This window comes from Anomalospiza imberbis, chromosome 17, assembly GCF_031753505.1.
Source record: "Anomalospiza imberbis isolate Cuckoo-Finch-1a 21T00152 chromosome 17, ASM3175350v1, whole genome shotgun sequence".
In the NCBI taxonomy this organism is placed as follows: domain Eukaryota; kingdom Metazoa; phylum Chordata; class Aves; order Passeriformes; family Viduidae; genus Anomalospiza; species Anomalospiza imberbis.
The window spans coordinates 7,094,061-7,225,142 of record NC_089697.1 but is presented as its reverse complement, the minus strand read 5'-3'; the positions used below and the strand labels follow the sequence as shown (position 1 = coordinate 7,225,142).

The 131,082-nt window shown below is 53.6% G+C and overlaps 5 protein-coding genes and 1 long non-coding RNA gene across 9 annotated transcripts; 4 read left to right on the top strand and 2 right to left on the bottom strand.

Annotated features, from left to right (window-relative positions):
* Positions 1-736: 736 nt before the first annotated feature.
* On the top strand, positions 737-9,187 carry KIF3B (kinesin family member 3B). The gene is made up of 9 exons (XM_068207708.1): positions 737-824; positions 4,085-5,523; positions 6,095-6,196; positions 6,852-6,974; positions 7,087-7,205; positions 7,434-7,547; positions 8,003-8,108; positions 8,316-8,494; positions 9,082-9,187. Exons 2-9 carry the CDS (start codon positions 4,141-4,143, stop codon positions 9,176-9,178), a joined length of 2,223 nt encoding a protein of 740 aa, XP_068063809.1. The 5' UTR covers positions 737-824; positions 4,085-4,140; the 3' UTR covers positions 9,179-9,187.
* Positions 9,188-13,965: 4,778 nt separating this feature from the next.
* On the top strand, positions 13,966-31,997 carry ASXL1 (ASXL transcriptional regulator 1). 3 transcript variants are annotated; one of them, XM_068207702.1, is made up of 12 exons: positions 13,966-14,137; positions 18,735-18,817; positions 21,796-21,904; positions 22,983-23,103; positions 23,178-23,272; positions 23,608-23,701; positions 23,972-24,124; positions 24,523-24,686; positions 24,784-24,880; positions 25,314-25,419; positions 25,814-26,429; positions 27,142-31,997. In XM_068207702.1, the coding sequence occupies exons 1-12, from the start codon at positions 14,078-14,080 to the stop codon at positions 30,010-30,012; spliced, it is 4,569 nt and encodes a 1,522-aa protein (XP_068063803.1). In that variant the 5' UTR covers positions 13,966-14,077; the 3' UTR covers positions 30,013-31,997. The 3 variants fall into 3 exon arrangements, with proteins under 3 accessions (XP_068063803.1, XP_068063804.1, XP_068063805.1); XM_068207703.1 differs by having other exon boundaries at positions 14,009-14,142; XM_068207704.1 differs by lacking the exon at positions 13,966-14,137 and adding an exon at positions 17,690-18,289.
* A 6,017-nt stretch (positions 31,998-38,014) lies between these two features.
* Positions 38,015-97,428, bottom strand: NOL4L (nucleolar protein 4 like). The gene is given in 12 exon segments (XM_068207709.1): positions 38,015-38,764; positions 41,589-41,790; positions 42,053-42,175; positions 42,263-42,454; positions 42,534-42,719; positions 43,134-43,405; positions 54,721-54,862; positions 71,104-71,213; positions 75,769-75,880; positions 79,487-79,642; positions 96,879-97,001; positions 97,003-97,428. Coding segments are annotated over 12 exon segments (2,004 nt in total). The 5' UTR covers positions 97,189-97,428; the 3' UTR covers positions 38,015-38,564.
* On the top strand, positions 57,625-63,231 carry LOC137484125 (uncharacterized). The gene is made up of 2 exons (XR_011004752.1): positions 57,625-60,287; positions 62,238-63,231. It is a non-coding gene; the product is annotated as an uncharacterized lncRNA (long non-coding RNA).
* LOC137484122 (uncharacterized) lies at positions 96,918-112,947 on the top strand. Its single transcript, XM_068207710.1, has 5 exons — positions 96,918-97,056; positions 104,415-104,605; positions 107,439-108,831; positions 111,536-111,716; positions 112,303-112,947. The coding sequence occupies exons 3-5, from the start codon at positions 108,353-108,355 to the stop codon at positions 112,756-112,758; spliced, it is 1,116 nt and encodes a 371-aa protein (XP_068063811.1). The 5' UTR covers positions 96,918-97,056; positions 104,415-104,605; positions 107,439-108,352; the 3' UTR covers positions 112,759-112,947.
* A 5,599-nt stretch (positions 112,948-118,546) lies between these two features.
* COMMD7 (COMM domain containing 7) lies at positions 118,547-124,190 on the bottom strand. Of its 2 annotated transcripts, XM_068207700.1 has the most exons (9): positions 124,039-124,188; positions 122,727-122,780; positions 122,541-122,643; positions 120,945-121,001; positions 120,827-120,864; positions 120,172-120,262; positions 120,001-120,050; positions 119,460-119,508; positions 118,547-118,944 (listed from the first exon to the last, which is right to left on the bottom strand). In XM_068207700.1, the coding sequence occupies exons 1-9, from the start codon at positions 124,177-124,179 to the stop codon at positions 118,868-118,870; spliced, it is 660 nt and encodes a 219-aa protein (XP_068063801.1). In that variant the 5' UTR covers positions 124,180-124,188; the 3' UTR covers positions 118,547-118,867. The 2 variants fall into 2 exon arrangements, with proteins under 2 accessions (XP_068063801.1, XP_068063802.1); XM_068207701.1 differs by lacking the exon at positions 119,460-119,508 and having other exon boundaries at positions 124,039-124,190.
* Between the last annotated feature and the right edge of the window lie 6,892 nt (positions 124,191-131,082).

Below are 131,082 nucleotides of genomic sequence, written 5' to 3'. Positions count from 1 at the left end.
TCCTGAGCTTTGAAGGTGTTTGAGGGCTCAGGGGAAAGGGCAAAATGAGAAGGTCCCCAGTTGTCAGGGTGGCAAAAACTCATCTCTTGTTTCCTCAGGGCTGGCTTCAAAAATCATGGGATTTGGGGGAAAATTATCCAGTTTTGGGCCTTTGGAAGCTGGGCTTTTGAAGATTGAATCTCCTTGTGTCATACAGTTTACTGATCTTGGGTGATGCCCTTGGGGCTGCCTTGCCTTGCTGTGGAGCAGGGGAAGCCTTTCCCCACACTGTTGGGAAGACAAAGTATTAAAACAAAATGTTGGGGTGGGGTGGTTTTTTTTTTTTGTTTGTTTTGTTTTGTTTTGTTTTTTCTTAATAAGGTATTTTTGTAGTAATAAAAACTTGATTTTGTATTCATTCGTAGTGCACCAACATTCCTTCCTCCATTGCAGGAGCCTCTCGTACCAGAGCTGCAGCCTGCACTGCACTGCTGCGGTCCAGACAGCTCTGATTAAGGGGCTTTAACTCCGAAATGTCTTCTTTATGATGGTCTTTTTCTCCTTGGATATACTCCCGAGCTTTGGAGCATTCTAAAAGCCGCAGCCTGGGCGCGGCAGAGCGGCGGGACCCACCTGGCTGGGGCAAACCCCGGCATTTTCGCGATTGGCGGCGTGCGGGGATGCCCGCGGCGGGGCCCCTTTGTGCCGGCTTTGTGCATCCGGGAGCGGCGGCGCGGGGCGGGCGCGCCCGTTGCCAGGGAAGCGCGTCACGGGCGGGCGGAGCGGCCGCGCCGCTTCCGGGGCCGCGGGAGGAGCGGCCGAGCGGCTCCATGGTGACGGCGCAGGTGAGTCCGGCCCGGCCCCGCACCGCGCCCGCACCCCGCCCCGAGCATCCCCACCCGCCCCGGGCTGGCACACCGCGGGCCGCTGGCAGCCCGGTGCCCCCGGTGCCAGCCGCGGGCCCGGCCCGGACCGCGCTGCGGCGGCCGGGGCAGCGGGCGCGGGAGGCGGCCGGGCTGCGGGGGCGATGCCGCGGGCGGGTGGCCCCGTTCGGGTGGGTGTCCCCCGCTCCCGGTGCTTCTCCCCCGCGGTCCTTCCCCCTCTCCGCGGGCGCTGCCCGCTGTCCCCGGGCTCCCTGCCCTGCAGCGCCCGGTGTCGCAGCCGCGAGGGCGGTGGGTGATGCTCGGTGAATCCGCGGTGCCGGCTCTCCGGGGGAGGGAGCACCCGTGGGGTGCCGTGCTGAGGCGACAGCGGTGACACAGGTGACCACAGGTGACCCCAGGCGCCGAGTGAAATCAGGGCTCACAGGTGGCACCGCCGGCCCAGCTCCAGCGGCAGCACCGGGATGTCCTGCCCGGCCTGCGGAGCGTTTGGCAGGGAGGCGAGAGGAAAACAGCAGCACCAGGGGTGGTTTGGCCTGGGACGGAGGGAAGGACACAATTCAACCGTGACATTATGAAACCACAAATATTTGAAAGATTTGAATGGCGAGAAGCAATGGAATGTTTTGAGTGGTACCTTGGGATGTGCAGAGATGCAAGGGAAGGGTTTGGGCAGTTCCAATAAAATCTTTCAGAGATATTTAAGGCAGGAAGCAGAGCAGCTTCGGGATGTCACCTGTCAGGGCAGGTGGCTGGGTGAGCACAGTGCCTGGGGTACAGCTGTCCAACACAGCACCTCCCAGTCCTGGAAGTTTCTGAGGAAAAGTGGTTGCCCCAGCTTGTATTCAGGTTGTGGCATTGCTCATTTTTTCAGGCATAACCTTTGTGTTGACGGGAAAAAAAAAAAAAAAAAAATCTTCAGTTTCTGCCCATCCTCCCCTCTTGGTCATCAGGAGCACATTTGCAAGTGCATCCATCTCAGCCTTAACCTTGACTTGCAGAGACCTGGCCCAGATCACTTTAGGCTGAACTAATTTCATGAAAGAATTCCCATCTTTGATGGAGAAGAATGGGTGGCACGGCAGCGTTCCCAGCTTTCTTACCATTTGTGTCCAGCCACTCTGGCAGCTCGAACATTGCCCAGGAGTTTCTGGGGAATACAAACACTGCCAGCTAATTGGTTTTATTTTCCAGTTACACACTTGGATAAATCTGAGAAGAACCATAATTTGTTATGCTTCCAGTAAACTTCACCGCAGTAGCTAAAATAACTGGAGATGATTCAGGATGGCTTGTTATGAAAATAGCCCACATCAGGGGTAAAATCAGTTGTTTGTGACTATAAAAAGAGGCTTGCAAGTGAAGTGGGGAAAGGTGTCAAAAGCTGATGGTGAGGAGGTACATCCAGAGGAGCAGCAAACGTGCAGCATAATTTTTGTTCAAGGTGTACCTCTGGCAAGACTAACTTAACTCTGATCATTTAATATTTGTCATAATTGCTTACAAAAGAGGCACTTCTCATCAGAATAGTATTTTAGATATTCAATATATAAAATAAATCCATGCTTTCCTTGTCAGAACTTGTGCCTAATTCGAGTATTTGCCAGTGTGAACATGCAGATACGTGACACAGTGGTTGTCATGTGACCTTGTCAGAAAATTGTCTCTTGTGAACTTGAATTACTGGAATGTCTCTCAGAGCTGTGGAAGGGGAAGCGTGTGTTAATGTATACAACTCCTCAGGATGAACAGAGGGAGAGTTGTTCTTTGTGATTCTGCCAAGATTTGTCCTCGTTTCACTTATCCTTTCTCTGTTTGTGCTCTGGAATTCGTGTTTGCTGTGGGTCAGACAGGAAGGTCACCTTTATCTGGAGCTGTCAATTAGGAGGGAAATGGTTTTATTTAGTAGCTACCCAAATTCCTGTAACAGTTTGAGCTCTCTGTGCAGGGTGTGGAGTGAATTCTGAATGAATGTCCAGTTCAGTGCTTTTATAGGAAGAGTGAGAAGCAAAGAGTTTCCCTCCACAGACCCAAGGAAATTCCCAAGGCCGTATTGAGGTTTCTGTACAATTCTTAACCATGTTTATCTGTTACTTCTCTTTTACTTTTTGCCAGTCTGACTGTCTGTATATTGAGCTGGAATTGTGCTTCCTTTTACATCCAATAGCTCTAGCCCTGCAGTTCTCTGCCACCTTGTTGGAGAAGCTCTCCTGAGACATGCAATTATCAAGTGAAAAACAATTAGACAAAAATTCCTGTTTCCTGCTGATCCAGCTGGGAAGAGAACAGTGAACACATTCCAAGCAGGCCACACCTGAACCTGTGCCAGCACTACCTGGGCTTCCCTGTTTGTATTAGTTTTACACTTAGTTCTAGTTGGCAGAGGGACCTCAGGGCTCTTCTTGGAAGACATTTTGGAAATAAAAAGGGTTCTTAGAAATTGCATGGCATTCCCCAGGTTGTGCCATTGAGATCTGCCATGTGAGGCTTTAGCAGTGACTGTTTCAGCAGTTTAGAAACACAGGCTTTTTGCTCCATTTTCAATGACAGCTCATCTTGCTGATGACTAGAGGATGCACCAGTGTGTCCTCCCTCTCTACCCAGTCATGAGCGAGTTGGATCTGTGATTCTGGGTTTATACAACATGAATTTAGGTTGATGGTGAGTCCTGTAAACCTGATGCAGCTGGAACACCAGAGCAGGAGTGATGTCAGTAGGTCAGTGTAGCTGAGCAGGGATGACTTTTGTGGGGAATCCTGATAGAAGTGTATTGCCAAAAGTACAGATAATAGCAGACTTGTGCTCCAGAGAGAGCAAGGCTGTACTAGATTTTCAGAATGGGAGATTTAAAACAAAAGGCCTGACTGCAAAGAAAATGATTGGCAAAGTACTTTTCATAAATAGTTTCAAAAGTTTATTCTTATTTTTAAGGGTCAAGAAAAGGATCTTTACCAGCTGTAAAGATGTGATCTGATGATGAGTTTTTGCAGCAGAGCTTGTAAAAATTATACCATTTGATGCACAGCCTTTGGTAAAATAATTCTGTCTCAGTTCAGGCCTTTACAGGGTTTTCATGGTGTACATTATTTTAGTACTTCAAAAGCCCTTGCAACTTAATGAATACAAAATGCTGCTCAAATTGATGAGGCAAGTCTTTGGCTTTGTGAAAAGCTGTCCCCTGCAGAAAACTGCCTTCAGACATTCCTGCTTTGTTTTTGTTTCAGGTTTGTAGCACGGGATCATCTATCAACAGGATCACACCAGCCACAGCCCCGCCGTCATGTCCAAGTCAAAGAGCTCCGAGTCCGTGCGGGTGGTCGTGCGCTGCCGGCCCATGAACAGCAAAGAGCAAACCGCTTCCTATGAAAAAGTTGTCAATGTGGATGTCAAGTTAGGGCAGGTGTCAGTGAAGAATCCACGGGGATCATCTCATGAACTGCCTAAAACGTTCACTTTTGATGCTGTGTATGACTGGAATTCCAAACAGGTTGAACTCTACGATGAGACCTTCAGACCTCTTGTGGACTCAGTTCTGCAAGGGTTTAATGGGACAATCTTTGCCTATGGGCAGACTGGGACAGGGAAAACATATACGATGGAAGGGGTGCGTGGTGATCCCGAAAAGAGAGGGGTCATCCCCAATTCATTCGACCACATCTTCACCCACATCTCTAGATCTCAAAATCAGCAATACTTAGTTAGAGCGTCTTATTTGGAAATATACCAAGAAGAAATCAGAGACTTGTTATCCAAGGATCAGTCCAAGCGGCTGGAGTTGAAGGAGAGACCAGACACAGGGGTTTTTGTTAAGGATTTGACCACCATTGTTACGAAAAGTGTCAAAGAGATAGAGCACATCATGAATTTGGGAAACCAGAACCGCTCTGTTGGTGCCACCAACATGAACGAGCACAGCTCTCGATCTCATGCCATTTTCCAGATCACTATCGAGTGCAGCGAGTTGGGACTGGATGGAGAGAACCACATCCGTGTTGGGAAGCTCAACCTGGTCGACCTGGCAGGCAGCGAGCGGCAAGCAAAGACTGGAGCACAGGGGGAAAGGCTGAAGGAAGCCACTAAAATCAATCTGTCCCTCTCAGCTTTGGGCAATGTTATCTCTGCCCTGGTAGATGGCAAAAGCACGCACATACCCTACCGGGACTCCAAGCTGACCAGGCTACTTCAGGACTCATTAGGTGGCAATGCCAAAACTGTGATGGTGGCCAATATAGGCCCTGCCTCTTACAATGTGGAGGAGACCCTGACCACACTGAGATATGCCAACCGTGCCAAAAACATCAAGAACAAGCCACAAGTGAATGAGGATCCTAAGGAGGCTCTGCTGCGGGAATTCCAGGAAGAGATTGCTCGACTCAAGGCACAGTTGGAAAAACGATCTATTGGCAAAAGAAAGAGGAGGGAAAGGAGGAGGGAGGGTGGGGAAGAGGAGGAGGACACTGAGGAGGGTGAGGATGAAGGAGATGACAAAGATGACTATTGGAGGGAGCAACAAGAAAAGCTGGAGATTGAGAAGAAAGCGATAGTCGAGGATCACAGCTTGGTAGCAGAAGAAAAGATGAGGCTGCTGAAAGAGAAGGAGAAGAAAATGGAGGACCTGAAGCGAGAGAAAGAAGCAACAGAGATGCTGAGTGCTAAAATCAAGGTAGAATTCTTCCTCGTCATACCCTTTGAAAGCAATTTCCTTAGGCTGTGGGGAAAATAAAGGGTTTCCCAATTTGGAAAGATATTTCATATAAAGTTTCCAGGATAGTGATTTGTGTTTAGGTTGGATGATTTTGAAATAAATCATTTCTAGGCAGAAGTTGGAATTTCCACCATTAATCACATATTTCAATATTCATGAGTTGTTTCATTGTTCTTATGTGCTGATCTTAAGCAATTGGCACAGTAAAAGACAATGCATCTTTTCACAAGCTGTGCCACTAAAAACGTTTCCTTCTGTCACAGATCATTAACAAGTTATTTACAGGGGAGCACACATTTTGGTTCTCCTGCTTTGCCAAACATTACAGTGGTGCCTTATTCTAAACAAGTTACTGTGGCGTTAATCCCACCGTTTTGTAGGAATTTTAAGAAAAAGTGATTCCTGTAGCAGCTGCCTTGAAGGAGAAGGTTAAATAAGGGAGCTGCCCTGAAGAAGTTGTATCCATAGGAGAGAAAGTTACCCTCTGTAGACACTGTGACAAACTTCTGACCCTGGTTTTTCTTTTCAGACAATGGAAAGCAAGCTGCTGGTGGGAGGGAAAAATATTGTGGATCACACAAATGAACAGCAGAAAATCCTGGAACAGAAACGACAGGAAATTGCAGAACAGGTACAAGGAAGGAGATTTGTTATTTTGTATAAAAAGCCTTGCTCCTGAACTTTTGTAAAACATTGTGTCAGGGAAATTACCAGAAAGTTTTCCCAGAGTTAACCCTAAAATTGGTTTGATGGCAAGCATTTATTGAAAAGAAGGGGGAAGGGCTTGTGTCATATTTGTCATTATTTGAAATACGTAAAGAAGGTTTATAAAAGTTTTCTTCCAGCTCTTCATGGTAAAGATTTACCTCCTACCTTGATTGGAGCTGTTTGTAAGTGAAGAAATGTTTGTATGACCTCTAAGAGTACCAGTTCAGCCTTTAGCTCAAGGGAGGGGTCTTTATTCTGTACTAAAAATTTATTTTCTGTATTGCAAATTCTGTTGGTGATTCTTAAATGTAATAACCAGTATGAACTGATAAAAAGGAAAGAAAAAAAATCTAAAAATGACATTTGATTCCTTTAGTTGAAGCTTGAGCCTTGTTCACACTACCTGATTTTAATAGCAAAATAAGGACAAATAAGATGTTTCTGGTATTTCTGTGGCAAGAGACATGAAGAACTGGAAGGTAGGGAAGGAAACTCATCCTGAACATTGGTTTTATGTGTGTCAGCTGGAGGTGACAAGGTAATTGAGGTCTTTAATGCCATATTTTCACATTCTTCAGAAACGTCGGGAGCGAGAAATCCAGCAACAGATGGAAAGTCAGGATGAGGAAACACTAGAACTGAAGGAGACCTACAGTTCTCTTCAGCAAGAGGTGGACATAAAGACCAAAAAACTCAAAAAGGTAAAAAGAAAATGATTCCCTGTTTACCAGGCTGGGAATAAAATCAACTTGTGTGTGAAAGTGAGAGGAGCTTTGGCAAGTGATGGATTTTGGCTCTTGTTGTGTGCTCCAGTTGTTTTCCAAGCTGCAAGCTGTGAAGGCAGAGATCCATGATCTCCAAGAAGAGCACATCAAGGGGCGCCAGGAAATGGAACAGACCCAGAATGAACTCACAAGGGAACTAAAGCTAAAGTAAGCCCCATCACTTAAGTAAGCTATTAACTGTAACAGAGAGGGTTTCTCAGGGCAGGGAGTGGAGGGACTGCCTTGCACATACTTGTGGAATAAGATTTAACCATGATAAAACGAAACCATTCCTCCTTTTCCAGGGTTGTATTACATCAGTGGGAGAGGAGCAGTGAGGAAAGTCATTGCTAATTATGTTTCTTGTATATTTCTTATTTTTGTGGTTGCATGTAGGCACCTGATTATTGAAAACTTTATTCCCTTGGAAGAAAAGAATAAGATAATGAACAGATCATTCCTTGATGAAGAGGAAGACAACTGGAAACTACATCCCATAACCCGTCTGGAGTGAGTGTACTTCTGCTCTTGGGATGGAAATACAGGTCACAGGAAACCCTCTAGCTGTCAAGAACTAAAGAGAGATTGAACTGGGGATTTAAACTGTCCCCCTAGAGTTCACAGCTTCTTGATGTGTAGTAAAATAAAATAAAACAAATCAATTTATTCCTCTTAATAGGTGCTTTAAAATGTGAATGTAGAGTAAGGAGAATTCTTGAGGCATTATGATTTTTCTAATAGGCAAACCCAATAATTATATGTAAAATACATATAATAGTGCATTCAACCTTAAAATAGCAGTGCATTCCTATCATACTTCTTTCCTGCTCCTACAAACGCAGCCTGGGTGGTTTCTGCTGCGTTGAAACAGATTTCTGCATGGAATTTGCAGATGTTGTAGCTCATAAACTCCAAGAGGAGCCTTTGGTTTTAGGGTATAACAGCCTGAGTCTGTTTTTCTCTAGTAACCAGCAGATGATGAAAAGACCAGTGTCTGCTGTGGGGTACAAAAGGCCCCTGAGCCAACACGCCAGGACGTCCATGATGAATCACACAGCAGCTCGGTACAGGGTAAGCCCAGATGTGGTTGAACCTTTGCCTCTCCACCCTGTGATCGGGGGAATGTGAATTCCAGAGGGGATTGTGTGTTCTTCTTTGAGATGTAAATTTGTAGTGTCCTGCATACATTTATAAAGTACTTCAGATTAAGTTTCTGGAGGGCAAAGTAACAGTTTGTGTGAAAATATGGAGACTTTGATCCTGCTTTTCCTGTCTCAGGCAGAGAACATCGTGTTACTGGAAATGGACGTGCCCAGCCGGACGACGAGGAACTATGAAGGTCCAGCCATCGCTCCCAAGGTTCAGGCAGCTCTGGAAGCAGCTCTGCAGGACGAAGATGAGATTCAAGTGGATGCCTCAACCTTTGAGAGCTCTTCAAATAAAAAATCAAAACCCAGGTGAGTTGGACTTTCCCTGAGCAGACTGGCCCACAGGAGAGGTGCAAGTACAGTTGGCTGTCGGTCAGCACTTCTCATCAGTGAAGTGAAGCTGAGCTTCATAGTAAAGCAGAGAGAAAAAGGAACATAGAATCATTAAGGTTGGAAAAGACCTTTAAGATTTGAGTACCACCTCCAACTGAATCCCACCATGCTACTAAACCTTATATTGAAGTGCTACATCCACTCATTTTTTGAACACTGCAGGGGATGGAGATTCCACCCCTGCCTTGAGCAGCCTGTTCCAGGGCTCAACCACTCTTGCAGTGAAGAAATTTTTCCTAATATCCAGCCTCAACCTCCCCTTGTAGAACTTGTGGCTGTTTAACCTTGGCCTGTCACTTGCTACTTGGAAGAAGAGGCCAACCCCTACCTCACCACAACCTTCTTTCAGGCTGTAGGACATAGGACAGAAGAAAAAGCTGAAACTGTTTATTAGAGAATAACTCCAGTTTAAAAAATCAGCTTTTTTGTAGATTAATTTTGGAAAGTAACAGGTGACATTGTTAGAGCTTCTCTTGTTTATATTTAAATTTTTCCTTCTTCAGACCGAAAACTGGAAGGAAGTCGGTGGGATCCGCATCAGGATCAGGCACCCCCACTTCTCAGCTCTACCCACAGTCACGAGGGCTGGTTCCAAAGTAAAACCAGCAATGGCTCTCCAGGGAGGGAACAGCCTTTACCTTCTGGGAGCAGAGACAAGGACAAACCTGCAGAGAGAGCTCCTGGCCAGCCTCGAGCCCCTTTCCCTGGAGATGGCCTTGTTGCTGTATAACTGACTCGGGCCAGTCCAGGGGCACTGAGCCATGGGAAGATCCGTGCTTGCAATTCAACATTTGGCCTCTGTGGGAAATGGATTTTAGTTAGGAAATCAAAAATGCATGAGGTACGTTACAGTGTGTTAGGAGCAATGGGAAGCATGGGGATCACCTCACAGCATCACCGTCCTCCTCCTGCACCAGCCCTTCCACTGCACGGTGCTTTTTGGCTGTTGGGCACTAAGAAGACAGAGTTGAAAGTCATCTCCACAGAATCACCACTCTGCGGCTCCACAGTGAGAACCAAAAGAGGCTAAAAAGCAGAGGATCTGTTCAAACTCGACAAGGTGCATGGTTCTTCCTCTTCCTGCTTGAGAGACTGGCATCACCACCTGGGGTTCAGGCATTGGTCTGAGCAGGCAGGATGGCAGTGGCCAGTGTGTCCTCACCACCACACAGCTGTGCCTCCCCAAAGGGCTGTAGGACAGAAAAGGGTCTCAAAACAACTCTGTGGTCTCTAGAAAGGAAGCAGTAGAATCTGAAGTCCTTTCTTTGTTTACAGGCATAAGTGAGAGCTCCCCTAAGCTGACCTACAGACCTCCCCCCTACCAACAGGAGCCACCTTGTCAAGGAACACCTCTGCATGCCAGTGTTGGCTCCACAGCTTTCCTCCTCTCTCTTGCCTCCATCTTTACCCCTGGCATTTAAAACCAGTGTCCATATGACATCTTTAATGGCATATGACCATTTTTCTCATGCCTCCCACTGTTGATGGAAAACATAGCACTGGCTCAGAGCTCTCCCTGCGAGGCTCAGACTCTCAGCTGGGCAGAGCACTGGAACTTGGAGCTGCCTTTGAGTGCACTCCTGGGAATTTGGTCCCTTCCCTTGGTGTCTAAGGGGGTTTAGCATTCAGTGCCTCTTGTGCCTCACCTGTTCCATGTTAAGCAGCTTTCTCTCTGCACCTCCCAGCCCACCCAGAGCCTGCTGGGAGTGAACCCGACCTAACCGAGGCTGCTGATGGAAGCTGGTGTTAATTCCAGGGGTTTTACTTTGAAAACAAGGGAGGGAGAACTCCTGCTTTCGACAGTCTCATTGCAGAGCTGCCCTATGACTAAAGCAGGCTCGTGTAGCAGGGCAGAGGGAGGTGGAACTCCACGCTAAGGACAGAGTAAGGTGTCCCAGTCTAGTGTCCCACAGCTCATTCGTAAGTTTTAGTTCACTGTATATTGAGACTTGGGATGTTACTTTTTCTGGTTGCTCTTGGCTGTCATCCTGTGAACGTTTTTACCTGTTTTCCCCCACTGATGACTCCCTCCAGACTGACACGTGTGACTGTGTGAGGACTTGCCTGGTTGTAGACATGCTCTGATGTGTGGACTCTGCCTTGTACTCGTTAAGTGTCCACAGAGTGACTTCATCCAGGCTGGAGAGCTCCTTTCTACTGACCCCCTGAGCAGGAGGAACTGAGTGCTCAGCACAGCTCACCTGTGCATCCTGCAGGCACGGTGCCCAGGTGAGCCAGGTGGGCCCCTTAAACACTAACTTGGCTGCTGCATTCCACAGACTGCTTTCCTGGGCCACGAGGTTAAAATATGTATACACATATATGCACACATACATATATATAATAGTTTTGGTGGAGGAAGGAGGGATTTACTTATAACTGAGAGAGCAGGCACATGACCAATTTCTTTCAACCTGAACATGGAAACCCAGCATAATCTTTGTTTTCACAAAGCACTGTTTATATCCAGAGAGCTTTTTAACTGGCTTTTGTTGCATAATATAACATCACCTTCTCTTCCTTCTCTTCCTTCTTTCTCTCCAGCACATAATCTTCTGTACCAGGATATTTTAAAAGATGATTGTATGGTTTAAGTGCTCAGAGAATTGAAATTAAAAGGTGGGGGAGGTTTAAAACCCTGAGACAGCAGCACAATATATAATCACGCGTTTGTACATACCTCTGTACACATGTTTTATGTGAATAATGCATACACAGACACATTTGTGTCTGCACATGTACACACTTTTCCTCAGTTGCTACTATTCCATAGGGAATTCTATTCTATATTAAACTCATATGCTGGAAACTGCCTTTGTGGCAGGGCTGGTACCATGGAGCTCTGCAGTGCAAACCTGTTTTCATGTTGATGAGCCAGTGTCAGAAAGGCTCTGCGTTTAACTCTGTAGAAATTCATTAGCAAGGTGAAAGAAACTCAGTAGAGTGGAAAATAATAAATCTGCATATTTAATCAATATATGTAAATTGGGGCTTCGGTGGAGATTTGGTCAGTGTATTCATGGGCAATCTCGGCCTGTTACAGAAGCCTTTGGATTCCAAAGGACTTAACCCTCACCAGATGCTCAGTGGCACTGATATTAAGATACATTTTCTTAAGCTGTACAAAACATACTGAGCTCTGGGTTGAAGCTTTTAAGAAACATTCCTGCCGAGTTTGCCCTTTTTTGGTGTTATCTGAACCATCTGGGCTTCCTGCTGGTTAACCAAAGGCAGGAAATCCAGCTGGACTCCTGGAAGAGGCCCTGGGACAGCCTTACACCATCACCTTTTCTTCATAGGAATGTTTAACATTCAACATAATTGTCTTTGCTCTGATCTGTATAATGGGATCTTTTTTTAAAAAAAGTGGCATGGAGCAGGAGTTGGCTGTGGGAGCAAGCACCACCAGACACTGAAGCATAGGAATTAAAGCACTTTCTTAAATCCTTAACTTAGGTCTAGCGCCTTTTTAAAAGTATTTGCATGCTGCTTGAATCTTCCAAAACACATACCTCTGCCAGAGCACCCGGGGCTGCGCCGGTGCCTTATACAGATCAGAGCAGGCAGTGTTCAGTCTGTTTGAGGTGTGCGAGTCTGCCCTCGCTGAACACGCAGCGCTGGAGTTTCAGTGAAACACCTGTGCACCTGGACCTGTCCTCTCTCCTGTCTGTGCTGGGCAATGTGCACCAGTCTTTCAACAGTTCAGTGGAATTCCTGGGGGTCTGTTCTTCCAGTCTGTTCAAACACAGACTGGAAAAGAGAACCTGCAAAAGCCATAATTAGCTACAGAGATGGAACTGAAATGAGAACACCGGTGCTGCCTGCTGCACTGTGCAGTGGGGGGCTGACTTGCTGGGATCCAGGTGCTTACTGCTTTCTCCAGGCCCCTTTCTTTTTGAAGAGGTGACCCAGGATCCTTCTATGGGCACAGCTGTCGATGACAACTCTCAGCTCCTTGGAGATACGCCCACCTCCGCCTTCTCTTATGTGATCTGTAGAAAACGAATCTGTCCATAGTTCTGTCCATAGTTTTACAGCTTATATTTATTTGTATCATCTCTTTTGTCTAGGAATGTAAAGTGATCCTAAAATACAATGTGTAATAAAGTCAATAAGATTTATTGCATCTATCAAAACGTGTTTTTCATTGTTAATTTGGGGCGGGGCTCAGTGACTTCATGTTTTACAAAGCCTCACGGTATTTTTCTTTCATAAAAAAAAGTCTGCACAAAGTTAGTGGGAAAATGTAATTATGAGCAGAACCACAATGACTAATGTGATATATGTGTGTGTGTGTGTGTATGTATATATGTATATATATACGAGTAGAAGGTGCTGATGCCTGCATGTGGCACCTTGGGAACCAGAAGTGCTGGTGAAACCCTGCCAGAATCCCAGTCCAGGGTGGGCCCCTGGCCTCGGTTTTTCCTTGCTTGTAACTGCAATGGGTGGTGCTGATTTAAACCAGTCTTTTATTGGTGCTGTGGGGAGAAGGAGCCTTGGAATATAACCAGGATATCCAGAGAATGGAAACAAAGGTGGGGAAGAGTCTGTAGCGCATGTCCTGTGAGGAGCGGCTGAAGGAGCCAGGCGTGTTTACCCCAGAAAAGGAGGCTCCAGGGTGACCTTAGCACTCTCCACTTCTGGGAACATCTGTAGCCAGATGGGAGTCAGGCTCTTCTGCCAACCAGTGACAAGAGAACACAGTGTTAAACTGTGCCAGGGGAGGTTTCGCTTGGACATCAGGAAGAATTTCTTAACAGGAAGGGTCATTAGGTATTGGAAGGCGCTGCCCAGGGAGGTGGCGGAGTCACCGTCCCTGGAGGTGTTTGAGGAAAGACTGGACGTGGCCCTGAGCGCCCTGCTCTGGCGGACATGGTGGTGTTGGGTCATAGGTTGGACTCGCTGATCTCAGAGGTCTTTTCCAGCCTAATTGATTCTGTGATAGCCGGGAAGCTGGAAGAGCGATGGCCGCAGCCCTCAGCTCCAGCTCGGTCCAGCAGCCGCCCCCCGCCCGGGCGGTGCTACTTCCCTGCCGCGGCCATGCGGCGGCGGCGGCCTCTCCCGCCATGCGACGCGGCGGCCGCCGGGACTTGTAGTCCGCGGGCTACTGCGGAGCTGCGCTGGGGCTACGCAGGAAAACTACAACTCCCGGCGGTCCTTGCGGTTTGTTTTCCTTCAAACCGGCCCCAGGCCCGCCCCTCCAGCCCCTCCCCTCCGGTCCCTCCGTGTCCCGCCGCGGCCACCGTCGCTGGGCCCCGCCGCCCCGCCCCGCTCCCGGCCCTTTGACCCCGTTGTTATGCCGGGCCCGAGCCGCCGCCGCCGCCGCCGTCTCCCGTAGCGCCCGGAGTCGCCCCCGCCTCGCGCCCCGCCCGCCGCGCCCGCCGCGCCCACCCCGCCCCGGTCGCCGCCGCCCGCCTGCCGCCCGCGCGCCCAACGGTCCGCGCCCGCCGCGCCCGCCCGCGCGGGAGGAGGAGGAGGAGGAGGAGGAGGAGGAGGATGAAGGAGATGAAGCAGAGGAGGAAGAAGGAGCGCACGTGGGCCGAGGCCGCCCGCCTGGTGAGGCCGGGGGGGCGTCCAGGGAGGGGGCGCGGGGGCTCCACCGTGCCCCAGGGCCTCCCCGCCGCGTCCGGCCCCTCCCCGAGTAACGGGGCCAGCGGCGCCGCCGCCATCGCGTTTGAGGGGGTAAAAGCGGGGGCCGGGTCCGCCTGGAGGGCGCGGGCGGTGTTGCCGTTTCCCCGCCCGGTCCCGCGGCTTCCCGCGGTTCCCCCACCGGCCGCTGCGGCCGGGGTCTGCTGCACGGTTGTTTTTCTTCCTCAGCCCGGTGGGACGAAGGTGCGAGCGCGGCCCCCGGCCCTCAGTGGCGAGCTGCCCGCCCCCCGGGGGTCCCAGCGGCCTCCGCCGCCTCCCGCCGGGCGGGGCTGCAGCCGGTCCCGGGATGGGACGCGGGAGGTGCCGACCCGCAGCGGTTCCCTGCGTGCCGGGCAGGGCTGCGGGAGCGGCTCCGCTCATTCTCTTCCTTTCAGATGGTTTTCAAGCTCTGTGGGTGGAACCGGAGCCTCAGGAGAGGGCACGGCCGCTGTCAAAAGTTTCTGGTTTAATTACCGAGGGTGCGGGGTCCTTCTGTGCACCGGCAGCGCCCGAGGGCCGGTGGCGTGTGCTGGGCTGCTGTAGCAGCAGCTGGACTGAACATCCCTGAATCAGCCCGTATTTGGTCACTTTTGGGTTTAGGAGACGTGGCCATGGAGATGTCTCAGTCCTTTTGTCTTAAAGAATCTCCTTGTTGAAGGCTTCAACTTCCAAGCCCAGCTCTGCTCTGGTGGTGTCTGTGGGAATGCTGCTGTCGTTGGACTGTTGAAGTGGGAAGAAGGTGACTTCCCTCTGTGAAGCCTTTGAGCTGGATCTGGCTTGAACCTCAGTTATGAAGTAGGAAATCCAAAAAAGAAAAATAACTCCAGTTTCTTTCAGTGAGCTAGTGAGAGGTTTGATTTAAGGGCTGCATGCTGAGGTGTTTAGGCTGGCTGGCTGGCATTTGGGTGGAAGGAGCTGGCTCTCTCCTGGTGACCCAGTGACACAGGTACAGCAGTGCCAGGGATGGAGTGAGGGATGATCCAGCTACTTGGATGGAAATAGATCCCGTGGTTCCTCCCCGTAGCCCTGTCAGTGGTGTACAACTCGTGAGGATACATGTGTTCCTTCTGTGTAGCCCCTGGACTTGTGCAGAAATGGATTTATAGCGCTTGAGGGTGGTTTGTTTCCTTGTTTTTTCTGTTGTGTGTATTTTGGTTTTGCCAGCCCAGGTTATGTATTGAAGCATGTAAACATTCAGAAGGAACAGTGTGGGTGAGTCCAATGAGGCTCATGTCTTGTACTGAGGATGTTCAGGATAACTCTTGGTGCTTCTGAGTAAGATTTTTTTTGGCTATTGGAGTGTTTTCCTACTGCTTGCCAGGAGAAAACCTAATCAGACAAGCATCTGACTTCCAGCAACTTGCATCATCTTTTGTGTGTAAATGATAATATTTTAGACCCACGTGGCTTTGCTTGAAAAACTGGAGAAGGGCATAAGGCAGCTGCTGTGGGACTTCACAGCAGGAGCCTGGTGGTCTCATTCTCCATCCTGCATTTCTTCTTGGGATCCAGGTTCTTTGAACCAGGTGTGTCACTGCAGATGGCAGGGATGCTTTCCTGGCAGGTGACCCTGGGGGCAGAGGCTGTGTTATGTGTCCTTGCACAAAGTCAGCTCATTGAAACCTCCTGAGCCCTGACAGGTGAAAAAAAATCAATATTTATAGGCTGCCTAAAGCAGCACATGAGACTGTAACTCTAAAACAGTCACCTAATACACTTCCTCACCCTTGTGTGATGGGGAAGGCATTTCTTCACACAGTTCCTCTCACCTGTCTTCTGGCCAGGACCTCGGGCACGGTGGGTGCATGAGATGTCTAAGCCTCAGCAGCATCTTAGAGCCATTGATGAACCAGAAATAGACCGATCTCATACTAGATTATCCACTTAAAGAGACCTACAGTTGCGTAGCTGCACTCCAGCTTGCAGGACTGATTGTAAATCCACTAAAAATAGATCTTTATTTCACACTAGGCTTACACATGCTCCCTGTCAAATGCTTTTAATTTCCCTCTCTGACGTGTGCTGGTGTATTTTGTATTCTGCTCAACGTTTCTGAGAATCACAGGCAAAAATGTTCTTCAGTGTTGCTTCTCCTGCAGAGCCAAAACTCTGCACGTTCCATAAAATAAACTTTAAAGTTCATCTGGATGCCCAAAGCCATGGCAGGATCCCACAAGTGCTGTCAGAGCTAGATGACCAGTAAATTGAGGAAGTGATAGAAACTTCCATAATTAGGAGCATAGGAGCCCTCAGCTACCACTGTTATAAATAGTGGAGGGGGAAAATTCTGTTTTGGAGGTGAGGTATAGCCACTATTGAAGTTGAAGCTCTGGGAGTGTCAGGTTGGAGAGGGATAGAAGGGGCAGTGCTGGAGACTGGGATTTGGTGTCTAAAGCTTGCAGATTCCTCTCCTCCAGTTCTTCCATTAAGTGCTCTGTATACTTACTACAGCTCTTGATTGGAAATTGTTCCCCTGAGCATAGATTCTTTTATCCGTATGTAAATGCTCCTTTGTGCTCAGTTTTAGGCCACATACTTCACTTGCTGTGTCTGTCACTGGAGAGAGGTTTGAATAATTCCCTGATTTTTTGGAACAGATATGTTGTATTTTGCAGATCACACTTGGCTCGGGAGCAATGAGTTTCCCCGTGTCAGCTGTCTGTAGCCTTTGAGTGATGGGGTGACAGCTCAGGAGGGAGGCATGGAGACCTCATAACCTATGGAGGGAGGAAAAAGTGTGATAGAGCTGTATGGAATTTAATTAGTTTACTCTCTCTGAATATGGTTCATCACTTGCTTTGATTTTTCTTTACACTCTTTGTGTTTTCATTGGGTTTTAACTCAAGTTAGTTCTCTAATTCTCTTCCCCATGAGATTCTTACCTCATTCTCAGAAGCTTGTGAGCTTCAAACATCTGCAGAATACCTGTAGGGTAGGGTGGATATGATTTGAAAAATTCAATTTGTAGAATCAGGGCTTAGATTGGAAGGACCTTTAAAGATCATCTTGTTCCACCCCCCTGCCACAGGCAGGGACAATTTCCACTAGTCCAGGCTGCTCCAAGCCCTGTCCAGCCCAGCCATATCACAAGACACAGTTGAAGTGCAGAACTGCACTTGGATTTTTTGTTACTTGTAGAGGGTGGAGATGGTCTGGGGTGTAAACGTTGGCCTGCACAACTTTGGGTGATTTTGCTCATGTCCCGTTGGCGTGGCTGCTGCAGTGACTCACTTCTAGATGTTACTGATAGAAATGGGGCATCTAGGTCCTTCCTCTGGCTTCCCACACGAGTCATACTGAGAGACAGCACCGTGTGGCAGACTCCTAAGACATGGGGGCAAATGACACCAGGGCTGTACGTCGTGTGGCCATGAAGCTGGGGGAATTTAGACCATGGTTATGATCAAAAAGTTCCTGAGTGAATTCCTGTTGCTGCTTTCCATGCCTGTTCCAGGCTATGGCCTGTGCTTGTCTCAGCCTCTTTTTGCTCGTGGCCCCGGGTCTGTGGAGCTGGGTGCCTTTGCATTCCAAGAGCAGCACCGTCTGCTGCCGGGGAAGGCGCAGGAGCCGGCGCGTGGTCAGCAGCTGTAGGGTAATCTGCTCCCAAAGAAACTGCGTGGTTTACATCTACTGCAGCTTATTTTTGCTCATTGTTTCCTGTTTATGTGGATAATCTTCTTATCCACAGAAATGTCCGGTCCTCTCTTTGAATCCTTGAGTTTTTGCTTCTAGACATTTCAGAGCAGTAAGTTCCACAGGCTTAAAAAAAAGAAAGTAATAACTTCTCTACTTCTTTGTATATAAGTGACAATTCTATTCGTGATATAATATATGAAAGCATGAGTTGTTATTTATTGTGTTGCCTTTTAATATCTGATTTTCTTCATTTTATGTCAAAGGCAAGCCCTCTTAAGTATTTTTAGTGTCTCTAGCCAGATTTTTTTTTTCCCCAAATCCTTTACTGTTTTTTTTTGTCCTTTTCTGAATTCTGTCCTTCTCTGACATGAATTCTGACTCTTAACTTGTGGTTCCTTTCTTGGGATGGAGTGAAGATGAAATTAATTCGGTAATCTAAGGAAGGTACAGTATTGGATTGTATAGCTGCACAGTAATACTTTCAGTGACAAAAAAACACTGGATACTTTGTGGAGAGGTAGGAAAAGGTTTTACACTGTTACGGGTCACTGACCACTGTTCAGTTTGGAAGGTTTATGTGGCAGCAGCTCCATCTAATGTATGGTGAAGTCTGGTAAAGCTTCCCTTGGGGTCAAGGCCAATTTCTGCTGCTTTTTCCTCTCCATGTTTATATTTCAGTTAGTTAGGGAAGAGATGAAGGTGAAGCCTTTTGTTCAGCAGGATCCATGTTCAGCAGGATCTTGAGGTAGCCTGAAATTTTACTGTGTGTCTTTGCAGGTGAATCAAGTTTGAAGGGGCACATTTTTGGGTCTGGGCCACAGCTGATGGAGTAGTTCTGGGAATGCAGAAGCCAATTCTCTAATGACACTTGGTCTTTCTGTCTTTTCAGGTGCTGGAAAATTACTCAGATGCTCCTATGACCCCAAAACAGATTCTGCAGGTCATAGAGGCTGAAGGTCTAAAGGAAATGAGGTTAGTATTGATGATTTTTGTCTAAACCAGTGTGCAGCATGGGGGAGGCAGTGTATGAAGGCTGGTGTTGCTTCATACAGTTCTGCCTCATCCCCAGCCCACTTTGCTTCCCTTTTTCTCTTTTCAGCCTGGTAATTTCAGATGACAGTACAGACATTTATATACAGATTGTGAGGGTTTTTTTTTTTTTCCCACTGATAATAACTGGAAGATGTTCTTGGATTTTTAGATAATATACAGAGTCCCTTCATCCATCTATTGTGGAGTAAATGCCTCTTGCGGATCAGGCCCCTGTATTTTGCTGTACTTACCACTCACTCCCATGGTTCTCACATAAGTAGCTCCCAGCAGTTTCTGCTATTGTGACTTGAGTTTGAGAACAGTTTAAGTTTTATCTCCTCTGATGCCTCATTTCTAGAGCAGACATGTTTTAGAAGAGACTTGTCACTGGCTTGTGCTCAGAATCTTGAGCACCAGGAGAGCGCAGCTCACATCACACGGTTGTGGCTCTTGACATTGTAGGAGGAGATGCCCATCTCAGAGTGGATTTCATGTGGAAAAGAACCTGATACAAAGCCTTGGAAAGGGCAGAAGTGGGAGACTGCTTTCCTTGGTTAAGTTCCTGTGAGCTTCCATCTGTTTCCATGACAGTAGTAGAAATACAGAGTGTCTTGCAGCTCAAAGAAAGTGGGTAACTGTGATAGTCCAAATGCCTCAGTTACTGCTGCCTGCAAAAAAAAAAAAAAAAAAAAAGGAAGTTTGAAAAACTGCTGTCCAGGGATGGACTTCTGACAAATCCAGATGCAAGGACTGTTTCTAGTCTTGCTTCTCCCTCCCTTTGTTTCTGTAGACTGTTTTTCACTGTGGTGTTTGCATTTCCCAAACCTGTACTTTACCCATCTACAGAAGGTAAACTGATTTCTTTTGGGACCTAAATGTTAGCTTGTTTCTGCTCCTTGTTTGTGTGAAATCAGGAAACAGCTGTAGTGTTTTGAATAGTGAAAATCAGCGACGTTTACAGAGGTGTTGGGTGTGGGACCTGCCGTTGTTTGGAGAGGCATGAGGCTGACGTGTGCTGCTGCATCAGATTTGGAACTGTTGGAACACCCACCTTTCATGGGCTTTCAAGAAGGCTGGGGAGGGACTTTTCACAGGGCCATGTAGTGGTAGGACAAGGGGCAATGGACTTCAGGTGAAGGAGAATAGATTAGAATGGATATTAGGAAAAAATTCTTCCCTGTGAGGTGAGTTGATGAGGTCATGGTACAAGTTGCCCAGAGAAGCTGGGGCTACTCCATTCTTGGAAGTTTCCAAGGCCAGGCTGGACAGGGCTTGGAGCAACCTGATCTGGTGGAAGGTGTCTCCTGTGTTCTGTGATTCTGTGATGCTTTCTGAGATCTTCTCTGATTTGGATATGGGCAGTGGTTTCAGTAGAATTCAGACAGATTTTAATGAGGATCTTCATAAGAGGAGCTTTGCTTTAATCAGTCTTCTACAACTCTCTCACGTAAGTCCTGTTACCTAAGCAGGCAGTTGAAGATCTCTGTGCACAGGCTGTCCCCTGCCAAAGATAATAGCAGGGCTCTTCACACACATAAATTATCCTGTGCTTTCCCAGTTTTTACAAGTGACCTGTCACACTGTGTAAGTAAAGACCAGACTTTGGAACATGTGTCATGTTCAATCCCACAAACCTAACTCATTCCTTTAAAGGTCGATGGTTTCCCTTGGGATATCTGCTTTTCCTTCCCTGGTCATTAATTCTCTGCTTAAGAAAAGATTGTTTTCTTCAGAGCGTGATTGTTTGCAGAATAAAGGCAGTGAGCCTGCCTGGCTGAACGTGCAGCCAGCTTTGCTGGTGCTTGTATAGAAGCTCTTCCTGAAACTCCATTTCCTGAAGGAAATAGCTCAGTGCCTTGAGATGTTTTTCCTTCTGAATTAATTCTGAGGTGGGGCTCCCTGGTTGGGGGGTCATGCTGCTCTGCTGGGAGGGCTGTGTTCCATACCAGGCACTGACATTCCCATGAGCCAGTACCATGCTGAGTTTAGCTCCTGGTAGAGTTTTAACTGCTTGTGTTTTTTTTGTTGTTCCGGGGAAAATGACTTAGTTTGCTGTTTTAAGAGAGCTCTGTGGCTGGTGAGTGTGCTTGGAGTGTCTGGTAAACACAGAGGGGAAAATACTGTCTAACAGGACAGAAGGCTGGAAATTTTGTTAATATGATCTGAAAGTGATACAGGGTAACTTTGCCTGTTGCTGTGGCATGTGAAGAAATGTCCAAAACCCAAGCACATACACAGTGGAAACAGAAATTTTTCTATGTTTTCAATTTGACAATGATTTTCTTTGAAATATTTTATCTCAGTCCAGTTTTTAGTTTCACTTTTAGTAGGAATGCAGTCAATAGTGCTGTAATGTGTCTTCCAGACAACTTTCTGCCCGTACATGTGGGACTTACTGGAAAACACCATATTATGTGGCATAGCAGTTCCATCAGTGTGAGTGTAGGATGGGGCTTTAACCAGGAAATTATGTAGGAATTAAGAAATGAGAGCATCAGAGCCTTTGTATCAAGCTCTGCTCAAGTAGCTTGGTCAGGGAAACATTCTAGTAACATGTGTATCTACAGTTTATTACATCTTTCTACTGCTCAATATATCTGGGGGTTTTATAAAGTCAATCCAACATTGAAGGATTCCAGGAAATGAGGGGAGGAAACAGGTAATAAAAGTTAGAAATGTCTGAAAACAGACGAGGATAGCTTTAAAATTAGTGTCACATTTGCTGTTTGCTGTGATGTGCAAGGCTGATGTACAGGTCAGAATGAAACCAGTGACGCTGTTCTGACTGAAGTGCCTGTCCCATAAAGTTAATAGCATCACCTCTGTTCCCCTCATCAGCTAAAGGATGCCCATTTAATCAGGCTGTTTTCTTGATAATCTGTTTCTTAATCTCTCTCCTTTCTCTGTCTCTGTTGCAGTGGCACATCTCCCCTGGCCTGCCTCAATGCCATGCTCCACTCCAATTCCCGGGGAGGGGATGGGCTCTTTTACAAACTGCCTGGACGCATCAGCCTTTTCACACTCAAGGTAAATGCTGAGCTCTGCTCCCAGCTGAGGGCCCAGGGGTGAGTTCTGCTCCTTGTGCAGGGCTCAGTTTGAGCATCATGAGCAGTGAGATCATCATGTGAGAGAGGGTCTGGAATTCATTATTTTCTTGGAGCTTGTACCTTTCAGCTGTATTCAGCCATATATGATAAATTCGTTAAAAAAAACCCAGGTATTATTTCTTGAATTGCATAGGCAAGATGAAGCCTCTTACTGCAGTACCTGGTGTCCAGCTCAGGTGGCTGTTCATCAGAACAGATCTGTGCACTCCCTTGCTGCCAGCCCCAAGGGAAAACAGCCAACCAAGGATTTGGTCCAAGAGCTTGTAGCGACAAGTAAAATCTTGATAGGAAAATGTATATTCATTCTTCTGGCTGCTTGTTCTGTGTTCCACTACATTCCGTGTTATTTTACATTAATATTTTCCTCAGATCTTGAAATCTCTCTGGAATACTTTTTTATTTTTAGTTTATTGTTACAGTAATATTAAATATTGAAAATGTTTCTGGTCTTGAACTTTTCTTTTGCATTGTTTTGTACTGTTGGATTCCCTGATAAATATCAACTTGATAGATCTCAGCTACTTCATTTCCATCTTTTTTCTGCTGGTAGAAAATCCTGTTGAATTGATGCATTTTGCTGAAAATAGATGGCATTGAAATGATTTTTATTGTACAAGTAGGAAATACATCTCCTAATCTTGCTGTCTTAGTGTTTGGCCACTCTGATGTTACTTGTTCTTTCATAGTTAGATGCTTCTCTTTAATATGAACTCAGTACTTACAGAAAATGATGACATATTATGAATATTTCTATTAAGTTAATTATTATTAAGCTGATATTTTGGATATGTGCTTGTCTAGGAAGGGGCTATGGAGTGCTCCTAGAGTTTAGGTTCCGCTATGAGCCCAAATGTGCTTTAAAATACCTCTCTGCATCAAGGATTAAAATAGGGAAAAAGTTGAAGGTTAAAGTATGTCCAGTTAACTGTCTGGTCCCATTGGTGTAGACTTGGGAGAGAGGGAGGGCTGTAGCCACCCCAGTTCTGTTCCCCCTCTAGAAAGATGCCTTGCAGTGGTCCCGGAGCCTGTCAGTGCCAGAAGGGGAGGAGCTGGAGGACACAGCAGATGCAGAAAGCTGTGGGTCCAACGAAGCCAGCACTGTGAGTGGTGACAATGATGGTAAGTGTCTGGTGACATTAACCTTAAACTCCAGGACCTACTTCTGTGCCTGACTGAGAGCTCATCTCTTTCAGTGTCTCTTGATGAAACTTCTTCTAACGCCTCATGTTCCACTGAATCTCAGAGCAAGGGACCTGCTACCAGGGAGAGCTACAGAACTGCTTCCCAGGTAGGAAAAGGAGGGACTAATGGGAAGGATGAAGCCTCTCAAGGGGAACTTTCATTACTGTTGGGGTGGTAGGACAGGGACTATTTGTGCATAAGTGCCTCAGAGATAGTTACGAGTCTTCTTGTTGGACCAGAAGTGGCAGGATGGTGGGGGATCATGTATGGGAAGACAATTTTGAATTCTCTGCTAGTCCTAAATGTAGTGTTGCCTGAAGATTCAGCTAGGAGGAATCAGGCAGCCCTTTCACTGAAGAACATGCTGCTTAGAAGATTACTATACTCTTCCATAATGCCTTAATTCCCTTGTTTTGTTTTTGGTTTCTCTCTGGTCTGCAGACAACCAAACAGAAGAAGAAGACAGGTGTGATGCTGCCACGGGTGGTGTTAACCCCACTGAAAGTAAACGGGGCACACATGGAGTCTGCCTCAGGTGAGCATGGCTTTGGGGAGGGTCCTAATGACCTCACAGATTTCTCTCAGTCGGTCCCCAGTCATCTGTGTTTGCCTGAGGATTTCTGTAACACCTGCTGAGAAAGAGTGAGACTGCAGAGTTGTGTATAACTCACTCAAAATAGCTGGTACCTGGGCAATACCCTGTAGCAGACTTGTTAGTTACAGAGAATTCCCGTATGTTAAACCACTCTCCCAGCTGGGCTTTGACTGTTCTTTGCATATTTTTATGATGTTGTTTTACATTTAGGCTTCACAGGAAGGCATGCTGATGGGGAGAGCAGCAGCACATCCAGCAGCAGCAGCAGCTCCTTGGCCCTGTGCAAAACCAGCCTGCGCAGTAGGACAGAGATAAACAGGGATCCTCCACAGCTGCTGAGGGGCATCCGAAAGCCCACAGCTGGTATGTGCTCCTGGGTAAAGGTGGAAGAATAATTGGTGATGGTGAAGTCCAAGAGTATCTGAGAAAAGAGCACCAGGAGGCATTTGATGACCTGAGGTCACAAGCCAGGCTTTCCACCTTAAGTGTTAGTGATAGAATTGTTTAAAAGTTTGCCTGGTCTGAAGAGCAGCATTGAGAATCGTACCTGAATATGGCAAAACTGTGACCTCATGTCAGAATTCCAGATGTGGGTTTATTAATTACTGCGCTGGAGAGTCATTCTTCACAGTTGAATACTGCAGTCTTTATCATCTCTCTCGCTTCTTTTGTTGTTGTAGCTTGGCACAAATTTCAGCCCATAACGCTGAAATACTTTTGTACAACAATTTTAATTTTATTTCCCTGTCCTTAAACTCCAGGACAAATGAAACGGAACAGGGGCGAGGATATTGACTTTGAAACCCCAGGCTCCATCCTTGTCAACACGAACCTGCGAGCGCTGATCAACTCCAGGACCTTTAACGCGCTTCCATCACACTTCCAGCAGCAGCTGCTTTACCTCCTGCCTGAAGTTGATAGACAGGTATGAGCACTCAGGTGTTTTCCCTTCCCTGATTACCTCGTCAGTGTGGAACAGCTGGAGCAGATGTGTTCTGTTTGTCCTGGGTCTGTCCTGCTAGGTGGGGGCTGATGGGCTGATGCGCCTCAGTGGCAGCGCTCTGAACAACGAGTTCTTCACCCACGCTGCACAGAGCTGGAGGGAGCGGCTCGCTGACGGTGAGTGGCTTTGCTTTCCTGAGTGCCTGGGGAATAGCTGCTCATTTTGTAGGATTTTTTGTTTTCTTTTGCAGCTAATGAGTGGGAACTTAGTACAGCTTTGCTGCGTATCTAGCTGTGTTGCCCCCAACTTTTTTTGTGTTCAAAATCAAAGATACAAATTCTTTTGGTACCATAGGACCTTCAGCACTAAGTGCTGAAGGTGTAAGTAGTGCCAGACTTATTTTTCCTTAAATGGTGGCCTGTCTGTTAAAATGTGATTTTTTTCTGGAACCAGAGGCAGCACGTGGATCCAGAGTGGGATGGGGAGCAGGGTGTTAACAGCAGGTCTGCCTTTCATATATTTAGCTGCTGTACTGTTCAAACACTAGAGGCTGCATTTGCAGAATGAGTTTTGTTTGGAACTGATTTCCAGTCTCTTGCTTCCACGTAGGTGAATTCACCCATGAGATGCAAGTTCGAATCCGGCAGGAGATGGAAAAGGAAAAGAGAGTGGAGCAATGGAAAGAGAAGTTCTTCGAGGACTACTATGGGCAAAAGTGAGAAATGTCCTGTTTTATCCATGTTCATGCAGGTGGCAGAGTGTGTTTCTGTTTGTGGGTACCTGAGCAGATGCAGCATAAACTCCTTGAAAAGCACAGGTTGTGGGGTGAATTGTTCCAGCTGTTGTTCTGGGAAAATCCTTAGTGGAATTGGCTGTGTTCAGCTGAATTTTGTAACCTCTTTTGTTTCCAAGAAAAGTTTATGGTGTTTTCCCTTACAAATTTCTGGGGGTTTTTTCTCATTCCATGTGATAGCAATGTGGAATGTGTGAGTTCTCCCCTTGCAGGGTGAGTTAATGAGGCTTAGATGACTCTCTGCCCATGCTGGCACTATTCAGTAACCCTGAAATTGGGGTTTATCTTTTAGCTGGCTTTTGTGTTTGCCTTATAGGTTGGGCTTAACCCAGGAAGAATCCCAGGCGCAGAATTCGGTGCAGGAGGATGCTGAGAACAGGACAGAGCTGTCTGTTAAAGGAGAAGCAAGGCTACCGCGCGGGCCGACCACGCGCCAGAGGGACGGCCGCTTCCGGAAACGCTCCCGGGCCGACCTGCGGTGCCGGGCCAGGAGGAGCCTGTACAGACTGCGGGAACCTGAGCACACGGAGACTCCCAAAGAGCCTGCTCCAGTGGGGCCAGACCCCTCACTTCATAAAGAGACAAAGCCTGAGACAGACCTAAAGAAAGATGATCTGACCAGCCCCTCGGCTGCAGGATTGAAGGCAGAGAGTACCGAACTGCACCTCTCTCCCGAGACCTCCAAATCAAACAGCAAATCAGAAGATCCATCATTGGCAGCTGCCAGCAGAATTCCCAGTTTGCCCCAGGAGAACTCTGCTCAGGAGTCCAAGGAGCAGAAGAGGAAAAGCTTTGAGGAGGCGGCCTCTGCGTCCTTCCCCGAAAAGAAGCCCCGGCTTGAAGATCGTCAGTCCTTTCGTAACACAATTGAAAGTGTTCACCCAGAAAAGCCACAGCCTACTAAAGAGGAGCCCAAAGTCCCACCCATCCGGGTAAGAAAGAGCTTTAGTGCTGCTGTGTCTCAGGGCTGCCGTGCTCAGTAATATCAAAACATTATTAAAATGTCAAGTGTTGCTATCTTAAGGGAGGGAGTCGAAGGGTTTCATTGGTAGAGCTGGTGAAGTGCCTCTGACTGCCACGGCTTGCTGTTGTATTTAGACAGGCAAAGAATGGAAAATCATCCCAAGGTCTTTGCACAAGAGCACAGGGTAACCTTGACTTACTCCCTTCATTTGCATTTCTGTGGCTACAGAAACACCGCCTGAAATGAGCTGACTGACTGCAAAAGACCTTGAAATCGTCTTCTTTATCCTGTATAGTTTCTGAGTCTTTTCCTTTGCTTTTGGACAGAATCTCAGTGTTCCTCCTGACTTTTCCCATTTTGACCAGGATAACCATTTTAGTAGCTTCAGGGCAGTCATCCTGGTTTAGAGAAGACCAGTTTGATCTCTGAAGACATGAATATAAATAACTTCTTTCATATTTGCCTGCAGGCTCTGGTAAAACAATATTAGTGTGAGCTGAGTTTTACAGATCACAGAGCAGAGCTTGTTGGGACCATGCTGCTTCTCTGCCCAAATTAGTTTCTAAGTTGAAATTTTTGTTGAATTTTTGTGCTAAGATTGGTGAAGAGCAGTTGCCAGTAAAACACGCTTCACTGGAGGTGGTCGGTGTTAGAACTTACCGCATTTCCCTTTCTTTCAGATTCAACTTTCACGTATTAAACCACCCTGGGTGGTTAAAGGTCAGCCCGCTTACCAGATCTGCCCCCGGATCATCCCCAGCACGGAGCCCTCCGGCCGGGGCCGGCCCGGGGCCCGGACCCTCGCAGACATTAAGGCCCGTGCTCTGCAAGCCCGAGCCCAGCGCGAAGCCGCCACCGCCGCCATCGGAGGAGGGGGCGGCCCCGGCGGGGGGAGAGGCACCGATGAAGGAGGCAGTGGAGGAGAATCCAGCAGTCGTTCCCAGCACAGGAGATCCAAGAGAGCTCACGGAAAACGTGCGTCAGATCTACAGCGAGCACAACTACAGCTGTCTGTTCATCTGAGCGGAGGGAAGGCTGACTCCAAAGGGGCTGCTCAGGAAGCCAGCGTGAATTCCTGCCTCTCTTCCAGACAAGATCACTCTTCCTCAAAAAGCGAAAGGAGCAGCGTTCCGAGCTGTGCCACAGGGTCAGGGGACACTCAGCCTGGTGATGGGTCACCCAGGAGGCCGTTCTGTGGTTCTCTGAATGTGTCATCTTTGGACAATGCAACTCCTGAGAGGCAGGAGGAGAGTCCTGAGCAGCTCCTCCATGACCCAAGGACCGAGCTCCCATCTTGTGCTGTATCACAGCAGAGCACAAAGCTGGGATGTGTGGTTCCTGTGGTGACCAGTCTGTCGTGTTCTGGGGGGCAGGGAGCTGGGGTCAGTCCCACGGGACACAGGGCTGTGGTGGAACTCAGAGATGTTGGTGCTCCCACCATACAGCTGGATTATCCTTCTGATGTAAAGCAAAATTCCTCCAGTTGTCCTTTTCCACCAGAATTGTCATCATGTGTCACAGAACGCCATGATCCAGAAAAGGTGTCTGGTTTTAGATACAACAACTCCCAAACATTTCTGGAAAAATGTGGTGCTGATAATACCTCCAAAACGGTGACTGTTGGAGTGAAGAAAGTGATCCCTGCAGGGTGTGACGCTGCACAGCTGCAGGCAGGGAAAGGCAGTGATGGCAAGCTGAGTAATGAGGAACAAAAGGCAGAGGCTCTACTGCAGCCCTCTGTGCATGGTGACTTTATTTCTCAGAACAGGATAGATACCTCTGAAAAACTCCTGCAGCCAAGGAAGAGGTGCCCCGGAACCAAACCAGAAAACATACATCAGCCCCTGGGAGAGACTCAGGAGTTGAAGAGAAGTGGAGATGAAGAAATACAGAGTACACACAGTGAAACAACAGACACTGCTTCCGATTGGGAAGGGGACATGGCTGATGAGAATGTGGAGGTGGAGATGTGTTTCAGAAGTGTCACCTGTAGGGAGGTGGCTGGGAAAGGCTCTTCCTATCACAGCAGCAGTGAGAAGAGCAGTGGGATTAGGTCAAAATTGTCTGTGGAGACGGAGAGTCCAGCCTGTTCTGGGGACTTGGTTGCACCCCCACCTCAGAGGTGGGGACCCCAAAAAACCGAGCATCCGGCCAGCTCTGCTCGGCCCATGTCCTCCATCGAGACCAACAACCCTTTAGTGATGCAGTTGCTGAAAGGGAAGCTTCCACTGGAAGAAGTTCTCCCAGTGTCGCACGTCAACATCAAGCTGGAAATTGCACAGCCAGTGCTGCAGAAGCAGTCAGAAAACCTCTCCCTACAACTGGACAGCGGTCACTGTTTTGGCAAAGAATCTTCTCCAGATCTAGGAATAAAGACGAGTGCCCAAAGCAGGAGCGATGATGTTCGCTCAGTGAGATCTTCCATAGATTCCCAGGAAAAAACCTGTGGATCAGGAGCAGCATTGCCTAGAGCAGAGGGTGTAGAGGATCAGGCTATCCCTGAAAAACATTCCAAAGTTGGTTTGACTTTAAGCTGCCAAGACCAACTGGCAAACGTGGCAAGTGCCTCTCTGAAGTCTGAAGATGTGGACCCTCGGGAAAGAACATTTTCTTCCTGTAGTTTTGAGGAGCAGAAGGAGTTGCCCAAGGTCCACCAGATGCCACAGCACAACCCATTAGCAAGTGTCACGGCGAGTGAAAGTCCGGAGAAGCTGAATGCCTCTACAGAGCCTCGGTTTTTATCTCCAGGTGTAACTTCTCTTGGACCAAACCAGACAGGAGATGCATTAGTCAATAAAAACTATGGTGGGGTTCAAGGCAAAAAGCTCTTTGGTTCTGGTTTTCCTTCCAGCCCCAGCGTGAGGCTGCAGCACTCCAGGGCTTTGGAACACAGTTCAGCCATGGAAACCTTGTCCCCTGGCAAACAGATTCCCTTGGACAAGGGCTGTGCACTGGGAGAAGGAATCCCAGCTGCCAGGGAGGAATGGACTTCAAAGCAGCACAGCAGCACCCCAGGAGGAATCAGAAGTGAGAAGGTGCTGGTGTGTGGCAGCCCAGCCAAGAGTAATGCGGAGAACCGGGGGGATGTGGCCCAGCAGCCCACAGAACTGGCCGGGCACACACGGAGAGATCCACTGGTCATGGACTGGCCCTTCTTTAAGTTTTCAAGGGATCCAGGAAAAGGACAGTGTCACCCTTTGGAGCCTTCATCCATCCCCTCTCAGCTCAATATCAAGCAAGCGTTTTATGGGAAGCTTTCAAAGCTGCAGCTTAATTCCACCAGCTTTAATTATTCATCCAACACTCCGGCTTTCCCCCGAGGCCTTGCTGGGAGCGTGGTGCAGCTCACCCACAAAGCGAACTTTGCTGCGAGCCGGAACACGGCCCTGGCTGTGCAGATGTTTGCTGACAGCAGCAGCGTCGACGAGATCTCGTTCCAGTGCTCCTGCAGCCTCAAAGCCATGATCATGTGCAAAGGCTGCGGCGCCTTCTGCCACGACGACTGTATAGGACCCTCTAAGCTCTGTGTATTGTGCCTTGTGGTGAGATAATAAATTATGGCCATGGGACAGGTTGTATATTCAGTGTGTGTATTTTGATAAGGACTGATCCTAACGCCTGTACACAAAGTACACAAAGTACTCTCTGTTCATAGTAGAAACGCTGTTACACTTTGTTTTGGTGAGGAACGTTGAGCTGCCTTCCTACGGAGGTCGACAGTGCAGAGCTCATTCCTGCTCATGGGGACACCCTGCTCTGGGTGGGCTGTGCCCCATGGGAGTGATCCTGCTGCTTCCTGCTATCATGGAAATTCCAGCTGTGCTCTGGTATCGCGCTGAGGCTGACGCCGGGGGGAGAGGCCGTTCGCTGTGGCAATCCCTGGACCTTCTGTGGAGGAAATCCTTACATCCAAAGGAACTGGAAGATGGTGTTTGCTGTTTCAGGGCTGCACAAGGTGAGGCCCTACAGTCTTCCACTCTCCCCTTCTGCCATCTCCATTCCCAGTTTGTGTGGGAAGTGCTGCTGTGCAGTGAGTGTAAGCAGAAGAGCTGCCCTGCAGTGATGGTCCCATGCAGTCTTTGGATGCTGCAGCAGGATGTGATGCCCAGGGATGTGCTCTGCAGGTGGTTGTGGAGCCGTGTACAGCCCACCATGTGCCACATGGAACCCACGTGGAGGATGCAAGATGAAGAGGAAAAAAAATTTTGGGGCAAGTGCCAAGCAAATGCCTTCTGCTTGCCTGCAGGAAGCTGTGTGGCCAGGGAACTGTTCCTGGCTGAACTGGCCCAGCGGCTGTGCCTGCCTCCTTTGGCCAACTTCCACAAACTTCTGTGGAACACTGGAGGTTCCCTGGAGCTCAGTGATAGGGTCAGTGAGCTCTGCACTGCAGCTTTGTGGTGAGGACCTGAAACCCCACAGCAGCTGAGCACCTGCGAGCATCGAGCTGTGCATCTGTGTGACCATCACCTAACATTTAAAGCAGTGTTCTTTCCTATTTTTTATTTTCCTTTTTTTTTTCTTTTTTAATATATTTTCATTCTTGGATGTATAAAGTGAGTTATTTGGCTCCTGTAAGTATCCTCTCTGCATCTGTTTGATCATATATTTATATGTTGTACACAGTACTGGCCAACTCTGTAAATGGATGTAATGTACATAGAGCATAAAGGGGTCTTTTTTTTTTTTTCTTCCTTGGATTTCCAGGCTCTACAGCAGTATTGCATTAAAGTGGTGTTAGTTATTGTCAGAGCCACTGTATTCCGTCTTGCCTGACGTGAGGCTCACCACACTGGGGTCTTGGTTCCAACAGCCTCCCTGTGCCCGTGGTGCCCGGCTGGACTGTGCTGTGCAGGCTCAAGGATGGCCAGGTGGGATTTGCTGAGCCGAGCTCACTCCCCCATTGCTCATTTAAGCTCTTGCCAGCTCTTGCTGCACCTGAGCTCGCAGGGCATGGCTGTACCTGCACTGCAAGGAGGTGAACGAACATCCATGTGCATCCAGAGAGGGAGAGCAAAACTGCAGTTCTCTTCCTCTTTGGAGCAATTCCTAATCAAGAGTTAATTGCTTCAGTGAGGGGGAGAAGCCGCTGGCTTATTCAAGCGGGCAGTAGCAAGAATTTTAGGGAGTTTATTTTCATTTTTTTCTTCTCGTCCCTTTTCCAGCTCCATCCTACCTCCCTTCACCATGCACTTTCTTTCAGCCGTGCAAGTTCCTCTTTCAGCCACAATCGTGAGGGGTGGAACAAGTTCAGTCCCTGAGATGGTTTGATCCTCAGTGCATCTACCAGCCTCATCCCAGGAGAATGAGAGCCCGGTGCAGCGGCACCCCGGCCTGGGCAGGGCTGCGGTGCCGGTGGGGGCGAGCGGAGGTGTGGAACCTGCTTACCAAAGATGGGGAGCGGAGCAGGGGGCTGGCTCTGCCTCCTGGGGGGCCACTGCAGTGTTCAGCTCGGACTGGTCTGGGGGGCAGAGCCCTCGGGGGGGCCTGCTCGTGTCTGTCCCTTGTGCTATTGGAAAAATAAACACTGTAAAATCTGCTTGTGTGGTTTCAGTCCTTTTTCTGAAATCCTCCTCCATTCTAAGGCAGTGTGGCTTTTCCTTTCCTCTCTTTTAACTGCAGCTGTTCCAGAGCGCTGCTCAAGTCACTGAGGGGAGGGGCTGTGTTGCTGCTTGGCTTTGTTAAATCTGGTTTTATGCATTTAGAGAGCACTGAAGATGGTGCAGCTCCTGCAGAGATGCTGTGTGGCTCTTGGGGAATGGACACCCTGGAGGCTCAGAGCCACGGGGGTTGTGGGACACTGTGGGACCCCCCCCACAGTCACAGGGGCTCCCTGCCCTCCTGGGGTAATATCAGTGGGCAGCAGCACTGAGACTTTTCCCAGTCCCAGGGCAGGTCCTGCTGTTACTGCCCTCATTGTTGGATAAATGGACTAAAAATGTTTCTCAAGAGCATAAATGTGATACCAATTACAGTTGATTGAAACTACTTGGAAACTCACTTTATGGCCGAGTCCTTTCTCTTTTCTGGGCAGTAAGGAAATAACATGAATTATGATTCATGTGCCTGGGTTCTGCAGGGCGAGCAGGGATCTCCTGCCTGGGGCTGTGGGAGTGCTGAGATCTGTGGTGACACAATCCCTGACTTCCTGGCATTCCTCAGCGCTGCCGTTGCAGAACAGCAGCGATGGCCTCACACGAGCTGGGGCTGGGGCAGCAGATGGTCCAGCACCAGCATTTGGGGTGAGAAAAGGCTTCTGTGGTTTTTGGTGGCTCATTGATGTTCTGACTCTGGCAGGCTGTCTGCACACAGAATACCTGGATAATCTAAAAAAGCTAAATACAGGGAATGCAAAAAATTAGAAGAGTTGTTACTTGGCCAAGCTTTAAAACTCGGTATTTAATCCTTTCCTGTTTTATTGGGGTGGGGGGTGATGGCATCAGGATTAGCTGCCTCTGGAATAGGGGAGCTTGGGGGTTTCAAGAGTAAAACCCATTAACATCAGAATTTCACGAAGAGCAATACGCTTTTCTTTTTTTTTCTCTCTGTGATATTTGTGTGCCAAGTAACAGATTTTCTCTCTCCCAGCCCGGCTGCTGTTTGGCTCTGGCTCTGCCGAGTTTGGTGGGGCCATCTGCAGGCATGGGGACATCCTGAATCAGTCTGGCCAGGGGGCTGTGGAAGCCTCAGCAGGTGATGCCAACTGGTTTGCAGCTGCTGTGGCCCAGCACTGCTTATCCCTGTGGCTAGCCCTCTCCCATGCTTCCTTGGAAATGTGGAAGCAAAGCTCAGCCAGAGGCTCAGCCATAGACCCGACAGTGTCAGGGACACAGCCACTGGTGCTGTGCTGTCAGACATTAGTGAGTTCTATGGATGCTCCATTTGGGATGTGCTGTCCCAGGTGATCGTTTACAAGCACAAACATTCAGGTGGGGTCCTCTGGCCTCGCTCCCGGCTGCAGCCGCAGCAAATCCCAGGAAGGGGCAGCCCACCCGCCTGCCCCGCCAGCATCCCCACACCCCTGGGCAGCTGCATTTCCACGGAAGCTGCCAACCCCTTGGACCCTCTGGGTCTCCTGATGATCAAACCAGGAGATGGTATCTATACAGCGCTTGAAGAGGAACAGTTATGGATGCAAAGGTTTATTATACTTAGTGAATAAAGCTGATAACGAAAAATCAGTATTTTCCATGAGGGAGAACTTTGCACAAACTTCAATGAAAACTTTTTTTTTCTTTTTTTCTTTTTTTTTCTCACAAAAAACAGACACTTCACAAAATTAATTTTGTCAAAATATAAGTTAAGCATAAAACTGGTGCCTTGCCCCCTTTGTGAGTGCTGCCATTGCTCTCTCTGGTACCCACGCTGTCTGTTACGGAATGGAAAGCACAGCTTATGTCAACAGGAATGAGAGATGTTTTGGTTTTTTTTTTTTTTTTTCTTCCTTTTAACACCTAAATTTAGATCCCGCTCTGGTGACTGATGGCACCAACCTCTCGCACAGGGCCTGGGGCGAGGGGCAGCGCTGGGGCCAGCAGCACCCAGCGGGGCTCGACAGTGGAGGAGAAAGCCCTTTTTGTTATACAGTGTTTATTAAGTAGATTCAGTCTTATATATGATATACAGATTCAAAAGAAAAAAAAAAAAAAAGGATTCCACATACTTATGAAATCAGTGCATTTAGCAAGTAATACCATGGAGATAACAGCTCGATTAACAGCTCATTGGTCTTTGTTAAGTGAGGGGACAGGGAGTTGGCCTGTGCTAATCATTCCACAAACAGAACAGAATTAAGTTGCATCACATATATAATAGACACACATTCTAAGAATTAAAATATTAAGCCACATTTACTGGAAAAATCCACAGTATATAACACAAATAACTCTTATCAAGCTCGTTGAGGAGGAAGTGCTCATCTGCTTAAGAGCCACATGAAGTTGCATAGGTGCCTATCTGCAAAAATATCATTTCCAAAGGAATCAATTGATTAAGCAATAAAGTGTCACCTTAGAAGCTGGATTAAGTGCCATACGCTTTCTATCTGAGCCCTCAGGAAAGCACCAGCTTCCCAAAGAGCCTCTTCTGCCTCGCTGGGAGCCTCCCATGGGACCGCGCTCCCACCTCCACCCCAAGCCAGCAGCCGGCTTGGGTGAGCTCACCCCCTTCCCTAAAGTATTCCCAATTCTGCTCAGGAGTGTTTTCCCCCTGCTCCCCCCACTGCTCCCCTACATCAGCTGGACCCTATGGGCAGCATCGCCCTCCCGCCCGTGTGGGAGGAGGAGGAGGAGGAGGATGGGGAGGCAGCAGCACTGCCCAGATCTGGTGCTTCAGAGCTCCGGATCAGCTCGCAATTGGAATTGCAGCCCATCTGCAAAATTACTGGGGGGAAAAAAATACAACAGCTTGCGCAAAACCCAAAATTGCTTAAAGGGTGTCTGGGTTTGGTGGGGTGTCCCTCGGGGCGGGCGCATGGCGGTGGGTGGGTGAGGCTGTGGCTGGGTTAAGCAGACGAACTGGGTGAGGGGCAGCTTCCTCTTCAACAGCAGGTCTGGCAGAACACACGGGGTCGGGAGTTCTGTACATGTAAACAGTACACTTTCACTGAGTCCAAAATTAGGAGCAAAAATACAAAGGTTCACATTGGTCTTAGGTAGATACAGGCGAAGAACTGAGCTGTGCAGCTCCGAAACAACCGAACAAAAGTTTCTAAAGCACCACTAAATTATATAAAAATCAGACCATGGACGGATTGTAGTTGGTGTCTGGTGAAATACTATGCTACCTTGTAAAAAGTTTTACAAAAAATTACAAATCAAAAGTATATTAACCCTCTGAGTTCAAAGCAGCATTTTTTTTTTTCATGTACTGGTACTAAATCCGACGGCCGCTCCGGGAGGGAAGTGGCCCTTGGGATCGGGGAGGTACAAGTTACATCTGCTCACAACCCTGGGAACGCTCTCCCATAGAGAAACAGCGTCATGGGAACTGCACATCCAGGGTGGGATGGGTGTGTTGAAATAAAATAAAATTAAATTTAAAAAAAAATCTCTTTTTTTCGACCAGTGATCAGCTTTTCTAAACCCAACCCAAGACCATCCAGACCATTTGCTAACCCAGCATTCTCCTTCCACCTCTCAAATATCCAGAAAGCCGGTGTATTCTGCTCCTGCTTGTTCCTTCTTCTTGAGAACCTGGACTAGCAATTCCTGACCCCGTCCTGCCCAGTGAGAGTGCAGGAATGTGGCTGTGAACAGTCCTGGAGCACAGGGAGCCATGGTGGAGCACGGAGCAGCTGCAGAGCATGGAGATGTCTGTGGAGCTCATGCCAAAGGAACCAGAACGCTGTGGCTCACCAAAAAAAAAAAAAAAAAAAAAAAAAAAAAAAAAGGGAAAAACAAAAAAAACAAAGAAGGGTAAAAAAAAAGATCCCTGACAGAAATTCGGAGTCAATCCCGTTTGTTTAACAACTTGTCCCAGATGTGGCTGTCACCAGGGCTTTGGGAATCTGAGTCTGTACCATTCAGCTGCAGGTTATGAACATCAGGTGCTAGGACAGGGCGGTGTTGGGCACCCTCCTTCGCGATGTGGCCTCGGTGTCCTCTACAGCAGTTTGACCATGTGTGAGAGTGAGAGCTCCTGAACTTCCACATGTGCCGAGACAGGTTCAGAGGTGATCAGGAATGACTTGGATAAATGAAACTTAACCCAACTGTGGCTGTTGGTGGTCTGTCCATGTGCCCCCAGGTTACCTCTGTTTCAATACAAACGGATGGCAAACTTATGGCTAAAGGTTCCGCTGCCTCTGCCGAGGAGGGAGGCACCGGCGTGGGTGGGAGACCACGGAGAGGGAGAATCCCAGGACAGCGATTGTCTCTGCCTCTCCTGCCTGAATGGTAAGACTTTCACAAATGGCTGCAGTTACAGATTTTGTCAAAGGTTTGTTACTTCATGGTATTCACACAAAAATAAATATTTACATAAATTCCAAGTATGGGAGGATGCAGTGGACAAATCAAGCAGGCTTCCGAAGTGCTGGGGAAAGCATTAAGTCTAAGCCCTGGCTGGGGGGCTGGCATCCCCGGGGCCCCCTCCCCATGCTCCGCTGCTGCGGGCAGGAGGGGATGGGTGTGGCCACGATGCTCCTGGTTCCAGCATCAGGTCAGGTCTAAGAGCCACCATCACCTCATCTCTGCACTGACCCCTCAGCTGCACCCATGGCGAGGGGCTGGGTCCCTTTTCTCCAAATGCTACGGAAAGTTTAAGGTTTGGGGAAAACAGTCAATGCAACGGCTGATCCCTTCTGCTGTGGGGCCAGGCACACCTGGCCTCAGGAGCCAGCAGCTTTTTCTGTTCTGAGACTAAGAGCAGGGTAAAGTTTTGCTTTTCTTCCAGTGTGTGGAGCATCATGGGGTACAGAGGGTACAGGGGAACTGCCCGGGCCTGCTCCTGGCCAGACTGGCAGCTGCTCAAGCCTGTGCCACCAGTGTTGGCCCCCGGAGGGGCAGCCTCCAGCCGCTGGCTCCGAGTGGCCAAAAAATAAGATTAAAACTAGCTCCAAACCAAGAAAGTTTCTACCTACAAAACAGCTTTACACTTATCGAGTTTCTATCTCATGGTGTGGACTTCAGCCAAGCAGGGGGGCTGCGGGGGACAGGGAGCAGCGGGACCCTCGCTGGTCTCTGCACAGCTCCAGAGCACGTTGCATTGCTGGGCTGGGCTCAGCACCCCTGGCTGGAGCGAGGTCCCTGGGTTAGCAGCACTGGCAGTAGGTATTGCACTGAGCAAAACGAAGTGCATCGTTGTGGGGGGGTGGAAACAGGGCAGAATGGTCATTGGACTACGGTTCTTCCACACTTTGGGAACTGTGGGCTTGTTCCAGGACTGTGAGCAGGGAGGGGGAAGGATCCTGGGCCCCAGAGAGGACTTTGTCAGTTCTGCTGCTCAGTGCTGCCAGTCTCTCCCTCAGAAGCCGGCTGTCACCACTCCAGCTCACCTCTGGGGTGAGCCCTGGGGCTGCCCTGCCTCACACCCCGCGGGACCCGGGCGGTTCATCTCCCGTGCTCCCCGGGGCTGGCTGCAGACGGAGCAGAGCGCACGGCCGGGCGCAGCAGGACCCAGCCGGAGGTTCCAGCCTCCTCGGCACGATCCCCATGTCTGCAACACTCACTGACCCCCAGGACCGGCACCGCCAGTCCTGGAAGAAGCCCACAATGGAGTGTGAGGTAGAGTACGGATGGTGACCGCAATACAGTGTTTCTCAGGTATCTCCTTCCTTTCTTCCTTCCTTCTCTTATCTGCAATGATTTAATGAGTGCGAGACATCCTTCCAGCTGGAGGTCTGCTGAGCTTGCCGAGTCTCTGCGGGAGGTTCAGACCCCCACTGCTGCTACGGGACCTCTTAGAACAAAGGCCTAAGCAGAACGCTTGCGCTGCTGTTCAGCTCCCACCTACGCTCACTGGAGGCTGAGCAGCCTCGATGTCAAGGGCTGGATGGCAAACTTGCTCCCTGTGGGACAAGTGTTCACCAGAGAAACAGGCAGAGCTGCCTGGAAATTAGTAGTGTAGTGATATGGAATGTGTTATTTCACAGGAATAAATTCCTTCTGATCAGACAGACAAAAAACTGGCAATCTGTACAAACTCAAAAGAATCCATTTTCAGAAAAATAAATTACTAAGGGGAGAGGAGGGTCCATTTCTCAATAAATATGTGATTCAGCTCACCTAAGACTTGGAAATTATCCAGGGATGGGAATCTAACATTTGGGTCCACAAAGGTTATTCTAAATACATCTGCAGCCCCAAACCTCCCCAGGCTCCCTTTTGCCCTTCAAAGTCCCACATCCTTCCAAGCTCCAGGGTTGGCTTCTGGTCGGCCGGAGGCACGGGTGTTGTTACGGTTCCAAAACGCGTCCTTGTGCCTGAAGTCCCAGGTGCTTGGAGTGTAAAAGAAAACAGGTCTTTTGGATCCCACCTTCTAAAACTACATGTGCCCACCACGTGGCGGGAGGACGATGGTGGTCCTGAGCAGGACACCGCTGGGAGCCTCTTTCTAGCAGGTATAAATTGTCTTGTTGTCCGAGGAGCGATGCAGACACGGGGAGTCAGTTCTGCTGTAAAATGAGGTTTTCCAGTTCGTCTGCAGAGCGGAGCAGGAACGCCGCCGACTCCCGGTATCCGGCGATGAGCTGCCGCACGGCGCTGATCTCCGTGGGGCTGAGCTGGGCTGCCTGCATGCCCCGGCTGGTGCTGTTGGAGGGGGCTGTGCTGGAGGCCCCACCTTTCATGCTGAGATCGGTCGGACCTGCCAAGGAAAAGTGAGAGGGAAGCTCAGGCATAGCAACCTTTTCCATGCTCATCCTGTTGTGATTCCAGACCTCTGCACCACTTGGAAGGTCCCCACAGTGCCCAGATAATGTGAGGAGCTCCCGCTCCCACAGACACCAGAGCAGCCACTCACTGCCTCTGCAACAGGAACACAGGTCCAGAGGAGCCCACAGAGACGCTACAAAGTTTGGAGCACCTCTGCTAGGGAGACAGGCTGAGGGAATTGGGGTTGTTCAGCCTGGAGAAGAGAAAGCTCTGGGGAGACCTCAGAGTTCCTTTCAGTGCCTAAAGGGGCTCCACGAGAGCTGGAGAAGGACTTTGGACAAGGGCATGGAATGACAGAACAAGGGGCAATGGCTTCAACCTTACAGAGGGCAGGCTTAGATGGGATACTGGGAAGAAATTCTTCCCTGTGAGATCGGTGAGTTTCTGGCACAGGTTGCACAGAGAAGCTGTGGCTGCCCCATCCCTGGAAGTGTCCAAGGCCAGGTTGGACAGGGCTTGGAGCAATCTGCTCTAGTGGAAAGTGTCCCTGCCTGTGGCAGGGGGTTGGAGTGAAGTCAACTTCAAGGCTTCTTCCAAACCAAACAATTCTGCGATTCTATAAAGAGGTCTCAGAGCCAATATGACAAAAATCCCATCCTGCAGCCTGGATCACAGCTCTGTGAAGAGAGGGTCTGCTGGGATGCAAGCCAGCTCCCGTTGGCACCTGCACCATCAAAATCACCTTACAGGTTCCTGTTTTCCCTCTGCATATGGGGACTAACATCCCACAAGGGCCGTGCTTCCCTGGTTTATCTTGATGAGTGACCCCAGAAAGTTAAGGCAGGGGAAAGAGTGGACTCAGCTTCATGTTGGACTAAGTAAGAGAAGCAAAACAAAGAGCAAGAAACACACAATCAATTGGAAATGAAGAGAAAAGTGCCAAGAGATGTATTAGAGATGTGATAGTAGTGAGGGAGAGGAGGCTGCTGAGGCTGCAGCCTGGAGGGAAGGAGGGAGGACACTGAACTAACCCCTGGACTGTGAGCTAAGTGCTGCAGGCGGATGCAGCAGTTGGTGATGCTGGAGAAAGGCTTTGGGACGGCTGAGCCCCTGCTGGGTGGCCTGATGCAGCCATGGGACACCAGGCACATGGAGCAAGGACTGAGTGTTGTGGCTGTTTGCAAACCAGGATGGGAGAATTCAGCTGCCCCCGCGTCCAGGTGGGTGGCACTGGTGATGGTGGCAGGGAGGGAAGCTCATTGCCCCGGGTGGAATAGAAAGCATTCAAGGAAAGCAATGCTGGAGCTGCGGGAGGAGCAGCACCAGCAGAAGTGTTCCATGCCAAGAGAACCAGAGCTTCAAAGCGGGGGAGGAGGAGGAGAAGGAGGAGGAGGAGGAGAAGAAGGAGGAGGCTCTCATGCGAAAGCAATTTCACTGGGCAGAAAAGGCAGCAGTAAACTGAGCCTGAGCTTGTTTCCCGGCTCACCAAGGGGGAAGGAACTGGGAACAGGGATGTGGGCTTGAGCAAGAATTGCCTGAGGTGGGGGATGGAGGGTGAAGATGCTTCTGGGCAGCAAAGCCCTGTGGGGCCTCTGCTCAGAGGGAGGAGAAGACACAGCTCCTTGCAGAGTGCTCTTCCCTCCGAAGGACTGGGCAAGAGCTTGGGAAAAAGACAACTGCAAAACAGAGGTTTAAAAAATCCCTAGAAAGAAAGAAGGTGAGGTGTTGCTGGGTGCTGCACCTGGGGCCTGTTTCTTCCTCCAGGGATCTTCCTGCATGTTCACTGTCTCACATGGAGGAGCCGAAGGTGGGTGCCTGGCAGTGGGACTGGGTGCCTGTGCTGCTCTGGGGAGGAACCATTGCTGTGAGGATTAGGTCTCAGCAGCTGGAGGCCGGGACAGGATCTTTATTCAGGGTTAAGAAGCATTAGGAAGGGATGATAAGAGTTAATCCCAGACAGGCATCTCTCAGGCCTCCGGAAATCACATCCTTCCAAATCCTGGCTCCGGTCGGGGTGGGCTGGGGCAGGAGCCCAGAGCGCACCAGGACAGGCAGTGGCAACCTGGGGATTGCAGCAGGCCTGGACAAGGACTGGCAAGGGATCCAGCCCCTCCTGCCACCACTGCTGCAGGACAGAGCCAGAGGGAGCACTTGGTCTCATCCCATACCTCTCGCTCCAGGTGTGGGCGAGTCACGAGGTACCTTGGGGCCTTCCTGTGTGCCCTGCTCTGGCCCAGGATACTCTGCTCTGTTCACTTGCTCCTAATCTCAATCTCTGCCTAAGCTCTCCTTCCACCTTCCTGCCCTGCAGCATCAGTCCTGTTTTCTCAACTGTTCCCAGGCAGTCCCCAGCCCCTCAGAGCCCTCCTGAGCTATGGCTGTGTCCCCCACCCTGTCCCCATCCCCGAGAGCAGAACAGCTCATACCAGCACAAGATCAGGGCAGCGATAGGCGCCCGCCCCTGTTAATAATTAACAGAGAATCTGGTATGAATTCTCCTTTTTTTTTAAGTGACACTCCTTCCCTCCACCAGTGCCACCCAAACCGTCCTTCCAAGTGCAGTTCAACAATTAACCACCTGCTGATGACGTGAGCAGAGCCACCAGACAGAAGGGACAAGAGGGGATTTTGGAGCAGCAGCTCTTTGCAGCCATGAGAATGGTGCTGCCAGGACTGGGAGCTCTGTGGGAGCTGTGGGAGCAGCCCCTGCCTCTCCACCAGCAACCAGCTCAATCCCACAGTGGGGGATGCCAGGAGGCCCTGGGGCACAGGCAAAGCCAGGGTGGGCTCCCCGTGCCCCTGGCACAGCCACTCACCATTACTGTGGTTGCCCGTCTGGAGGGATGCAGGGGGCTGCAGGCTGCCCCCCAGGGACCCGTAGCCACGGTAGCTGTAGTTCAGGCTTCCATTGATGTAGACTGGGTCTTGGGAGTAAGATGAAGCTGGCAGTGAGTAGGAGGAGTGGGTGATGGCTGTGGAGTCTCTGGAGTGCTGCTTGTCTAGAGCGATGGGTTCGTCCTGCACAGGGGAAACACAGACTTACTCCAGCGAGGAGCCTGGCTGTCCTCTGTGGCCAGCAGGATGGACAGTGCAGGGATGCCTGGTGTCCTGTGGCTGCAGTGTGCCCAACCCAAACCAGCATTCCCATCCCCATTGGCCTGAGTCTCAAGACACACCACAGGGTTCTGTTCTGCAGCCCCTCAGACTTTGAGACTTTTGACTCCACCATAGGACACTACCAGTTCTGTTCCCCACCCACCCCCAGCTGCCAGCACTGTACCTGGGAGGTCTGGTAGATCTCCAGCCGCATCCTCTTGGCTGCTTTCCGCGTTTCGCTCTCGCAGGCGGCGGCCAGGATGTTCTCCGCCATGGCTGAGGTCAGGTGAGGCGGCGTGGGCCTGGTCTGCAGGGACACAAGCAGAGAGGATGCTCAGGGATGTGTTGCCCTGGGCACTGGGACTAAGGGCAGGGCACTGGGGTGGCCACTCACCATCTCCATCCCGTTCTTCTTCATGCGGCGGCAGGACTTGAGGTAGGTGCGGATGCGCTTGCGTGCCCGCTCCTGGAACTCGGGGAACTGCCGGCTGCAGGACTCAATGATGGCCTGGATCTTCTCCTTGGGCTGCTTGGAGATGGGAACCATCCGGTCCAGGTTCTCATCCACAAAAAGGCGCACGAACATCTGCAAATGAGAAGACAGGTGGTGGGAACCCTGCGATGAAAGGCAGGCAGGCTCACCCTCCCTGTGGAGCTCTCCTTACATTGAAGGCCTTTAGCCTCTCTGGGTCCATCCCCTCCGAATCATTGATCTTATCATTGTCTTCATGGTCATCGTGGTCATCATCATCTTCATCAGCTGTGGGGGCCCTGCCGACAGTCAGGTCCTCAGGACAGCCGCTCACCTCTGTCTTGATGGAGTCATAGCTGCCAGAGCTGTATGGTGGGGACTGAGAGGAGACAGCGGTTACCACCAGCAGCTCTCACCTCATGCACCTGCCCTTTCTCCATGTCTTGCCATATCTGTCCCCTCTCCTGAAGGTTCCCCTGTAACCCAGGGAGATGAACCCATGGCCAGGCTCCTCTGCGTGTCACCTCCTGCCTGCTTTGGGCAGGGGGGAGCATGGTGACCTCAACAAGCCTGTGATAACCTGGTGGCCCAGTGACAGCCCTGACTGCTGGGACCGAGGCTCTGCCTGATCCTGTGGGAAACATTGCCTGAGCCAGCAAGAATGGGCTCCTTGTCACATGGTGGCTGTGGCACAGCTGGTCAGGGGTGAGGTGAGCCCACTGCAGTGCCCAGCTCTGGGACAGCTGGGGTGTGGGGCATGTCCCTGGCTCTCCCAGAGCATCCCAGGCCGTACCTCTGCTGTGGTCTTCACCCCGTACTTGACCCTGCTGCGCAGCCCGTCGGCACTGCAGCTGTCAGACTGGTAGGAAGGGGTGATGTGGGCAGGCGTGAGCTTGTCGCAGAGGTTGATGGGCTGGTCGTCAGCGGAGGCGGTGAAGTCCATGGGGGCTGTGGTGCCATTGCCGTTCATTTCGGGGAAGGCGCTGTCGCCCTGCGTGCTGCTGGAGGTGGAGGGGTTCAGGGTGGAGGAGCCATTCCCGCTGCAGCTCTCTGACGAGGAGTCATCTGCAAAGAGGGATATGTGTCACACCCATGGCACCCTATGACCACCTTTCCGAAGCTGCTCTGGATTCACTTGGTGGCTGAGTTGCCACTGAGAGCCAGGCTGGCACTGCTGCACTTTGGGCCCTGGGATGCAGCAGATGGAAGTGCAAGTGCTGGTGTCCATGCCTGCAAGACCATTGTCACAGAGATCCACTCCCTCATCCTCAAAGCACACCAGGTGCTGCCGTGCCCCATGCCCGAGCCACCCATCCCTCCGCAGGTGACAGTCCCCACGCCTCCGCCCTTGGCCATGGTGCCTGGGCTTGAATAAGAACTTTGGAATTTGGTCCTTTTCAGTTTCTGTTTGCATTGCAGGGAGGAGAAAGGGGCACTGCCTCTCCCTGCCAAGTCCCCTGCCATCCTCCTGGCCCAGTTTGGGGCTGGGTGCAGTGGGAAGTGGCAAGTTCCAGCACTGGTGGTTAAGGGACATGCAGTTCTGCAGAGTGCTGGGCCATGAGGATGACACACAAGAGCAGGCTCACTTGGGTGGGAAAACCCTGAATCCATGGTGCCTGGAAGCAGCATTAGGAGCTCTGCTCACAGCTGGCACCACCCAGCAAGGTTTCTGCTTGGCATGCTGCTGCAGGGAGGGGACAGGGGCTGCACAATGTCCTTCCTGTCTCACTCAAAGCCCAAGTGACCTATACCCTACATGGACACTCCTGTTCCCAGTTTCCACATGCCCTAGAGCCATCCCCACGGCACATACAAGGCCTTTTCCCCACCACACAAGCAGGTTGGGGCCCTGGCAATGGCAGTGCCACGCACACCCAGCGCACAGATCTTGGCTGCATTCACACCCCAGGCCCTGGCACCATCCCCCTGCCTGTGCCTGCTCCCACCACTGCAGCTCCTGATGAACAGCCCAGCAGTGGCAGAGAGCCCAGCACTCTGCCTGCACCCACCCTGCCTGCACCTGGCCAGGGAGCCCAGCCCTGGGGCCAGGCACGACATTTCAAACTGCTCAGCCTGCTCCCTTCCCTCCCCCTCGCCGCAGTAAATCCTTTATTTCATTAGGTGCCTCCGCGAGAGGGAAAGGGCGAAGCACGTGGGAGCTGCTTCCTGCGCCAGCGTGCGCCGGGCGGTGAACAAAGAAGCTGTCGGCAGCGACGAGCAGATGGCCGTCCCCACGCCCGGCCTGGCCACCGTGGGACAATGGGCCGGGGCTGTGGGGTGGCCGCAGCCCTGCGCCGATGGCTCCTGGCACACGAGCGCCAGGTCCAAAGGTGTGCAGGCGCAGGGTGGCGGGATGGTGCCCAGCAGCTGCCATCCACCCTCCTCCTCCTCCCCCTGCCAGCACCTGCGGGAAACTTTCCTGTGAGGCTGGGCGAGTGCTGCGGTGACCCTGTGGTGGCCCAGGACTTTGTATCCCTTAAAATAAACACACTTGAGGACACTCGGGCACCCCAGCCGACCGCGGGGCCGGCCGGGGCTGCTGCCGCGTGTCCCCAGCCACCCCGCTACGGGTGCCAGCGCTCGCTGCCCAGCCTTGCGCCTGCGCCAAGGCGGCTCCTGGCCCCATGAGTCCCTAAATTAAAAGGTCCCTACTGGAGCTCCCCGCTCAGCAGAGCTCCCTCCCCCTCCTTTCCCTTGTGCTGATCCACTTATTCGTCTGAGCGATGACCAGAGCTGACCTAATCCCGGGGTGGTGTTTATGTGCTGGGTGCTCCAGGCCAGTGGCAGGCATCACCCGCCCCACCACGGGGCTGGGTCCTGGCAAAAGCCCTCTATGCCAGCTCTCTGTGCCAGGGAGTGCGGGGCTCCAGAGGGGCTGAGCAACCAGTATTTATCCAGGGGCACCCTCCAAGCCACCTCTCCAAAATAAGCTCCAGTCTCCTGTCCCATGTTTGCAATGGTGGGGCTGCAGTGGGCAGCTGCATCCCAGCCCACATCCACATGTTCCTGCTGCATCTGGAGGGGCAGGATACTGGGGGCATTGCCACCTGCCCCCACACCCCTCCTGGCCCAGGGCACTGATCTGGTGCTGAGTACCACAGGGTTTTGCTGTCCCTCAGCACGGGTGCAGGAGCAAAGCTGGCTTGGCTGTGGCCCCAGCAGGAGCAGGCAGGTGGCCGGGGGCACAGAGGCCTCCCTGCCCAGGATGGCGGCTGTCCCTCCCCCAGCACTGCTCTCTGCGCCAGGGGAGATGGGGCTCCCAGAGGGAGGCTCCAGTCTCATCCAGCGATGCCTCTCAGAAGGATTAAGGAGAATTATTCCTGTGCACGGAGGCACGAGCTGTACAGGCCCCGCCATCGGCCCGGGCACAGCCACAGCAACAGCGCTGGGCCAATCGGCACCATGGCCAGGATGATGGTGGGGACCTCCTCCCTCAGCTCCCCTGGCATGCCTGTCTGCACCAGCAGGGCTGGGGGCCCACCATGGCACAAAATCCCTGCCAGGCAAGGGCACCAAGAGAGGCGTCACCTGGGAGAAGAATGTGCACGTGCCCTGAGCATCCCCAACCTCACCTGCACATCCCCAAACCTGTCCTGGGCATCCCCAACCTCCTCTGGGCACCCCTGCAGGGATGAAAGCATCCTCAACCTGCTATGAACAACCCCAGACATCCCCAATCTGCCTTAACTACCCCCACTCCCCCTGGGCATCCCATTCTGTCCTTGCCCATCCACCTCCAGCCTCCTCACAGCCTCCAACTCTGGCCCCCCATTCCTGTAGGCAGTGACAGTCCTGCACTGGCTGCTTACACCAGATAGGATCCTGGGGGTGACACCTGGACCACCCCGATTCCTCCAGGTCTCAGGTTTTCTTTTGTGTCACACAAAACACACACAGCAGCAGCTGCACGTCAGGTTTCCACTCAATGCTGCTGCATTTACAAACCCTGGGTTTGCTACAGGCAAAAGATATTGCAAACAAAGAGGAAGATGTCTCTAGGAACCTGCCAGGTGGGATAAGGAAATGAAATGGGAATCTAATATCAGTAGCCAGCACCAAATAAAAGAACAATTTAATTTATACAAGGATGGATGTACGTAAATAATGACGTTTTTAAACCCATGAGCTACAGATGTTTTCTTATTTCTGTATTTTTACATGTTATGCTCTCCCAGAAGCCCACACACAAAGTGGTGGGTTAATCTCACTACTGCGAGTAGAGAAATGGCCACAAATTCAAATTGGTGAGTCCTTGGGTCCAAGTGGGAATGGCCTCAGCCAGCTTGAAAATGCAGATGAGATCAGGAGGGAGCTGCAGTCTCCTTGTGGGGATGGATGGGCCAGGAATGGGAATGGGGCTGCTCCTTGGGCAGGTTTACTGGGGTATCTCCAGCCCACAGTCACTCCTGAGAGGAGATGGAGAGCGGGACCTGGGGAAGAGGGAGCAGAAGCATTCCCACCTTGCGTGCTAGGACCAGATTTAGGCTCCTGCGTTGCTTTGGCAGCCGTGTCAGGACGCTGAGCAGTGGTGGGGCTGTGTTGACCACACTCCATTTCAGCAGAACCCACCAAGCTCCGGAGCTTGGAGAGGTTTTCCGCATCTCCCAGCAGTGCCCAAAGCACATGTCAGGAGCAGGGCTCCAGCAGCAGCAGGCGAGCAAGGCCAGGCTGCGCAGCCATGAATATATTCATTATCAACCAGCACGAGCCTGGTGAGCTCCCTGCTCGCGGCTGGAGCTTGGCTGCACGAGGAGCCCCTCTAATGAGGATAATTGGGAGCCCCCCTGCTCCACCCCCGTGCCCTAATTGAAGCAGATGGAACTGCAAAAACAATGTCACTTCTAACCGGTTTGATCTTTCGGTTGGAAAACGGGACTATTTCGTTCTCCTGTTTAATCCCCTCGAGCTGGGGCTCCATGGGCTGCATGGAGCTGGAGCAGCCCCTGGCACTGTGCAGGAGAGGTGAGGCTGGAGAGCCCAACAGAGGCAGCTGGCCCTGAGGTCCATGGAGTGCTGCCCTCTTCGGCCCCTCTGCGGAGGCCAGACCACGACAAGACACGTGGTGAGGCTGGTGAAGTGGCTGTGGGGGAGCAGCCTTGCGCCTCTGCTGCAGCCCCGGCATCAGCCCAGGAGAGCAAGAAGCAAAATGGCTTCTTGGGCCGCGGTGCTGGGGGAGGAGGGGATCAGTCACTTATTAAATGAATTAATCAGGGCTCAGCGTTTTCATTTTGAAGAGGCTGCTGGATTATCCTTGATTTCTGTGGCGCTGGATTTGAGGAGATCAGGAGGGGAAGGGGCGATTTCCAACACCTGCTCCCCGGGAGATTTTATGGCGGGGAAGTGGTTGGGTTTAACGTCTCTGCCGGCGCAGGGCACCGCACCACTCTCCAGAGCAGAGTTAAAGATGAATGGGGCAAATTGTTCCTCCTCCTGTCACATCTCCAGAGCGGAGACAAAACCTCTTTTGACTCAGGAAACAATGAGCTTATGTAAGAGCCAGCGGCCCACGGAAACCTCGCCGCAGCCCCGCACCATGCAGTGGGCCAGGGTCCTCCCGGCTCTGCCCACATCCCGCTGCCATGGGACCCCTGGCTGGCCTTGGGGCAGCCCTCCCTTGGCTGCTGCCCACCTGCCTGGGTGGTTCTGGGTATCACAGCCATGCCGGGTCCCACCAGTGACCCTTGGTGCTCTATGGGCCATTATGGATCCACCAGCCATCACCTTGCTATGGCTCCACGGGTGATGGCCGTGGTTCTGCCACACCTGAGTCTTCCTGCGGTGGGTCTGTCCCATTTCCAGCCTGCTGTGGCACCGGAAAAGGATGGAGCTGCACACCCAGCCTGGGAGTGGCTGTCAGGAGGGCATAGAGCATCCCATCACCGCCCGCCTGGAACAACAGCCAGGAAGATGAAAAGTGCCATAAATTATTCACTCACAAAAGAGACAAGAAGGGAGAAGAAGGGGAGGAGGAAAGCCTGCGAGGAAGGGATACTTAATACAAATTAGAGAAACTGAGTGGGAATGGGGGCCCCGTGGGGGGGCCACTGCTGGGTGTTAGAGCTGCACTCATAAGGGGCAAGGGACCACCGCTTCAGGGATCCCGCACCCACGACTGGGTGGTGAGTGGCAGGAGAGGCCCTGGACCCGCACTGCTCACACAGTCAGAGCACAGAGCCCATTTTCTCCAGGTCCTGCCCAGCATTTGCCTCCAAGATGCACAAGAAAGAAAAAAAGCAACGTGGCTGAGAGCTGCAGTGCACTGGGGCTGGCCAGGTTCCAGTTAAGACGCTCTATTTCCTGTCTTCCTTCGCTAACGCAAACCTCGTTATGTCCCAGACAAAGTGTCCACCCTCCACACTCCCTCCCTGGGTCCCTGCCTCGACCAGAGCCCTTGACGAGCCAGACATCTGGCAGGGCCGGACACAATGCACGTCTGCAGGGAGAGCTTGGCCGGACAAGGCAGCGCTGTGCGGCCGCCTCCCTGTCCCCTGCCATGAAAGGTGCCCCCCAGTGCCGTCTCCCCCCGGCTCCACTGCCCAGCCTGAGGGAGCAGCTCCCTCCGGCACTGGGATCTCACCGCGCCAGCCCCGTGCTGGACATTTTCCCATGCACCAAAGCTCGTCAGCTCCCGCTGCACAGAGCAGCCTTGTCACAAACACTCTCTGTCCCTTGGTTTTCCCTTCTCCTCCCAAACACTGCTCCTTCCTTCCCACTGCTGCTCCTCCAGCCACCTTGCAGCTCAAGGAATGCTTCAGCAAGGAGCTGGCCCTTGCTCACACTGAGGAAGGAGGTGGCACAGACCAAGCCTCTCCTTGTGCCACTGCTGCTGGCAGCCACCCGGATCCTGCTGCAGGGAGGGGACATGCCCTGGCCCCATGCTGCCTGGGCACTGCCTCTCCCCACGCCAAACAAACGAGTTTGGTGGGTCTGGGCTGGATTCATGCCAAGCTGGTGCCTCCAGCACAGATCTACCACCAGAGAGACCATGCTGTGCACCCCCAATCCTTTAGGGACTGTCCTTTAGCACTGTGGGGCTCACTCTGCTGCCTCCACTCACCCCTCTGGTTGGGGGTACTTATTTTGGGGAGAGAGGGGCACAGGTGGTGCTGGCTGTCCATAGCCTGGTGATCCTCTCTGCTCCAGATTAAGGAAGAGACCCCCAAAACCCTGCTCCGTGCACCAGCAGGATGAACTGACTGACTCGGCAGTGCCTGCACCAGCCATGAGCAAGCTGGAGCCGAGTTCAGTGTACCAGGCTGGGAAAGCCACCACAGCCTCACAGTGTCCCTGCTGCACTCCCCAGCCTGGCAGCAGGGAAGGACAACTTTCAAAGGACACCGAAAGGAGGGTGTTTATCACGGGCCAGGGCCTTTGCTTGGGAGGAGCAGATGTGCCCCTGGAAGAGGTGACAGGAATGCAGTCACCAGCCCAGACCGCTCAGGCAAGGCAGGTACATGTTTGTTGACTCCTGCTGTGGAGCCAGCATGGCATGGGGACACCCTGGAGAAAGAGGAAAATTATCCCTAATGAAAATGTGGTAAGGTTGTGTCTAACTGTGGTAAGGCCTGGCAGCTGATCCTAGTCATGTTTAGAGCTGAGGCTTTAGGGGGCCAAAATTCAACACTGGTGCAAGAAGGCCTGGAAAGAGTAAGGATTTTGCATCCTGGGCTAAGCAAGTGTCTTGGGGCTCACAGGCCACCTCCTGCACTAGCCAACCAACAGACTGCCCATGGTCTGCTGGGCTCTACCCTGTGGCTTACAAAGGGTATTTGTATTCACCTGGAGCAGGACTAGGCTGGCTGAGGAAAGCCCTGGGAGCTGTGTGACACCCAATGCTGCAGCAGTGACCCTGTGAAGGCACAGTGAGGTGGGCACCACTGCCCCATGGTTGGGTGCCAGCTGTCAGAAGTGCAGCTGTGGAGTAGGACATCACTTGGGGATGGAGCCTGGCTTCTGGTCAGCAGTGGGCAAGAGGCTGGTCCTCCCCAAAAAGCTCTGCTAGACTGGTGGTTCAGGGGAGCTGGTGATGTGCAGCACATCATGGGCATCTCATCAAGTGCCAGCAGTGTGAAACCCAGAGCTGTGGGACATGTGACATACCAGCAGAGAGACTGCTGTGCTGGGGGCAGCTCTATGCCATCCCTGACATCCAAGGCAAGGGGTCCAGAGGAGTGACACACCCTACCAGGCCCTAAGACAGAATCTGGAAATAATGCTTGTCCACATGTCCTTGAGGCCCCTCCTTGTAGCACTCCTGAAGAATGTCCCCAACACCCAGAAGCCTCCCCAGCCAGCTGCCTCAAGGGATGCCTCCAAGAAGCATGTGCCTTCACAGTTAAGTAGGTTAAGAAAGTCCTTTCTCCAAGGTCTGGATTAGCCACTGCTGCTCCGGGCAGAACAGACTCAGCGGGGACACTGCCAGTCAAGCGAGAATGGCACATGGGAATCTCAGCAGAAGGGGATCAGTCCAACATGGTGCCATGAAGCAACCCCATATTCCCCAAACAGAGTAAGCACACCATATACCCAGGAGTTTTCCCTGCTCTTCCAGAGAGGCTGGGGAGCAGCAAGCCCTGCCTGTGGGCTGAGCACTGCTCCTGGCCAGTGGAGCAGGATGTACAGCAGGATGTACAGGGACAAGGCAAGGTGGATCCTGTTAGTGGGCAGGACAGAGGCTCTTCTGTATGAGTTCAAGCACTTTGCCATGTCACACACTGAGGTTTGGGGTCTGACTCCTGCTTTACTTTCAAGGGCAGTGCACTTGCCAGAAAGTCACAGCAGGCCTGGGGTGGAGTACCCAGCACCCCTGTGGTGGGACACCCCACTCAACCCCTCACACCAGACCGAACTGGGAGGTTTGTAATGCAGTGCTCGCCTGTGGAAGCAGACAGGCTCTGAAGATGGACAGAGCTCAGCTCAAACTGCCACAGCAACACAGTGCCAGGGCCTGGGACCTGCGCTCAGCTGGGACTGTGCATGGGATGCCTTCAGGAATGGAGATGGGCTCAGACAGCAGGATGGCGCAGTATTCAGGGCCCCTTTGCTCCCGGTGTGTGCTGGCTCCCGCAGATGTGTCCCTCCAGGATGTCCGGCACAATAGCTCCGCTTCAGCAGCAGAGTTTGTGTTGATCTTGCTGCTGCTTTGGGCAGCCGTCGGCTTCCTGTGGGCACGTACGCTGTGAGCAACATCCGACTGGGAAGGGATGTTGCTGGGAGCTTCATGTTTTCCGTGCTGGGGCCCGCAGGATGAGTAACAAAGGAAAATGGAAGGAGCGAGTGTGTGTGCTCAGTGCTGCTGCTCAGGGCTGGCTGGTGTGTCCTAAGTCCCACCGTGTGCCCACTGACCCAGCAGGGACCCCGGCTCTCCTGACAGTGCCTGCTCTGTCCATGACCCACCCACATCTTTAGGTGTATTTTGCTCTCCCTGCAGTTCCAGGGCTGACACCAGCTGTAGCATGGCTGTACTGGGTTAAGGCTTCTGAGCACCCAGGACAATGAAGGTGTTGGCTTTTGTCCCAGCTGCTTTTTAGGCCTCTGATGATTTAGCAGGTACCTGTTTATCAAAGTATGGGACGACAATTCCGTGCTCTCCCGCCTCTCTGGATTTCAAAGAGCACTACTCTATGCCACAGAAGAGCACTTGCCACTCCCAGGCCTTGAAAAGACCTGGAGCTGGTGCTTTGGTCCTTTAAACAAGACTTTTTCAACAAGCGTGTCAGACGATACTGCTCTCCTACTAGGCAACTCTTCATTAAAACTTTATACTTTAGCAAGCCTTTCACTGAAGACACACTCCAAGCATCACACCCATCAAACAGCAGCAGGTAGGACCAATTTAGTAACTCAAAAAGTTTTCCTGAAGGTGGAGAGTATCCAGTCCTGAACAAGCTCCCAACTGAAGGACGTGGTGTGCAACCAGATCCCTCTGCAGCTCCAGGATGCCCGGAGCTGAGCCCAGCCTGGCTGCAGGGGATGTGTGGGGCTCACTTTAGCACTGGCTGGAGCTCTGCAGCACTCCTGCGGGGCACAGGGGACAACTGAGCACAGGAGATGTGGGCAAACCTCGAGCTTGGGAGTACTTGGGCTGCCCCAGTGCAGGCACACTGCGCCGGCAACTTGGCCAACTGGGCTCCAAGGAGGCTCCACAGCTTATGTGGGCTGGTTACTCACATTTTTTGCACAGCTTTAGCAAGCTCTTGTGAACCCGGAAAACACATTTGTTTCCAAAAAAAAAAAAAAAGAGCTTTCATAGGTTGAGAGAAGAGGAAACTGGAGACTTTGATTGTGCACGTTCCTTTCCCCACAGCAGCAATCTGCTTTTCCTACAACATGCTCCTCTGCTCCCTGCTCCTTTCCCTCAACCACCTACTGCCCTCCTGGGTTACTCCACTGTCCTTCTTCCCTTCCCACTCCTGTGTATGCTCCATTCCTGGGTGGCAGCATTGGTTTGGCAGAGGGACTGACATGAGGCAGCATCAGTCTGTATTTAGAGCTCTAATACAGATCATGGACATTCCCATAGGCACAAAACCTCAGTCCACAAAATGCTTCTGAAGTGTGACAGCCTGGTGAAAATTGCAATTCCTGGGGTTTTTTTTGTTTTTTTTTTTTTTTTTTTTTGGTATGGGTCTCACTTGTCACCCTAGGCTTGGTTTGCTTATTTTTTTGACACTATCACTTCTGATCCACCAAAGTCTACCCAGTTCAGCTGATGCTGACACCAGGGACACTTGCATTCTTATGGGACTATTTCTGCTTTATTTCTCATCACCGAACCTTACAAAAGCAATTAAGAGGAGCCAAGAAGAGCCCCAAAGAGGACACCTGCTTCTGAAGGAAAACCACAGGGCATGAAAAATTGGAAGCAATTCCTAAGAGGGTGCAGAGAGAGAGGATTTAGATTTAGTGAGAACATCTTGATTTGCCTAAATACCTGAGTCCCTTATTAAGTTACTGTCCTGTTGAATAATAGTGTTCAGCAAAGGGATCAAAACTGTGTCATTCTAGATTGTAAATGAGACTTGGGAATTCAGTGGTGAGGGCTAAGTCACAAGCCTGAAATGTCCCAATGGGAGAATGGCAAAGTTCAGGGGGTACAGAGAGACCCAGTCAGGTCGCAAGGATGAGAGGCTGGGCTTGTTGGGGTGGAGGCTGCAGCCTAGTCCTGAAGAGCCAAAAGCTTCCATGGGAGCAACTGTGTCATCACCAAAACACTCTTCCTCCTGCCAAGACAAAGGCCCCTGGGGCCCTGGGCAAGCAGAAGTGCCTGTCCCACCACTGGGATGCAGTGCTATGCAGTCAGGTTTCACATCCTCACCAAGGCTGCCTGGCTCTGGGGCTGGGGCTGGCTAGGGAAAACCAGCAGTTTCCCAAAACTGCAGTTTGCAATGGAAACTGAAATGCCACAACTCACTGGACTGAAGAAAGCAGTGGCCTTGCTGTCCCTGGGACTGAAGAGAGCAGTGTCCCTGTTACCCCTTCTGTCTCTACCATCCCTGTCACTGGCCACACCACCAGCTAAAAGCCACGCCAGGGAGACCCGCCAGCACAAAAGCCTTTTCTTCCTTTAGGGGTGGTTTTCCAGTCCCCTTTCTTAAAGCAGGACCAACCCAGTCTCAGTTGTTCCTCAGATTCCTCTGCTCCTCCCTGCACTCCCAGCAGCAGCCAGGCTGGGACAATGAGGGATTCAACCTCTTGAGCAAAAGCCAGTAACAGCCCAACCACCAAATCCTCCCAAGCATCACGGCGATGAACTCTGACCTGAACTCGTACTTCTACCACTTATTTACTTGCTCTTGTATTTTAAGTTTGCATGTTTCACAGACGCAACACACCACCGCTCTTCACAAAACTCTTCCTCCCACCCAGCCCACGTGTGCTGCTTTCAGCCCTTCCAACTGCCCGCCCCGAGGGAGGAGACACCCACAACATCGCTGTGGCTGCTGCAGATTATTCACAATTCCCTGCCTGGGGGATGCAAGACCTGTCAAAGGTGCAGCATTCCAAACACAGAAACCTGTGACTGCTGCAAAACCTTGGCATCCTCCCTGTGTTCAGAACTAACAGTGCTCTCCTCATCACCTGGGAAGAGGATGTGGGGAGCGGAGTCCTCCCCTTAGAAGGGGATTTAGTGACCTCTTTCTGGAGGAGCTGGGAGACAGCTCCAGGCACAAGGACCATCAGCTATGAGTTGGACAGGGTCCTGGCTGAGCAGGAACCCAGAGGCTAAATTGGAAGGACTGGAAGCAAGCTCTGAGCTGATATGAAATCCATCCCACAGGTGGGACACCTGATCAGAAAGGACTGGTTAATGTTTAATCAGTCACAAAAACATCCTGTGGCAGAGGCGTGGGGCTCTTCCCGCCTGCCGGGGGACTCACCATCCTCATGGCCGTGCAGGTTCTGCGGGCTGCGCATGCTCTCGTCCTGGCTGGGGCTCAGGCTGGAGTTCAGGTGCTGGTCAGCTGAGATCCATGTGGAGTCGTTCATATCAAAGTCCTCGCTGCTCACCGATGTCTCATCCTGGAGGCAAGCAGGAAAGGGTTAACTCATGGAGCTATTTCCTTTTCTCCTTTCTCTGGCTTTAACATCTCCTCACCACACTCCTTCCTAAAAACAACTGGGTGGGCAGCTCCTGTTCCCCCCCCCGAGAAGCCTTGCTGGCCCCTTGGGCTTCCCAAGGCCACAGCAAGCAGCCCTTCCCTGTGCAGGGCGAGGTGGCTACCCCAGCGGGGACCAGGGCTCTGCTTCCTGCCTGAAGACTTGCCTGAGCAATGGCACTGTCTCTAATTGAGGACAATTAGAAAGATCTCACATCCTGTAGGAGCGGATGGCTGAGCCCTGGAGTTTACCCTTTAATCTCCATCCACCCCAGCGTGCTCCTGGTGAGGCAGCGGTGTGGGAGAGCTGAGGACAGGCAAGAAATGGCTCCTTAAAACAACTTGGACTTTTCTGAGATCAAATCATCTGCTACACAAGGAATCACCAGAGCACTGGCAGCAGCAAGGAGCAGCTTCTGGGTCATACCTGGGCATAGGTATGGATCCCCAAAGATCTGCACTGCCTAATGCTGCAGAGAAGGCTCCTCCAGACCTCTTCAGCGGGATATTGCCTCTGCTCCCTGATCAAAACACCTTGGGAAGGGGCTGGAGGAGTGAGGTCCCCAGTGAGACAAGGTCACCCCAGCTCAGGCCAGGGACCCCAGCCAGCCGCCTGTTCCCTGACGATGGCATAGATGACATTCCTCGCTCCCACTTCTGCAGCTCAAAGGACATTTTCTCTCTCCTTCTCTCCCTTCTCACTAACCTTTACAGTACTTCGAGACACAGCCCTTGGATCGCTTCCAGTGCCGGAAAGGTCAGCCACAGGATTTCAAAACCATCATCATAAAGGCAGCACTGAGATCCTGAATGAGAGGAGGGGCTGTGGGACCTCCCCAGGCTGAACTCTCCCAATGCAAAGCTTGGGAGGAAGCAGATACGTGTTCCCGTATGGACACGGTCCTGCTGGTGATCCCTTTATCTGCCTTCCTCTCCCTGCTCCCCTCCCAAAGCCAGGGGCACAGACAGCCCTAGGGTGCAGAGGAACACCGAAAATGTTTCCAGAACCGCTTTCAACTCTGCTTTCCTTTGATTGAAACATTTCAAAGGCTTGTAAACCTCTCTGCTCTTGTTTTTTTTACCCTCCCCCTGGTCCTGAGATAAAATACAATCCCCGCTCCCTTTCCGTGTAAGCAGTAATTGGCAGCACCCCTCCAACCTACGCCTGCTCCTCATAAAAACGGCCCTGTCTGGCTGCCGCTGGCTGATAGTTTTTTATTGTGAACAAACAAATGTCTTTAAAGACAGGTTTGTGCTTTTCCTCCCAGCTCCTCGTCCCTGCAGACACATCTGCTGGCTCAGGGCTCGTGCTGGCCCCAGCCCGCTCCCTCCATGTGCCTCCCGGGGAGTTTCCTGGAATTTACAGCTTGTGAAACCCTGCACGCACCAAGGGACGCACCAAGGGACAGACTGATGGACAGACGGACAGGACTCGGCAGCCCCGTGCATGCCCCCCAGGGACACCCTGACCCTAGACCCACCAGGTGTCCCTGAGCAGCCCCCCTGTGCCCAGGTGGAGCTGAGCAGGAGGGCAGAAGGTAGGGACAGGCACATTGTCCCTGGCTCAGCACAGCTCCACTGCCACACCAGCCACAAAGCAATCCTGCCTCTCCAGAAACTCCATCTTGTAGGTAGAGGAACAGAACTGCAAAGGTCTCCCTGTTGCAAACTATAAATAGTCTCTTTATTGTAAGCATTTGCAGGGAAGCAGCCACCCTAATATCTGGCCTTCTTCACAAGGCTTACTCAAGATTACTGTCAGGCTTAAGAGACAAATGCAAATGCCAAGGTCCTTGCTGCCCACAGTCTCTCACCTGTCCGGTGAGGAGGAGGAGCCCGGGGAGCGACCCACGATGTTTTCAGGTTGTTCAGGCTCAGGTGCAGAGGATATCCAGCCTCAGCACCCGAACCACAACCCAGGAGGCATCACGTTCTCTGTGCACTCACACACGGGGGAGAAGCAGTGACACAAAGGATGCCTCACATGCACATGCGATGTAAAGTGCTTTATAAATGTGTACAATTCTCTCGAGGTGCAATAACATTCGCCTATTATTAGAAATACTCTGGCTATCAAACCAGAAACTGATAAGCTATAAATGACTCAAGTTAAACAAGGCTGTCACACGTTCACCAGTCCAGGATTCAGCCACCAGCAGAAAGTCACCCCCTGCTTTCCAGCCAGAGCTTTCTGCTTTCCAGCACTAATATCTGTGGCCAAAATGCCAACAGGATGAACTTCCCGGCATCTCACAGCTCCCACTGCACAGCCCACCCCAACAGAATGCAAAGCCAAACATGCAGGTGGCAGCAGGAGAACCCCTCCTGGCAGTGGGAACTGTGGAGAGAGCATCCACTGCCTGCTGAGTCTGGGCAGCCACACGGCACTGCCCACACCACTGTGCCCCAGGAACTCCTCACACCTTTGTGCCTCTTTACTAAAGAAAGAGAAAAGCCCCAGCCTCAAGAGTGGCTCTGGCTGGCCCCATCACTCTGGCTCTGGCATCCTGCACTAGCCCTTGGCTGCATTCCTCACTGCTTGTAGGGACACCAGAGGCCACCAGCAAACTCCTGCCTCAGCACACCCCTCGGAGACCAAAGGCTGAACACTGTGACCTCCAAGTGCTGCCCATGAACTGCTGGCACTGCCTCCTCATACCAGGGACAATGCCAGGGACAGGAGGCCCCAGCAGCAGCATCCAGAGCACCGGCTGCCCAGCCACAGCCAGGAGCACAGAGACAGCAGCACAGCACAGAACAAATCCAGCCTCAAAGCACAGGACACCAGAGCACGATCAAAATTTCTGGCTAGGTGGGAGCTCTGAATCTCCCTGGATGCCAGTAACCTGGCTGGAGGCTGAGCCAGGTGGGCTCCCCATCCAGCCAAACAAGGAAGCGTTTCTCAACAGCAGCAACAGCCACGACTCGGAGCAATACGGTAAATGTAATCTACCCTTCCACCCTCTTTTGGCTTGCAAGTCAGGCAGCTCATTCTTTTTCCTCTCTGGGTTCTCAGGAGAATTCCCTCTGCTAATTTCTTCTTTCCTGTAAACAAACTTCAAATGAAACTTTCATTAGAAAACAGAATGCAATCCATTACCAGTGCCTGTCTCAGGACTTGCTGCCTTTTCCCCAGTTCCACACCACTCGTGGCACAGATGGAAGTGCCAGTGGCGCCCCAAGCAGCCAGCCCAGAGCCAAACCCTGAACCCCAGCACTGCTGCTGCCGCCCTCCTCCTTCCTGCCTTTCCCAGCTCTCCAGAGAGATCTCCTCACCCCGCAGTAAAGTCCCATTGCTTTGTTTCCAATGTTCAAGGGACTGAGCGATCAAGGGTCAGGCAGCAGAGCTCCTCTCTGCAAGGGAAAGTCAGATCCTGCTGCTGCACTCGCAGGGCACACCCAAACATTGGAGCAGGGCTCCCAGCACCACTCAGGGTTTGGAAAACAAAATCCTTGCTTCTCTCCTTATCTACAGTCCAACATTCACAGCTGCTCTACAGACATTCACAGCCAATATTTTCTACCCAGCAGAAGCAGACACTCACATGTGCAGGGCTCACACTCCACATTTCTGTCCCACTTTCCATTCACGATCTTCAAGCACTGTGCCTGCAAGTGTCCGCTGAGCTTCCCAACTTCGCTGCGAGTTAGAAAACTACTCCTTGTATTATAAAGCTGGAAACCCCGGGTACTGACAGCCACCCTGGCTGATCCAAGAACACAGAGAGTCGCTGGCAGAACACGGAACCTAATCAAGCCCCCCGACTGCAAGGCTGCAATTGCTAGACAATGTTTCTTCACCAAAGCTCTTCTTCCTGGAGAACAACCTCCCACAGCAAGGGCTGGAGCAGGGCAGGGGGGGAAGCTACTCTTATAACCTCGTAAATATATGCAAGACTATCGGTAACCTGCTTATTTTACAGCCAGGCTCAGTTTCTCGGGGACTGCCTTCCAATCTCTCTCCAGTCATTTACATGCTGTGCCTCACGTTTAAAATTCCAAGCTCCGAGTCTCAGGTTGGTTTATTTTCTCTCTTTAAGTCCTTTTATTTTAAAGCATGTCCTTTCACGCCACAGCCTACTATCCCGATGGGATTTCCTTCCGCGGAGCAGGAACCGAGGCTGTGTGCCGTGCAACCTCCCCAGCACACAGCCACGCTCAGCTTCCCACCAGAACCAGCCGTGTTTTTAGAATCAACAAAAGGCAACGCGTGACTGCCAGCCCCCAGAGCTGCTCCACTGCCACGCCGGTGCCGTGCACGACCTGCCCGGCACAGGCAGCCCCCAGACCTGCCAAACCTGGCCAGAGCAGAGCTCCTTGCGCCGTGACCCCCGGCAGCGGCGCGCAGGGACGAGCTCTCAGGAAGGCAGCCTCATCTCCGTCTCAGCCACTGTTTAAACCCAGCCCTCTGAGCATGCCAAGAAGGTATTGAACCAGATTTGACCCTAACTTAACCAGTTCCGCGCAGAGAAAGGCTTACTAATGGAAGATAAAACACTCCGGGTCAAAGATTGGTACTGCAGCCACAAATACTGTGGTGGACATCGCTTCAAAGACCCGAGAAGCCTCACAGCACACGGGTGTACGCGGGCTGTGGCGGCGGTGAGCTGTGACTGCGCTGCCTACTCGTGTGTACAATTCCCACACCAAAGAGAACATCCCCGGCGCTCTTTGTCAGGTCACTTACGTCCTTATTTACCGCGATTGCTGCCGATTTCTACGGGACACGGCAAAACCCGAGTAATTTCCTAGTTCCCGAAAATGGGCAAAACAGTTAATTTTAACAGCAAACGGCAAATGGAAGAGGAAGGGAAGTTCATCCCCTTCGCCCCCTCCCCCTTCTCTGAGAGCTCCTCTGGGAACCCCCCGAGCATTCCCACAGCCCCGAGGCGCGGGGAGCGGCCCCGCAGCCCCTTCCCGGAGCCGCTGCCCCGTTCCTGCTGTTCAGCGGGGAGGTGCTGAACGCGGGGCAGGGGGGACCGGGCTGCACGACTCCCACCACCACCCCGGAGCCCCGCACCTGCCTCCCCCGCACCTGAACTTGCTCACAGGCGTTTGCTTTTCCATGCGAGGTGGGGACGGTGACTGATACCGCGCGGTGTGAAAGGGCACTTTGCTCTTCCCCCAGCACCGGGAAGCGAGTGTCGGGGGGGGAAGGACCCGGTTTTGGAGGCGGTGGCCAAGAGAAGCAGCGTTGTGGGCTGAGCGGCCGGGGGTCCCCCTGTCCCCACCCTCCCCGACGGCCACGGGACCCCGGAGGGACGCGGTTCCCACGCGTGTGTCCCCGCAGCAGCGAGGTGCGAGGCGCCGGGCGAGAGTCCCCGTCCCCATCCTACCCCCGCCCGCAGGTAAATAGATACACCCACGACGGAGCCCTGCCCGCGCGTGTGCGGGGCTCAGCGTGCGGCGAGGATTGACACGTAAGTAGGGCTTTACCTCCAGGGAGGCGGCTATTTCCAGCACAATCCCCTCCCGGGGTCGGGGCTGGTGGTGATGGCGGCGCGGGGCCGGTGCCCGGGGATGGCTGGGGCCGGTGCCCGGGGATGGCCGGGGACGGAGCGCTCCCGCCGACGCCTCCTCCCACTTTCTTCGGCGCTTTTGTGCTCTTCCGGGCGCGGGGGAGCCGCGCCGGGCGCGGGGAAGGACGCGCCGCCCTCCCCCCTCCGCCGCCGGGCAGCCGGGCGGGCGACCCGCAACTTCCCGGGGCCGCGGGGCGGCCGCTCCCCCCGGAGTTGGGGCCGGGCCCCGCGGCCACCGCCCCCCCCCGCCCCGCCCCGCCCCGCCCGCCGGTGGCCCCCCCCCCTTCTCCCCAGCCCCGCAGCGCCGCGGCCGCGTGGAGCCCCCGTGCATCTCCCCCCGCCCGCCGCCCCGGGGCCGGTACCGGAGCCCCCCGCGGGCGGGCGCCTACCTGGAGCGGAGCCCGGGGCCTGCCGGCCTGCGCCAGCCCGGCGGCGCGGCGGGGAGCGCGGGGCGGAGGGACGGAGGGACGGAGGGAGGGGGCCCGGGCTGGCGGCGCTCCGGAGAGGCTGACAGCCAGCTGCTGCCCGGGGAGAGGGGCCGGCGCTGCGGAGCGCGTCACTCCCGGCTCCCGGGGGGGGGGGCCGGGGAGGCGGAGGGGGGCAAGCGGGGCCCGGTCGCGGGCGGAGGGGGCGGGGGCGGCGGGGGAAGGGGAGCGGGGCCGCGGGGGGCGGGCGCACCGGGCCGGGCGCGGCGGGGGGCGCGGAGCCGCGCCTGGAAGAGCACATTGTGGAGGGCCGGGAGGGCCCTTCCCCGGGAGGAGACAATGTCCAGGGCCGGGAGCCTGCTGGAGAGCGCGAGAATGCGCGGCCGGGGCACGGTACGGATCGGTTCGGATAGGCCAGGAGGGCCGCTACCCGCCCGGGCATCCTCCGCTCTGCACGGCCCGGGGGGCTGCAGCCGATCCAGGGACCCTCCGCTCGGCACAGCACCGGGGGCTGCCGCCCGTCACGGCCCGGCCCAGGGACCCTCAGCCCGCTCGGCTCGGTGCGGCCCCGGGAGCTCCGTCCCTGGGTCCACCCCTGCGCGGGTGTAAGTGCGGAGCCCCTGCAGCGAGCCCCGGGCGCGGTGGGTCCCGCAGCCCCTTCCCCGCGCGGTGGGTGCCGCGGTGCCGAATCCTTTTGTTCCCGAGGATTCTCCCTCGCTCCGCGGGAGCAGAAGGACCCCGCGCTGCCGGCAGCACGATCACCCACCGCCGCAGCCTCCGAACGCTGGAGCAGGGCTGTTGGGAAAACAGCGGCTTGCCCAGCACAGCTCGGTGCAGGGCACCGGCTGCCAGATCCCCGGGAGGATGGGGATGCTGCGGCCCAGCTCTGGCAGGGCAGCGCTGGGGGCCCGGCATCCCCCAGGCTGGTACAGGCTCCAAGGCTGGGCTCCGAGGGCAGTGGGTCAATGACCTCTATCTCAGTTTGGGATCACCATGATGGGCTGGTGATCACCACAGTGATGGGTGCCAGCATTGCAGCATCCCCCTCCCCAGCCCACCTCATGTTTCACGATTTAATGGTTACAAAGGAAATGGTTTAGGAAATAAACCAAGTGTAGCAGTTCAGTGTTGAGCCTACAATAGGCTGGTACCAGAAATGGTGCCAGAGCCAGGATGGAACTGCCAGGTTTGGGTTTATGGTTTGTTAGTGAGGATGTCCAATTATGATGTTATCTGTTCCAGCATTAACCACCTCACTGCCAGCGAAGAGGCAAGGGAAGAGGGTGGCTCAGGAAGATGTGAGGCCAGAGGTGAAAATGGGCATCACTCACTACTACATTTCCATCTCCTCCAGGCTGCTCCCTCAGCCAGAGGCTGAAATGCAAGCGTGGAAACTGTGGGGGCCTTCCTCAGGAGGCGAATGGCAGGGAGGCCAGAGGTCTGTGAGCCCCCAGCCTCAGGGACTTCTCTGCACTCCCAGCTCCATGGTTGCTGCTCCTCCCTGAAGCTAAAATAAAATCCTGACCATTTAAGGTGAACAGGAGCCTTGCCGAGAACCTCAGCAGAGCGGGCTTTAACCCCTTCCCATTGCTGGGCTTTGTTTACTCCTTGCACTTCCTTTGGCTTCAAGCTAGACCGGCTTAAAGCCATTTGAGAGAGCACATCCCCTGGGACTGAAGTGCCTGTCCCTCCATTTGGTGAGCTTGCAGAGGACATAAACTGGCCAGGATGCGAGTTTGAAGCACAGTCACTATTCCGTGCTGTCTCACCATGTGGACACTCTTATTTTATACTAAGTGCCTTTGTGTGGGTTAGCTTAATCCACTTTGGAAATGGATTAACCTAAATTTCACATCGGCAAACTTAGTGTGGAACAGCCGGGTCCACACAGGGAGTGAGGGAGGAAGAGCCATTCAGCAAGAGCTGCTGGGCAGGAGCTGTTCCCTGCACAGGAGAGGGGTCCTGACCCCAAGGGGGGTCACTGCCGTTACAAGTGGGGTCATGAGCCCGACAGAAATGCAATTGTTTGTGCCAGCGCATGGGGTCACGAGGCTGGCAGAAGTGGGGCTCACCAGCGGAAGAGGGGCTGCCTCCAGAAACTGCCAGGGAGGCTCTGGGAAACAGCCCACCAAGCGCCTTTCTAGTGGGCATTTTTCGGATTCAAATTGTCTAGGGGGAAATAACTGGCAATTAGATATAGAATTGGTAATAATAATTTATCGAGTTGTCAGGAACGGGGGTAAGTGCCTTATGAGATTACACATTAAAAAAATGCACACCATAACAAACCAGTGCTGCTGTTACTATATCATATATATAATATACATCAAATATATTATTTATAAGTCGCTTCCTTCCCTCTCTCTTCACAATGTGTTCATTACTTCTGGTACCTGCCAGCCCTCTCACATGGACACAGATCTGCCCATGCAGAGAGCTTGGGGCTCCCTGTCCGATGGTGTTGGTCCAGCAGGGTCCTGCTGGATGCCACCAGAGCCGAGCTGCAGGTCCTGGGAAGAGCCATGTCCCAGCTGTGACAGCACCTACACCACAGAGCCTGCCCGAGCATCAGGCAATGATGCTTCCAAGGGCATCGCTAACAATGACCTGACCTCATCTGTTGTCATTTCCTAAGGCAAGGCTCCACAAGAATGCCAGGACTGCTGTCAAACGCAGGAATACACGACATTTAAGGCGCTGCAGGAGCTTAATTGAATGGTTGTGGTTCTATGGATTGTGGGCACAGGGATCTAGTGGTGGGAGCAGGGACTGCAGGCTCTGGCCATCACGCCAGAGGAGTCACTGACTCATGGACGACCTTGTGCGAGTCACTTGATGTTCTTGTGCCTCTGAAAAGTAGGTTAAATAACAAACGGGACCTCCTGCACTGGGTCCTCCGTGACCATCAAACCCTGCTGAGGAATAAGCAGTGAAATGCGATTCTCTCGGGGGCAAGGCCAGGAAGGAAATGGGCAGGAGGGACTGAAGCAGGGCATGGCATGAGGGGCAGACACAGCTTTTATCCACACAGTACCTTATCTGCCATCCAGAGCAGAGTCAGGGAAAATATGGAGGGTAAAGATTTGGGAAGCTTCATGATAGGCCAGGTTCTTTGTGGGCTAAGGGCTGTATTCCCACTTCATTCTGATCACTCCTTCCTTAGAAGCAGCAGTAGTTAGCATCTGGAATGGGCATGAATAAAAGGGGTTTTCTCCTCCCAGGAGCCAAGACCAAGAGAAGGAAAGGAAATACAGCTCTGTACTTCACAGGGTACACCAGTCACTGCCAAATACAGGAGCAGGAAAGGAGTTGTTTCTGTGGATAGAATTTTCTTCTGGAGTACAGGGAATGGGTGTTTGAAGGGACAGGTCCCTGGCAGTCAAATATCCCCTAACATTCCTTTCCACTGCCCAAACCCACAGCCCCAGTAGCGATGTCTGCACTGCTCTATACAGTGAGGACAACCCTCACAGCTTATCTCTTGGTCCCCCAAATCAGAATTGAGTAACCATACACAGAACCCCCACTAAACCCATTTTTGGCAATTCTCAAGCATTGCAACCGATTCAGAATCCATCCTTGTGAGTAAAACTGACTCCTCAGCTCCTTCTGTGCACACACAACTCCTGGTGTGGGTGTGAGGGGTGTGTGCAAGCAGACAAGGTGCAAACCTGCCCGCGCAGGTTGAACAGCAGCGGAAACAAAAGCAAGCACACAATTCAAGGTTAAAAAGCTGAACCACACAGCTGCATCTTCTGTAATAACGGAAATCATTAATAACAGTTTGCACTCTCAAAGCAGTTGCCATCCAAGCTCTTGAAGAGCTTTATTAGTGAGCAAGACCTCAGAAGTCTCTCTAAGGTATTATCCCCTTTTTAAAGGGAGAAGGCAATTAAGAAACAGCCATTTGTGTGACTTGATCAAAGTCAGTGTAGAGCACATCAGCACCTGAGCTTTGGGATGATGCAGAACAGCCCACCATGCACAGCTTTCCAAAGGAACAGGACAGACCCAGCCGGATCCATGAGACCACTCCATGGATATTGCAATAGCGTTTTCCTCACTCTCAGGTTGACATCTTTATTTTTCCCCTGGAAATATTTCCCAGCCCCACTTTACAGGCCCTGAACCAAAACCTTGTTTCCACTTTACTGAGAACAGCTGCCTTTGATGCTGGTTAGCACACAAGGGAATGGGCAGCAGCTCTCCATGCCCAACAGGGAATGTACTGGGAAGAAATGAGGAATTAGAGAGAGGCAGTGTGGCTTCTGGCCCTGCTTATTCAGTGTTCCCAGACACAAGCTCATGCAGCTTGGCGGCAGCAGGCTTCTGATACCAGATAACAGGCACCAGGATAGGTGTGTGTGTGGTGGAGAGTAATCAGTCCCAATTTCATTTCCCATGGATGGAGCTGCATGACAACCATAGCCCCACCAAGAGCCAGAGAAACTTATAAACATCCCCCAGCCACTTCTCCAGGACCTTATCTGAGCTGCAAAACACCATAGGGAAGTGAAGAGAGAGTAGGGAAGGGACACTGGTGCATGAGAACGGACTGGAGCTGTCACATGGAGCAACTAAATACACCTGAGTACTTCAGGGGGATGAATTGTCCCCAGCACCACTAGAAAGAGGCAATGCCACCTCCTTTTTAATAGAAAACAGCATGATTAGCCCCAAAACAGCAAAGAGTCAGAGCCTTGGCATCACTTCTCACTGGAAGACAAGAGCTACAGTGGCAGGACTGACCCCAGCCAGCCTACGTCGGTCTCACGCTGTTTGCTCGCAGCACACGTCATACTGAACAAACACAGAGCTCACCTGGAGCACTGGGAAAAGTACTGACAGATCCACACAGCGGGAAATAAAAGCTGCCGAGTTTTTACTAGCTGGGAATGCCAGAGTTAATTCCCAGTAAAAAAAAAATGAGCTGCCCTTCACTGAAAGCCACCCATTCACACCAGGGTGAAACCAGGCAAAATGGATCGGTCATCTGACCTCCTGCATCTCGTGAGCCTTTAGGCCAAGGATGAAAGTTTTGCTAAAGCATCTTTGCCAGTAAAGAACACTGGTGTGACAGCTGGGCCTGGCTTTGCCTGGACTAACTCTGTCGTTAAGAGCAGATCGAAGTTTCCCAGGCAAAGCCGGCTCCCGGCGGCAGAAGCTCTGTCCCCACTAGAGGGCTGCGCAGCCGAGCCCGCCGAGCAGCGAGCAAATCTGCTCCCAACTCGGTGTCTCCCTGTGCCTACGGCCGGTGGTCCCTTCTGTGCCTAAGGATGCGTTCAGGGAACTTCGCTAGTGCTCAAAAATTAACTTAAAAATCAGCAGCAGGAAAGAAAGATCTTCCCAAAACATACAAAGCTTCTTGAATGAGAGCTATCTACAGCTCAAGTCAAGTTATCTAGAGATGTTTAACACCGTCTTTAATTGACTGGGAAGTACCTTATCATCCTCATGTGATGCAAATGCATCATCCCACTTCCTTTCAAGTACTGCCTGTTTCTGCCTTCCTCACCTCTGTGAACACACACAGCGTTTCTTCAGGATATGTTCATGAAACACTCAGCTAAATCCAGGTCACAGGGCTTGTCCAGCAGCTGCCAGCTCTGCCAAATTTGCTCCTGGTCTCTGGACTACATAGAATGAGATGTCTGCAGTTCTCACTACTGAACTTCCAGACTGAAAGTAAAAACCTAGTGCGCCTTCCTCTACGGCTGCAGGCTCCCCTCCCTGCCTTCTGCACCCCCAGGACTGGCTGGAGATGGCTCCAAAGCAGAAGGAAGCGAGTGAGCTGCCAGGGGAAGACACATTTTAGTTGCTCTCTGAGCCTCTGAGACACTGAAGTGAGCAAGCACAGTAATGGGTAGGGCAGAGAAAAAGGAGGAGGAATTCACATTACCAACCAGCCTCTGGCCATGAGGCTCTGTGAGCTCTCAAATCCTGCAGAGGCTTGATCCTCATCAGCACCAGACAAGACCAACTCCATGCACATCGGTGGGATTTAAGCCCCTGCACCCCCCTTCCAGGATTATCCAGCTATCTGAGCTAAAACATTGCCTGAAATAGTGCTCTGAAAACCACCTCACATCCATACACCGTCACACACTCCATGCTTACAGGGAAATTACTGGATGGATGGGATGTGTGATGGTGTAGGACAAGGCTATGTCCCTCTCAAACACTTACAAGTCAGTGCAGCAAAGCCATAGCAACAAGGAAAACACTCTTCTTATTTCCCATCCAAGAGCAGCTCCTGCCATTCACTGATTGCATGACCTTCTGCCAGCAGCCACTGAAGCAATCTTTGAAAACATTTCTGTATCATTTAAACCTGGTTACTCGGCCCTGGACTGTTCCTGCCAAGGTAGCAGCAACAACTCTGGAGCAGAGCCTGGCATTTCAGTGCTGATTTGTCCTCTTAAAATCTTTCTATTCCTCCCGTCACCAGTGGAAACTCTGCCCAACAGCAGCATAAAAAATAAATCCAAGGCTGAGGTTGAGTAACACAGAAAAGACTGTCTGAAAAATGGCTGCAATAGAATAACCAATCATTTAAAAATGCTAATATTTAGTATTTGAAAATGAGGTGGAAGGATCATTATAGATAAATATCAAATATCCTCTATTCATTCCTTTTTGCTGCTAGATTGGGAAGGTCAGGAGTTCAGAGATGCTTTAATGCCTTGGAAGATACCATGAAATGGGGCTAATTCAGCACTTTGGAAAGGGTAAGGGGCCTGATTTTTCACACATGTGAGAACTGGTTAAAAAATGGGGATAAGATAAAGGAAGATTCCCACCCCAGAAGATCCTGCATGTCCTACTGAACCCAGTATAAGCAACACGGGCCTTTGCTGTTTTCCACTGTCCCAGAACAGATGTTCTGACTCCAAAAAAATATATAGAAATATATTCTGTGGGAACTTTACATTTTGTGAGCAATCATGTAAAGAGCTTCTCTTCTGACAGTTTTTTGTCCCTAAGCAGGGATAAAATGCTTTCTTTAAGGTTCTTCTGCCTGTGCTTCCTTCTGGAGACACTGGTGCCCTAACACTGATGTGCTTAGCAGCACTAATAGATTACACTTACACATACTTTTTTTTTTTTCTCCCTGAATAATGAAGTTAAAAGGCCACTTTGGCATAAATTCACTCATTGTTACCCCAAGTGAAGTGAGTTTCTCCTGGTGCTGCTGCATACAAATAATTGCTTTTGGCCAAAGCCAAGGGAAGCATGAGTCCATTGCTTAATTTATTTCTATTAACACCATCAAATGTTAGTGAGAGGAAGGCAGCAAAGTGGCACAATGGCAGCGCTCAGCAAGAGCAGCCTGGATATGCTGGTAGATAAAACCCTTGCAGGGGATATCTGCGTACAGCAAGTTTTAAAAGCAGGTTGCATTTTCTTCCAGTTTTGCATTTGCATAAAAGTCAGAATTATTTCTACTGTCTTTAGAGGGCTCTTTCAGTTGGCAAACACCTGGAACTCCAAAAGCTGCAACACCTGAACTGTGAAACCCTAACCCTTACCCTGGGGAAGGGACAGCAGCAGCCTGTGTCACACAGCCCCTGTTCCATGGACCACGCTCCACACAGACTGCCCGGTTCCTCCAGGAAAAAAGAATGGCACTGTTTTCTTTCCAGTGAAAAGTATGAAGAATAAAATTAGCAGGAGAATGCTTGTGGAGGGATCTGACCCTTCTTATTTGCATTATTACACTCATTATCTTCAGGTAGCCTCAGCATTAGCAGCTCCAGGTCCAGCCACAGCTGCCTCAGGAGTCAGGAGTGTGGCACTTGTTTTCATTCAAGTTACACCAGGGGAGGTTTAGGTTGAATCAGGAAAAAATTCTTCACCAAAGGGCTTGTCCAGCCCTGGAACAGGCTGCCCACCATCCCTGGAGGGATTTAAGCCATGTCAATGTGGCACTTAGGGACATGGTTTAGTGGTGGGCTTGGCAGTGCTGGGGGAATGGTTGGACTCAATGATCCTGAAGATCTTTTCAACCTAAACAATTCTATTGATTCCCCAGGGGAAGCCAGGGAATGTCCCATGTCAGAAGGGACTGCACTCAAATCCTGCTGGATTTTCCCCAGCAGGTCCAACCATCTGAATCCTCTCCAGACTTTTGTCATGATGGAAAATTTCAACGCTTCAGAAGTCTGAGCAATAGGACTGATCCTTTTTTTACTTTGCTCTCAGGAATCAGTTTCAGTAACACAGTGAACAGCAATTTTTACTTCTTCCAAACAGGTTTTTCCCTTGGCTGCTACGGCTTGGAAAGCTTTGAAAGCTGCGCTGCAGTGTAACAACAGGAGCACAGGAGAAGGAAAACTTTAGAGGCAGGGAATAACATCAAATCATTTGATTTATGATCTAAACCAACAACTGCTGGTTGCCTCAGCTGGTCCCTTTTTGTTCCCGCATGACAAACGCTTCTATTCCAATCTCTGCAAGCTTCAGGAGTATTCATGTTAGCAGCACGTTGTATCGATCTAGTGACAGTTCCAGTGCAAACTGCTGCACCAAAATTCAGGGTATGAACTCTAAATTACCAACCAAAGTTCTCAAAACAAGCATCCCTAAGCAGGCAGCTCAAAAACTCAAGATCCACTACTGAAGCCTCCCAGCTTCTGGGTGGTTTGCTATCCTGGGAGTAAGATCAAACTGCAAGGTCAGTGTGCTACCTGTATAAACTGGATACAGGAGTTTAATGAAGCTTTGTAGCACACTTCCCTTAAGCAGCTTCAGAGCCAAGAGGAACTGGTTGAAAATGCATAAATGGCTACAAGTCAAACCACTCGGTCCTCTGTATGCAGCAAACTTAACTTGAAGCAACCACCTGAAATGCTGAAAAGTACAGCCAGCTTTCATGGCCCTGAGTCCTTAGCCTTGGTGAAGAAAAGGATTGCAGGGTCTGCCACACCAATGCCGCCCTGCCAGGAGCTGCACCAAGACCCAGCAAAAAGTGCATGACCCAAAGGTGGTTGGAACATGTTGGCCTATTTATCCAGAAGTGGTCCCAAAGTAGCAATCAGATGGCACAAAGGGATACATCCATCCACTCCATGTGCACAGCCCAGTTCAGCCCAGTCCAGTTCAGCCCAACTGCCCCCCAAATTATCCACAATTCTACCGCCTGACCCATCATGAGCATAAAACCTGGCACATCAGCCTTTAACCTTTCAAAACGTGAAACGAATCCTGAAAGTCACTCAAGTGTCAAACAAGTGCAAAGGAAAAAGCTCTGAGACGCAGGAGTGCTTCCCATCAGATGCCATTTTGTCCTCCAGTAACAAGGTTTCACAACAGAAGTGATGGAAAAGCTCGGTATCCCTCCAGCAAACCCACACTTGGCACTTTACACCCTGGCAGTGATGCTCTAACCCACATCCCTTTAGGAAGCTGCTGGATAAAAGCCCCCATCGGGTGCTCAGGCTCCCTGCAATGTTTTCTACCACAGCACCATGAAAACGCTGTCATATCTTGCCACTGGCAGCAATGTGTGAAATCAAGTTCAGGTTTCAGTGTGCTGGAAAGAAATTCCAGCACTGGCTTCCAGTGCAGATTGTGGGGAGCAAGTAAAACATACTTTTCTTTTTATAGACTGTTTCCATGGTGCACAGAGGTTCCCATAGCTAATTCTGCAGCTGCAGAACTTCAGAAAATTGCACAGCCCGGGTATAATCCTGTGGCAGGGTGCCCTACACATCCCCAAAGCAAAATCCAGTGGCTTAACACTGTCACCAAACAACAGAGCCGTGTCCCACTTTGACGTGGGAGCGGAGCGGCTGCAGCTGAACCCCCTCAAGTTGCTGAGCAGTTTAAGAGAGTCCCAGAACAACCAAAGCCAGGTCTGGGCTTCAGACCCCATCTGCTAAAGCTCCCAGACATCAGTGGGAGATAAACAAATTACTACTTGCCATATATATTTTTAAAACAATTTCTTAGAAGTGCCGTACATCTAAAGAACAAGCAGACTCTTACAAGCAATAACTTCACCAACCCCATCTCTGCCTCTCTCCGCTGGCACAACTCTGAAGCAGCTCAGCTTCCAGGAGATCCAGGATACACTGCCTCCCAACTTGCTGTGCTTGGTCAGAGCCTGACCAGCTCAGACAAACCAGCCATTCCCAAAAACTTCCTCCTGAAATCAAAGTGCCCCTCCCCATTGCTCCCTTCAGCCCCTCGGCACAGGCAGATCCCGGCGCGTCACTCACCTGCTCCTGGGAATTCATCACCCGCAGCTTCATCTGCTTCAGGTAGGTTGAGGTGAGGGGCATGTTGTAGTCAATGATCCCAGAAACCAAGGAGGAAGGTGGCTCACTCTCTGAAGAACAGAGGAAAAGCTTTATTTAGATGAGGGACCTGCAGGTATGTTCTTGTAAATTAGGGGTATTTAGGAAAACTTCAAATCCCTGGCAAAAGCCACCCGCTGAGAGAAGGTTCCTCTAAGAACATGACCCCACCAAGAACATAATTACAGAACAGATGTTGTCTTGGGGGAAAAAAATAAAGAAAGAAAAAAAGCATTGCTGTCATCTGTGAAAAAAATGACACATAATGTATAATTTTTCAGTGTCCCCCAAAACTGAGGAAGAAATCGAGTCTTGCTGAAGCCTCAGAAGTGCTTCTATGCACATGGGAATTATGCAGGGGGTGATGAACAAGGATCTATTTGCAGCTTGCTTCAGCATTGCAAAGTCTTGCCAATTTTGCTGGGATTCCCTCAGGTAGGAGTTAACATTAAGGCAACGTATTAAGTATCTCTATCTGGTGATGAAGATTATTTTTAACATCCTCATTAAAACACAAACTTAATTTTAGAGATCTTTAATTTAAATTGTTCCTGTTGATTCCTCTGGCTGCATCACACTGAGGTCTAGAGACAGCTCCAGGTTTGGATGCTCCTGCAAATCACTCTGTCTGGCCAGGTCGAGTCCACAAAGCAAATTCTCAGTGATTTCTCTGAATTCTCAAAGATTTTTTTGCTCTGCCACCACCACTACGGATCCTGCAGGACACAGAACATGAAGGCTGCTGGAATGATCTGTTGTAACACTGAATTTTCAGGCTCACACAGTGGGTTTGTCTAGGAGAAAAGCTGCCATTGTCCACAGGGATGGCCGATGGCTACAAGCAAGATTTCTTTGCCCTCAGCACAGGCAGATGCAAGTCTGGAGAATTAATCCAGGCCTTCCAGCACATGCTGAAGGGATGTGTGGTACCCACTGGACAGGGACCTTAAGCAGCAATGGGGAAGAAAGATTCCCAGGAGTTGAAGGTGAACTTATGGTGGGAGGTTTCCATTCCTGATTCTGAATCTCCCTGGCTGGCTTGCATTTTCTGGGGTCACTGGTTTCACAGGCATATGTGACAGAGCCCCTTGAAAAAGAGCCTTCACAAAATGTTTTACAGCACCTCAGAAAAGCCATCAACCCAATTCTAATGGGCCTGCTTCTCAGAAATGCTGAGTATTAAAAAATCCTGTTGGAACTCAGCAGACCTGAAGATGCTCCACACCTCTGGAAACACATCTATCATGCCTGATTAAGAAATTACCTGACCCCAAAACTGCCTGTAATTGACTTAAACATCACAAAGGTCTTTGTAAATCTTCTCTATCAAGACATTGACTGGGTCCATGGAAATACAATGCTTTTTTCTCAGGTTCATCTAGTCCACTCCTGGGCAGATAGAGCATTCCTGCCTGTGGGTGCAGGGAAGGGTGGCTAGTGCCACTCAAGCCATCAACTTGCCCAAATATGAATGTCCAAAGCTTTTAGGAACCTTGTAAACTGATTCCTCCATCTTTTCTCATGGCTGTATGTCAGCAGTCTCTGTCACACTTTGACCTACAGATTAGGAGCACTTATATGTCTCTATAACACCCAAAATAAATCTTTATTGTGTTGTGCACAGATGCTGTGCTGTGATGAAAAGATGCTAAAATCCCAGTGCAAGGGGAGCTTTTCACAGGAACAAAACCTGCCACCTTCCCCAGCTGGCTGAGTCCCTAAGAGTTTGGGAAAGCATTTGCTAAGAGTAACACGGACCGAGCTGCCCTCTGCTGAAGCACAGGCACGGATGAGGTGAGTGTTTGGGATCTCTGAGGATGATAAGTTGCTCTCCTGCCATTCCCCACTCCACTGCTCAGCACTGCAGAGATGAATGAAGCTGAACAGGAGCAGCTCAGCATCTTCAGATGGGAAGGAAGAGGGAGGTTAAGTGATCTTTTAGTGCTTAGATTCTGCCTGAAACGATTCTGATGTAAATTTGGAACAATCCCATTAGAGGCCACAAATTTAATGTGAATTTGTGCAACTGCACCACATAAGGGCTTGAGCCCAAGAAACCAAACCCCTTTTTTTTTCCTTTTTCTAAGTTATCTGGGAAAGAAAGAAAGAAAGAAAGAAAACCTTTGTTTTAAAAGGCCTGGGGGCTTCACAGGAACAGTCCTCACATCCTATGTCACAAGAGGAAGCTCCTGGAATCCTTTAGCTCATTTTTCAGTTATCTCTATCACATGCCCCACATGCTGGACACACAGATGGAACAGGCAGAAATGGTTTTGATCCTAGCTCCACATTTTTATCACTCCACCAGAATTACTCCTAATTTAATAACACTGTAAAGAGATCCCAGTGAAGTCCAGTGACGTTCAAACTTTCCCACAAGCAAGACAATTTGCTTTTATGAATGATGTGGGTGCCCTGCAGGGTTTGATGTCAGATATGTTTAATTAGGGGTTTTTGTGATCACAAATTAAATGTGTTCAGATTTCTTTCACAGACAAGAGAAGTAGAAAGAGATGGGAATGGCTCAAATTTTGTCATCTTACTGAGTTAAACTTTACCTGTATGTGCCTCTATGTGTGTATGCACGTGCATACACCTCAGTAATTCTTCTATGACCCCAGTGGTTTTTTTAGGTGATTCACTCCTGATAAATTCCTGAATACCCGTTAGTGAAATCAGACACCCTTCCCCAGGAAAAGTAACCTTATCTAATCTATTTAATGCATTTTCACATGTACTTAGTCACTATTTAGGTACTATTCAGGCAGAGAAGCACTTCTGTCCTTTCATTCATGGTGGGTAAGGCTTTTTACCTGTGGGATCCTTTGTATTCCTGATTGATTTATTTTTAAGAGAACTGCTAAGGGAAGAAGCTTTATGAAAATAAACAAAAACTGATATTAATATAGAAATTTGTTCAGGAAAGATGGATGTCAGCCTTGATCATGTTTCCCAGAGCTAGGACCACAGTGGGAGGGATATCCAGAACCAGGTGTTCCCTGAGCTGCCTCTGAACTGGGATGGGTGTGTGTTGCTGGGAGAGGCACAGGAGATGCAGCATGGTGGGTGGGTGGAAGCCCCTGAAGGAGGACCAGGTTGGACAGGGCTTTGAGGAACCTGATCTAATGGAAGGTGTCCCCGCCCTTGATGGGGTTGGGATGAGATTGACATTAAGGTTCCTTCCAAACCTAACCAGTCTGTGAATCTGTGAAGGAACAACAACCCTTTTTAGCAGCTGCTTCCTGAAAAGGGATCCCAAGCTCTGGAACTGGCAGCTCAGCTACTGCCAGGCATTTAGGAAGATGTGCCTGGTGTGGGTGAAGCCAACAAGTGACATCCCTGTTGGCCTGGCTCATGCCATCACCCTTCCTGTCCATGAGCTGGCTGCTGCTCCGAACGTCACCCGTGAGGGATGTGGTGCAATCCGTGTGAAGGTCAGGTTTGCTCCCAGCAAGGCCAAAGGCCAAAATTTTCTGGATGTAATTGGAAAGAGGGATCAGGCCCTTAGCTGGCAGAGTGGGAAGTGCTGTGGTAATGGAGCTTCGACTAATAGAATTCACATGGAGCTATTTGGGAGAGTTTTTGAGAAATTTAAAAAAATCTAAAGAGTACAAAACATTTCAGCCACTACCTTTGGCTAGATGGCACATAATCCACTTACACAAAACCTCTGGGGTGTCCATAGCTCTGCTCCCAGCAGTAACAATTGGCAATCAGCATTTAATATTAGAAATTCTCTATTGTTGTACCTTTTGTTCCTTAAATTCTGCTTCCCTTCCTGATAAGAGCTGCCAAATGAGCCACTTTGCCTTGCCACTTTTGAAATAGACCAACTCCCTGCACTTTGCTTAGGTTTTTTTTTTTTTAAAGAATCAATTTTAATGGCTGAAATCAACATCACTTTGCACTTGATCATGAAAACAAGTTTGTAATTCAGAAAACAACCACACAAACATTTAACCAGCTCCTCTGGAAGAGAACCTGGTCCCATCTTCTTCCCACTCCTGCTCTCTCTTAGACCTAAGAAGCTGCAGATTGGATCTGTCCACAAAAGAACTATAAGGAGTCAACCACCTCAGTGGCCACACTATGTGTGTACACAGGCACAGTGTAAATGTGATTGCCAAAACACTTGCCATTATCTAACTCAGGAGCAGGTGCTTACCTATTAATTAAGTGTAAATTGCTTCTTTATCAGAAACTTCAGCTATTCAGAAATATTCTGTGTCTTTCAATAGAAAATCACCAGTTCCAGGGAAAAACCTGAGGTTATTTTTTTAAGACATTGAGGTTTCCAGCCTCACATGGTGGGTGATTGCAGCCACATCTGTGGTATTTCTGACCCATGTTTTGGGCGGCACTGGGGAAGCTTGAAAGAAAGCCAGGCTGCTTCTGCTCCCTAAGCTGTAAGAAGCAGGTTTAAGCAATTCCTTCAGCTTGGCTATGAGATGAAAAATATCCCAGGTTAGGAAAACCCTTAGGTTACGATGTATCTCAGGGGCAGGACAGTATCTGGCAGCTCTCGGTGGCACTGTGCTGGTGCAAAATGCAGAGTCAGCTGTGCTGGCAGAAGTCACTCGCCTTTACCTTTGGGCTCCAGGCCATTGGAGTTGAAATGCATCCTCTTCTGGCATTCAGTGCAACTCATCAGGAACCTGGTCACAGCTTCTCTCGGGAGGAAAGCATAGGTCTCTGCAATCTGAGGAAACAACAGAGAGCTGTAAGTCCTGGGAGAGGGAGAACGGGGTGGAGAGTGCAGGGATCGCGAGCATAACTCATAGCCACAAGTTGTCCCCTCCAGCCCTAAATTCCTCCCTCCAGAGCAGCTGTTGGTGGGGGAACACTTTTGGGAGGGTAACTGGTGTGCCAGTGAGGCACCAAGACACAAATGAACAGACCTTTGGTATCCCTCCATTCCCATGCCTTCCCAGAAACTCCTTCCCATTTCCTCTTGAAGTCGGAGAAGAGCAAAGCTATGAATGTGTAAGAATCAAATGTGAAAGTAAGGCCTCGTCAGCTCTGTTTGCATTGTTAATTACCATCACACCACTAACCTGAAGAATCCATTAATCTTTTGTAAGGGCAGGTCACTTTTTCCCACAATGACAATCAATTACTGTTAATAATACTTTGCACTTCTGTGACATATTTTATCTAGGGAATTGAAAACATTTTTCCAAACAGTAATGAATTAAGTCTCCTGAACCTTTGTGGGATATATATTTTACAGATGAGGAAAAGCTAAGGATAAATATTTAAAACTTGAATGCTTGAAGTTAAACACTAGATCCAGACCTAAGCACCCACAGAAGGTGTCTGGCAATCCCTGTTATTGCAATTAATTCCTGCCAGCAGTAATTTTATGGTATTTCTAAAGATCAAGACTAGGTTATTTGGAGAAGGAATGAGACAATTTAATGTAGACAAAGTTCTTTAAGGCCATAAAAGACCATCAAATCTTGAAGTCTGACCTGTGTAGCACAAGTCACGAAACTTCACCCAGGTTCTCCTGCAGCCCAGTGGCCGGTGGTTCGCCTAAAACATCATCCAGGAAGCCATCTGGTCTTAATTGGAAAGCATTAAAAGGTGGAGAGCCCACCTCTTACTCTGGGCTGGCTCCTATGGTTAATCACCCATCCTGTTTGGTCTAAGTGACTTGTCCAAGCACTGCAGTTCCCAAACCAGGGGCCGTGACCCCCACAGGGGTCACAGCACTTACAAGTGGGGTCATAAAGCAGACAGAAATTCAATTGTTTGTGCCAGTCCTCGGGGCTGCAAGCCCGGCAGAAGTGGGGCTCAGGACGGGAAGTGGGGCTGCAATCAGACACCTCGTGGGTGAGGGCTGGTGACTGGGCTGAGCTGAGAGGACAGCCCAGGATGTCCTGATCCCCCTCCTCTGGCCGGTGGGCATCGTCCTCCTGCCTGACATAGTTAACAAATAATTCCAAAATTCTAAAAGTCCACATTAAATACAAAAATACCTAAATTCCACTCATTCTTCTACCCGGAGGGGGTGCTGTTCTAGAAGCAGAGCAGCAGGGCAGGGGCAGAGGCTCTGCAGGATCATGGCTCAGGCAGCGCCGTGCCCGGCTCTGCGGTGGGAGGGAGCCGCATCCATCTCCACTGCGCGGCAGCAGAGCCCGGGCTTTCACACGCACAGAATGCCAGATGGGTGGAAAGTTCAGGCGGGGACCTTGTCCCAGCGCTCAAATGGAGGCTGCAGTGCCTGGTCCTCATGGGATTCTCCTCCTATTTAGCTGGAGCCCCAGCGAGCTCTGTTGTGGCCGAGCGGATGCCAGCTCAGTCTCTGCCTCGGTGTGATATTTATTGATGCACCAGCACAAGGGATTCCCGCAGAAACGCTGAAATGAGGGGCCTGGAAATTGCTGGTGGCAGCCGTGGTGGGGTGTCGCAGGTAGGGAACTGTCCCCGCGTGCTGCCTGCCCGGCTCAGCCACCTCCCTGCCTCTTTGGCTCCAGCAAGCCCACAGTCTCTGCTGCAAATGTTCGGCTAATTTTAGTGATACAGTTGTTATTTCTCAGCTGATTTGATGCTCTGCAGAGCAGACAGCTTCCTTGATGAGTTATCTCCCATCCAAACTCCCTTTCTGATTGCCTCCCTTCAGAGGTCATGGACAAGGGCAAACTCTCCAGTGTCTCTAATCAGAAGTGGTGGGGAAAAGGAGCAGGGAGAAGGAGGCAGGGGACCCTGTAGCCTCTCAACTGGCCACCCAGCAGTGTCTCTTTGTGTACCCGTTCCAGGCGTGGCGTGTGCTCTGCACCATTTCACCTTCCAGCTCAGGCTACAAAGGCGCTCTGGGCAGCAAGGGCAGGAGTGAGGGCAGGAGCGGGGCTGGGCAGCCCAGCCAGCAGCGTCCTGCCAGGTCAGGAGGGGATACACGCTGCTAATGTGATGATCTCAGCTCAAGAGGGAGATGAGGGGTGGAGCATGAAGCTCTCTGACTGCTGTGAGCAGGCCTGGGAAAACAGACGGATCCAGCCTGCTCCCCTGGGGCTGTGCAGGGCACAGATTAGTCCTCCAGAGAGATGAATTGAAGGAATTAGGGAAGGGTCGGAGTGGTCTGCTGGGGAAATGAGCAGAAAGTTTTCGAATTGTGGTCACGCTGCTGGGGCTGCCCCCCCTGGACCATAGAAAGGTCACTTGCCCCCAGCCAGGGAGGGTCAGTGCTTACCCCAGCCCCCAGCCCCATGCTTTGCCACAGGGGCAGGACTGGAGTGCTCAGGGCAGGGAGCGATGCCATGAGCTCTGTGTGCAGAGCCCTGCTCCCTGGGGACTCCCACCACATGTGGGAGGCTGCAGGGCACTGGGCTGCCTCACCAGCACTGCCAGCACCACAGCGTGGATGGAGCAGGGACACAGGACAGACTCCAACACTGTGCTGACTCTGGCAGCACACTGAGCTGTGCAGAACCTCAGGCATCATCAGGGAGATGAGGGCAGCCTGCAAAGACCTCTCTGTGACATTGTATACACCAGAGAGATGAGCTGCCAGCAAGCCACTTCTGTCTCTAAGCGACCTGGTCCTTAGGGCTGTGGGATTCAAGGGAGTAGCTTGGTTCTGGACAGTAAATTCAGCTCTTCTTTTAAAAGGAGAGCCCAAACATTTGCATCGAAGGGCTGTGCAGAGTCAGGAGAAACAGCAAGCTCCCTGGAGAAGCACACTTCAAGCTAAATTATTCCTGACCTAACTAGAGTGGTGTTGCAGGGTGGATAGAGCTGATTCTTGGCATCCATAGAACCAAGGAACCAAGACAAGCCTTAGCTGGGTGTCTGCTTCCATTTTGTAACTGAGGAAACCCAGGGCAGGAGAGGTGGGAAAGGCCAGGGCCATGCCCCAGTCCCCCTGTCTGGCTGCTCCTGACCTTCAAGGCCCACACGAGACATTTCCCTCTGGCAGAGGGAGACAGGGAGGCAGATGACCGAGAGCAAGCAAGGGACCGGACAAGCATTCTCTCATCCATCACTAATACTGAGGGTTTCTCTTCCTTTTCCCTTCAGACATGCACAGTGTCTTTGTATGATTCCCCTGCTCTCTCCTCTCCCGGCAGCCGCGCACTGCTGCCGCTGCAGCCCGGATTCCCGTCCCCGAGCACAGCTGCTCTGCCTTTAAACCCCTCCTTCCTCACGCCTCCCCGCACAGGCACACTGGGCTCTGCCTCGCCTCTGCCTCCCGCCAGTGGCTCCGCTTCTACCTGCCCTGTCATCCCCATTCCCGAGGGACTGTCCCTCCCGCAGCCCCTCCGCTCCAGAGCCCGCCCTGCCCGGGGCACGGGGGGACTCTCACCGCTCGGTAGGTTTTCTTCTGCCCGGCATGTTTGGGTGCTTTGCCCGGCTCCGACGAGCTTTCCACATGCATCGAGTAGATGATGTCAAAGAAATCTTCCACCACAGCCACGCGTTTGAGAGAGATGCCCTCGGGCTCCGACAGTCCATCTGCCCCCTACAACAGTGCAGGCAAGTTGAGTTAGTGTCAGCGATGGGTGACAGGGGTGACGAGATCGGCCCGGGGCTAATGTGGTTGGAGGGGGCAGAGTGGCTGTGCTCCCGCCTCGGGCTGCCTTGGGCACGGGGGATGTGGGGGATAAATTAAACAGCGCTTCAGGGAGGATCCTGCTGTAGCCAGGGCAGTGGCGGCTGCTGCTGTCGTGCTGCTAAAGCTGGCAATGAAATTGGGCCAGGAATAAAAACAAGGGAAGAGTCCAGAGTGGAGTCACAACTGATCAAGCAATTCAATTTCCGTAATGTGGGATGGTTTTGCTAGGCGGGGAACAGGCGGGGGAAGCTCTTTAGACCTGCACATGGTGCTAAACCATCTTGGGAAGCCCTGAGATGTGAGGTACTCTTGCTGGCTACAGTCCCTGTGGACATGGATCAGCCAGCAGGACAAGGTTTCACTGCGATGCCAGGATACAGCCCCTAAAGGAAGGAGCCAGCATCCCCTCCTTCCCTGCACTGACCTTTCCAAGGCTCCCTCCCTCTCACAGACGCAGAGCAGCTGAGCGCTGGCAGCAGCAGCACAGCTCTTTGTGTGTTCGGATGTGCTGGAGAGCAGGAGGCAGTAATTCTGCCACACGACAGTGGTGACAGACTGATGGGAGTGGGAAGTGTGGGGAGCAGTGCTCCTCCGAGCTGACTGGCACCAACGGTGTCAGCTCACACTGGCAGGGTATGCCGTGGGAAGGGGAGGCAGCCTCTGGGACCCGGCAGCTGATATGGGCACTTGGCACAAAGCATCAGGGCAGGAAGGGCTAGTGGGAGGTGGTCAGTGGCTACTGTAATGGCAGGGGAGCCGAGAGAAGGCCAGACTTTGGGAGGTCACTTAGCTTGCTCCTTGAAAAAATGCCATTTTTGCATAGACAAAAAAAATTTAAATATTCTTTCTATCTATCTATCTATCTATCTATCTATATTACATCCCTTTAAGGGCTGCTTTCCAAAAGGAATGCATGGATGTTGTCCAGTGGGTATCCACCAGGCTGCTAAGCAGCAACCTGCACATCTAAATTACCTGCAAACTACCTTTTTCACCGGCATTCACACGTCCCTGAGGGCAGGCAGAAGCTGCCAGGGAGCTGTGGGCAGGGTTTGTGGGCAGGGTCTGGCAGGGGTCTGCATGCAAAGGGAACAGCCAGTCTCCTAACCTGCATTTCTGTTGTCCTTGGTTGGGCTCCGTGTATCTTACACAGTCTATAGATTGAATAAATGCTGTTCTTTAAGCCACCAGTGAAGGGCCTCTCAAAAATCAATCACTTAGTGGGCCCACCTTCTGCTAAAGCTACCCAACATCTCAGAGGAGCAGTCATTTAATGTACAGCGCTGCCTATTAGAGTTGGCTCCTCACCCCAATTTCGGAACAGAGACTGCCTGTCCTGGGCACACGCTGCAGCGGGACGGTCGCTGAGCTCACCCGGGACACGGGCACGAGGATTTTCCAACACAAACCACCTCTCCCCTCCCCGGGGAGCCCCAAGCCGGGTCTGAAGGTGGCTGTAACAAAGAGAATATTGAGAGCGAACACAAGGGGCAGGGTGGCAGGGCTGCGTGGTGGGGGTCGGGAAACTTCGCCCCAGGGAGTGTCTTTGAGGAATATAGATCTAATTTCTTCTGTCACCGTTCAGAGAGTTTCAGTTTAATCGAGGGCATGGGTATTCCCCTGCCAAGGAGGAGCGGGCATTAGGAGGCTTCCTACTGACCAATAATCCTCAGAGCAGGGTTGAAATGAGGATAATTACAGAAACAGGACAAAGGAAAATGCAGCAGGGGAAAAGCACAGTCAGATCTAACAAGCAGAGCCCTCAAAATTAAGGCTGTAACCAACCCTGTATGCAAATCATTGTTTCCAACCAGCTAATATCCTCCTCCTGCATGGCCAGCAGGTCCCTGTTTCCTCCCCGGTTTCAGAAGGAATGCAGTGAAGGTAACCTCAGGGTCTGGGCATTGCTACAGCCTCCCTGCACACCCAGCAGCGCTCTCCTCTCCACCCCGGCTGGATGCCGGATGCCGGAGCTGCCTCCTCAGCATCCCACTCCCTGCAGCGATCCTCCATCCCCTCCTCAGCCTTGTGACTGCTCTCCCCGTGATGATTATTTAGCTTTGGGAAGCAGGTGAGATGCAAGCCGTATCAAAGCCACTGGGTATAAGAAGCTGTATCAAGTCAGTGCCTCCAGGATTAGGGAGGTTTATATCTGGCAATATATCCAAATGTTGACCTAGGATTTAAGAGGACACGTGTGCTATAAAGTACCTCTCCGAGGGGCCCACGCCCCTCGGGTTCCTCCTTCCACACCCAGCATTGCTCACCAGTATTCAAGGCATGAGTCAGAGACCATAATATCTCAGAAAGGCTTTAAAACCCTCAGGTTTAAATAGCAATAAAAATTCAGTTGGGAAGCAGAATGGGAAGAAGGGATGCTTTTACCCTGTCCTGGTGTTGGGCCTTTATTAGAAGTCACCTGCCCCCACAAGGAGTAAAAGATTTCAGAAGCAAAGCTCAGCCCTGACAGAGCTGCTTGGAAGCGGGTGGCATTTCAGGTGCTGAGGAGTCTCTCTAGCACCTTCCAGCCATCCTCCTTTCCCCTGTATTTGTCCAGCACCGGTCTGTCTCTCCCTCTTCCCAGTCTCTCCTTCTTTTTCTCTGTGTACTGTGCCCCATAGTTCTCACCCCCCCTTTCCTGTCATCCTCCCCACCTTCCCAGAGCTGTTAGCACTCTCTCCTCTCAGCTCCTCTCCTCCATCAGGTCTTTTTCCTCCCCAGTGTCCTTTGTCTTCCCCACCTCCTCTAGTTCCACATCTCTGAGCACCCGTACCCCCGGGACCCTCTGCCCTAGCACCACTCTCCTGGGCCTCGCTGCCCCTGCACCTCCCCTGTCCCTGCTCCACCCGCCCGACCCCGGCCTCCTCCAGCACCCGCGGATCAGTGCCGGGAGGCGCCTCTGCGGCCCGAGGTTGCCTCCCGTGCTCGGCCCCGGGCGGCGACAGCCATTTCAGGCAGCGCTGTCCCGGGTGCGCCACGGGCCGGGCAGCGCTTCCCAGGGACCGGCCATGGCGCTGGCAGCGCCGAGCCCCGGCACCTTTGTTCTCGGCAGCCGCCCCGGGCACGCTCGGCCCCCGCCGGGCCCGGGACGGGGGCGGTGCGGCGGGAGGGGACGGGGAGCGCCCGGGCAGCCCCGAGCGGCGGCGCGGGGTGACATCTGCCGCGGCGGGGAGGGAGGCAGGGCCGGGCGAGCCCCCCCGCCCGGGCCGGGCTGGGGCCCGCCGGCAGGTAGCGGGTAACCACGGCAACCGGCGGTAATCCGCTCCCCCGGGCCCGCCGCCGCCGCCCCGCGCCCGCTGCCCCCGCGCCCCGCCCGGCGCGGACCGGCCCGGGGCAGGCACCGGCGGCGGCGGGGCCCGCTGCGGCCGGTCCCGCACCTCGCCGAGCCTGGGACGGGCGGGCAGGGGCAGGGGCAGGGGCGGGTTCCTACCACCCCCAGGCACCGCCATCCCGCCGGAGCTCTGCTCACTTGTCGAGCCCCACTGCAGCCCTGCCGCACTCCCACAGCCCTGCCACACCCCCACACGGGCCTGCCCCGGCTCCCGCAGCCCTGTCAGGCTCCTACACGGACCTGCCCCGGCTCCCGCAGCCGTCAGGCTCCCCCACGGACCTGCCACAGCTCCCCCATGGACCTGCCACGGCTCCCACACAGACCTGCCATGCTCCCACAGTCCTGCCATGCTCCCACACAGCCCTGCCATCGCTCCTATACAGCCCGGTCCTGCCTTGGAGCCTGGCAGCAGCACCCACACATCTCCATGACCCGCCTCCTCCACCCACCCAGCTCCCTCTGCACCCAGCAACCCGCTGTGTCTCCACCAGCCCCCGTGGTCATTCCTGAGCAGCCCAGACTGGGTGTGAAAACTGCCATAATGGGAGATTTTCACAGCCAGACCGTAGCACTGATGAGCTAGCCCTGTTTTCTGTGGGGCAGCAGATCCACGGCCAGCAGCTGCCACCTGATCCAGTCCATTCTGCCCGCGGTGACCTCCACCCCAAGCGCCGGTGAGCTGCCACCACCCCAGCGAAACCAGACTCCCAACCCAGGCAGCTCCAGGGAGGCCAAGGGATGACAGCAGGCTTCATGCACAGGACTTCTCAACCCTTCAAGCCCTTCCCCAACTTGGACTTGGGTTTGGGAGAATCTGGGAGCATTTAACCTGAGCTCTCCAAAGCCTGCATGCTCCCAGCTCCTCTTGAGACTGACTGGGGTAGACACTGCCAGAAGAACTGGAAACTGCCCGTTCTGGGCTCAGCAGCATGGAGGGTCTTGGATCTGCTCTTGCACTGCCTGGCAGGGCAATATCTGCCTTCTCCAGTGGCACTGGCAGTTCTCCTGGGGCCCAGGAAGCTACCCCGCTTCACAGCTCTGCAGGGAAGTATCCCTTCTCCAAGGGGGTGATGCTGGGAGGGCCATCAGACTGGGGCTGCTGGAGCAGGAGTGGGATGGGAGGGAGTGCCGACTGCTTCCCCATCTGCTGTGCTCAACAGCAGATAAAACACTGCCCCGGCCCTCGCACGAGGGGCCGATACCAGCCGAATTCAGCTTCCTGTGAGTCAAAAGCAGCTTCCTGCCAGCAGAGCTCTGCCTGATAATGGCTGTGTTCTGCTCTCTGCCCGGGAGCAGACCCTCTGCCCTTGCCTCTCCTTGCACTTCCCACATGAAAGCATTCCCTTCTGTATCTCCCAACCACAGCATCTCCCCACCCCAGTACAGAGGCGCACGTTAAACTAATTTCCTGCTGCTGGCTGGAAGGGCCACTGTCACCCTCAGCCCTGGGACAGCCGAGCTGGATGTTTGGGGCCAGCCGTATCGAGCTGTCCCTCAAGGTCATCTCCCTTGTACACAGAGACAGGCCACATCGCTTGCTCCGCCTGTGCTCCAGCTGCTGCTGGCTGTGGGACACAGCCACTGTCCCCAGCCAGGTCAGGATCAGAGTTCCCCTGTCCCCCACTGGAGTCACCCCATGGCATGACCGTGGGTTCCCCAGCGGACACCAGCAGCAGTGCCATTCCTGTGGCACTCACCCATCCCTCGCCCTTTCTTCCAGCCCTGGGTGGTTCCTTCTGCTGCACAAAGGAGGATCTCTTTTTTGATATGAGCAAAAGTGGGGTTTGGGTTTTATCTGAGCACTCTGCTGCTCTTTCCTCTTTGAAGTGTCTTTCTAATTTTCTACAAGTTGTATTTTGTTCTAAGGGAATTTTTGGTCTTCTGACAAAAATGCTCAGCTGGACAAGGGAGTGGATGTGCACAGGACAAAGCAATTGGGACCTACTGGGATCAGAAACTGTGATATACAGTATGGGATGTAATCCTGCCATGATGCCAGAGACTTCCTATCAAGCGCTCCAGAGATCATAGAAACGTAGAATGGTTTGGATTAGAAGGGACCTTAAAAAACATCTTGTTCCAATCCCTCTGCCAAGGGCAGGGACACCTTCCACTAGACCAGATTTCTCCAAGTCCCATCCAGCCTGGCCTTGACACTTCCAGGGATGGGGCAGCCACAGCTTCTCTGGGCAGCCTGTGCCAGGGCATCACCACCCTCACAGAGAAGAATTTCATCTTAACACAGTGATTCCTCAAGTCCATCTCCCTGGGCAGCCCATGGCCCCCCAGTGTCTACCTGCACCAGCACTGTGGCCACCACCAGCCCACAGCCCACAGCCCACCTCTGCAACTGCTCCTCCTGCACAGGCTTCAGCACCAAAACAGACGTTTTATTTCAATATGGACTCTTACAACTTTTGATCAAGAAACTGTTCTTGGTACTTCTCATCTCTGGGAAGTCAGCCCTTGATTGGCTTCTATATTTAGACTTCTCCAGGGCTTTAGGAAGTTCACTCCTCATGGTATTTAGGTGTAGGATGAAAGCAGCTTTTGCGGGGGATATGTTAAACCACAGCAGGCTCCCTCTGCTAATGCTGCGAGGAGAAAGAGGAGCTAGATTCCTCGAACTTCCCTCTTCCTCTTGCCCCTCATGCCAGGGGCACAGAGCGTGCCTTAGAAATAGGCACCAGGAAGACACTGGCCTGAAAACAGTATCAGCTGTATGGCTCATAATAAAAGGACCCACAAGAAGACGATGGGAAATGCTCTGACTGACAGATTTTTGCTCTTTTTTTCTCCTGGAAATATTTTGCTAGGAATTTTTTCTGATCATTTCTGGTTGAAAAATGGGAGAAAAGCAGTTGCTAAAATGCTGATGGTGCTTCCCTGTGCTGAGCATTTTGTCTTGTGTCTGTCTTGTTGCACCAAGCAAACAGGAGCCCTATCCTGCACTTAGAGCTCCAGCTCCACTCACTGCAGTGAAAACAGCCCCAGCCCTCCTGAGCAGCTGAGCATCCCTCTGGCCCAAGAGAGCTCATTTCTCCTGGGGAAACTGAGGCACAGGAAGAAATTATTTTCCCAATACTCTGTGCTGATTCAGGCCAAGACTGGGGACATTCACATTGCTTCTCTAGCCAGAACTGTACACAATACTTTTTTTTTTTTTTTTCCCAAAGTAAATACTTCCTCATGAGGGGAGCCGGGTGCTTTATTTTTAGCTGGCAAACACAGCTGAGGTGCGTGTCTTTCACGGGGCACAGGCGCCTCCTCAGAGCGAGCTGCTCTTTCAGCTGCTGCAGCTGAGCCATGGGGATGGGTCCAGGCCTTTGCTCTGACCTCAGCTTACTCCTCTCCTGCCTCCCAGGCCTGGAAATGAAAACAGAGCAGCCTGGGAGGGGCGAGCCTGGAAATGGCAGCCCTGCCTCCAGCTGAGGAGAGGGCCCAGGTGCCAAGGGGAGGTTGGTGTGCTCAGGGTCTGGTGGGTGGCTGGGGATGGGGCTGCCACCCATCCCGGGGCTGCCACCCATCCCAGGGCTGCCTGAAGGACAGAGGAGAAGCCCAGCAGGAAGAGATTCTTGCTCAGATGCCTGCTTAGAGACTCCTTGGATGCCTGCTCTGCCCGGGAGGCAGAGGACATTTTGCACGGCGCAAGAGAGCAGAGCTGCCTCCCTGCCAGCACCAGGCTGTGTGCCGGCAGGGAAGCTGCAGGAGCAGCTGGATCTGGCAGGCAGAGGCAAGCACAGTGCTCCCCAATAAATTGTGACCCTGCACCTGCTGGACGGGAGCAAGGGGGATCTGGCTCTTTCAGGGATAACAAAATACTGGGTGCTGTGGGGCTCCTGAGCACTGTTTCACTTGCGTTTGGTGAGAAAGGTTTCTGCAGCCTCGTGAGTGGAGCACCCGACTGACCTTCCTGGGAAATTGCTCCCTGGAGCTGTGGACTTCCCACTCCCTGTGGGCTGGTGAGCATCACCCTCCTCTCCAAGGTGTGAGGGACCTGGGTGGGAAAATTGCCACACTGCAGGTGCCAACAGGAAAGAAATCACAAGCATTACTATCTGGGAGTTATTCTAATGTTGCAGTGTTTCTTACTATTTTGAAATAGGCAGGGTTTGCACAGAGGAACTGTGGATGCTGTGTCGGTGAAAGTGCTCAAGGTCAGGTTGGACAGGGCTTGGAGCAACCTGGTCTAGTGGAATGTGTCCCTGCCCATGGCAGAAGGTTGGAATGAGATGATCCTTAAGGTCCATTCCTACCCAAACCTTTCTAGGATTCTATGATTCTAAAATGTAAGTTTGGTAGTTTTTTAAAAATATATCTGCAAAGGTGGACAGTGATTTCTTAATGTTATTTGTATCTTGGTTTAGATGATTTAATGGAGAATGCTATTGGAATGGAAAAAAAGGGGGGAATGGTGCTAAACTGCATTTACAATCAGAAGAGTTTTTATATTCCATGGCATCCTGAAAAAATATAAAACTAGGAATCTAAAGAATGTTGGCAATATGTAGCTGTAACACAAACTCAGAACATGTCTAGAGGTGGCTCTTCCTTGAAGTAACTTATCACTGTGAGCGATCTCCCCGGCACCAAGCACTAATCTAATAAAAATCACAACCAAAGCAAAATCCTTTGAGTCAGAGGGGGGCCAAGGCACTGTAACAAGTGATGAGATGACCTGTCACAGCAAGGTGACCCCTCTATGCCTAGGAATAGACCCAGCAGTGTCAGGGCAGCCAGGTGACATCATCACACCTACAGTGAGAACGTGGTGATGTCAAAATGAAACTGAGGAGGAGGAGATACGGAACAGCAGCAGTTCAGCTCGTCAGTGGTAAGAAAAATTATGTAAAATCAGTTATAAATGATGCTACAGTGAATCAAGGTCAGGCAGGGCTGAGAGGCTGAGCCCTGGATGTGTGGCATCCTGGTGGCAGCTCCCTGTGCCCTGGCAGCTCCCAGTATGTGGGCCACTGTCGGAGACTCCCACAGGAACAACGTGATGTGCCTCTAGGGAAATGCTGACAGCTCAGCGGATGTTGGAGGGGGGGTAACAGGCCTGCACGCCCTCCCCTTCCAAACCAGCCTCCTCTCCAGGTCAGGGCACAGCAGGGATTGAGCTGCACCACACCACAGTGGCTTCGGCACAGCCCAGCCCTGACGCCGGAGCCTGGAAACACCGGTTGCCACTGCCAAGCACAACCATGTCTGCTCCCTATGAGCCTACACTGGGTTCAAGAAATGGGGACATTGTGAAACCATAAAGGTCATGCTGGACTCCATCATGCCTTTTCCCAACATGGGAACCCAGGAAAACAGATGTCCACTGCCCACAGTGAGAGCAGGCACTTGTTTTTATCCCGGACTCTGGCTCTGCAAGGCTGGAGGGTCCTATACAGGCAGTCAGGGGAGGGGCCACAGGGGACAGACACAGATGGAACTCTGTTCTCTCCTTGCATTTAGGTAAACCCCCTCTGTATTCTGATTTGTGTCCATCATAACCACTCCAGGTGAACCCCAAACCTTCCAAAAGCCAAACTCAGACTTGTAAGATATGGCCGGAATGATTCCCCGCTAACCTGGGATGACCAAGTGGAATTTTTTTGAGCTCTTAACTGAGACTACATGTGGGGGGAACAGAAGTCAAGACTGGTCTTAAAAACTGTGTCATGGTAATCCATCCACAGAGATCCCTCTCCCAGGTGTGACACTTCATCCCATCCCGTGTGGTCTCAGTGCCATAGCACTGCAGACTGGACACATGGGGCATATGGAATGGCCTCACATCTGGCTCACCCTGATCTTTTGTGAGTCTGTGTCTCCAAACAGGGATGCTTTTGGGAGCAGAAGACAGGAGGGGCAAAGCAAGCGGGGCAGGAAAGGCAGACAATTAATACAACCTGCCCTCTGTGTGAGGAATAAATTGGCAGCTGACAGGTTATAATCTGTGCAAGCAGGATCTTCACAGGAGAGGTGAAGGCTCCATTGGGGGCCAATTGGATGGTTAATTAGGAGGACAAAGCAGAGAACTCGTGAAAATGTTTATGAAACAGTGCTTGGCATGGGAGCCCCTGAGAAACGCACAGCAGAGAGGAGCTGCTTTGGGCTGGGAGAGGAAATACGAGGGTGAAACAGCAGAACGAGCACTGAGAGGGAAAACAGCCATGCAAATGTCTGCGAGAGGACGGGGATTCCCAGGTGCCCTGTGGAGGAGTTCAGCGGAGGACCTGAGGACACCTAATTTTTCTAGAAATACACGGGCTGTGTCCTCCCTCTCTCTCCTCCCTCTGCCGTCCCCACCCTGGTGCGGTGGGGAGCAGGCTCTGGGTGCCGGCAGGCACTGCTGCCGCAGCCAACCGGCGCCGCTGGCCGGGCAGAGAAGGGCACGAGGAAAGCAATTAAACCGGAGCTTTGATTGGGCTCACAGATGACTTGTTGTGCTAGAAATGCCTGAGCTTCTTTAAGCACCTCGGCGGTGGCTGGAGCCGGCCTGATCCCCCATCCCCTCCTCGGCGCGTCGCTGCTGCGGCAGCGGGAGCGTGACTGATGCTCTCTGTCCCACACACGGCTCCGAGAGCTCAGAGGTAGGAACCAGTTGCTAAGAGACAGGACTGTACTTTCCAGCCCACATCCAGACCTTTGTCACCAGCTCAAGGGCTTTCTGCCGGATCCAAACGCCGGGCGCAGGTGAGCGGGAGCAGGCAGGCCTCCTCCCAGCCTCCTCCCAGCCCTGGGAGCCACACGACCAGCGTTCAAACTGAGAATGGAAATGACAAACCCAAAAGCATCCCCAAGGGACCAGCCTCCCTGGACTGGCTGCTTGTCCCAGTGCTGTGAGACTGCAAACTGGAACACCCTGCAGCACCTGGGAACCAGCGTGGGTGGTACCTGCAGCACCAACACCCAGAAGGTTTAGGATGTCACCAGTGTGGATGAGTGGATGGCTTGGTATTTGCTTTGAGATCCCTCCTTCAAATGCAAGCCATAAGAGGAGTCCCAAACTTTAGTCTCCTTTTTTTGGGGGGGTTCCTGATGAGTTTGGATTCTCAGCCCAAAGATTCCCATAAGAACAAACCACTACCAACTGGAAAGCCTGAACTTGAGCCACAGAGACTGAGTGACCCCATCTTCTCCAGAGCACTCCCTCCCTCTTGGTGAGGAGCAAATCCATCAGAGCCTTTGCCCGTCTGTTGGAAGGGAAATACATTTTCTGGGGCTGGCAAGCCAAAGAAGAGCAAGGACAGGGAGAAACCACTCACACAGCATTGTCTTCCTGGCTGTCGCTCCGTGAAGGGCCCTGCACCGTGCCAGGAAGACACAACCAGCCTCCACTCCACTTCCAGAGGCTGCTGCCTTAACCTGAGACATGGACACTGTTACCCAAACCTCTGCTCTGCTCTCTGCTCTCACACACAGCACAGACTGTCTGCAGTTATTTCTCCTCAGATAAATTGCTATTCTTTGGCACCAGCCATAAATGTGGAAGTCAGTAGCTTTCCAACAAAGACAGTGATTTTGGCCAACAGGTACCTGCCCTTGCTACAATCAGCTAATTAAACCAGACACCGAAGCTCAGGGGTGGCTCTGGCCCATTCTCAATGTGATTCTTTAGAGGTGGGCACAGCTGATACGAGATCAGGGAAAGATAATTAATGGTTTGCACCAAAGAAAGCTATATTAATATGCATCCCTCTGTCATGGCAATGCCAGAGCATCCATGCTGGCCAGGCTGGGTGGATGGACACTCTACCTATGCTCCTCCACACCCCTGGGCTTTCCCTGCCATTTGCTTGTCCACAGTGCAAGTTCACAGACTGCTCATATCAAGCCTAACATAATAATAAAACTAAAACCGAACAAGTTGTATCAGAAGGAGATTATTGCTGAGAATGGTCCTGAGAAAGTTCCCACTGAAAGGACTGTGGCTGCCTCTCTGGGCTCTGCTGCAGACTTTAGTCACTGACTGAATTCCCCCTTCTGCCTTTGGTCAGAGCAAGCCCCTCTGAGCAATGGCCCACGAGGAGAGCTGAGAACAGCCATGTACTGTCCTTACACCAGTCCTCTCTGCTCCTCACTAACAAGGCCCTGAGTGCTCAGACACCCTTCCTGTGCAAAGGTGGGACATAACCTGGAGTGTGGGATCAACAGCCCCTTGTTAGACCTGGGCTTCTTTCAATTTCAGCCTCATTGACCAAGGGCTGGCAGAGCTGTGCTTTGGTTGTTTGCTTTTGGACCTTCTTCAGAGTGACACCCTTTGAGAATTACAAATATGAAAACAATTGTAGGTGAAAGAGATAACTTTCAGATAAATGTTATGTGAAAAACACTTCTCCTCTTGGATCAGCAACGCCATGCCTGTTTCTGGAATCATGTGGGATGTGCAGTGTAAATGGCAGAGACTTGTTTTTTCACAAACTGTCTGGTCAGACATGCATTGGGAACTGGAACCTTTGCTGATGGAGCTCCAGGTCTCACAAATGCCGGTGCCCAAGGATGAGGGCAGCTGGGATGGTGGGATCTCTGGGACTGGGACATGGTACTAACAACCACAGTGGGATTGCCTCTAATCAGGCTTGTAGGCTTGGCAGAAATAAAGCAAGGACTGAATGAGATGCTGGTTTCCCCCTTATCATTAGAAGTGGCTTCAGCGGGCTGTCCTGAAAGGGTAGGAGTGAGCAGGGAGTGGGCTTTGCTGCCAGATCTGCTCCCAGCAGTGAGGAACTTCATTCTGCCAGTCTGTGTAACTGCAGATCATAAGAGCTCTTTAAATTCACCTTGCTAAGGCTTTAGCTACTGCCTGGTGAGGCTATGCCAGCTGCTATGCCAGCTCTTGGGCCCAGGGGATTGGGTGTCACCGCTCTCTCTGACTCTTATCACGAGCAGCTTCAGATGTGAAATCTGTGACTGATGCTGTGCAAATTTGGAGCTGAATCTGGAGGGACTGCTAATGTGGGAGATTTTCTTTAGATGGAGTTGAATGGGACCATACACGCAGGCCAGAATTGTTCCAGTCTCCTAAGGGCACATTTAAATGTAAACCTGCCATCAGTTCCACTCCTTGGAAAAGCTGGTGCTGCCCTGTGTGCTCAGGGTGGGATCTCTCCACAGGTGAAAGCTCTGCATGCTCTAAGTAAGGCTGGTGCAATGGGAGTAATAGACAATTTCTCAGATAATACCCTCAGGCCCATCTGCCTTGTCTAAGGCTCTTCTGAATGGTCTTGATTTATTTTTTTTATCACTTGAAGTCCCCAGAAAGTCTGAGTGGTTATTCACGCCGTGAAAACCTTCTGTTGACTGATGTTCTTAGAGGTTATAGATGTGCAGCTTTTTGGGGCACTGAATATGGGCATTGAAGGGTACTTGTATCAGGAAAAATGTAGCCTCTATTAGCTGTTGGAGCAGCATCTTTCTGACATGCCTGGCTCCTCAGCTCCGGCATTCTGCCACTGTGCTGTGCTGTCCCACGGCCTGGCACCGCAGCTTTCACAGCACAACACTCCCTGTCTCTGGAGCTAAAACGAATTTAAGGATAGGCTGTGCTGTGAGATTTATCTGCTGTCCCGTGGGATAGTTTTCCTGCTGTCCACGAAAGCCTCCATCCATTTTGTATTTTGGACTCGCCAATTATATTTCCAGCGCTCCCCCCACCCCAGCATCATTCCTTGGGTGAGTTTCACCAGGCAGCATCCTGAAATAATTTTGAACATCTGGCTCCAGGGGAGCCGGCACAGGTGAGCTGTACCTGTACAACAGCAGCAATCCACTCGAGCAATGCCCTCATCCTGTTAGTGATGCCTACAGAGCCCCAGAGCCTCATGGCAGCGCTGCGGGGGACGGGGAGAGAGCAGCAAAGCAGAATCAAACGTGGGCAGTGCTGCAGAGCCTGCCTGGTCCCCACGGCTCCGCACAGCCCCCGAAGGGCCGGGCTGACGCCAGGCTTCCCCTGCTCATCCCGCAGCCCCCCAGCCTGCACCACGACCCGCCAGCACCAATCTGTCCTGGCCGCCGCGCTGGAGTTGTGACAAGCTCCCACCACACACGGCCAAGTACAGCATCGATTTAGAGAGCAGCTAACGCCCGAGCTGAAGTCTGAGGAGAACCCTCCCCTGCACACCCGCTGCTCCGGCCACAGCCATCTGCTCCGCCGGTTGTCACCGAGCGCTGTCCATTTTCCTGCACCGTGGCTCCATCTCGCTCCACGTTTGTCTGGGAAAGACTGTCTAAATGATGCTAAATGCTTAGGACAAGAGGGACATGAGATTATAATGAACTGCATCTTAGCACCTTGTCATGGACAAATTCTCCCACAGTTCTTAGCAAAGATGGGGAGAAGAATGAGTGCTGCCCATCCAGTGCCAGGATTCGGTCCAGCCCATCGATAATGATGGGGTTCACACCTTAGAGTGTGTCAGCCATAGGAAAGAAGGGCAGATCTGAGCACTTTGGGCTGTATCCATTGTCTGTGCTGCAGCAGCACACAAAGATACCCTCCTCCTCCTCCTCTTCAGTACAACCTAAATATATTTTTTCCAATACCCTGACCTAAAGGATACAGAGTCCAGCCTACGTGTGAATAGGGCCGTCAGGCAACAATGTCCCACACCGCTAAACTGCCTGTGTTTATCTGCGTAGGGCTTTTTTAATTGTATGTGTTAAACGTCCAGCATCTTTGGGACGTTCATCTGGGAAAAAGAAATGTGAACAGTCTCTGTGCCAGACATCCGTCCGCACTGCTGTTCCTATTCCCAGTGCATTCTTTGAGAAGACCACCATCTGCTCTGACCACCACCTAAGGCAGATGCCCCCTTCTCAGTGCACAGTCCCTGCTCTCAAGCCACCCAAATCTGATTAGGCCTGTTCTGATGAGAGGCCTGGAGGAGGGCAAGGGAAAGTTACTCAGGAGAGAAAATAATAACCACATGTTAATTAATTTTTCACTACGGATGCGCAGAAAATACACAAACCAGCTCAGGGTGCATAAGCCAAAAGGAACAGCTCTACTGGCTTGCTGGGTGGGAGGGGGTGTGATTATTTTGAGGGTTTGGGATTATCATTATTACTATTTTCCAGAGGAGGAGTGGCCCCAGCCCTGTCAGAGAAAGGAAATCTTATCCCCACTGCTGCCCTCTACACGCTCTTTACCACCTCTTTTCCAGCTTTCCCTCCTGGTCCCTTGGATTTCCTGTGGCGTCCTGCAGTGAGAGCAGAGCGAGATGCACCCCCTGCCACCCCCTCACTGCACTCGGGGTGGGGGCTCTGCCTGTCCCTGCAGCAGGGGACATCCCCAGGACATCACCCAGCAGACGTGCTTGGGGAAGGGCAAGCGGACAGGACGAGCGGGATCAGATTGCTGAGGAGCACAGCCAGGGGAAAGCAACCAAAACACTGCTCCAGAAGTATTTGGGAAAAGCAGCTGAACAGACATTAAACCAGAATCCAGGAGTTACTGTCCAGCAAAAGCTGCATATCAGCTTCATGAATTATTTGACTGTGTGCCTGAGAGCAAGGAAATACACCCCAAACCCAGCCCAAACCACCAAGGATGCGGAGAGCACTGAATTACAGGGAGCTGAAGAAAATCCCTGACAAGTTACCTCTAAATTTGAGAGCCACTTCAGGCAAAACCAAACTCTCAACTGCACCCATCTGAAATGGTCCATGGGATTCCTGGCCAAGGGGGGCCAGGACCAAAGGAGCAGGAGGCAACAACTTCTACAGACCCCACTCTGGAAGGTTTTGGGGACTGTGATGACTGGTCTCCCTTTGCAGTGGCTCTGCAAAGTGCTCCCAATCCTAACATCTGGCAGGCATCTAGGCACTGGGAAATAAGCTGTATTGCCCCTTGGAAAATTCGGTTGTCCCCTAGGGTATATCTGCTTGTGTTTGCTGGTTTAGGGGAGTCTGGGTGTAACGCCTGTCTGTAGCCTGCAGGGACTCTGCCAGGGAAGATGCGGGGGCCTAGGCATGCTCCTCGCTGAAACTTCATCTGTGCAGAGGCCCTTTGGGAATATGCGGGCTTGTGCCGGCCTGGTTGAGCCGCTGACCCTCGGGACTCCCTCCCGGACAAAGGGGAGGGGGCGTCTAGCGAGCAGCGGGGTCGAGGGAGTCTGGCTCGGCCTCTCTGGGGTACCATGACTCTGCAGCATTTGGAAGATCTGGGATAGAGTCGCTGACTGCATGGAGAGGACCCGGGAGGGAGGGCTGGATCTTTGGAAGGGGGTACAGCTCCTAATCTGCCCTCCTCAGGGGCTCCTGGCACAGGGGGAGTGATAGAGGAGGGCTGCTAAGAGGTCTTAAAAAAAAAAAAAAATCGCGAAGAATTTTTTTGGGGCATTGCATGGGGGAGGGGGGTCTGAGAGGGGAGAAAGAAAGGAGCCTCTGAGCACCACGAAGGGAGAGGGAGAAATAATGACCCTTCCCCCTCCCCCCAATAATCAGGCGGACCAGATGGGAGGTAAATAGTGCGTTTAGAAGCATTTGCCACAGATGGGCTGCCCTCAATGGAAGCATCCTCCAGCCACATCAATGCTGGAGTCTGTGTGCACAGAAAACACTGCACCCTTCAGAGCAGCAGCAGCGGCAGCAGCAGCAGCAGCGGGAGAGGCGGGGAGGGACAGGGGGAAAAAAATCCCTGCCAGAGCCCGCCGGTGCCCGCGGTCCCGGCGGGGCGGAGAGGGGCGCGGGGGATGGCGGGGGGCGCGGGGCCGGGGTCGGGGCAGCCCCGCCGGGCGCTCCCTGCACGGGGCCGGGGCCGCCAAAGTTGCGCGTTTCCCCCCGCGCCGGGGAGCGGGACACGCTCGGGACGGGAACAATGGGGCGGCGGGGCAGCCCCGGGCGGCGGCAGGAGGAGGGAGGGAGGCGGCGGCCGGTGCCCCGCTCCCCGGCCCGGCCGGGCGCCGAACAATGAGGCTCCGGCGGGGGAGTTCCCGGGACAGCGGCCCGCGAGCGGGCGGGGGGGGCTGCCCTAATCCGGGCTCTGCCGCTGCCCGCAGCCCCCGGGGCACCGGCTGCGGCGGCCGCGCCGGGAGGGCAGCGCCGCGGGACGCCGGGGCCGGGCTCAGCGCGGCGGCCGGGCTCGCCCCGCTCCGCTCGGCTCGGCAAGACTCGCCCCGCTCCGCTCCGCTCCGCTCGGCACGGCGCGGCAGCGGGGCGGGCAGGGCGCGGCGGCGCAGCGGGGGGGCGGGGGGTGCCGGCGCCCCCTCCCCGCCGCCCGCTGCCCTTGACTGCAGCCCTGTCCCCGGCCGTGGGGCGGATGGGAAATGCCGGGCGAACGTGATCGGACAGGGCGGGGGGGCGGCGGGGCCCGCACCGGGCGGCGGCGCGGCCCCCCCGCGGGGGCAGGTGCACGGCGGCGGGCGCGGGGCACTGCCGCCCCCATACCTCCCCCGCGCCGGCAGCGCTCGGGGAAGGCGGCAGCACCGGATGGGACGGGGACGGGGATGGGGATCGGGGGGGCAGCGGAAGGTGCGAGGCTCCGGGCGGGCGCCTCACCCCATCCGCATCCCGGGTCGGGGCGGCGGGGGCGCGGCGGCTGCCCCGGGAGCGGCGGGGGCTGCGGGAGCGGCCGGGCCCCGCGTCGCGCCCCGCATGGGGCATGCGCGCTCCCGGCGGCCGGCGGGGCTGGGCCGCCCGGTGCTGACGGGACAGGGCCGGCGCGGCGGTGGAGGGGACCGGGGCCCCGGGGGTGCCCGCCCCCACCCCGGGCAATTCCCCCCCCCCCCTCCCCGCCCGCACCCCCGGGGAGGACAAACAGACACGGACAGGCAGGCAGACAGACAGACACAGAGCCCCCGGGGCACGGAGCGCACTAACCGTTCCCGTTTTCACCGGCACATATACCACCACTTGACCCATCTTCGTCGCTTCCCTGGTGCCGTTTCCCAGGCGGAAGCCCTTGGACCGGACCCAGAACTGGAACTTGCCTTTCTCCCCCCCCGCCGGAGCCGCCGCCGGAGCCAGTTCCCCCCTGCAGCACCTCGGCGATGCGTTGGTACTTGCTCCGGGTCACCGTCTTGGTTTTGGCCGAGTCCCCGTAGGTGCGCAGGCACCAGTCCCGGAACTGCCGCCCCAGCTCGCTGTCCCCGGGGCGGCTCCCCCGCAGCAGTAACGGCGGCTTCGGCATCGCCCGACCGGCGGCGGCGGCGGTAACGGCGGCGGTAGCAGCAGCAGCGGCGGCGCCCGGCCCCGCGCCCTGTCCCGGAGCGGGCGGAGGGGCAGCAGCGCTCCCGGGACGGGCTGCGGGGGCGACGGGCGGGATGGAGCGGGGAGCAAGAGGCGCAGGAGGGGTGGCGGCCGCTGTAACGGGGAGGGGGGGGAGCACCGGGGCTCGGACAGCGACCGGAGGGAGGTACCGGCGGCGCCAGCAGCAGCAGCAGCCGCTCCTGTCACAGGATCACAGGCGGCTCCGGCTCGTCCCCCTCCCTCCCTCCCTCCGCCCGCCCGCCCGCCCGCCCGTCCCTGCCTCCTCCGCCCCCCTCCGGCCGCCTCCTCCTCTCAGCGGGATCCCACCTGTTAGAGCGGCCTCGCCGCCACCGACGGGTCGTTCCCCCCCCCACTTCAACCCCCGGCCCCGGGGCAGCTGCTCCCCCCGCCCCGTCTCCAGTGGGATGCGCTCCCCTGGCTGGGCCGCCTCTTTCCCCCCCCCCCCCTCCCCCGCTTCCCCGCTCCCCGGCCATACGGCCCCGTACGGCCGGGGAGCGGGATAGCGGAGCGGGGGGGCGAGCGGCTGAGGCGGGGTAGGGGGTGTCGGTGGGCGCGGGTCCCGGTGCCGGTCCCAGACAAAGGGCCGGCGGGGCGCGGGCGCACGTGTGCGGCGGGACGGGCCGGCGGGGCGGAGGCGGGCACCTGCCGAGCCGCCGCAGAGCCGGGGAGGAGCCGCGGGGGCAGCGGGAGCGGCGGTAGGAAGGTGAAGAGGGGGGGTCCGCCTCCCGCCGCGAGGACCGGGATCGCCCCGCAGCGCCCTCGGTTGACCGGAGCGGCTGTGGCTTGTCCCGCCGGACCGGGAGAGCCGCACCCCGCCCCAAGCCCGGCCCCGGGGCAGCCGCGGTCCTGCCGGCCCCTGGAGCGGGAGACAAAGGCCGGACCCCGGCCCCGGTGCCTCGCTCCGCTCCCCCGCCCTCCGCATCCGCCTCGCGCCCCGCAGCCGCGGCTGTCCCGCGGCGGGACCGAGCGCCGCCACTGCGGGGCGAGCGGGGCGGGTCGGGACACGGTCCCGATGCTCCGGCCCCGAGGGGGCGGAGGCGAGGGCGGCCACGGCGGGCCCCGGGGGGGTGAGATGGGGCGGCCCGTCCCGGCCGGCGGCTGCGGCTCGGGCTCTGCCCGGCGCTCACACGCATGTGCCGAGATGCTGGTGGTGCCACACGTGTGCTCGCGGTCTGTCCATCGTTGTCACATGTGTGCTCCATTCCCACCTGGCAGTGCCACGCGTGTGCTCCTGGTCTGCCCATCAATGCCATACATATGCTCCCGGTCTGTTCGTTGGTCCCACGCATGTGCTGCTTGTCCATCAGTGCCATACGTGTGCTCCTGGTCTGTCCATCAGTGCCACATGCATGTTCCATGCCCACTCAGCAGTGTCACAGGTGGGCTCTTCTTCTGTCTGTTGGTGTCATATGTGTTCCCTGTCTGTCCATCAATGCCACATACGTGCTCCTGGTATGTCCATTAGTGCCACATGCGTGCTCCATGCTCACCCAAAAGTGCCACATTTCTGCTTCTGGTCTGTCTGTTGGTGCCACCACACCAGTTCCTTGTCTGTCCATCACTGCCACACATGTGGTCCCAGTCAGTCCTTGAGTGCCACACATGTGTTCCATCTGTCCATCTGTCCCATACCCGTGCTCCCTGTCCATCAGTGACCTGCATGCTCCCAGTCTGTCCATCACCGCCATACCTGTGTTTTCTGCCGGTCCATCAGTGCAGACATGTGGTCCCAGTCTGCCCACTGGTGCCACCTCTGTGCTCCATGCCCAGATGGCAGTGCCATTCATGTGCTCCTGCTTTGTCCACCAGTGCCACATGTGCTCTGTGCCCACCCAGTAGTGCCACACATGTGCTCCATGCCCACCTGGCAGTGCCACACACTTGCTCCATCCGAAGTCAGGGGCACAGTAGTGGTCCATGGTCAGCAGTATTACGGCTGCCATGAGGATGTAGGAGCAGGAGCTGGGAGACTGTTGGAACCTGGAAGAGGAATTTGATGTCTCAGGGAGTTCTCTGAGGCCAGCGCTGGAGGTGCTGGGCGTGGCATCAGAGCAGCCAGGGTGCAGCTGGCCACAGTGCCACGTGCCGAGGCTGGAGATGGGGGAAGATGAGGGCGTTTGATGGCTGAAGGGCAATTTTCTTCACTGTCTCTTGCTCTGTGCCAGTCAGATGGTGCCCATCCAAAAGATCTTGAAGTGAGAATGGAATGCTGCAGGAGCTGAGCCATGGGTTGGCCATGCCAGAGGGGGTTATGGTGAAACCAGGGGATGTCCATGACACTGGAGCATTGGCATTGCTTGTTGCAATATGCCACGGTAGATCGTGTTGACTGCCCCTAGGCAGACAACTCTCAAAAAATTCTCAGTGTCGCCATCCAGTTTTCTCTGGGCCCAGCATGACACCATTGGAGAGGGACTTGGGCAGCTCAGAGGGTCTTCCCTGTTGTGGATTTTCACCCCCAGGCACGTTGTGCAGGATGCCTACAGGAACTCGCTGGTGTGCTGCATTATTTCTGATGATCACTACAAACAGGATGGACATCCTCTGAAGCCTCAGCCAGCCATGGAAGCATGGCTTTATCCAGAGATGACTGTGAGGAGCAGGGAGTGGATGGAAATGGAAGAAAAGGAAAGGATGTTCTGCAGAATTTGTGTTCAGTGGGCAACTTTCTCGCAATCAATTTGTGGATAAAGTCAGGCTCAGCTCTCAGCCTGCTCCAGCCCCTGGGCATACACTTGTCCCAAACAAAGCAGTGACTGGCTGAGCTGTTGTTAAGAGCTGGCTGGAACAGGTGAGCCTATGGGGGAGCCTATGAGAACTTGAATCAGCATTGTGAGAGATGTGGGGACCATGGGATGGTCAGGAGAGCCAGGGTAAATCCTTTTTTCTGGAGTCTAGCCACTTTGCAGGAAATGTTGAGCAAGGAAGGGGAGTAAAAGAACATTTTGCTTCTGCTGAGGAGTTGGTCTACCCAGGATTGATGCTGCATTTTTCACCATGACCAGACTTCCTCACTGAGGTCACCACTGAATTCCCCACCTTGCAGTTGAGCTACTGAGGAGCCGGTGCAAAGGGAATGTCCTCTTGCAGCACCATAGGGGCAGAAGTCTTCTCCTACCTCAGCCCAACCATTGGAAGGTTTGGGGTCCACTTATAAAGCAGTGCAGAGGGTCCCTCTCTGGTGAGCATGTCCATGAGTTTCTCCAGTTTGTGGATGCAAAGCCAGTCACACCAAGAACTGATGTCTTCTGAGTGAGGATTCAGGGCAGACCATTCACACCCGGCCTGAAGGTTCAGATCAATGTTTTAGATCAAATCCAGCAGGGACTCAATGAGGGTTTAACTTGCACTGCATGAGCAATCTCATGACACTCCAGATTAGGATGCATGATGTTGAGGCACCCTTGTCCTTAAAGGTAGGGGAAGAAGAAAGTGGAATTGTTTGGTGGCACTGGACTTTCAGCTGTTGGTTCAGGCTGTCAGATACTGGGTGTGTTCAGCAAGGGGTCTCTGCTGATGGCTTTTTTGTAGACAAACCTGGTGACTCCAGGGCCATTGTTATTTATACTGCATTAAAAAAAAGTTGGATTTGGGTTTTATCTGAGCACTCTGCTGCTCTTCCCTCTTTTAGGCGCCTTTCTAATTTCTTACAAGTTGTGTTTTGTTCTAAAGAAATTTTTGGTCTTCTGACAAAAATGCACAGCTGGACCAGGGATTGGACATGCACAGGGCAAAGCAGTTGGGACCTACTGAGATCTGCACAACATACAAGATGGCAAGAAATCCTGCCATGCTGCCAGAGACATCCCATCAAATACTCCAGCGATCATAGAAACATGGAATGGTTTGGGTTGGAAGGGACCTTAAAGACCATCTTCTACCAACAGCCTGCACTGGGCAGGGACACCTTCCACCAGACCAGGTTGCTCCAAGCCCTGTCCAACCTGGCCTTGAATATCTAGTCTTGGTCAGCATCTGGACTCGTACTTGAGTAGAGCCAAAACTGGAACTATTTACTGGCTGCCCCTGAGAGTTGCTGGGTGGGATCAGAGCCAGGCAGAGGGGTGGGCAAGACAGCACCCAACCCATCCTTAGACATCATTTAGTGCCAAGCCACACAAAGGGAACTCGGGTGTTAATAACCATCCCTTCTGCTGGCATCCAGGAGTGCTTCCTTGAGGAGGGACAGAGAATTTTGAGGTACTTGTGGCATCACCATGGATGATGTTTGGCTCTGGTAACTGTACATTCACAGCTGGACAGCCAGTGGTACCTGGGTGTCTCAACAGTCTCTACAGACAGTGTGAGACAACGAGCACCCACAGAAACCATTCATCCCCATTCTCTGAACACTCCCTGTGGAGTGAGATGAATTGCTCACTGGAACTGTCTTATTCTTCCCATCAAACACAAAGGGAACCTGTGTGTCTCTGTCTGCATCTGAGATGTTCACCTGCCCAAGGCTGGGTGGGAGATATGTGATCTACCAAGGGCAGACCAGTGATCCACCAGCTGGGTAACTGTGATCCACCAGCGGGATGGAAAGGGGAAATGATCCCAAGTTGTCTTGGGAAAGTCATTTCAAGGGAGGCAGAGAAAAGTATGAGGGCTCTGGCAACACTTTGAACTGCCACCTGGTTCTGGTGAGCCACATTGGGAGAATTTAGCCTGAAAACAGTGCAGAGAGAGTTTGCTGGATTGTTCAGGAGAGAGGAGAGTGTCTTACAGAGATGACTCAGCTCCCTGATCTCTGAGATCTCTGAGAAATGGATGCTGAGAGAAGACACATTTGTGGAAAACCAGAGATAGACACCAGGGAGGGACATGGGCTAAACCCTGGCACCACCTTAGGGCAAGATGAGTAAGAATGAACAGACCATGAATATCCCTGTGTCTGAAACAAGGAGATGCTGACCAAGCATTGGAACCATCAGGGTGCACAGAAGTGACCTCAGAGAAGAATTGGGAAAAGAACCTGGTGGCTGCAAAAAAGAGCTTGGTCGGGTTCTGGGTGACATGGCCCAGTGTGGCTGCCTCTCACAGCGGGCACTGGGCACTGCCAGGGGTCCCATCGGGGTCTCTGTGCCCAATGTGAGAAATCGGATTAAATTCTCCTGTAGCTTTTGCTAACTCTGAGCCTAAACAATGAGGTTTCCCCAAATAGAATTATTCTTGACTTTAATCAAAACCCAATTTAGATCCAGGTCAGATAATAAGTCAAAGCAGCTCAGGAAAGTCAGCAAGGAGCGTGGATTCCTTCTGGAGCCTCTTGGATTTCTGTGTGTATCACAGCACCAAACATCATTTGGTTGGACTTCTGCTTAGGAGAGGCCTGGGACTAAGAGAAGCAGAGCAGCCAGAGTCACAGATTGAGAGGGGATTTGTGGAAATAACAGACATTTTTCCCACCTTCTTATTCAGTCTCCAGCATCTCTTCAGCGGGCTGGGAATCAAACCACGTGGCCACTGGATTGATGTGCTTGGGGGAAGAGCCACAGAAGGAGTGGGGTAGCCTGGCGCTGTGGGGAAGAACCGAAATACCCAGCAGCTGCCAGAGCTGTGTGGGAGCCTGGGCAGGAACAGCCAGGGAGCTGCAGAGCAGGGCTGAGCTCCATTCCCAGAGCTGCGTGGGGAAGGCTGATGGCACCTGCCCACATCCTCTGTGACTGCACATGATGCCACGTCTCCCTCAGTTTCAAGACCAGCAAATTCACCCTTCCCTGCTTTTTCTCTTCAGGAGAAAGGCTGGGGGGGGGGGGGGGGGGAACCAACCGGGAGACCACAGATTTCCAGGCTAGGCTGTGCTAAGGCAGCACAAGCTGTCAGCAGGCGCGCCAGGAGCAGCCAGGAGCAGCCGGGAGGAGCTGGGGTGCCCTCGGCAAGCTGGAGATCTCATTGTCTGCGTGGCAGAGGACTAGAGGGAAGGAATATGAACCAAAAATAGTCTCACAGTTTAAGAAGTAAGACTGTTCCTGTGACCTCTCACAATTGTGTTGGGTTAACAGTTGGACTCGATGATCTTAGAGGTCTTTTCTGCCCTTTGCAGCTCTGTGGTTCCTTGATTCTCTGATTCTGTGCTGGGGGGTCTGTCTTCCTCCACCAGTCCAGAGCAAGGTCCTCTCCACTTTTCCAGGTGTGATCTGTTACTCCAGGCACATCTGCTCAGGCCAGCCTACCCAGCCCCTTCGTTCTCCTTTGAAATCCTCACCATGGGTACACTCCAGCAGCATCTCCAGCTGCAAACATCTGGATGGGGCTTTCCAATGAGCCTGCTCTGAAATCAGGGCATTGCTTTCTGCAGGACCCCTGGGTACAGCTGGCCCAGGAGGGGAAAGCTGGGGTGGGTAGCTCTGATCCTTCCAGAGGACCCACCTGTAGGGGTCTGGCCTTTACCTTACAACATTTAAATGCCAATGCTGGAAGGAATTCCTGGCAGGTGGAGAAGACACCTTGTACCTGGGAAGTGCTGCCTGCTCAGCAGGCCCCAGGAAAAACTGGGTTTACATTTTTGGTGTGTTGGGGGACACTGGTGATATTTCTGGGTGAGATTTAATGGACTCAGCCTGAATCCTGGGAACTTGTACAGCAGCAGGAAAATGAATTGCCAGCTATTCCTCAGTCTGGCTGCATCCCACCTCCGAATACTTTAAAGGCTTTGACCCAGCTGTTAACTCAGAAGTGGACACTGGTCCATGTGTCTCATCCATCCCTCCTGCTTAGCTGGGTGCCCAACAGAGTCTGTGCTGAGGGCACTGTGTGGCTGTTGATGGCAGAGCTGCTTGTGGCTGTCCCTGGGCAAGTTCCTGGTGCCATCCATCTCCCTCCAAAGGCAGAGCTGAAAAGCCTCACCTACAGCATCACCCCCAGCAGATGCTGAGCTTCAGCCAGGCTACTTCCATGTGGGACAGGAGACAGCAGAGCCCTCCCAGAGCCATACCCCATCCCATGGGATGCTGCTGATTCTCATCCAACTTTCTGTGTCAGACAGCACTGGGGCAATTTCTCCTGGATTAATTTGGGGACCATGTGATTGGGTTTTTGCCTGATTTCCTCAGGGATGTCCCAAGTGTGGGATGGTCCCAGGATAAAGTGAATTCTGTGCCATTCTAGGGCTGAACGGGTTAATTTTTGTGCTTCCCTCCCCAGCTCGCTGCGGACTCTGGCTGGGACAGAACATCTGTCTGTTGCTATGGCTGCAGTACACTTGAAGGGGATGACTGGATAATTATTGCAAACATCCATCCTGCCTGGTGTGCTCCTGGACCCTCCCTGCCCCAGCCAGGGCAGCGGCCGCTGCTCGGGCCCAACTTCCCTCGCAGGGACCCTACCGAGGAATGGTGAGTTGGCATCACCTTTTCATTTGCATAATTAATGTGGCCAAGGCTGCAGGGCTCCTGGGAAATCCGACGCAGAGCAGCAGAGATGAAATGGCACGGAGGGCTCCAGCCTTCTTGAGGCTCGTTAGAGCTCGGCTCATTGCTGACGCCCCACTTTGGAGCTACCGGGGAGTCGTTCTTCCATTGCTGTTAATTTACCACCCACTTCTAACCGAACAGATTGCTCTGGGCTGATCCTGCCGTGCCTCCTCCAAGCACAGGGTTCCACCTGGCTGCTGCTGAGCAGGACCCTGCCAACTCAGCACAAACCAGGCTGCAGACCCCTGGGTTGTCACAACATCAGGGGCTTGGGAAGCAGCAAGGTCCTGAGTCACAGCGTGGACCCAAGGCTTTCCCTGGTTCTCCCCTAGGTAGGCTGCTGCTGCTGCTGCTGCTGGCACTCTTGCCTGTGTTCCCTGCCTGCATACCCTGCCTCTGTTCCCCTGCTTGTGCTCCCTGCCTGGGCTTCCTGCCTGTGCTGTTGCTGTCTGCAGCTCAGTGACATGCTGGGTTCAGCTGTGCCCACTGTTCACTCTGCAGCAGCTGGACACTGCCCTGTGTGTGTGGCTGTGGTGCCAGAACTGGATCCTCAGCAGAGCCTGCTGCCAATTGCTGCCCGGTGATCCAGGCAGGATCCCTGGCCTCTGGTGGAGCCCATTTCCACTCAGCACCTGGTGATCCAACTGGGATCCCTGGCTTCACCTTGCAGTTGCATGTGCTGGAACGTGGCATGGTCTAGCCCCACTTCTCCCAGTAATTCCTTCCCCTGCTCCTAAGAGTCAGCCTGCCCCAAAATACCTGTGTCCCCTTTGTTCCTGGGGTTGCTGCTGTTCTTTTGCCTACTGGCATTTAACCCTGCCTGAGATTTCACACCAGGGGTGTTCAAAAATCCAGATCTTGCCCTGTGGATTGTCCCTGTTTCAGCAAGTCCCACCTCTGAATTAACAGAGCAAAAGATAATGCAGAAGTTCCCCTTCTGAGCAGCCACTGCTGCTCTGTTTAACTGGGAACTTCAATGCAGCCATTGTACATTTTTTTTTCTGTTTATCAACACGTGGTGGGTAAGAAGCCCAAGTGGAGCTGGGACCAGATGAGGGCAGACCTCCACAGCCACTGGTCAGCAAACAGCACCGCAGCTGGGACCCTCTGCCATGTTCGCTTTCGCTCTGCAGGGATCCACGTAGGCTGTGCAGGACAAGGCTGCCTCTTGCTTTTCTTATTACCTCTAACATTGTCAATAAATAATACTATTTTCACACAGTGCTTTGGATCTGCAGAGCAGCTGTCAAGCACTCATTGGTGTGGAGCATTCCCAGAGGATCCATAGTTAAGGTAGAGAAGATGGAGCCAGGTCATGGGAGCATATATAGGTAGGGATGGAGCCAGGTCATGACACACACACATCAGGCAGTGCTGCCTCTTTAAAGTAGGAAGCAGGATGGCACAGAGATGGAGAGATCTGTGGGCTACTCCTGGGTCCTGTCTGATCCATATCATCCCAACATTTTTGTGTATGATTCAACAAAGTCCTTTGCTTGCACAACTTAGTTGATTCTCATCTCTGTGACTCAGGTGCAAATGATCTGCTCACATTTGCAGTGAGAGAGTTGAGCCCTGTGGCTACAAAACCTCAAACACAAAAGAGATCCTCACTTTGATTCAACCTGGAGGACAGAGCCAGGTGTTTCACTTTTGGAGGCCCTTGCAGAGGGAATGGGGTGAATGAGGATGGCAGGTGGGTAGGTGTCACATGAGCTCTGTGACCTGGCTCCCAGGCACAGATGAGGCTGGCATTTGCTTGCCACACATGCAGAAGGTCAGTTAGAGTGTGAAGGGCTCCTGGAGTTCCCCTCTTCCCCCAGGAGCTCATCATATCCTGCCCCCAAGGAAACTCTGGGATCTGCTCTCCTGAGTCAGGCCTCAGGCAGCCAGGGCCGGCTGGGTTTTTGGAGGGAGGTGTTCTGCTCCACAGAGCAGGCTGCAGGGAATTGCAGGCGCTCAGCACCTCTGAAAGCCCTGCCATAGGGTGCCCAAATCTCCTGGGAGGTACCTCACTGCTGGGTGCCTGTGCTTGGAGGTGACTCGCCTGAAAACACACAGGGTATCCAGGAGCTGCAGGGCTGTGGGAGGATGCAGGCAGGAGGATTGCTGTGACAGGCAGAAAGATGGTGCCACTTTCTTCTTGCAGCGGGGTATCTGCGGCAGCCTGGAGCAGGTGGGAGGTTTCTCCTTCAGCCCCTGTGGGGACAAGCTATCTGTGGTCTCCCCTCCTGTTGGTAATTCTGGGGGAGAGCAGAATGTCCTATCCCGTGGCAGGGTGCAGGGCATTATCTCCTGACAACAGTGTCAGTCCAGCAGTGACACCTGTGTCCCCGGGCCACTTTTTCCGGAAAAAGTGCTCTCGGGGACAGCTTTGCTTTCCGTGCTCCCCCAGGACTGCAGGCAAAGCCATGGCTGAAATGCAGAGCTGTGCCTGGCAGCGGGGCAGTGGCTGCAGGGGGAAGGAGGAGGAGTGGGCACAGGGCTCCCCCAAGGACAGCCCTGGCTTGGAGCTGGCGATGGGGACTGGTGTGGGGATGGAGGCTTGCCACCTCCCCTACCTCCTGGGCTTGGCCCCATTTCCAGCGTGTCTTGGCACCATATGGCGCTTGCTTTATTTGTTCTGCTGCGACTTGGGAAGGAGGGCAGTGTTTCATTGTCTGGCAGAGGAGGTGGGACGCAGGCACAGGAATATGCCCGTGTCCCGTGGGATCACTGCCTGAGCCAGGCGCTCCACATCTCGTCCGAGCTGCAGGTCGGTGTCCTCATCCTTCCAAACAGAGGGGTTTCCCCGGAGAGTCGCTGCCGGAGATTCACCCACCCACGTGGCGTCGGAGCTGAAGCAGCACCGCGTGTGCGGGCGCGTCCCGGTGCGGAGCACGACCGACCCGCCACGGGACGCTGCCTGTAGGAGGAAAACGTGGCAGCGCTGCTCCTGACTCATTGCATAGGCAGGAATCCTGCGACAGCGATGCCGGGCTTGCCCAGCACCAAAAAGTGACAGCATGCTCCACCCACCCCGGCTGCGGGAGCAGGAGCCTTCTCCGCATGCCCGCGGTCTGGAGGAGCCGCTATCCCGTGCACATCTCCCCGTCCTGCTCCGTGACACACCAAATCTCATCCTACTGCCTCGCCTGCCGCCCCCGCGCTCCCCCGGCTCTGCCTTTCCCTTCCCTCGGTTGCCCAGGGCTCAGCTCGCCCCACGGAGCTCTGGGATGGGGAGGAAGGGGAGAAAGGCAGCTCAGAGGCTGAGGCCCAGCCCTCCCAGATTTGCATATTTTTTACTGGCTCCCAAACAACACATTTCTCCGGGGAAGTGAATGCGTCGCCTGCCGTTCCCGAGGGTGCTGTGTGCTGGGACAGCAGCCGCTCTGCGTGGAGGGGCCGCGGTCCCGGCACCCACCGCGCTCCTGCTCCACACGCCCGCAGTTCTCTGCTGCCGCAGGAAAAGCCTTTTCCTTGGTGGTTTCAGAATTCACGAGCTTTAATGCTGCTGCCCTGGGACTAGGTCCGGTCCCTCTTGGCTCACAGGAGTCCCGGAGGCGGCCGGGCTGCAGCCGCCTGCGCAAATCTGCTCATTTCTATTTTGCCACTAGAATTTCCAGCATGTCCCTCCTCTCGTGTATAATTTAGTCGCATGAAAAGGAACCGCGCGAGGAGGGGAAGAGGATGGGGAAACTTGCAAAGTCAGCCATGGAGAGGGAATGTGTGTCAGGAAGCATCACAAAGAGAGCCGGGGGATTGGCTCCGGTCGCTTCCAGCGGCTGTGTGTGTGCCAGCCCCTCAGGAATCGCCCGGCGGCTCCTTCCCTCCCTGCGTCCCTCTCGCCTTCACTGCGCTGCGGCCGGGCTGGGACAGCCCATCGCCGTTGCCATGGCTGCGGTGTGCGGAGGGGGGGCTCGGCCGGGTGCCCCCGCCGGAGCATCCCGCACCTTCCTCCCCGCCGGCCCCATCGGATACGCTCCGGCCCCGCCACGGCCAAAGCCGCACCGTGGATTTGACACCCGTGGGATTAGACAGGGCTGTGCCCGCGGGAGAAGTAGAAGAGGAGGAGGAGGAGGTGGAGGGAGGAGGGAGCAGGGAGCAGGGCAGCTCCGGGCTGGGCGGCCGCCAGCCGCCCCGGGGAGGGCCGGGAGGGCGGCGGGCAGGTAGGGCGGGCAGGGCGGGCGGTGCGGGGGGGGCCGGGGCCACTCCCCAGGGAGCGGGGGGGCCCCGGCGGGGCGGCGCGGGGCACAGCTGATCCCCGGCCGCAGCTGATCCCCGCCGCCCCCCGCCAGCTGCCGCAGCGTGGGCGCAGCCGCGGTCCCGCGTGTCCCCGCCGGCACCGCGCACCCCGGCCCGGCCGAGCGTGGAGCCCCCGCGGCGGGGGGAGCAGCAGAGCCCCGCGGCGGGGAGCGGCCAGCTCGGTGTCCCTGCGCTGTGCGGGACCGGCGAGGCGGCGGCGGGAGGAACCTCTCGGTCCTGCCCGCGGCCGGGGCCGAGGAGGAGGGAGTGGGGGCTGCTCCGTCCCCGCAGCCCGGACCGCTCAGCAGGGAGCGGCCGGAGCGGCTCCTGCCTGAGAAAGGGGGGCCGCGGGCAGCGGGAGGGGGAGGCCCGCGCTGCGGGCAGCTGCCTCCAATCCCGCCAGCTGCGGCCCGGGAATGGCCCTGCCCGGCTGTGCCCTCCCCGAGCTCTCCTTGGGGCGGCGGCTGCAGCCCGGACACTGGCCTTGCTGCGAGGAGGGTTCGGGGAGCGGCCGTGGGACCGACCATCTCCCGAGCCGGGACGCCGGGAGCGAGGGCGGCGGCAGCACAGCGGGCCCGGGACCGCGGGTGTCGGTTCACCCAGCCCTCGGTGGGAGCCATCCCCCCCGCACGCCCACGGCTGCCGGGGACAGGCAGTGTGTGCCCCAATGGGGCTGCACCGAACCGCGGTGTGTTCCCTGCCACGGGGACCCTGCGCACGCCCCCGGGGATAAGCGAGCAGCGGTTCCGCCGGGGGCGGGGAGCTCCCGTTCGCCCGGGGCGCGCTGGGTCGCTGTGCTGTGTGGGGTCGGGGCGCAGCGAGCCCCGGCAGTCCTGCAGTGCAGGAGAGGGTGTCATGGCCTCTGCGGTGCCACCAGGCTCCCGGTGCTCCCCGCTGTGTAGGCAGGATGCAGGCAGGGTGCCTCCGTGCTCCCGATTACCATCTTGTTTGGAGCCGAGGCAGCGGCTGTAATCTGATGCTCTCAAAGTTGGTGTTTACAAGGGACATGGCAGCCATCAGAGACTCTTCTTGTTCTCCTGGTGAAAGCATATTCCTGTCTCCGCCGCGTGTGGCTGCTCCGTGTGCCAAGCACTGCCCGGGTCACACTGAGCATCCTGCAGAAACACCTTGGAGGGTCAGAGCCTCCAGAGCTGCTGTGCTGTCCGGCCAGTGGGGTCGGGGCCCCCACACTGGGGGCATTGGTGGGATAGTGGGTTCAGACCCTCTGGTGCAGTCGGCACTTGGGACCAGCCTGCTCTGGTGTCTGAGATGGCCGTGTGCCGTCAGGAGCCCACCTGCTGGACAGGGGGTGCTCGGAGGAGGGCGAGCTGGCTGCCCTCGGGACTCATCAGCTCCCTGTTGACAAATCCTTTCACTCTCGAGCAAGCAGAGCGGGACAGAGCCCAGCCCGACGCTTCCCAATGCCACTCCAGCCCTGCAAGTACTGCGTCCTTGCTGGGAGCCCACAGGGCACCCATCTCCCCAGCTGGGGGGGTGGTCTGGCGAGATGCCCCCCACCTGAGCCCTGGCACCTCCCCAAGCTGCCCCCACAACCCGAGCACCCGCAGCCCCACCCGACAGGGCTCATCTCCAGAGCCAGGAAACGCCGCTGGCATCTGTGCCCTCATCTTTTCACCGGGGCTGCAAATCGCATCGGTCGCGGCACTCAGAGCCCGGTTCCAGTCCGGGTGCTCCAGCAGGGTCCGGGAGCTTTGGCACGGCTCCCACAGCACAGCGTGACACGGGACTGTGCCTGATGAACAGATGGCACCAGTGCAGCCACAGCCAGGTTTGGTGGCAGAGGAGAACCTGCTGCCCTGTATTGGGGCTGCTGTGGGAGTGGGGACCTGCGCCCCAGCCCTGGGGAGGGCCCCGGGGATGCTGTTTGCAGAATGCTGGCTCCAAGGGCAGGCTCTGCTCCAGGCAGGTCTGGGAGAGCCGTGCAGGATCAGCAGCAATAAAAGCTCCATGAGCCCTTTGTGCTGCACCATGTCTGGGCAGCACTGCCTGTCACAGGGCAGCAGAGTCCCTGTTTGGGGGTTTTGTGTCCCCAGTCCATGGGGGTCCTGCTGGGAGGAGAACACAGGTCAAAGCCAAACCAGCTGCAATGGGGGAAGTGCTGATGGGAGCTTGTGGGTGGGTGTGGGGACTGCAGATACCTGGGCCAAGGCAGGAGGTTATAAGGCAGGTTGGAAACCAGGGCACGTCATGGCAGGGAACAGCCTTGGGAGGGGATGAGGCTGGAGCTGGAGCACACTGAGCTTGGAGGACACAGTGAGTGAGCTGCGGTTATTCACGGCGCCATTATTACAGCCACCCATTTCCAACACCCTCGGCAAGGCGGGAGCACAATGTGCTCCAAGGAAATGTGATTGTGGGTCCTGCCCCTTGGCCCGGTGCTCGCTGCACTGTGCAGATGGAGCTGGCAGCGCCTCGGCTCCGCTGCCTGGAGGGAGAGCGAGATGGTGGAGGGGAGGCAGGACTCGTCCTCATGGGCACAAGGCAGAGCTCTGCGGGAGGGGGACAGAGCTGGCGCCATGGGGGACAGAGATAGTGACATGGAGAGGAGAGGCGAGGCAGCCCCAGGCTGGCTGCGGTGGCCACTCTCCCTAATGATCCCTGCCCCAGCCAGGAGTGCTTTCTCCTTCTTCCTGGAGTGGAAGGAGTGATGGGCGCATCACCTGCACGGGCTGGATTTGTCACCTGCCAGCTGCTATGGTTGACAGTGCTGCGCTTGCATCTCTGTGTCCCACAACTGTCCACGGCTGGCCTGGCTTTCCCCTCTGATCTCTCTGCTCCTGGCACAGAGGTTGGTTTCTAGGCAGAGCCTAAAAAACCACATGCATACAAGTACTAAAAAAAGCATAATTTTATTCAATAACTGCATTGTGTGCTCAGAATTTCCTATATGTGAGATGGAGCAAGTGGAAAAACTGGTGGAAAGGTGGGTGCTCCCCCTCTCCTTCACCTGCTCTGACGGTGCTCTGTCGAGCTGCTCCACGCCCGCAGCCCGGGGAGGGGGGCTCTGGCTCCCCCCCAAGTCCCACCCCATGCAGCCTGGCCAACACGTTGGGCTCTGCCTGAGACCGGGTTTCTCTGCACCCAGGGGGGCTCCAGAGAGCCCAGCATCCCGTGCTCCTGCTGCCTCCCTGGAACCTGGCCCTGCTGAGGCCACCTGCAGTGGGACAGGCACCCTCCGGCATCCCCCGGGGTGTGTGGGGGGGGAGGGGGGTGGGCTAACATCGATAAATCCATAAATACAGCTGATTCCTCGGTAGTGGAAGCTGAAAGTCCCAGCCTGCCTGGCTGGGAGCAGGCGCCGTGAGGTGCCCCCCAGAGAAGTGATGGGTCTCCTCGTTATTGTTATGATTATTTTTAATCTGCTCTTATCACAGCCAGCACGACTGAAGAACTGCCTGACCCAGCGCAGCACAGGGCGTGTGCGGTGGGACGGGAGCTCACTCCAGTACGAGCCGCGGGTGACAGAACGGAGCAGGGACGCTTGGGTTCAGTTTTATTTCTTTTTAATAAGTCCGGGGGCTCCTGCCCACAACCCGGAGCTGAGCCAGCGTGGGGGGCGCTGCCGGAGGCGGGGGGAGCCGGTGCTCGGGGCTGGGGCTGCTGCAGGGGCAGTCCAGGGGGGGCTGGGGTGGGATGACGGGGGTGACGCCCGGCTTTGGGGTGGGAGAGGAAAAGTGTGGCTCCGGGGCTCCCGACTGGAAAAGAGCTTGTGGGAACTGCGGGGGAGATGGTGCTGCTGGCAGCGAAAGGCGGGGGGGTCGAGGTCGGGGGGCTGCCTGCCGGGTGCGGGGAGGGAGGGTCCATGGGGCCAGGAGGAGGACTGGGGCTGAGGAAGGGATGAGGGAGAGGAATGCGTCGAGGAAAGGGGACGGGGGAGGGAGGGAGGGATGCTCGGGGATTGAGGATGCAGGGAGATATCCTGGAGGAGGGCGGGCAGGATGCCCCGGGGAGAGAGGGCGGGGGACGGGAGCGGTGGATGGGGGAGCGAAGCCTGGAGAATGGAGGGCGCGGGGCGGGGTGTCCGGAGGGTGGGACCGGGTGGGTGCGGGGAGCCATGGGGGTGTCCGGAGGGTGGGACCGGCTGGGTGCGGGGAGCCATGGGGGTGTCCGGAGGGTGGGACCGGCTGGGTGCGGGGAGCGATGGGGGTGTCCGGAGGGTGGGACCGGGTGGGTGCGGGGAGCCATGGGGGTGTCCGGAGGGTGGGACCGGGTGGGTGCGGGGAGCGATGGGGGGGTCCGGAGGATGGGACCGGGTGGGTGCGGGGAGCGATGGGGGTGTCCGGAGGGTGGGACCGGGTGGGTACGGGGAGCGATGGGGGTGTCCGGAGGGTGGGACCGGCTGGGTGCGGGGAGCCATGGGGGTGTCCGGAGGGTGGGACCGGCTGTGTGCGGGGAGCCATGGGGGTGTCCGGAGGGTGGGACCGGCTGTGTGCGGGGAGCCATGGGGGGGTCCGGAGGGTGGGACCGGGTGGGTGCGGGGAGCAATGGGGGTGTCCGGAGGGTGGGACCGGTTGGGTGCGGGGAGCCATGGGGGGAGCGCGGGGCCCTGCGCGGTGCTCTGGCGCCCTCTGCTGCCCCGCACCGCGCACCGCAACGGGGGCGGGCCGGGGGGCGCCGCCCGGCAGTGCCGTGAGTTTATCGGGTCTCAGCAGCGGGGGCGAAAACGGAGGCAGCCGGCCTGGGGATCCCACCCCAATCCCCGCCCCGCGGGGGCTGCTGAGCCGGACGAACAGGGGTGCCCGCGTTGGTGGTCCCTGGGGGGCGTTGCCAGCACCCACCCGTGTCCCAGCCAGCCCTACAGATGAGGGGCGGTGGGGTGAGGATGCAGGGACAGTCCCCAGCCCCGCGGGACAGCGGGTCGGGCCACCCGGGTGCTGGCGCGACGCCGAGTTCCAGCAAGGGAAGGGCCCTTGACCTTGCTTGCAGCCTTCACATTTTTCCGCAGGAATGTGAGCGGTGCTGTGTCCCTGTGGGCAGCAATGGCCTCGGCCACCCAGCATCCCCTGCCTGCACCCTGGCTGCATCCTGCTCCTTATCCACATCCCAGCTGTCGATGTGAAACAAAGCTGAGAGATGGGGACATGATGGGGGTCATGCACCGTCCTTTCTATGCTGCTGCCATGGACACCGGCTGCGAGGTGTAGCCTCAGGGCTTGGTGCTGCTGTCATGGATATGGGACTGCTCCGAGAGGAAGGATGCTGTGGTGCTGGGGCTGGCATGGGAAAGGCATGGGAATCCTCCCCTGGTGTTTCATAGCTTTCCATCTCCACTGGGGCTTGTTAAAATCTCGTTTCCAAGCAAAGCTGTTCCCCAGTGCTGTGGGATGTGGCAGTGGCACAAGGGTTAACCCTGCTTTCCCTTTCTGTTGGTGCCTGGTCTGGGATAACCTCGTTAGCGTGGCAGTGATGCCCCTGGGACAGAGCAGCCCTATAAACTGGAGTTGAGTGCTGGGAAATGGGCTGAGCTGCCTCAGTGAGGGGCTGGTGGGTGATCCCCCCGCCAAGCACCAGCCCGTGGCTGCTCAGGGTGTCATGGAGAGGAGAAGCTGTATCAAGCTCTTGGGGACAGGATGGATTTGTCACCGCAGGGCTTGGCATGCTTTGTGAAGCTGTGCCTGCAAGGGAATAAATGCCATCAACCCTGGAGAGGACACCCCGAAGGTGCTGGGTGCTGAGAGGGGCTGGCCAAGCCCCGATCCCACAGCATGGAGGCTCCTCTCTGTCCCCCAGGACTCAGCTCTTCCTCCTCAGCCACTTGCAGTGCAGGATCACAGGACCTTGTAACCATGGCTGTGCCAACCATGCCTACCCCAGCCCCACATGGGGCCTGGGGATGCCCGGCCACTCCCTCCCACTGGGTTGTTCCTTGTATGGGCTGGGGAGCACCCACCCTCTTCTCGAGGTTGGCACTGGCATGGGTGCCCGGGCATTGTTTGTGCCTGTGCTGTTGTGCCACAGGCTGGTTTCTGGTGGCCACCTCCCCTTGCTGTGGGAGAAGATGGGTTCCGTATGCTGGAGCATTCATTCCCTCTGCTGATCGACAGCCTGCGGTCTGGCTGAGCAACCCCAATTGTTCCCAGTGTGCTTGGACAAAGAACTGCCTAGAGAGATGGCAAGGCTTAGGAGCAGACGACATGCTAGGAATATTTCCACTGCCTTGGACACCACCAGTCTCTTCCCCCACCTCCTGCAAGAACGGGAGGCAGCAGCCCCGTTTTGCAGGCAGGGTGGGACGCTTTCCCCCTGTTCCAAGCAGAGTGGGTGCAGAATCCTGTCCCAAGGCAGGCTGAGGACTCGTCCCTGGGAGTGTGTCCTCAGCTGCATGCTGCTGTGCCAAGTGCCAGCCTCGCCTGTCTGCTCTGGTGAGGAGACAGCAAGCGCCACGGGAACCCCAGGGAGCCCCACACAGCCCCTGCAGGTCCCTGTCCCCAAGGATCCATGTGGCACAGCAGGGTGGTGGTGCTGCACTGAGGCCCTCCAGCGTGCTCAGGGCTGCTGTTCCCAGGCACACAGAGCAATTTGGGGAGCTGCAGTTCACAGCTGGTGTTTTTTTCTGGGTGCTGCATCACCCCAAAACCAGGAGGAATTGGGGAGGAGGATGGCATGGGGTGAGGAAGCGCAGGATTGCCTTCAGTACTGGGCTGAGCTCCAGCTGCCTTGGGGCCCTCACCTGCCGTTTCTGCTCCTTGGCTCGTCTCAGCTGCTATGGCTGTCTCCTAGCTGTGGGCCAGCCCTGAGATTTGTCACTCTGCGTTGCAAAGGGGAAGTCTGGGACAGGATTACACAGCAAGCTGAAAGTCCTCGGCATGGAGCAGCTCCTGGTGAGGTCTGTGGAAACCAGGATGTTCCACGGGAGCTCTATCAGTTCCCACATGACCTGCTCAAGGTCAGGCAGAGCCAGCAGTGAGGAGCCCCAATTCCTTCCTTCCCTGCCTGCCCATGGGCTCACAGGCATGTGAGCCTGATGTGGACTCCACATCTGCTCTGCTCCCTCAGAGCAGCAGCTTTTGTTCTCAGGGTTTGGAGGATTCCTTCACGTATGAAAGGAGCAGCAGCACCGGCATTTCCAGTAGGGAGAAGATGCTTCATTTGAAAACATCCCAGTTCCCTTGGTCATTAGCATCTGACATGGCTGAGAATCATTATCATTGAATCCACGCTGGGAACTGACAGAGCCCAGAGCGCAGCTCCTGTTCTCTGCTGCGCTGCTGGCGCTGGCGGGGATGAGCGGGAGGATGCCTGGGAGCACAGGATCCCCCACTGCAGCCTGGCTGCTGGGGCCACTCTGCCATCTCCCCTGCGCCCAGGAGACACTGCCTGGCAGCCCGGGGCGTGCTAAGGTGGCCCGAGGCAGCAGAGACGGGGGCTGCACACGCGGGGAGGCGACCGCGTGTGACTTCGGCCTGGCCGCGCTGCCCCTGCCCCGCTGCGGCCGGGAGGGCCCACGCGTCCCCCGCAGCAGGGACGGGGGTGGGGGGGCTGCGGCACGGCCGCCCCGGAGGAAATGGGTCGGGAAAGGCCTTGGGGAGGCAAACGGCCGCGGGAGGAGTACGGTTAGCTGCACCCCAGGCTGGTGAGAGGCCCCTGCTTCCCCCGCGCCCGCTGTCCCGCCGAGATTAGCTCTCGGCTGGCTGGGCTTGACGGGCAGGCGGAAGGGGCCGCGCACACGAGCACGGCGGGGCCGCCCGGAAACACGGGCAAAACGGGCACCGGGCCGCTCCTTCCCTCCCCCTCAGCCCTCCCGGTGGCTGTGCCAGCTGTGCCCGCCGCCTGCCGGGTCCCAGCACAGGGCTCCGGGCACTGGCCATCACCCCCTGTGCTGGTGGCGAGGCCGGGGCCGTGCTGTGCAGGAGGGCCACGGCTGCCACGCTGTCTCCCAGAGCCCTCCTTGCTCCTGGGCGGCCCCATTGGGAGCGTGCCCCGATTCCCTCGCGGCTGGCGTCACCCCGTGCCGGTTCTGCCAGAGCTGGCTCCCCCTCCAGCCCTTCCCCGCGGGGCTGCCGGCTCGGCTCAGGCGCAGCCAAGCGCTGTGGATGAAAGGGCGCTGCCGGGGCCCCGGGAGCGCCGGTGGCAGCGGCAAGGTCACGCCGCGGCGCACATGCCGCCGATCCGAGCTGCCCGCGGGGACCGCGGAGCGGCATGGAGGTGACCCCTGCACTCGGGGTCAGCGGGCTCGGCGTGCGTCAGCCCCGAGCGGCTTAATCCCGACGGGGCAGGGGGAGGAGCACGGGGGGACGGCGGATTCCTGACCCACAACCGAGCCTGGCATCTTCTCCGCAGCGCCGTGGCCACGTCCCGACATAACCGGATAGGGCTGAGTGGTGTCGCCCTGGCACCGGGAGGGTGAGAAGTAATGGGAACAGGCAGCAGAAAATGTAAAGCAAAAAAATTGCTTTTGTCTCGAGAAAGCAGCAGCCATTTGGACTGCTTCTTCCTCCCTGAAATAGCTTTTCCAGCCACCCAAAAGGAGACAGAATATTCTCTAGAACATTACTTCAGAGGGTTTTTTTGTTTGTTTTTTTTTTTTTTTTTTTGTTTTTTTTTCATTTTTACAGTAAGCATGTGATAGAGCTTGAAATGCTTGTGACTGACCTGATATGTGGGAAAATAAATAAATCCATTCCCAGGTTTGCCAGCAGGATTCCCCAGTTCCCAAATATATGGCTCAGCCTGTGCCCGCTGTCGTTTTCAGCCACTCCTGCAGCACCACAGGAAATGCAGTGCAGGGACACTCAGTGCTGGGTTTGCTGCAGCTGGAAACCCACGGGTGAAGCTGTGAGTTGCAGGGAGCTTTGTGATGCTTTTCTCACAGAAATGATCTGTTTGGGATGGGTTTAACTGGAAGCAACTGCTGCTGAAGGGAACCCCACAGCAGACTGGCAGGATGCCATGGGACAGTGAATCCCTTCAGGTGGAGGCTGGAAACAGAGCATCTTACTGGGATATTCCCTGGTAATGTGGTTTGTTCCCTTCACTGTGTGCCAGGGACACAGAGATGCTTTGGGACATGTTCTGTAAGAGGAGCTTTCTTCATCCCTGTGCTGTGGGAGAGGCTTCAGCCAGCTCAGGCTGCTGGACTACTCAACAGTCTGGACAGGAGAGGAGCCTCAGTGACTGTATCATTGCCCCAGGTGGGTTGGAGCACCCCTCTGCTTCCTGATGAAGAGCACATCCCCGCCCTCAGACAACTGAAGAGTCGAGCTAATGGCACTTCATGGGGTTTGGACATATGTCCACCAGGAAACGGGCTGGGTCTGACTGTGCCATGTCACACAGGCTGCAGATTAAAGAGCAGCACATCCAAATGAGATTTATCTCGTCACCCCCTGAGATGTCCTCCCCCTCCCATCCACAGAGGCAGCTGTTTGGTTGTTTAAGATTTAAAATCACCTACCACTGAGATACTTTTCCATAATGAGGCACAATTGGGAAGAAGCTAATCAGCATATTTCTTAATACAAGAGAAGGGAGAGGCTTGAAGAGAGCACTAAGTGATTCCCCACATTAGATGCTCTCCTTGCTTTCGTCATCCTCTCTGCTTAATCCTTCCAAGTTTCAAAATGATTCTTTGCTCCCGTTTCTCTTTTTCTCACAAAATCAGATTCTGATACAAATGCAGCAGGATGGGAATGGGTTTATTTCTTTGCTATTTTAGTAATGGTATCCACATTACTTCTGACCACAGTTTCTCACAATAGTATAGTAAAAAAGGAAAAAAAAAAGAGTGGACTTGTAGGTGCTTTGAAAAAGCTGAAACTTAGCCCAAGTTTCAGGTTCTAAAGGATTGATGGGTCCTGCTGGGCCATGACACCACTGCTCATTGCACAGCTTGTCTTCTCTTATCAGGGTGTGAAGAGTCAGCTGGGAAAGAGCAGATCTGCAGGCCCATGAGAAGGAATTAAACATCCTGGACAGATGTCGGCTCAGGTCTGTGCAGTTTCAGCTGAAGCTTTCCAGGCTGGTTTTGACCCGTTCCATTTCATGCAGAAAACTGTAGAACTGGGGCAAAGTTAACTCTGAATGAAAAAAAAAGAGGCATGAAGTCTTAGATTTCAGGTTACACTTCCAACATTGGCAAAGCTGTTTTGGTGCTACCACGGAGCAACTCATGTTCACCTAAGCTGGGCAGGATTAGCCACTGTGATTTCCAGCAGCTGGTCCTTATGCTAGCCAGGCTGCCACGGGGACAGGCTGGGATCTCCCCCTGGGATGGGATCTCCCAACAGTACTCCATGCTTGGAAATAATTTATTTTCCTCGTCTGCCCTGCTGCTCTGACTGCTCTGCACTGCTCTGTGGCAGATCTGTGTTTACTGAGGCACAGATGTGAAGGTGCCCAAAAGTCAGTGTTCCTAAACATTTTTGGAGTGCCTGTGACAGTGATGGAGAGGCTGAGGCAGGAGTAACCACAGTGATGCTCTTGCAGTTATCCCACCCTGGTTCTGCCCCCAGACTCCCCCACCCCCAGCAACACCCTGAGCCCCAAATTGCAGCTTTCCCGTCCTTCCCTCTTGTCAGAAACGTTGACTCACCGACATACACATTTTCCAATTGGCTCCCTTTTTTAACCACCAGCTTCAGCTTGGGGAAAGGAAAAGCAGAAGTATTTTAGTTCAGAGACCTGTATCTGAGCACTAGGAGCAGACAGCAGAGCAAGAGTCTGCTGTGAGTTTGACTGCTGCACAGCACACGCATCTTTGACAGGCTTTTCAAGAAGTGCCACTGTAGGAACAGATACCCTGGGCATTGGAAGATCTCTGGAAGGCCTTGATCCCACTTTCCCTGCCTCCCCAAGATGGTTGACCTTTGCTACACTGAGCTTTATGAACAGCTTTTCAGAATGGGCCACGTTCCTGTGACACCTCATGTCTTCAGAGGAGAAACAAACAGCAGCGTGTCTGCTCTCTGCTGGCAGCAGCACTTGGAGACTGAAGATGCAGTCACAGAGCCCGTTCCTGTGAGACCCACAGAGCTTCCCCCTCCTTCCCTCACAGCCAGTGCTTCCCACATGCCTGGCTGGAGCTTGTTCCTCAACTGCCCTACAAGCTGAACTCTGTGATGTGGGCGATTTACCTGTAAGAAGATACTTCCCACTTTTTCCAGCTCACTGCTCCCAGCAGTCACTGTGAGTCAGAAAGAAGAGAAGGCAGATAATCTGTTAGTTAAGTGGTGAAATAAAACATCATTTAGCCAAGAGCTGCTGCTGGGTTTCCCAGCCCCTCCAGTTTATTACCAGTCTATTACCTCCAAACTTCCACTCCATGTCTATCAGCTGGTTAATCATCAGTGTCTGACCCACAGCCAGGCGTGTTAGGGTGGGGGAATTCACCTTCCACTACAAGAGCAAAAGACACACCAGCAATTAATTCAGAGAGGCCTCTGTTTGTACCCGAAACTTCAACAAGAGTCAGAACGAAGGCAGAGGATGGAGGATGGCAGAAGCCCAGAAGAGTGAACTAATGTGGTCAGGAGGGCTTTCAAAGGTGTTTGAGTCCTGCTAGGATTTCCATCTGCCCTGTCACTTCTGCAAATGAAACTCACTGGTTTTGTTTTAGCACTGGTTCAGTGTAACAATATCTGTGCAAAAAGCCATGTGTTCATGTAACTGCATGACCTCAGGGCCCAAAGCATGGGAAGCACAAAAACATCACATGAAAGCCACACAGCAGTGCAGGAACTGTGACACTGATGGGGGAGAGGCCCTGGCAAACCAGAGGTATCATCAGACAAAGTGCTCCTTATTAGTTTTCTGAGGATCTTCAGTTCAAAATCCCAAGCTGGTTTTGAAGAAAATACCCAACGTGCCGACGCATCTCAGGAGCACAGTGGGGTTTTAGGAGTTCCCACTCACAGAACTGACATTTTGTTAGCTTAGAAACAAGCAAAAATATATGAATACCTGTTCTGCAAAATAACTGGCTTTCTCTTCACTGAGGCCTGTGGAGGGAAACCATATGAGATTACTATATGTGATAAATATTAATTATCTTTTATTTAGTGGAAATCACATGACCTACCTAGCGCAATAAAATCTGCTCTGACTTGTTCAGAAGACAAATTCCTCTTCAGGGCACCTGAATAAACACCACAATGAAGAAAAAAAAAATCAGTTTTTAATGAGTCAAACCAATTTTTACTGAGTCAAATAGAGGCAGGGACAGGACCCGACGCTGGAAAGCCTCTGTTTCTGAGCTGCGTTTTGAAGCAAACCACAGCTCCTCGGAGATTGGAAAGCCAGTCGTGCCTGCCAGTATCTCTGCAGATGCCCGGTGCTTTAAAAGTCCGGGCTCTGGGAGTGCCTGGGAGAGGGCGAGATCCCATTGCAGGTATCCATGGGAACAGCGGCAGCGGTTATGTTTTGAAGCTGCTGCTTTCTCTCCTGTAGCCGCTTTGCTTGTTAAAGGAGAACTGTTAAGGCTGGCGGGCTGCTAATTTGACCTACCTGCTGTGTTTGGGATGATGGGTGTGAACGTGTGCATATAACACTTTCCCCCGCTGCGCCTTCCCCCTTTGTTCTGGGGCCCAGGCAGCGCAGGGACCTTTACAAGGATTCTGCTCTCTGAAGCCAAGAGCAGGAATCTCATAAATTCAAGGAGACTGCCAGCCCCACGTGGCTTTCCGGCTGTGTAGCACAAAGTTATCTGCTGTGATCTGTTCTGATATCGTCCGTGGCATCCCAGAGCTGAAGGAAAGTTACAACGGGATTGAAGCCAGAGCACACGCTCACAGGAACAACAAGATGGGGGCACCAAGGCCTGAATCAGGATGGGAAAAAAGCAAATTCTGCACTAAATCCCCACAAGACGGTTGTAGGAAAGAAAATTGTTGCTACTCATGGATAGGAAAAGTTGCTTGAAGCAGTAGAACAAGTTTAAGACAAATTCAGAAAACAGTTGTGCTCAGCATCAGGGCTGTGAAGGAAGCTACAGGGAACCAAGGGCTGAAGGGTAATAGCAAGGGACTATTAATAACAGGAAGGATCAATGGGATGAATGTGCCGTGGAGTGTTTGATGCATTATCATGTCAAACAGCAGCCACAACATCACAGTAATCCTATAAAGTGGTGGAGTCTGGGGTATTCCAGTGGAATCCCCCCGAACCTCTTTGTCACTGTTTATAAACGAGAAAGAGCTGGCCACGGTGTTTCTCTAGAACTGCAAGATCAGCTGTCTCCTTCACATGGCCTGGAACTGCACCAGTCCCAGCCCGCTCCAAATGCGTGTGCCCTGCCTTATTTCTCTCCAGCAGCGCTTGGCCTTGGAGGAATTACAGCACTGGGTCACTTGGGTGGAATTCCTGCAGAGACTCGGTGCCAACACGAGGCTGCCCTGATCTGGCAAAAGGGATTTACAGGTACTGCTTAAACCAAGCACTGTCATGGTGTTGTGCTGCATTTAATGCACAGATATTTAAAGGAGTTTACTTAAGCCCGTGAAATGTGCATGCAGGCAGGGTATAAAGAATACAAAGAGTCACCAAACAGGGGAACTTTTGATTCTTAAGTGCTAAGCACTGTATTAGCTACCATTAACACTTATTGTGCAAACCAAGCCCTGCGGGAATGGCTGGGACAGATTGGCCTCAGGGCAGGATATGCAAATACATCACTTACCGTTGGGTACCAGAAGAATACTTTTGACAATGTTTTTCAGGGGGCCCAAGCTGATTTTATTCATGGTGGCAAAGTCTGAGAGCTGCGTCAGAAACCTTTCTACCTGCTCAAGAGAAAGAGCAGTGACAAAACCTTTTCTCTGTTTCTGACCAGAGCTGCACTCACATTTCTCAAATTTTGCCTTACCTCCTTGGGCTCTGTCAGAAAGCGGAAAAGCACTTCAGTCAGCGCTGAGAATTGCTGTGAAGAAACAGGAGAGTGTTAGACTCAGGTATCAGCACCTCCCCACCCCACCAGCACCACGATGAGGTGGTGATGCACTCCCCTGACCCAGCTCCACCCGCCTCCACAACACTGCTTCCAGAGCTGGACCTGTGCTGGTGCCCTGTCCTTGGCATTATGTGATGCCTGTGGATGGGATTTGCCCAGGATGCTTTTCAGAGCCTTTCAAGGGGTCTGGGCAGCTGGGTAGCTGGCACTGCACAGGGCTTTTGTGACTTGTGGCTAATCGGAAGCTGCTGTTCTATCTTGTGCAATCCAAAAACTGTGAGTGAGAAAAGTTGTGAACATCCAGTCTCATGTTTCACAAACCCCATGGGGTAACCAGACTGACTCGGGAAAGGAAGAGAACTGGTTAAGGGTCTAGTTGCTGCTTTCAGTGTTCTGGGTGTGCAGCTGGCAGACAGGGATGGAAAGGCTGCCCAAGTGGCAGAACACTACCAGCACCCTCCTCTGCTGGCACCAGCACCAGCCCTGGCTGTGACCTTCTGGGTATGGCCAAAAGTGATGTTGGCTGCTTTGTGGCTGCAGATCCTGCCCTGCCCTTGGCCTCGGCCATGGAAGAGAGATGGCACCAGGCTGTTACCAGGCTGCTATCTTCAGTCCTGGCAAGCTGGGCTGGAAAAGCCTCAGCATTTCCACTAACTTCAGTCCAAGCTGCACAGCCGGTGTCGGTGGTCTGGAGGCAGATGGTACCAATGACCACAACCATTCAGCCTGAGGCAGGAAGTACAGGGTGGGAATCTGGGGTGGGAATCACAACCCGAACACTGTGTGGTCCCACCACAAACCCCAGTTCTTGACAGGACCCCACTGCCCACCAGGCACGATCTGAGCCCTCCACCAGGAGCTCCACCAGTGTCCCTGCCCATGGCAGGCAGGTGGAACTAGATGGTGTTTAAGGTCCCTTCCAGACGAAACCGTTCTGGGATTCCATGATTCTGTAATCTTCCTTCAAACAGCTCCGGCGTGCGCGGGGCTCGCCCGGCTGGATCGGGGCTGTACCGCCGCGCACCGGGCCCAGCAGGGACCCGGGCACGTGGGCCTGGAGACGCGGTGGGACCGGCACACCCGGGGCTGCGCTGCCGGCCGGATCCAGCTCCCGGCGCCGGCCCGGCCCGCCCCGCCCGGCCGCCGCTGCCCCGGAGCCGCCGCCCCGCCGGTTCCGTGTCCGGGGCTGCCCCCGCCGCCAAACGCGCCCGTCCCCGTCCCGGCGCACCTGGGCGCTGAGCTGGTTGAGGTTGTGCATGTCGCCGCTCACCGCCTCCGGCACCGGCTCGCGGGTGAAGTTGAGCAGCCCCATGGCGGCGGCGGCTCCGCCCGCCCGGCCCCGGCCCCGCCGCCGCCCCAGCCTGAGCATTGGCGGCCGCACTTTCCGCGCCGCCGCGGTCCCGGACCGCGCTGAGCGCACCCGGGGGGCCCGTCCGGCCCAGGCAGCGCCCCGGGCTGGCCCCTTGGCCCCCGCAGCCCGAGCGCCCGCCGGGGTTCGGTGGAGCCGGTGCTGGAGAGCTGGCTGGCAGCTGAGTACTGTGAGATTTTTTACTGTACAAAAACCTAAAAAAAAAAAAAAAAACAACAAAAAAAAAAACCTTAAAACCATGGTTTATAAGGTGAATAATGGTTTGGGTTTTTTTCTTTTTTTTTTTTTTTGGTTGATTGGTTGGGTTTTTTGTTTTTTTTTTTCCTCCGAAAATTCCACTTGGGAAGTGAAACTTCAATTTGCTTTTCACTCTCCGCCGACTGCTGTTCCCAGCACTGCTCGCTGCCTAACTCGGGGTGATGGGTGGCCGAGGGACAAGCAGCCCACATCCTAGTACTGGACTCCATGGAATGAGCAGATGTTGGGCAAGGAAGCAGCAGCCCCAGGATGAGCCAGCCCATGGGCAGAAAGTGCCCAGATGTCCATGGGGTCAGGGTTCCATAGGGAAATTTCAGACTCGGTTCTCGACATAATCTGTATGCAGGAGGTCTCCTTGACTCAAAGATGTGTTGCAGGAAGGCAGAGGAATTGCCTTCTCATGCCCTGTTACACAGTGCTGTTTCTGTTCGATCTTGGGAGGAAGGCCTTGGTCCAAGAATATTGAAACTTGATTTATTCCCGCAGAGGACAATGGAACTGATTCCATCCTGAAGGATTCTCTTGCCTTAAATTGCTATTTCACAGCTTCCTTTGAGCAGGAGCAGGAGCTCTCCGGGATTCCACTATCAGTGTGAAGTGTCTGATCCATTTTATCAGGGAAGGTGTTCCCTGTCTGTCGGACCAGAGGACACTGTGTAAAAACCTTTGTGGAAGCTAAAACCTCGACAGCCCACAGGTGTTCTGGTTTATTACTGACACTTGCAATTGCAAATGAGAATATAGGAAATTTTATAGTGCTTTCATTGTGAGACTATCCCAGCAGTGGTATAAACAAGGAGATAAGCAGCTAAGTACCACTAATGATGGGGAGTTAAGAGATATTTCCTGGTTGTCTGGCTGGAAATAGCTTCCAACTTCCTTTTCTTCCCCCTCTACCTCCTAGACTAGCTGGGAAAGTTTTTGTTTCATAGATCCAAGGTGGGACTGGGCACCTCCTCGATTTTTGGGGTGAAAAAATTTGATCCTAAATATTTAGGACGCCTTTAAACAAGGTAGATTTTTCAGATTGAAACAATGTATTTGTTTCTGTGGCGAACCGTCCAAGTCAGCATGTTTAAACCATGGGAAATCCTTGTGTCTAAAAATGAGTTAAGCTGAACTAAAACTCCTCCAGGGAATGGGATGCAGGGGGTAGCACTGGATACCAGTATGTGTGAACACAGAATTTCCCCCTTTAAAATGATGCGTACAGCCCTATGCAATTCTTCCCAAGTGTAAATTAGTAGTTGCAGTTAATTATCGCACATTTTCACAGCTACCACATTTCCCCCCGTACTCTGTGTCCGAAAACTTGAAACCAGGCACGAGTCAGCCTTCTGCCTGGTTTGCCAAGGTGAGGAGCAGTCTGTGGTGGATCTTTCCTTCCCCCCGTCTTCCCAGGGTGATGCTTTAGGAGCTCATGAAGGGCGGTCTGGGTGCGCGCGTGTGCGAGCACGCCGGAGGTACGGCAGGACGGTGACGCCACCGATGTTAAACAATTTCTCAGGCAGCGAACCAAATTCTTGAGGAAAGTTGAGTGACGGGATTCAAGAAGAGTCTCGGCTGACGTACGTGATCACAACATCCTGTTCAAACAATCGCCAGGAAATTCGGTGGTCCTCCCTCCTGCGATATGAGCTGTGCGCCATGCAAGCGCCATGAACCCAGCTATGGCACAGGCGGCTCTGCCAGAATTTACTCAGTTCTCAAATCAAGAAGGATTTACTCGAATAAAAGAGCAGGTTGCAGGGTGATGACCGTAGTTATGGGGGTGTCTGGCGGGGGATGGTGCTTAGCGTCCCGGGCAGAGCCCCAGGGCTGCCGTAGGGGTGCAGGCAGCCATCAGCCCATGGGTGCTCCTGCCAGGCCATTCTCATGCAGAGCGTGTTGCTGATGGACTCATCAGAGCTGAGGACAGGCCAAGGGCAGAAGATTGGAGTTGCAGGTATGTGCCCTTGTTCACCATAAATACCCAAGTAAAAGCAGCAGCCAAAAAGCAATGGGGACACACACACCCACAGGAAAAGTCTGAAAACAAATGGTGCTCTCCAAACTGAGCAGAGGATCCATGCACCCTACTTGAGATGCATTTTTCAGTTTCACTTCACGTATCGAACTTGAAAAGCTTCCTCAGCACTTGGAGAGTGTTACCCCGGGAAGGACCCTTATTTTATGTATTCCCAAGAGATCAAATCCTGGGGTGTCCCCATTCTGTTCTTTGATGCCATTATCCATGCCAAGCTCCCCCAGCCCTTTGCAGTTGCTCCCAGGTCAGCCTTGCAGCTGAAGTGGGGAACATTGCCTGCATTTGCCAGCCTGAGAAAGGCCTGGAAAAGACAAGAGTGTGTGAAGAAGCCAGGGGGGCTTTCACCCAGTTGGTCAGAGCCCCCCTGCTCTCTGGGTGTTCTGCCCACCTGCAGTGTCTGCCTTGGGCTGGAAGCACTAAGAGAACATCTCTAGGCACAGTCTGAGGGATGCTGTGACTCCTCCTGGCTGCCCAGCTGAAACTTCTGAGGAGTTAGTTCTGTCCCCCTGGATAAATGAGATCTTTGAGACCAGGATTTCAGTTTCTTCTGCAGTTTAATGACCCTTGCTCTCCCCATCACACTCCTCAGCCTTTGGTCCCAGGCAGACACTACTGCAGAAGCAAGTGTTTGCCAGCCTTTCATGCAGAGGTGGAGCAGGTCTGGGAGCTCCACTGCTGGGCTCTGGCACACTCCTGCCTTGCAGTCACAGGCAAAACACTCCCTCTCTCCACCAGCTCCTCTGCTTCTGAGCAGGAACCATAATCCCTGACCCGGGCAGGCAACAGCAGCTCTGGACCTGGCATGGAGGGAGGGGGCTCTGTGGGCAGCCACCCCCTGGGAGCAGCGTTCCTCTAGGTAAAAGTATATGTGCTGAGGAGGCTGGTTTGGGGAGGCCTCCTCACTTCAGATTAGGCTGTAGCAGGCATATCCTGTTTTCTAGGAAAAAGAGGATTTTGTGGCCAGCTTTGTTAGAGAGGCATTGAAGATTTTTCTTTGTGTGCCTTGGCGTTTGAAGTTTGCAGGCAGTAGCTGCAGACTTTCTAAATGTTCTGGTTACACGGATGACACTTATTTTTAACCTTATTTTTATTAGAGGTTTGTATCATGTGGGCCTGGCCAGCCCACAGGAAGGGCTAGAAACTTCTTGTAGGAGGGATAACATTTCCTATCTCTGTGTAAACAGCAATTCCCCCCAGATGGGAAAAGCTAGCCCAGCTGTAAGGCAGGCTGGGGCTGTATTCCCACATGTGGCAGCAGGATGAGGCTCTCCCACAACGGGAACAGACCTTGCTTCCAGCAGCCAGAGCCCTGCTGAGTGGCACAGCTCTCCCCGGACTCAGGAGAGGTGCCAGGAACAGGAGACCTGCTCTGGGGAGCTGTGGTGAGGAGTGACTGGTTGCTGAGAGCTGTGATGGAGCAGCACTGGTGGAGCTGGTGGAGGAGCAGGCGGCCAGCGCAGGGGTGGGGTGAGGGCTCAGACAATGAAGATACTCATGGAAGAGGAGGAGACATCCTGTGGGGCGTGCTCCGATGGGGTCTTACAGTGAAGAATGCTGTGCAGTGAGAATGATATTACTGTGGGCTGGGAAAGAGCCTCCGAGCTGTGTGTACATCATGGGAACCACAAAGCTTGAACGCAGCAGGAGCATCACTGCTGACTTTGGTGGAAAGAGAAGTTCCTTCTGCTCTCAGCCCCAGCTTGCAGCTGTCCAAGTTGATTTAATGGTGCTGGTGCTCCTCCCTACCTGCAAGAAGACTAAACAAGTTCTCAGCCGTTACTGGGACATGGGAATCTGGGACCCACAAGATCTGGAGGTGACAAGGTTACACTGCTGACAGCTGTAGGTAATGACACACATTTATTTATTTGTGGAGGATCTCCAAGAACACTGCTGTGATACATGCAGTAGGTCCCAAATCAAACCCTTGGGTGCAAAGCAAAAGATGGGAGATGGTAGCAGCCAGAGCAGAGCTCTGAGCAGGGGGTGGCATTAGTTTGCCTGGCCAAGGTGACAAAGGAGAATTTTAGGAAGAAATTAGAAGTGGGAGAACTGGGTGGACAGGGAGGAGCTGGGCCTGGTGCCATACCCCAGGTGTACTTCAGAGAAGGCACTGGCTGAGCAGCCTTCAGTGAAGAGAAGGATTCAGGGTTGGGAGTGAGGAGTTATGTGTGGAAGAGCTGGCATGGTTGTGGGAAGCATGTGAAAAATGAGGAGTCACTTCCAATGTGAATGGATGTTGCCAGTCCCGACTGTGTGATAGTGACAGGGAATGGCTCCTTCAGCTGGTCGGTCACTGGCTCCATGAATTTGAGATGCAAGCTAGCCAAAGGAGCACAGCCAGACAGGGGAATGGTTCTTGCTTGAATGACATTTTGCAGAGAGGACATGCTGCTTGTGCCCAGGGGTGGTGAGGGACCCCCTGGTTCTGCCTCCCTGTTCACATGAGCCCTGACCATGCTGCCTGCTCCTTGCAGCTGCTCCAGCTCTGGAGTGGAGGAGCTTTGCCCACACAGCTGTGTCCCATCATTGGTCTGTGCTGGAAAGCCCCAGGGCTGGTGGGAAGCAGTGAGGGAGCTGCTTTGGTACTCTCCTGACAGAGGCTGCTGATGCCAGCTCTGGCTCAACAGGAGAGCCTGGTGCAGGTACCTGGAATGTGTGGCTGGAGCCTGGATATAAAATCCTCTGTAAAGGTACCTTGTTTCCCATGAAATGACAGACACATTCTCTTGATTGTTATGAAATAAACTCTCTTCATCTCTCTGTGGTGTGTGTAGCAGAGACAGGAAAAGAATCAGGCTTTGGCTCATCGTCTGCCAGAGCTGCTTTGTCTGGTACCAGACCTTTCCCACAAGCAGTCTGCAGAGCCTTGCTCTCCTGAATTAAATGATAACTGAGGGGCAGAGAGGGAAAGAGGGCGTTTCGGCTGGCGGGAGATTGATGGCAGGTCAGTGAGGCCAACAGCAGCAGGAAGGTTTCCGTAGAAAGGGAGAGGAACCAGTGGATGCTGGAAGGGCTGATTCCACCCTCACAGTGCCCTGGAAAGTCTCATGAGCACAGCTCTCAAAAGCATTTCCCTTTCCTAAATCTGGAAAAACAAATGGGAGTAAAATATATTTATTTGTTTTAATCTACTTGCCCGAGCTGTGAATTGGCTTTAGGTTTATGTGGTGCATGTTTATTTGAATGTTGATGTTTAGTATCCTCAGGGGCTTATTCAGAGTGGGTTTCTCAGCTCCTCCTGTTCACTTGCAGAGCATTTTTTACATTTGCTGCCAAATTTTTCATGCTTGTGTTCTGCAGGGATGGAGGTGTGGTTTGGGGGAACCTGCTGTACAGGCCTGGGGCTAGTCCTGCAGATTTCAGACACTTTGGCTAACTAAGATTTTCTCCTGACCTTGAAAGCTCATTTCTATCACACCAGGATAATCATATTCCTTTTCTTACTGTTACACACTTTTCTGCTGAATCTAGAAGTAATAACAGGCAAGCAGGGAAGATTATACCCCACGTGGACTCCGGATGCTTTGTCTGGGGCAGGAGAGGCGCGGGCTGTGTCCCTGGCCCCGGCACAGCCCTGCAAGTGTCTTGCCTCTGGACGGGAAAGGGAAAGAACAAACAAAAACTGAATGTAAAACTTGTGGGGCTTTGTCTGCTCACGGTGCGCTGCGCGGGGTTGTGCTGCATGGGGCTGTGTGGGGCACGGTGCTGATGGAAACCGGTGGACAGAGTGGTGGCTCGGTGGGCGAGGGCTCTGCCCAGCCCTGGGGTGCCAAGGGAGTCTCCTCTGCCTCGGGGATTGAGCTCCGTGGGGCTCCGAGCCCCGGAGAAATGATGAACCCTGGGGGATGCTGGGCAGTGGAGGTGATACCAGGACGCCGGCGGGTACCAGGGAGTGGGGAGCCCCGGTAGGGTGTGAGACACCAGAGGAATGTGGAGCCCCCGGAGAGGGATGCTGAGCCCCGCGGGGGTGATGCAGAGCACCGGGGAGGGTATGCGGGGAGCCGAGGCAAGGGGGATGTGGGGCACCAGGCGGTGGTCCCAGGCGATGTGGGGCAGTGGATGGGACACATTGGGGACCGGGGGGTGTGGAGTCGCGGCGGGGGAGGATGTGGCGCCCCGAGGGATGCGGGCCCTGGGAGAATGCAGGATCCCGAGGGCTGCGCGCCCGATGGGCTTGGGGGGCCTGGCGGGTGCAGTGGCGGTGCGGGCCCCGCGCTCCCCTCCCCCGCCATGGGGCGGCGAAGGAGGAGGAGGAGGAGGAGGGGCTGCCCAGCACGGGCAGGGTTAAAGCGCCATGTAACCGGAGCGCGGGGCTGTCGGGGGCCGGCCGGGGCGCGGGCAGCGGCGAGCGGCGGCGCGGCCCCGCTGGACGGCGCGTCCCGCCGCGGCGCAGGTGAGCGCTGGACCTGGGGGACCGGAGGCTCCGAGCCGGAGCCGTGGCACATCCTCGTGGGCGGCTTTGTTGTCCGCGGCGGTGGCGGGGGACAATGAGGCGGGGGGGGAAGGCGGCACCGGGCGCACCGGAGCGCCGCGGCGGGAGCGCCCCGGCCGGTCTGGCGGCCCCGGTGCCCGGTAACGGGGGACTCGCGGCTTCGCCCCGGGGGCTCGGACAGGGG

Coding starts and splice junctions, on each gene's coding strand:
- ASXL1 (XM_068207702.1), top strand. CDS start 14,078: ATGAAGGAGATGAAGCAGAGGAGGAAGAAGGAGCGCACGTGGGCCGAG. Junction 24,881..25,313: donor GAGGGAGCGGCTCGCTGACG/GTGAGTGGCTTT, acceptor GCTTCCACGTAG/GTGAATTCACCCATGAGATG. Junction 26,430..27,141: donor CCAAAGTCCCACCCATCCGG/GTAAGAAAGAGC, acceptor CCTTTCTTTCAG/ATTCAACTTTCACGTATTAA.
- COMMD7 (XM_068207700.1), bottom strand. CDS start 124,179: ATGCTCAGGCTGGGGCGGCGGCGGGGCCGGGGCCGGGCGGGCGGAGCC. Junction 121,002..122,540: donor TATTCTTCTGGTACCCAACG/GTAAGTGATGTA, acceptor GTGTTTATTCAG/GTGCCCTGAAGAGGAATTTG. Junction 119,509..120,000: donor TGGGAAGTATCTTCTTACAG/GTAAATCGCCCA, acceptor CCTTTCCCCAAG/CTGAAGCTGGTGGTTAAAAA.
- LOC137484122 (XM_068207710.1), top strand. CDS start 108,353: ATGGGGAAACTTGCAAAGTCAGCCATGGAGAGGGAATGTGTGTCAGGA. Junction 108,832..111,535: donor GCCGGGAGGGCGGCGGGCAG/GTAGGGCGGGCA, acceptor TCCCTGCCCCAG/CCAGGAGTGCTTTCTCCTTC. Junction 111,717..112,302: donor TCTCTGCTCCTGGCACAGAG/GTTGGTTTCTAG, acceptor CTCTTATCACAG/CCAGCACGACTGAAGAACTG.
- KIF3B (XM_068207708.1), top strand. CDS start 4,141: ATGTCCAAGTCAAAGAGCTCCGAGTCCGTGCGGGTGGTCGTGCGCTGC. Junction 6,197..6,851: donor GACAGGAAATTGCAGAACAG/GTACAAGGAAGG, acceptor CACATTCTTCAG/AAACGTCGGGAGCGAGAAAT. Junction 8,495..9,081: donor AATAAAAAATCAAAACCCAG/GTGAGTTGGACT, acceptor TTCCTTCTTCAG/ACCGAAAACTGGAAGGAAGT.